Below are 135469 nucleotides of genomic sequence, written 5' to 3'. Positions count from 1 at the left end.
GGCAGACATGGATTCAATGTTGTTGGGATATTCGAGCAACACTATCAAAGCATAAGGGCATTAGCAATGGGGCGCCCTAAGGCGCGCCCTAAGGCGCGCCCTATGGCGCGCCACGTCAGCAGTTTTATCCTCCTACCTCCCCACCTGCAGTGGGGCGCCCTAAGGCGCGCCACATCATCATTTTATTTATTTGTTTAATTGATTTAAATGTTTTCAACTAACAATTAATAACGAGTAAATAAAAAGGTCGAAATAACAAACGGGGACACATTAATAAAAAAAGAAGTTACACCGTTCAACTTACAAAAAAAAAAACTAAGTCGGTGCAATTCCCAACTTCCGACGCAGTTCATCTATCAATGCCCGGAGGTATTCGGCTTCGTCGGGGTCGGTACACTTCTTGAGGGCCTTGTGCGTCTCCAACAACGTCCTCGCCATCGACGCTGTCGCCAACGACGAATACACTTCGGCTGCCTGGGGCGGGAGCATTTCCGGGAGCGGAGGTGGGGTTGCAGCGGTCGAGGATGAGGTCGCGGCCGCCTTCCCTTTGGCCTTCGCAGCCTTGACGCCGGGAGGACGTCGGGAGGACATCGGTGTGCCGGAACCGCTGTCGTCCACGTACAACCGGTTGAGGTCAACCGGTTGATTGCCGCTGCCGCTGCTCGTGTAACCACCAACTTCGGTGGTCTTCATCCTCTTTGGCGCACTAGTGTGCAGAATTCCACCTTGGAATTTCTGCTTGTCCCTCAAAAGCGTCCAGATGGCCTCGTGCTTGAACTCGCCGAACATCGACCGGTACGACAATATCGCTTTAGCACGCACGTCTTCCCAGCTCTCGCCGCTCCCCTGTGCCCGCGCGCACTTCTCGAACTCCGCCGCGTACAAGTTCACTTGCTTCTTCACTTGATCCCAGTGCTTGCGGAGTTGCTCACGCTTGCGCTTGTACGCGTTCGGCGGCTTGGCCGCATTGTAGAGGTCGGCGATGCGCTCCCAGTACGCGAACTGCCTCTGGTTGTTCGCGAATATCGGATCTTCCGATATATCTACCCAACACCGGGCCAAAATGAGAGTTTCCTCGTCGGTGTAGTTTGTACGACCGGGGGCGTACTCATCGCAATCACCGGGAGGCGGCAACTTCTGCGCCCGCTGCCGGTTCCGCTTCTTTTTGGCTGGGGCGGAAGCGGTCGCGGCGGGGTCGGGATCGGCCGCTGCGGCGTCACGTCGGGAGGGGGCGACTGGTCGGGTTGGAGACGGCTCCATGTCCGACAACCCATACGAGTCCGTACTGAAATCGGGATCGTATTGGGCGTTGGTGTCGAACGAACGATATTGGCCGGGTTCTGTACCCGGCCAACGCGCATCTCCACTAAACATAGGACTATTTGGACTTGAAGCCATTTCGTAGTAATTATGTAAATGTAAGTTTCGAAAGTGAAATTGTGAAATGAAATGTAAAACGAATGAACTCTATTTATAAAACAACCAAACCGCGTGCCATCGTCCGCGACCTATCGTCCGTGTACGCCACAATGGGGAGGACGATGGCGCGCCCTTAGTATCGGCCGCGACGATCGTCCGCGACCTATCGTCCGTATCCGCAATGGGCGCGGACGATCGATGGCGCGGACGATGCGCGCCATCGGGCGTGCCATCGTCCGCCCATTGCGGATGGCCTAATGAAAGATGAAAAATTAAAATGTGAGTTAATTGTAACACTTCTCTTGGCAATCACAATTCAAGAGGACACACTAACCTTTCGTTAACAGATGACACTGATTACAAGCCTTCAACCATCTGAAAAGATGTGGAGGTTAACTTTCACAACAAAATGTGTATGCTTGTAGAGATGCTATTACTATTGAGTTTGTATTTGGTGGATGAAAGAGAGTTTCCCAACTACAAGGTAGAGATGCAGAAATCCTAGTTCATTTTGTTGAGTGGTTGCGGACAAAGGATTGAGCCGCCAACCTAACATGGTTTTTCCGGTTTATAATGTGGGCATTTTGGCCATTTATAGAGGCATTCCAATCACCCAAATCAATTTTAAGATTTCGATATAATAACAAGTGTTTGTCTATTGCATTCACTCACGAACAAACAAATCACAATTGGAACCGATTTTTGGTCTTATCAGATTTCATGTAGCCAAGCACGATAGAGAGGGTGCGTCATCTCATAAAAATATGAACTTTTGAAGAGGCACAGGTTCTAATGCACGATTCGTAAAGTAAGAGAGGAAGAGAAAAATGTAATGCAATTAGTTTGAAAATAAGGAGGTTTGAAATGACACGAGTTTTAATGCACAATTTGGTAAAGTAAGAGAGATGGAGAGAAAAATTGGTAAAGTAAGGGAGAGAAAAAAGTAATGGAATTAATGTTAGTGGATCATGGGGTCCACTTTAAGTTCTTAATTGTAGTGGTATAAGAGCATCTCCAATGGCGGACGTCCGGTCGGACATCCGCGACGGACGACCGGGACGTCCGCCATTGTGGCGTGGCAAGTCGGATACGGACGTCCAGTAAGGACGTGGGATGTCCTCGGACGTGCGGGCGACGGGCGGGCGGACGTCCGCCATTGTGGCGTGGGTCGGACGTCCGGTATTTAATTTAATTTTTTTTATAAAAACTCTATATATACGACTTGTTGAACTTCATTTCATTCGCACCACTTGTGTTAACAAGTTTCTCTCTTCTTTTACTACAAATTTCATTTCTACTTAATGGAGAACGACAGGAACTCCCCCGCCACGAGCGAGTCGCAGACTTCGACGTTTCCCGCCGAACTGGAGGGAAACTCTAGCGGAAATGCGACAACGGTTCCGGCAATGTCGGGGATGGGTGGAATGGGTAGGATGGGTGGTATGGGTGGGATGAGTGGGATGAGTGGTATGATGTCCCCTTACTGCAATATGTACAATTGGATGGGTGGTATGGGTGGTATGATGCCCAGGGCAGCGGGGATGGGGGGCATGACCCCAAATATGATGGGGATGGGTGGGATGATGCCGGGGATGATGCCGGGGATGATGCAGACCATGCCTGGGGGAGGGGGTGGCAGGGGGCCTGAACCACTAGCGGACGATGTCTATCGGCCGGTTATCAATATGTTGTCTACTGATACCCCCTCCAGTTTTGTTCCGCAGACTCAGTTCACCGGCGTGAAAACTTTCTCTTTTGAGGAGTTGGGGCTATCTCCAGTCAGGGAGACTCCCGATGATGTGGGGACAACGGCAAGGGGCAGGGGCAAGGGCAGGGGCAAGGGGAAAGCCACGGGCTCTTCCTCGCGAACGGTGGCTGAGGAGGAGGATGATGAGGAGATGGGAAAGAGGACGGTCTGGAGCGTGTGGGAAAACGTCGCGCTTTCGAAGGCTTGGGTTTCAATAGTCGAGGATCCCTATGTCGGTGCTAACCAGCATATTGACAGACTGTGGCATCGCGTCGCTGATGCATACCTCACACACAAACCGGCTGGGGCGAAGTGTTGCGTTCCCGAACAATGCCGGAAACAGTGGGAGCGGTTGAGGCCTAAGCTTAGTCGATTTGCCGGCCTCTACCAAAACAATCTCCGCCAGGCAACCAGCGGTATGTCTGAGGAGGATGTGAAGAACCGTGCCCTGGCGCAGTACCCCGACAGATCTTTGAAGTTCAAAGATTTCGACCAGTGGGAGTCCTATCTCGTGGTGAATGATTCCCAAAAGTTTTGTGGGGGTGTCGAATCGGGCTGGCAGAAGCGGACGAAGATCAACGCTTCCGGTGAATACAGCAGCAGTGCTGGTTCGCACGAGCTCCCAGAAGCCGAGGAAGTGTCCCCGCTACCTCAATCAGACTCCCGCCGGCGTCGTCGCCTGATTGGGCAAAAGGCTGCGCAGCGGAAGGCTAGGGGAAGCAGCAGCGGGTCGTTCGAGGTCCAATCGGAGGCCCCTGCTCCCCCAGAAGAGTACGACCGTCTCGCCCTCGCACAGATAACGACTAGCTTAGTCCGGACCATGCATATGTGGCATAGCACGACAGATCTTGTGTACAAAAGGATGTTGAAGGATGTCATTGATGGATGTCGGCGCGATTTGGGGATGCCACCCATTGGAGATGATGGCGCTGAGATTAGCGGCGGGGACGACGGGGGCGGCACGGGCGACGGCGAGGGCGGCACGGACGATGAGGAGTGAGCCGAGTCAAAATTTTTATTATGTAATTTTTTCTTTTTTATTATGTAATTTTTTTTATTTTTATGTAATTTTTTAATGAAGCATTTGCAATTTTCCCGTATTCCGTGTCAAAATTATAATTCCGTTACGTATATTTGTGAATTTGTGATTTTTTTTTTATTGCGGGAAGTCCTAGTGGGAAGGGCGATGGGATGGGCGGATTGTGAAGAGGATGTCCTAGTGACGTGACAGTGGGATGGGAAGTCCTAGTGACGTGGCAGGAGGTGTTTTTGGGAAGTCCTAGTGGATGTCCGAGTGGGACATCCGCCCACTGGAGATGCTCTAAGTGGTAAATGAATTGATATATATGGGGGTAAAGATTTCCTAAAATAGAAAGTTTGAAAATTGCTATTTTTAAAGAACGGACTAAAATGGAAAGAGTTGCTATTTTTAAAAAAAGGAGGGAATAGTAGTGTTTAGTTGGACTAATTTAGAACATTCATAATTTTATCGGACATATTATAATTTTATGGGACATATTAAAAAGAAAATAGTACATTACATACTTTTAAGGAACAGTGAGAGTATTTGATATGTACCATAGAATCATAATAGGCAATGAGTTTTGACCGATGTTAACAATCACAAGAAAGCTATATATGTTGGTGTACATTGGGAAAAATGTCTTACAAACTAATGCATTTTACTGATCTATAATTTAACCGCAATTGGGGAGGGGTGCAACTATAGTAAAGTGCATTGCAATCATTCCGAGAATACCTAAGGCGTTGTAATGTCGTTACCCGCGATCGACTTCAACATGACTTTCTTGAAATGCTAACTAATTATTAAAATTAGATTATGTAATTTTTGTTTTCAATAATATGTAATATTAGGGCTGAAATTATATATAGCAGTAATTTTTAAATTTTAATATTTTCAATTTTTAATGAAAATGCATACTCCCTCCGTCCCTGAAAATTTGTCACTTATTTCCATTTTCGTCCGTCCCTAAAAATTTATCACATTTCACTTTTACCATTTTTAGTAATGGACCTCACATTCCACTAACTCATTCTCACTCACATTTTACCATTTTTAGTAATGGACGCTAACTTTTTCAACCCACTTTCTATTACATTTATTAAAACTTTTGTCGGGTCCAATGGTGGAAAATTATTAGGGACGGAGAAAGTATTTAATTCAAATACAATACATAATACATAAATGGATGAATTATTAAAAGATGAGACTATGAATAGTGTAAAAAAAGAATAATAGGTTAGTGAGTGTTGTTTTGCAAGTAAAAAATGGTTTAACAGTGTTTATATCTCTTTAGTTGTATCAATAATGTTTTTCCAAGAGTTATATAGATGGATTATTTGATAATGCAACCCTAAATGAATGAAAAATTAAAAGATGAGACTGGATAGTGTAAAAAAAATAATAATAAGTTAGTAAGTGTTGTTTTGCAAGTAAAAAATGGAAGAGTTTTATATCTCTTTGGTTGTATCAATCATGTTTTTCCAAGAGTTATATAGATATTTGATAATGCATGATATTTTTGTAACTAATTCTCATCTTATCTCTTACCTGAATTCAATCTCCACGGTTCTTTAGCATAATTTTCTTTTAGAAATATTTTGATAAAAAATACACTCCTTCCATATAGAAATTTATTTGGCAGTCCACATTTGAAGGTGAAAACTCGGTAAGTCAGAAAATCGTCAGCCTTAGACAATAGAAAAAACTAAATATGGAAGCCGCTGTTTTCGCATAGCTAAAAAAACTAGTATAAAAGGAAGATTAGGTGTGACAGAAAAGGGTGTGTTCATTGTGCTCACCATCAAGTTATTGCTGTTAAGCAATAAGGAAGGAGATATACACACTTTTATCTCTTTCCACTTGAACCATAAATAAATAAATAAAACATGGCTTCTGGCATTTCCTTAGAAGATATAAGAAATGAAACAGCCGATCTTGTAAGTATAGCATTGCATGGCAAGTTTTGTTGAAGAATGATCGTATAAATATCGTTTCTTCTTGTTGTTTCGCAGGAGAAGATCCCCATTGAGGAAGTGTTCGCAGCGTTGAAATGTACGAGGGAGGGATTGACCTCAGCCGAAGGAGAAACGCGCCTCCATATTTTCGGGCCTAATAAGCTGGAGGAGAAGAAGGATAGCAAGTTCCTCAAATTCTTGGGCTTCATGTGGAATCCTCTTTCTTGGGTGATGGAGCTTGCTGCTATCATGGCTATTGCTTTGGCAAACGGCGGCGTATGATCATCGTTTCCTTTCGTGTGTTGGCAATTGAAACTAAAAAATACTAACATATAACTATCTCATATCAGTGTCGATAGGATGGGACCCATGGATTTCTATCAATAACCACCTTTTGTGTTTGTTGTTATTCGACTCTAATGGTTATGTTTTTATGAAACAGGGGAAGCCTCCGGACTGGCAGGACTTTGTTGGGATTATGGTGCTTCTCATCATCAACTCCACCATCAGTTTCATCGAGGAGAACAATGCCGGAAATGCTGCTGCCGCTCTCATGGCTGGCCTTGCCCCGAAATGCAAGGTTTTGAGAGACGGAAAGTGGTGTGAGCATGATGCATCTATCCTTGTTCCGGGGGACTTGATCAGTGTCAAGCTTGGTGATATTATTCCCGCTGATGCTCGCCTATTGGAGGGAGATCCTTTGAAAATCGATCAGTCTGCCCTCACCGGTGAGTCCCTCCCTGTGACCAGGCACCCCGGGGATGAGGTCTTCTCCGGGTCCACCTGCAAGCAAGGCGAGATCGAGGCGGTTGTCATTGCAACTGGAGTGCACACCTTCTTTGGAAAGGCTGCCCATCTTGTTGATAACACCAACAATGTGGGACACTTCCAGAAGGTAACTACCAATACCCCTGAGACAGACCAAACAGGAGAACTCAACCCAAAAACTAGTCTATTAAGAGAGATACGTCATTTAATATATATACCCCACACCAAATGTTGTCACAAGTGATGTGGGACATTGAGTATGTAACATACCCTTTTTTGTGAGAAAATGTTGATGATTGTTTTTGGTTAGGTGTTGACGGCTATTGGCAACTTCTGCATCTGCTCTATCGGTGTGGGAATGATCATTGAGATTATCGTGATGTTCCCCATCCAACAGAGGAAGTACAGAGACGGGATCGACAACCTGCTCGTGCTGCTTATTGGAGGGATTCCGATAGCCATGCCCACGGTGCTGTCCGTGACCATGGCTATCGGGTCCCACAGGCTCTCGGAGCAAGGGGCCATCACCAAGAGGATGACGGCCATTGAGGAAATGGCCGGCATGGATGTTCTCTGCAGTGACAAGACGGGAACACTAACGCTCAACAAGCTCACCGTTGACAAGGCTCTGATTGAGGTGTTCCCCAAGAAGATGAGTCCGGATACTCTCATGTTGCACGCGGCTCGAGCTTCTAGGGTCGAGAACCAGGACGCCATCGATGCTTCGATTGTCAACACGCTCGCTGATCCTAAGGAGGCGAGAGCCGGGATCACTGAAGTGCATTTCTTGCCATTCAATCCTGTCCAAAAGCGCACTGCAATCACCTATTATGACTCTAATGGAGATTGGCACAGATCTAGCAAGGGTGCTCCTGAGCAAGTAATAATTATACTAAACCATATCTTCACAATCTCCATTTATGTGTTTCCATTTAAACACTTCATCCTTTTTTCAATATGTTAGATTATTGAGCTCTGTGGCCTCAAAGGGGAAACCTTGAAGAAGGCACAAGAGATCATCGACAACTTTGCCAACCGCGGCCTTCGTGCTCTTGGCGTTGCACGACAGGTGATGCATGCATATCTTTTGTTTTACTCATTATGCATTGTAGTGATGGTGTTATGTATGTTACAGACGATCTCGGAGAAATCGAAGGAAAGCAGCGGTGAGCCATGGGAATTTGTGGGACTGCTGCCTCTGTTCGATCCTCCGAGACATGACAGCGCAGAGACCATCAGGAGAGCGCTGGAGCTGGGCGTCAACGTCAAGATGATCACGGGCGATCAGCTTGCCATCGGTAAGGAGACCGGGCGAAGGCTAGGCATGGGCACCAACATGTACCCATCTTCATCCCTTCTTGGACAGAGTAAAGATGAGTCCATTGCTTCCATTCCCATTGAGGAACTCATCGAGAAAGCCGATGGCTTCGCTGGAGTTTTCCCAGGTAATGAAATCAAAAAATGGCATGAGTTTTAATGCAAAATTAGTAAAGTAAGGAGATGGGTAGGAAAAGTAATGGAATTAATGTTAGTGGATTGTGAGATCCATTTTCTAAACTGGAGAGTTTCTATTTTTAGAAAACAGACAAAAAAAAGAATTTCTATTTTTAGGAAACAGAGGCCGGCAGTAATAAAAACTGATGGTGCAGAACACAAATACGAGATCGTGAAGAAACTACAAGAGAGAAAGCACATATGCGGCATGACAGGAGACGGCGTGAACGATGCCCCAGCCCTGAAGAAGGCAGACATCGGCATTGCGGTCGCTGACGCAACAGACGCGGCGAGGAGTGCGTCGGACATCGTGCTGACGGAGCCGGGGCTGAGCGTGATCGTGAGCGCAGTCCTGACGAGCCGCGCCATCTTCCAGAGGATGAAGAACTACACCATCTACGCGGTTTCGATCACCATCCGTATCGTTCTAGGATTCATGCTGATTGCCCTGATCTGGAAGTTCGACTTCTCGCCCTTCATGGTTCTCATCATCGCCATCCTCAACGACGGAACCATCATGACCATCGCCAAGGACAAAGTCAAGCCATCTCCCATGCCCGACTCGTGGAAGCTTAATGAGATTTTCGCGACCGGCATTGTTCTTGGGACTTACATGGCTGTCATGACCGCCGTCTTCTTCTACCTCGCAGCCGATACTGATTATCTCTCTGTAATTAAACTCATGAACTCAACTCAAAAAAAAAAAACTACAATGATTCATTCATTCATTCATGCATCTCTTTTTATTGGTTTAAGGCAATTTTCAAAGACTTCATGCATCTCTTTTTATTGGTTTAAGGCAATTTTCAAAGTGAAGTCTTTGAGGGAAAGTCCGGAGGAGCTTACAGCTGCTCTTTATCTTCAAGTGAGCATCATCAGTCAAGCACTCATCTTCGTGACGAGGTCACGAAGCTGGTCTTTTGTCGAACGCCCCGGTCTCTTGCTCGTTTTTGCTTTCTTCGCAGCACAGTTGGTGAGTTTTGTATGTGATTCACTGGTGTATGTATGGCTGGGTAAATATACCGAAAAAATGGTATATCGATCGTATCGTACCGAAAAATACCGAAAAATATCGAATTTTTGATATACTGAAATTTTCAGTACGATACAATACCGTATCGTAAATTTTCGATACGATAACGATATGAATTTTCTTATACCGCGGTATACCGTTTTATATCGAATATTTGATATATATCGATATTATCGGTATACCGAAATATATCAAAAATCAATAGGTATTGAATTATTGATGCATACCGTTTATACTAATTATAATAATAATATAATTTATTTTTTAAAGATTAAAAGTTTAAAATCATAAATAGATATCCATTTAATTTATTTATATACTCAAAAAATATTTATTGAAAACCCTAAAATCATAAATAGATATCCATTTAATTTCGATATACCGTTCAGAACGGTATACCGAAGTTTGGTACGGTATACCGAAATTTCGATACGGTAACGGTATAGATATTATCTATACCGAAATTTCGGTACACCGAAACTTTCGATATGCTAACGATATGAAATTCTTTCATATCAATATTTTTTATGCGATAACGATATAAAATTTTCGATACGATATATTGTATCAACCCTCCCCTAGGTGTATGTGATATGGTTTTATTCATTTATTTATGTTTATTCAGGTGGCAACGGTGATTGCTGTTTATGCCAACTGGGAATTTGCAAGAATCAAAGGCATTGGATGGGGGTGGGCTGGAGTGATCTGGATCTACAGCATTGTCACTTACTTCCCACTCGACATCCTCAAATTCTGCATTCGCCTTGCCTTGACCGGTAAAGCTTGGGATTCCATGATTCAGAATAAGACCGCTTTCACTACCAAAAAGGACTATGGCAAGGGAGAGAGGGAGGCGCAATGGGCCGTGGCTCAACGTACCCTCCGTGGCTTGTCCACTGCATCAGAGAGCGACAAGGATCACATCGAATTATCTGCAATTGCAGATCAGGCAAGGAGGAGAGCTGAAGTTGCAAGGTACCTGTTGCTGGAAACATATTACTGTATATGATTTCTTCAATCCTATCATCATCATTATCACTTTCCTTATTTTACAGGCTGAGGGAAATCCACACTCTCAAGGGACATGTTGAATCAATGGTGAAGCTCAAGGGACTGGACATCGAAACTATCCAGCAACACTACACTGTGTGAAGAGTCAGCTTTATGGATTGATTCAGATCGAAGAAGTGCCGGATACCAGATATAGATGTTCATCGGTTTCTTTCGTTTCATGTCATGATAAAGAATTGGAAGGAAGTCATTTATAAAACATTCTTCACTGCTTCTCTCTTCTTTACCTTGCTTCACTGCACACAAGATTTGCACAAACATTGCACACTTTTCTTGCAACTATAAATGAGGATAATAATTACATAATCGAATTTTTCTAAACAAAAATTATACGTCAAAGGAATGGGCTGTGCTAATGTATACACATTTAATGATCTACAGCTATAGTATATGCCCTTCGTTTTTAAGATGCCACAGGGCCCCTTCTGCTGCGCTCTCAGCAGCATCTTTCTTTTTTAACCGCGGTTCTCCTATGCACTCAACCTCTTCGTTCAGCTTTCCCGCAATTTGCAGCTGGACCTTGTACACAAACCTGAAAGATTTATGTTGAATACAAAGATGAGAAGATAATAATAATAATAATAAAAGACCAAAGTCATGAAGAAATATAGTAATCTGAGAGCTTACTGTTTTGAATGGTGCAGTCCTGTTTCTTTGATGCAATCAAAAACAGGGGTCCTCCAGTGCTTAGCGGCACATATGTTGTTGAGACAAGACCTAGCGTTTACAGATGAAGTAGCGCTACCTGAGCCATTATATACAGGGATAGCTGGAGAATCACTGCCGCATCCTTTGTGTTGGGGATGAAGCTCCAGTGCAAGAGGCACTTCCACCTGTTGAGGCGTTGAAGGCACTTCCACCTGTTGAGGCATTGACGGAACTTCCACCGGTTTAGGTATTGAAGGAACTTCCACCAGTTTAGGTATTGAAGGAACTTCATCGTATCCAATCAACTTGGCTTCCAGCCTCCTACTATCTCTAACCACATCTTTTAGAGATTTTGACTTCGAGCTGTAACCAAGTGCCTGAAGAACCAGGGTTTATTATAAGAAAAATGACTACGCTCTCAAGAAATCATACTTCCTCTACAGTTTCTATACATCCTCTATCATTAAAAATAAAAAGCATTTCCTTTCTCAGTTCAGCGCACTTGAGCATTTTATGTGCATAACTGTCATTATTGTGCAATTTATGTGCATAACTATTATTGTGTATTTTTTTTCTTTACAACTATGCCGTTATTGTGCATATGTTAGGCACTAATAATAGAATACAAGATGAAACACGATTTGGATTAAAAAATTACCTAAGATGGGGGGTGACACTATAAACAAAATAATGACAGTGGATTAAGTATGAATTTTACCTTCAAACGTCTTATTATTTGTCTTGCTGCAATTTTCTTTGCTGTTCTCCCACTTACATTAGATGCACAAGCAGTTTCAGAAACTTCAGCATTGTCAACTTTAGCATCGACCACAAATTCACCATTTTTCTTCTCTTTAGAAAAATGTAAATCCCAGTTATATAATTGACAAAGCTCTATAAGTTCCCTAAGGGGATTGAACTGCATCCTGGAAGTGTTAACAACAGGATCAAGGAGAGACAACACAATCTTCCACAAAGAGTTCAAATCAAACCCCGTGTCAAGAAATATTGCACCCACACAGGACTCCACCAAGTCGCCAAGAACCTGCACCGATTAGGAAAACTACAAGTTAAATTTGCACAATCATTAACCACTTAAACCATCAAAATATGATAATTTTACAAAAAAATATCTTGATTCACAATTTCTTTACATCTACATGACCACTCATTTGAGATTCTATTTGAGTAGTAACAAATATAGCATAACAATTTCAAAATTTGCACCAAGTGAATTTATAGTTTCTCCTTTCAGGAAGGTAAAATTTATATTATAAATAACCAGTGCAGGGTAGAGCAAATTTGAGTATGAATGCAGAAAGCTTACCTTTGGGTAAGTTCTCTCTTCTATATCCTCTGCCTCAGATGAGAAATTTCCAATTTCATTGACAAATTTACTCATTGATTCACGGAGAGCAATAGAGTCGCATATAACAAATTTGTGCATAGACAGGCGCCCCGCTACATCAGCGAAGGAAAGGTTGCTCACTGACATAGATCTCAAATCAGTTAACTGACCTGGTTTCATTTCTGGATATGTCGTATACAGGTATGATGTGACCACATAATCCAACACGGCATCGCCAAGATATTCAAGTCTCTGGTATCAAATGGAAAATATGTCTTGGAAAAAGAAATTGAAAATAAATGAATTTTAACATTGGTGCACAAAATGAGCCCTTACCTGATAGCAACCTCCAAAATTATTGAAAGACGGATGTACAAAGGCCTGAATGAGCAGACCTTTGTGGGTAAACTCATGTCCCAAAATTTTTTCTATTACATCGACATCAAGCAAATTCGCAAGAGGCAGAAAGGCCCTACTCATAGAGCAGATTGCATCCACTTGTGAAGGTGAAAGATCTACTTTTATTCCTATCCAATTAAGAAATGCAATTGCTGCCTTGAAGCCACTATCAACGATAAAGGCTCCAGTGAGTGACTCAACAACATCTGCAATTGTCTTCTTGTGCAACCAGTGATGAAATTTGCTGCACCTAACTTTGAATTTGGCCCCATTTTTCTTGACACTACATTGAGGGTGTATACTTTCCTCAGTCTTCTTATTGCAAGTTAGCGGGCAAGGACGACCAAATGCAAAAAAATTGCAAGGCTCAAGTGTTTGATCACGTATATATACCTGAGCCACAATTTTGTACAAAATAAATCATTTCAGCATCAGAACAACAATGTGCAGCCTGGGTGCAAAAGATGCATCCAATGTGCAGCCTGGGTGCATAAAAGACTTGCAAGTAAAGCCATGATAATAAGAAGATGAAATCATGAATAACGTTGTATCATTTTTGTTTGATCCAGCTTTTGATCTGAAACCTGAGCAGTTTAAACCCAATGATGCGTGAATCCAAAAGCAAACATAAATAAGTATCTTAAACATACCTTGAGAAGGAGCGTCAAATTATTAACTTACTAGGAGAGGCCCTTCAAATAGTAATACCACATTTTTATTTATTTCATAAAAACATAGTATTAAAAGAAACTCTGATGCATACATAAGCACTCTGATGGAAATAAATTGTTTAGGAAATGAAATATAATGCTAATATCTGCAAAAAAATAAGTATGCAGAGAAGATTTCTGACAGTTGTCTATGGCTATTTAAATGTCATGTAACAGATAGTTATTTTTCACAATAATTAGATTTTATTTTTTGGCAGCTAGTCATCCTTTTTTTAAAAGGCCAAGTCTCTGAGGATTCAAACAAAGTGTCAGATTTATTATTTGCTTCATTTTTTTTTCCTTCATTCACAGCAATATTCAGAAAATTGCTAGGTGCTAGTAAGGCAGTCAAAGGGTGTAAGCAATTAGTCCGAGAAGGCAGCACAGCAACTAGGTGCCATTTATATGTATAGAAAAGACATTTTTATAAAAGATTTGATAAAAGGACTAGGCAGCCTAGTGGTATTCTCCACACCTCCAACATACAAGTGCAACGATCGAGTATGTTGATCGCTATACTTAATTGCATTTTCTCTTTTTCCTTTTTCTTTTTTTTTTTTTTTTTTTTTTTTTTTTAGAAGGATCGACGATGGTTCCCCATCTACCCTCCGATGTGACTCGGACCCCCGACCTAACAGTTGGAGGTGAAGCGTCTTACCCCGTAGGTGCGCTTCGTTGTCATTCTGGGCCTGTGGGCCCAAGGAGAAATTAATCCCCAAATCTGCACTTCCTAGGATTCGAACCTGCGACCTCCTAGGAAGTGAAAGCTCCCTGATATCAACTCCCAAGCTCTTTTTCCTTTTTCACCCACATTGACTATGATTCTTTGGGAAGTCAATTCATTCCAAAACGGTGGGTTGATCCAAATCGAGAAAAAAATAAACGTGTTAGGATTTAAAAAAATTATAACCGAAAATTGGCCCACCAGGCTTCCCTTGCAGCCTTAAATGTTTTTGTTCATAAGTTTCTCTTCAAAACATCAATTCACACACAGTCAGAATCATTGGATAGCTAATGTCGTTATCTTTCAACCATATACTACTTGTTGGGAAAATGAAAAAAAAAATAAATATATCAATAGCCCACATCAGTGTATATAGATAACGGAAAACATTATATAAATCTCATGGGTCACTCCTCCTATCACCAATTGGTTTTAGGATGGAACCCTATGGACTTCTATCATGGTATCAGAGCAAGTCGCCAACTTAACCGGGGTATAAATTTGGGGTTAGTTCAATAGAGAACTGGTCCAACCTGATTATAAGAAAAAAGTCCACACCCCCAAAGTTCACCTTGAAGGGTTTGAAGGAGAGTGTTGGGAAATGAAAGAAAAATAAATATAACAATATCCCACATCGGTATAAAGAGAAAACTGAAACCACTATATAAATCTCATGGGCCACTTCTCCTATGACCAATTGATTTTAGGATATAACCCTATGGACTTCTATCTCTACTCATCGTCATATTCCAAGTAATGTAAGATTCATGCACGTTCACACTTGTGGCCACAAGTAGATGAGCCATATTTAGGTAAGTTATATTTTCATTTCTATGCACACACATACAGCTGATGCCTATAAATGGTAGTGTTATGTAGAGAAACTCATATATGAATGTTTGATCATTTGATATCGAAGCCTAGAAGTTTGAGAATAATATTAGTTTTACTACTTGTTCCTACATGGAAATCGAATATGATATTATTTTTCGGTTCATTCGGTCCTCACCTCTAGTTATTCCTCTCTCGTCAACTATACGTTATTTTTCAAATTAAATTTTCACCATACAAATATATCTGCAAATTGGAGACTACTTTAGTAGTAATAGCTAAAGTAATAGTTGGCGCTATCTATCATAGAATGAATTGTTTAGGGTTTGTTACATATATATGACGCGGAAACAAGTGAAGTATGATTAGTCGTCAATATGGGACAATCCCATGGAAAATTACTTTATGAGTCCTTGGCCAAAACTAAGCGGGTTGGTGCTATATATCATAGAATGAATTATAGAGTGTTTGTTACGTATATATGATGCGGAAACAAGTGAATTATGATCAGTTGTCAATATGGGACAATCCCAGGAAATTTCTTTATGAGTCCTTGGCCAAAACTAAGCAGGTTGGGATGGTTGATGAGTATGTGGGAACCTTTATGGCTCGTATGGCGAACGTTGTTGATCATTTGATTCACTACGGCTTGCGGGAGGAAATTTATATATACATCCATTCTAAGGATGCAACTAATATCTTTGATAACAATAACATGCAATAGATGCAAGAAATCGTTGTTTGTAAGGATGATAATAAATTAGATCTTTCTACACATGGTCAAATTAGGATGGTCTTTCCATATAACTACTCAAGGCTGTTTCAAGCGGCTTAGCTGTAATAGTTGGTGCTATCTATCATAGAATGAATTGTAGAGTGTTTGTTACGTATAGATGACGCGGAAACAAGTGAATTATGATTAGTTGTCAATATGGGGGACAATTCCTTTATGAGTCCTTGGCCAAAACTAAACAGGTTGGGATGGTTGATGAGTATGTGGGCACCTTTATGGCTCGTAGGGCGAACGTTGTTGATCATTTGGTTCTCACTATGGCTTGCGCGAGGAAATTCACATATACATCCGTTCTAAGGATGCAACTAATATCTTCGATAACAATAACATGCAATAGATGCAAGAAATCATTGTTCGTACGGATGATAATAAATTAGATCTTACTGGAGATGGTCAAATTAGGATGGTCTTTCCATAATCCATATAACAACTCAAGGCTGTTTCAAGCGGTTTAGCAGTAAGAATCTCTTGGCTTGGAGGATTACTTACAAAGCAAAATACAATCAATCAACTTATAAGTTTATTTATAGTTATTACTCAATTAATTTATTCTAGAGAAATATTATATTCTTGTTATCTTCGAGTGAAATAGCTGGTTGAGGAAGGAATGAAGAAGGAAATTCGTTAATAAGTTAGCTTACAGCCTTACACTGGACTGGCCTCTAGTACGATAGTATTACCCAGAGTCTCTTTGTTTCTTTTTAACTCCAACAGCCGTACATAACCCCTATCTCATTTCAAGAAAAACGGCCTAGAATGGCCACGTTGCCGAGGCACACGTAAGTGAACTTTCAACACTGTTCAACACAGTGGTATAAAGGTCAAACTGTATCACATACATTAGTTACCAGCAAATACATATTATAAGTGGAAAGTACTTGAATCAAATTTAAATGGATGCATTGTTCCTCCGCTTAGTTGTGAGGCTCATTATAAAGCAAGTATAAAATCTCTTTATAGATAGAAGGAATACGTATAATTGTTTGCAGTGTTACCTATCCAAATTAAATAGAAGCCACAATGTGCAAGGACAGTGACTTTCAGGTATGAAGTGACATGTGTGGAAAGGGTTATGCCAGAATACATCAAAATAATTTGCATCTAGGGAAAAAAGAATTAAAAACAGATATACGTTATTTACCTGTAAATTTTTCAGCTTTGCCAGCTTGAATAAATTATGATTGTTTGTTAGTTTTGACCGCTTTCTTGTTAGCTGGCCCTCATCTAGAGCGTCATGCTTAAGAAAAAGATATCTACCAACTGCAAACTTGAGAAATGCATCACCAAGAATTTCAAGCCTTTCGAGAGAAAAGTTCTCATTACATCCTTCACTCGTGATAGCTTCAAGAATCTGCATCCAATTATAAAGGAACTATTAACAATACCTTAACTATGAAAAACGAGATTAAATACAATGTAAGACCTTAATGGTGGACAAAGGAGATCTAATAAAATCCATACAGCATACCAATTCTAAGATAGCACTTACTTTACCCGTAGTTACTTCTGCCCCCTCAGGGAATGAAGCACTTAACTTGTCCTTCAGTTCAATGGCCACGAGAAAGCTTTCAAGTCGGTGCATGATTGATGGTAATAGGGACAATGAGCTTCCGATATCTTTAGAAAAACCAACAATTTTCAACTCACAAAGTTCAGGAGGCAAGTGGACAATGTATTCCTCTTTTTCTCGCCATTCTCCTGAAGTACAAATATTTATAAGTAATCTAATTGTCTAATATATAATTGGAAGATTAGAAGGAACTCATCCAAATATCAGCTAGCCCCAACAGATGAAGTATTCATTTACAAGGACACTATCTCTCTACGCAGGCTAATAAAGTGAAGAATGCTTATGAGAAAGAAGGAAATTGTTGATTGGCTTCCTACAATGCATTAAATAATGTACCAGATTACAAGTTCCCTGTCTCACTATACAGATTCTACTCGGTGAATCATGTCTGTAAGTAAAATATACCTGATAGATTTTTCTTCCTCAGCAAATTCTTCAAGGTAAAAAGTGGTTTTGCTTTTAAAAGAGGTTGATGTGGATACTTTAGATGAATATCATACCTACAAAAAAAATACTATCACAAAGAGCTGACAATGAAATCACAGCCCCATAATGCTCTCATATCATGAACAAATCATTTGATATGTATAAAGCAACATAGAAAGATTTATACAAAACTAAGTCTTGGAACTTTCAGGTGAAAGTGAGTTAAAAGATATCAAACCATATTCACTGTTAGCATGATTTAACACTAGCATTAAGACATGGAAAGACATAGACTAACTAACTAGAAAAAAATTACAAAGTTATGTTGCCTGTTGTAGGAGGCCTAACTTGAGTTCCAAATTCAGGTAACTAAGAAACTGAGATCATGGCTTGCCGCCTAAGTTGATTAAAGGAAATTTCCAATCAAAACATAACAGATTGTCCATACCTTAACCTTTGAAAAAGAGTTTTTACCTAATTGATTGAAAATTTTAGAAAAATCTTGCAACTTTTAAAATGTTCATATTTATGAAGTTGGAATTTTATAAACCATGATGAAGCTACTGTGGGAACACTTTTGCAATTTACTCTCATCTGTAAAATCATTTTTGGAATATATAAAAGAACGTTAGGCTTCTTTGGAAGAACAACTTCTATCTCTGCAGTAAAAGCTAAGAGTTTTTTATACACACAAAACCTATGATTCATGCAGTTCTAAACCAGGCCATACATCAATTGGCTTTATGTGGAAACAGTAGCTGAAGAACTTACAACGCGGAATAGTGCTCCACATGATTTTCTGAGTCACTATATGAATCATACGCATTTCTCTCTGTCAAGATATCTGAAACAAAGAAAAATGTATCTTTGCATGGCAGATACACCAAACTACTCAAAGTAGCATTGAAGCTTGTGGAGCCACTGGCAAGATGCAAGTAACCTGAAACTTCACAGACATTATCTTTCACATCACTTCCCATGTGTTTGAAAATCATTGAAGACAAACATCTATTTATCAGTGTCCAGTCTACAGAAAATCTGTCATGCTCGTGCTCCACAACAGGAAGCAATAGGTAGAAGGTTGTCAAGTCAGACTCGGGGGCATTATTATCTTCTAGAGACACATATTTTTCTTTAAATTCGTGCCGGTCAACAAGAACCTTGAGAAATAGCTTCTGGAATGTCTCTGCTAATGCAATCTGTTAAGTTCAAACATCAGATTCTGAAGACAGATAATTTATGAACCACTGTGGATATAAAATAAAGAGTGAAGGTCAATTTTGGTCATAAACATATGACCAAAATACGAATTTGGTCCAAAACATTCACTTTTTGAAAAATAGGTCCATGACAAATGAAATTCGTATTTTGGTCATATGTTTAGGACCAAAATTGACCATTACTCTAAAATAAAAGACAAATTCACCTCAGCTTTATCAAATGTAGAACCTCCAGAAGGAATAAGCTGTGTCTTCACCATTCTACCCTTATCCAGACAAAGATCAAAGCTCAAATTACCAGCCTCTTCTGGAAGTGACTCTTTCACAAAAAGACCAAACTTTCTGTATGTCCTATCTGCCGGAATAGGATTGAACTTTACGTAATAACAACTAAAAGTACAGAAATTGTCCACTTCTCTCCATGGTACTCTAAGGGCAGCAGGAACAAGCATCTGATGGAGTTCAAGCCGAGATTCCACACCTGCAATAAGTTGAAAATTTTACTATAATGTTCTTATTGTAATGATTGTGAATATACAACTAGTGATGTGCACTGACAATCCTCATTGTCGGAATCAGTTAAGTCCAGATCCTCATTATTAACATCTTGCTCTGGCAATAGATAATCAGTCAGTGATCCAACTTCATGCAATGTTTGGTACGCTTTTAGGCATGCATCTCTCTTAGCTGCCTCCTTTGAAGGTCGGGGTGCGCTGCCAATCTGGTGAAATGGAGCATTGGCTGGGAGAACTAAGGTGCAAATATTGCCATCTGGATGATCATGGTAGAAGAACTGTAGCTTTGGATTGGAATACCTAACAAAGATAAAAATACCATCAAGGATAAGTTTATAGTAAGTACTCCGCAGAAACAATGGAGCAGGTAAATGCATTTTTAATTCCATAACTATAGGGGTAGTATTTAGTCATAACTCATAGGTGATAATTTACTCCTAAAAACATTATATATTAAGTGATGTCAGTGCCTTTTTTAACCTAGTCTCACCATTTCCCGGTTGGTAAACTGAAAATTTAGAGATTTCCAACGTTCCTATGGAAATTGCAAAAAGCCATCAATTTTTCATGAGAAAATTGAAGTGATAAATATTTTTTTGAAAAATAAAAAAATTGCATGAAAAAAATCGTAGAGATTAAAATATCAGCCATGGTATAGACAAATTCCTAAATTTTCTGTTTTACATACTCAACATTGAAAGTAGGACAAAAACGGCTGAAATTTTATGATTTTAAAGATTTTAGGACAAATTTGCTACTCCCACCCTACTTAGGGTCTAATATATCACTTTCCCCAACACTAAGGACATATTAACAGAAATGGGACCATACTCGTCATGCGGAAGCGATGAGCAATAGCGATGCAGCAAGGAAACACTCATTACAGAACTGATAGTTGCACCAGTAGCTTCCACTTTATAGGTTCTCTCCCTGAAATTGGTTACTTGCACACGAGATTGTCGGCCGGAAATTTCTAAGTTCATCAGTGCTTCCTCTTTCACAAACTGCTGAATCAATTTGACTTCCTTAAGGTTGCTCCTGTAGTGACGTTAGTATAAGTTACAATAAAATTCTGTTGAATTGGAAAAACAAAAACAGATTCATATAGAGCAAATTTTTAGTGAAAGCACCTGTTCACTAAAAATGCATATTCAGACTGGGGCATGCGGGCACGGCCTCTTGATTGTATAAAACTAGCAAGTGTCTCTGGAAGATCAAACCGTATTACAAGAGAACATATGTGAATATCAAGTCCCTCTTCACCCACTTTGGTAGCAACCAATAGGTTTAGCTGTCACAATAAAAAATAAGGGTAACATAAATAAAACAGTTATAGTAAAAGTGCTTAAAAATAACCAGGACAGTTAGATCTGTATTCTGAAAGAGAACATTGCAAGTTGTACAACAAAATGTGTAATTAAACAACTTTTTTTAGCCCATTAATGAATAAACAAAATATCACCATGTAAAAAGAGTTACCTGACCAGAACGGAACTTCTCAAGAATGATATCCATATGCTTTTGTGACATGTGTCCTGAGCGAACTCCTACGAGGAAATCACACTTCCAAGAAGATAAAATCTTTAGATTTTGAAGGATCGCAGAGAGGGATCTTGCAGTGACAATTCTATTGACAAATATTATGCAGTTCATATTTGGCTGTAACCTGTAAAAAATAAAACATATCATGCTAATGTAAGAAATGGTGGTGAACTGCCATAAGTAATCTTCATAAGAAAAGATCCCTAATGAAATTCCAGGTCAAAGGGTAACCTAATGATACGATCCCACATCGGTTTCACACGAAAGTGTGGAATAGCATATAATAGGGAGTCAACCCTTTACCTTTGACCATGGTTTTGGGTTAAGTTAGGGCTTCCTATCTTATATGCTTATCACCTAAGCTCAAAATAAAGTTCAAGCTCAAAGGATAACTTTTATTTAAAAGAACGGTAGGAACTTGCAAAGTCAAGCAACAATTTATGAGGCATAAGGTTTAGCCTTAGCTGTTTAAATCGATAAATACAGTTACATTATAACTAACCATAGATAAAAAGATTAAAAATAAAAAAAGGGGATTTACACTTGAATATCCAGAGAGGCAAAGAGAGAAAGAAAACTAATGAATACAGTTCATGGTTGATGACATTTTACACAAATATGACTGCTTAAAACAGCCATCAATCTAGATATTTAAAGAGATGATAGAGGGAAAATCTGCTACTGAATAAGTCGTACAAAGATAGCTAGCTGACCTGTATGCAAGTACCCTAAAGATAAACCCCTAAACCATCTTTATATCAAGTTCAACTGTTACTCAAACTAGTTGGGAAAATAGATTCATTCATGAATCTGCCCCACCCAAGGAGGGAGAAAGAGATGAGAAAATTAGTGTCTTCAAAAAGCAAGCAAGATACAAACCTAAATCTGGAGAGTATTTCAATAAGCCGTAATATCTTTTCTGAGACAAACGGCTCCTGTAAAACCTCAGTACAAGTAATATCAGCTTCCAAGCCACCTGTGTGAATTACAGAAAAATTTAAATAAGCAATTAAGAATTCATAAATTTAACTGAAATCCGTATTAACGGAAATAGTCCACCTTATAGTTCTAGGCTATATAGGATATCAATATTGCTTTAACATCAAGGAACATGCATGTGAGTATGATAACTCAACTACACTGATAATCCATTGCATGATCTTGGAAGCTGAAATGAAGAAGGAATGCGCTGAAGCTCATCTCAAGCTTGGACGTTCAGGAGCCGTCCGATTCATCGCGTTTGTGGAGATTAAGTCGTGACCGTCGGATCAAACTAGCCGTTAGATTTTAGCTTTAAATAGTAGTTAGAGTTAGTATTTCTCTCTCTTTCGTTGTAGCTGATTTCCCTTTTCGATTCAATAATATTCCTTCTTCCGATTCGTTTTGTTAGCTCAATTCAAGCTCACGCACACACACACGCGTTCATCCTAACAAATTGGCGCCGTCTGTGGGAAAATTTCTCATCGTCGTCGAGTTGAATTGATTTCAAGGGAACGGATCCGCAAAGAATCATAGCTTCCAGATTCAAAGCAGAAAAATTTACAGGCAAGAATGACTTTGCCATATGGAGAATGAAGATGAGGGCGATGTTGATTCAACAAGGCCTGGCGTCGGCGCTCACGGTCAAAGAAAAGGATGGAAAGGGCAAGGAAGTCTTGGATGAAAAGGCAACCGCCAAGAAAGCTGAGATTGAGGCTAAGGCACATAGTGCGATTGTGCATAGCCTCGGTGATAAAGTGCTACGCGAAGTCGCTAAGGAGAAGACGGCGGCTGATATCCTATCGAAGCTCGAGGATCTCTACTTGACGAAGTCCCTTGCAAACCGGCTATTCATGAAGAGGTATCAGTATTCTTATAAATTCTTAGAAGGCAAAGGAATCTTGGAGCAGTTGGAAGATTTCAATAAGGCAGTGGATGATCTTGAGAACATTGATGTCTCTATTGGAGATGAAGACAAAGTCATTCTATTGCTCAATGCCTTGCCGCAAGCGTTTGATCAGTTTCGGGATGCTTTCTTGTATGGCCGTGATAGAACGATCACCCTTCCGGAAGTTCAGACGGCTCTGAGGGCAAAGGAACTTCAGAAGAGTGAGTTGAAACCTGCAGATCCGAATGCTGAGAGTCTCAACATCAAGAAGTTCAGAGGCAAGAAACTATTCAAGAAACCCTATGAGAATTTCAGGGGTTTTCCAGTTGTTCAAAAGGAGACTCGGTCTTGCCATTGGTGCAAGAAGCCCGGCCACTTGAAGAGAGACTGCCATGCTTGGAAGAGAAAGCAAGAGGCTGAGGGGAAGGCTGTCAATTCGGCCGAGGCAATTGAAGATGAAGAAGTCCATGAGGTACTGAATGTTCTAGATGGTGAGGTCTCTGGAACTTGGATCACGGATTCAGGCTGTAGTTTTCATATTTGCCCAAATCTTGAGTGGTTTGATGACATTGATGTTGCTACTGGATCTGTTGTTCTTGGTAATAACCAAGTTTGCTCTGCGAAAGGGGTTGGATCAGTCAAGTTAAGAGGTGAAAATGGAACAGTGATAACCTTGAGTGGGGTGAGATATATTCCAGATGTGAAGAGGAACTTGATCTCACTTGGATTTCTGGAGAGAAGGTGATGTTCTTTTGCTTGTGAGGATGGCAGAATGGAGGTATGTAGAGCTGGGAAGGTGTTGATGATGGCTGAAAGGAGGGGGAGCTTATATTATCTGACTGCACTTATTTGTAGTAAGGGAAGTGTTGAGCTCCACAGTGTTGCATCTTGCACCTTGAGTCAGTGGCACACTAGACTCGGACACCCAGCTGCTGGGAGTGTAAAGGAGCTGATTAAGAAGGGAATCTTGCATTGCAGTGATGATGAAGATGATGTAGTTCCATGTGAAGAGTGTATACTAGGCATGGCCAAGAAGCTGCCATACCATAGAGGTAAACACACTTCCTCAAACCCTCTAGATTATGCACATAGTGATTTGTGGGGGCCGGCACAAGAAAAATCAATAGGTGGGGGTAGATATTATATGTCTATTATTGATGACTACTCCAGAAAAGTGTGGCTATTCATATTGAAAGAAAAATCTGAGGCCTTCATAAAGTTCAAGAGTTGGTGTGCTGAGGTGGAGGCAGAAAAGGGGGTATGTTTGAAGTATTTAAGGACTGATAATGGTCTTGAATACTTGTCCAAGGAGTTTGATGTTTTTTGTAAACTCAAAGGCATTAAACGGCATAGGACCGTGCCTATGAATCCCCAACAAAATGGGGTGGCAGAGAGGGCAAATAGGACCATCTTGGAGAGGGTGAGATACATGCTTCTTGCTGCGGGGACGGGAAAAAAATTCTGGGCAGAGGCTGCATCTACAGCTGTCAAGCTAATGAACAAGTGCCCCTCATCCTCTATTGATGGTGACACACCAGATTTTAGGTGGTATGGAAGTTATGGAGGGTATTCGGAGCTAAGGACTTTTGGATGCAAAGCTTTTGCTCATGTGAAGCAGGGAAAGTTGGAGCCTCGGGCATTGAAGTGTGTTATGTTGGGCTATTAGCCTGGAGTTAAAGGCTATAGGCTATGGTGTGTGGAGCCTGGTCATGCAAAGATTGTAATCAGCCGAGATGTAACTTTCTGGGAGCAAGATTTCCCCTTTAAGAAATCTGCAGAGATTGTGACAGATGATATGCATAAAGAGAAGTCCACTTCTGCAAGAGAAGTCCACTTCTGCAATTGAGGTAGAGCCTGAGTCTCAACCTGAAATTTATGATGTATCAGGTGATCCAACATTGAGTGAGCCGGTTTCCCATCACCCTCACTCTGAAGCAGACAATCTGAGAAGTTGGGGGCTAGCAAAAGACAGAACCAGGAGATCCATCAAGAGGCCAGCAAGGTATTCAGATGCTGAATTCCTTTTCTTTGCACTGATAGTGGCAGAAGAAGTTGAGTATTCAGAGCCCAACTCCTATAATGAAGCTATGCAAGGGAAAGAATGGGAAAGGTGGATGCAAGCAATGATTGAAGAAATTGAATCCTTGCTGAAGAATGGTACCTGGGTACTACCGGTTGATAAGCCGGATGGAAGGAGGATTTGTCAGTTGTAAATGGATTTTTAAGAAGAAAATTGAAGCTTCTCCAACTGAAGGAATAAGGTTCAAGACCCGCTTGGTGGCCAGAGGTTTTACACAAGAGCATGGTGTAGACTTTGATGTAGTATTCAGTTCAGTGGTGAAACATGCTTCAATAAGGATATTGTTGGCTATTGTTGCTAGGAGAGACTGGGAGTTAGAGCAACTAGATGTGAAAACAGCCTTCTTACATGGTGATCTCAAGGAAACCATTTACATGCAGCAGCCTGAGGGCTTTATTAGGCCTGAGGATAAGGGGAAAGTTTGTCTCCTAAAGAAGAGCATTTATGGGTTGAAACAGGCTTCTAGGCAGTGGCATAGGAAATTTGATGAGCACATGATCAATGCTGGTTTTGTGAGCTCCAAGTTTGATGAATATGTATATATTAAGAATGAAGGTGGAGCTGCTGTGGCATATTTACTTCTCTATGTCGATGACATGCTGCTGGCTGGAGCTTGTAAGAAAGAGATCCAGAGAGTCAAGAATGATCTGAAATCAGCTTTTGAAATGAAAGACTTGGGCTCTGCAAAAAGGATTCTGGGAATGACAATTGTTAGAGACAAAGAGAGGAGGATATGGCTGACTCAGAGTGATTATATCTTGAGATTGCTGAAGAAGTTTGGACTGGATAATGTGAAGAAGGTATCAGTTCCAATGGGCCAACACTACAAGCTTTCAATGGAGCAGAAACCAAAAACTGATGCAGAGATAGCTGATATGCAGAAGATTCGATATGCAAGCATAATTGGGAGTGCCATGTATGCAATGATCAGTACAAGACCTGATATAGCTCAAGCCGTGTCAGCAACTTCTAGATATATGTCTAACCATGGCAGAGAGCATTGGTCAGCATTGAAGTGGTTAATGAAGTATTTGAAAGGTGCCAGCGACATTGGGATTTTGTTTGATGGTGCAAAGGAATGCTCGGGCAATGCTTTGATGGGATGGACAGATTCTGATTATGCAGGCAATGTGGATACTCGAAGGAGTCAATCAGGCTACATCTTTACTCTCTATGGTTCGGTTGTGAGTTGGGAGAGTAGTCTTCAAGCAGTAGTTGCATTGTCAACTACTGAAGCCGAGTTCATGGCTTTAGCTGCTGCAGTTAAAGAGAGTTTCTGGCTCAAGGGCATATTGAATGATTTTGGGGTGGTACAAGAGACTGTGGAGATTGGCTGTGACAATACAAGTGCAATTAGTTTGGCCAAGCATCAAGTGTACCATGAAAGGAGCAAGCACATTGATGTGCGTTTACACTTCATCCGGGAGAAGATTGAGGAGGGTGAAGTGAAGGTGTTCAAGGTGGACACAGCAGAGAATCCGGCTGACATGCTAACCAAGCCGTTGCCCAAGAGCAAGCTAGAGTTATGCATGGAGTTGGTGAATTTGTACAAGATGGATCACTAGTGAGTTTAGTGATCAAGGTGGAGATTTGTGAGTATGATAACTCAACTACACTGATAATCCATTGCATGATCTTGGAAGCTGAAATGAAGGAATGCGCTGAAGCTCATCTCAAGCTTGGACGTTCAGGAGCCGTCCGATTCATCGCGTTTGTGGAGATTAAGTCGTGACCGTCGGATCTAACTAGCCGTTAGATTTTAGCTTTAAATAGTAGTTAGAGTTAGTTTTTCTCTCTCTTTCGTTGTAGCTGATTTCCCTTTTCGATTCAATAATATTCCTTCTTCCGATTCGTCTTGTAGCTCAATTCAAGCTCACGCACACACACGCGTTCATCCTAACAATGCAGGAAAGGAAAAATATTATAAATGGACTGGAGCTTCTAGGGACCATATTTATTAAGAACCTCTAGTGCAATCAGATGCAAGGATAGAGGAAACTTCATGCAAATAATTTTTCCGTAAGTCACAATCACTGCAGTTGTTTTGCGCATCCACCAGTTCAGCAGTCTCATTATTGCCACCAGCTAGGGAAATGTATGTAGCCTTCAGGGTGAAAAAAACAATTCAGTTTAGAAATTCAGTAACAAGCCCCTACTCAATAGTTGTTGGTAGCATATCTTCAATGGACAAGAAAATAAAGGTAAATAAAAATACATGATTTTCTGGCACAAAGCTTTTTAGACTAATAACACTTAATATATAAACTACTTTTTTCTGGTAACATACTAAAATATCTATACTGCCTCAACTAGACTTGTATCAAGTGTATAAAAGCCAAAAGGGTCAAAACCAAAAAGAATAATAACAAAGCATGTAGAAAAATAGCAACTGTCTAAAATTATAGCAGAAAATAAACAACAAAGCAGAGGAAAATAAGCAATAGTATATAAGTAAACTACAAGAAGTCAAATGGTTGTGGAGGTTCATATTACAATTCTTACCTGCAATGCTCCTCGAATTCCAAGATTTTTCAGAAAATATATTACATCAGAATGCAGCTTTTGGAGAAACTTCCCGGTATTCTGATCAACCTCGGTATCCCCAAGTGTCAACATACACTAGAATGTCACAGAGAGATTCATATAATATTTCATGCAGAACAAAAATAATTAATTAAGTCAAACAGTTTCACAACACCTTGTCTCTTATCTCCTCAAGTTTTTTACTGTAAACCATGTAAGGGCACAAGAAGCTCTTCTCAGTAGAACCGTACTCGTACACAATTGATTTAGCAGATGTAGCAAATTGTTCCACATCATCCTTATTTTCGATAGTACACACCTATTAATAAGAAAATATTCAATAATGAAGGATAAGTAGACAAAGGTATGTTGATAGCTATTAACAGATAGATTAACACATTAAGAAAGAGAGGTTAACACCTAGCATTTTAATCACCTACTGTTACTCTACACTTTCTAGCTTTATCCAGTTTATCCAGCATTGTTATATATCTAGAGCATAAATAGCTCCCAAATTCCATCCTCCAAACATACCTTTGAGTGCATTATTGCCTCAAGACCATCAACTGAACATCCTGAAAGAAACAAGAAAGACCATTAGTCCATCAATAAGATGAAAAATAATATTGCAACAGCCACCGAATTATCTCAATTCTCAAGGCAGCATATATGCTAGTATATGTTAAGACAATAAATAATATCAACAGACAAAAAACCAAATGTGAAAAAAATGAAATAGCATAGAGAAAGATTGATTGTATATTAAATAGCATAAACAATACAAAAAAAGTTCCTGTAATGGTAGAGTAATAGTGTAACAATAATCCCCTTTTCCAAATTATTGCCCCCTTGCCAATATTTTTATGTGAAGAAAATAAGCTCTTTTCCTCAATGAGATGACGAGTTAATATTTTGCTGCTAAGCAATCGCAAATAAACTCAAAAAAGCACAATAAAGCATGAAATTACCTTTCCCCAACTTCGGTGATGCTGTCATGCCAAAAATGCGAGGGCATTTCACGAGTTCCACTTGATAGAAGATCTGGACATAGTAATTCAAAATTTGATACACAGAAAGGGGGAAAATAAGTAACCTAAACGACGAATGATTTGAAGTAATGACCTTCATGATTTGAGCATACGGATGATTGGAATCTACTTGAGCATGATGGCATTCATCAAAAATGAGGAGAGCAATCTGTTCCATCTTGATGAAGCAGTGAGCTAGATAGTGCAACATCAGCTCAGGCGTCATAACAAGCACCTGTTACAGATTAAATACAATTCGTCGTCAAAGGGCGAAGGAGGAGGAGTTGAATCGACGTTTCCATCAAACCATATGGATTCCGCGCCCGCCATTCTAGAGCTGGGCAAACCAGAGACGAATACATTTTGTGTGGACTTTTCACTAACCTCATATTCCTTAATTTCTTTTTCCCAGTCTCCATGGCTTCTTCGTGCATGAGTCGTGCCCCTACCATGGATCCTGACATTGACATCAATTGATTCTTCTATGACCTTGGCTTGCTTTGGGGTTGAGAAAGCATAACAAATGAAAGAAAAATTATCTATTTGAATTTAATAACAAAAGAAAATTAACATGCATCAATAATTACTGAAAAATGTAAATGAATATTTTTTCCAGTAATAGAAAAGGATAAACAAGTCCAATAATGCAAAATTTAACATCGGTTAATTAACTTCGCACCATCATCCATACTAAGACAAAAAATAGAGAGTGATCATCGGTGCATAGACATAGATAAGGAGTGACTCTTAGAAAGTGAACGTTGGTGTATAATGCACACACAAGAAGCGGCTCATGCTTTTAACTAACCTCATATTCCTTAATTTCTTTTTTGGGTTCGTCATATGTATGAATCTCTTGATTTATGGTTCTTGATATATACATATTGTTGGTATGCCTTATAACCCCTCACCTATAGAATTTTCTTGAAAAAAACTTATATGAGGACGTGGAATCTATGTTGAAGCCATAATGGTTAAGTTGTTTCACTCTTTAGAGTGGAACACTAAACCTCTAGTTGATCTACACATATGAATGTGATTTAAAATTTGTGCAAGTTAGAGGTAAAAAGTATGTAATCACTTCTATTGATGATTACATAGGGTATTGATATATTCACTTGTTATTTAAGCGGTTAACGACTAAAAAGTTAAGCTAAAAACTATCCAAGTTATTGAATTAAGTGTGGTCGAAGTTAAAGATGTGGTAAGAAGGCAACAATGTTTGCAAAATTATGATATTTAAGTGTTATAACTCACATGACCATGACTCCTTGTCCTCCCCAACCGAATGATGTTGATGGACGTAAAAATTGAACACTTAAGGTGATGATATATGTTATGTTGATTAATTAACAATTGGCCAAAATATGTAGATGGATGTTGTGATAGCAACGAATTTTATCCTAAATAACAGTTGTGGGAAGTGAATAAACTTATTTATAACTAAAAGTATGATGGTGTTTAGCAGAGGTAGAAGTGTCTCATCCGAAATAACTTAAAATTAGCCCTAAAATAGTAGATTTTATTTTTATCGGATATGCACTCAATAATAATGTCTATTGTTTCGTAGTCCATACGTAATTAATACATGTTGCGGCTAAAAGAGAATCTCGTGAACCATCGAGTCTTTGAATGCAAGTTGTGCCCGAAGCCATTTGGCCAAGGGCACGTCTGCCTTGGCATCACGCATAAAAAAATCAACAACTAAGCCAAAAATTGTTGTATTTTTCGATAATGTTTATCCTTGCAAGAGGCGAGAATGTCGTTATAATGAATTAATGGTGGAGCCACATATTCTAATCATCTAAAAACGGAGGTTTAAGTCCCAAATATGTTGAAAAACGTGCTAAAAGAGTCAGAGTTGCTAGTCGTTTGGTCCCGACTTCATAACTTTTATGTTGGTTGACAACCCAAAGTCATTGGAGATGCAATCAATAATTTAATTGAATTAATCACAAAAGGTAACACAGGGTGCAAGTGGATTCTAAGAAGGAAATATAAAGTTGATAGTATTATTGTTAAGTACAAATCTCGTCTAGTAGTAAAAGACTTTAAGAAGATAATAAAAAGGGTATGCCTTTTTTGACACATATTCACCCGTTACAACGATCATTTTCATTCGATTGCGTCTTGTGATTATTGTTTTGCACAACCTTAAGTCGCCAATTGAATGTGAAAATTGCATTTGTAAATGGTGAATTGGAATAAGAGATATATATGAAGCAACTCGAATGGTTGTCAGGATAAGAGAAAAAGGTGTGAAAACTAGTGATATTAGAATTGAATTCGGGTCGTCCCAAACTACTTACATTACTTCTATTTTCAGTAAGAATTATGATATTTAATTAGAAAATTAGAGTTAATTAAGTGTTTCTTTGTTAGTGTTAAGTGATGTCTCATTACACTTAAAATATTAATTTAATTACACTAAAAAATCAATCTCAAATTTACATCCTAAAAAGAAAAGTACGATAACATGGGACGGACGGAAGGGGTATAATACAAATTGGATCCCATATTTGAGAACTGAGTCAATATTCTCCATATGCATATTTAAGGTTGGAGTTTTTTCAAAGAAGTTTGTAGCAAATGTCCATGGCTTTTAGCCATTTAGTTGTCGAACCCTTTGGTCTTTCTATTGATCAGGGGCAATATAATTGACCTTTTTCAAATCCTCTACCGTTTTTATAAATATTTGTGAGCTTCGTACGAGATAAACTTACACCATAGTTTTATTTCTACGCGCAACAAATCTCTTTGTCAAAGATTACAAACATTTGCATCACATGCATTCATTGTTAGCCTATGTAAAAGCATTGTTTTCGCGATTCTTGAAACTCCATTAAGTTCATTAGTGTCTAGCGAGTTTTAAGGTACAGGAGGAATCAGTTTTATCTTGGGGGACAATAAGTCCATCCAAGAGCACCAACCAAGGTGTCATTCATCTTGCACACAGATGATTTCCTCGACTTGACTTAATTACAATTAGTTTGATATATTTTGTTTTTATTTCATTTATTTAGTACCTATCATTGATAGTAATAATTAGAGTATTGTCTAAAAAACTTAATTTTTCTCATTTTATCTAACAATCCTATACTTATACACATACCAAAGTTGGTGGTGTAGAAAACAAACCTGTTGAACCAAAGCAGTTGTGGGTGCAAGAAAAATGCACACACTGTCTTGGGGCTTGTTGAAAAGGTGTCTCATCTCATACATAACTAGAACAGCTATATGAGTTTTTCCGGCACCTGTTTCCAAACACACGATGATGTTCTCCTCTAACGCTTTCTTACATAGCTCAGTTTGGTACCTGCATTAATTTATTAATAAATTTGATGTAATAGCAATAGATGATGAAGTATATTTTAATTGGTAAGACGTTTGCTTAAGCATTTAATTAGCAAACAATGCCTGCTTTAGTCCCAACTGAGCTAGAATTTTAATAAATGTTAATCCAACATCAGCTCAAAAGTAGAAATCATCTCCTCAAGTAAAGACATCATCATCTTGACAATTATATTTCATTTTACTGTATTTTGATTCTTTTTTATTTGATTTACCATTTTCTAAGTATATCGCTATAATTTTATATATTGAAATTTGTTTTGAATATATGAATATAAATTATTCGTACGTTATTCTTGAAGTCCCAACTCATTTTCCGTATATATTAACTTATTTTCTATACCTTTTGTTACATATATTAAATTTAATTATAGAACCCCCCAAGTTATTAAAAATTTAATTACTATTGGAGTGTGGTTGGCACCGTGAATTGAAAATTTAGATTTAAAAATTGAAGACTTTAATTTCAAATTAATATTTTAATACAACAAAAATGTTTGCACTCTCTAAATCTCGCAATTTGAATTCTATAGCCAAAAGAAATATTTAAAATTTCAAATTATAAATTTAGGTATCACCCAAAGATAAATTACATATGTTGTACCCACTGCGCACACAAAATAGACGCAACACACAATCACACACATATCTACATTGTTCTCTCTCTTACTTAATTTTTCTCCACTTTAACTATTTATTACTACCATTTTCCAAAATGAGTGTAGAAAATGAAATGACTCAACTACCGCAGAACGGAAGTAGTAATTTATATAAAAATAACAAAATATATTCAACTTAAAATTAATATCAAATATTGATTAATTTTTCATTTACCAAAAAAATATGAATTCAAAATATAAGTATTTAATTTGTTAAACAAAAAAACTGAAATTTAAGTAAAATAGCACTGGTCCATATTCAAATATATACACTGTGATTACAAGATTCTTTCATTCTTATGTGTCAAACACTACACAACTTTAGAGCATCCCCATTAGTGCTCGTCAGTAAGAACGGTGTCTGTGCCATCGGCGCGACATGCAGGTGTCTGTCGCTGTGCTATTGCCGACGACACGACCCTGCTCGATGCATAGAGCTCGTCCGTGCCAACGGCAAGAGCACAATCCGACGACGTGGCATGCTCTGGTTGGCCGTTGGTTTATCATTTTTTTATTATTTTTTTTTTGAAAAATTCGAAAAAATCTGAAAATTCAAATTTAATAAAAAAAATATTTTCCCACTTCCTAATAAAAATATATCCATTTTTTCCACACTTTTAATTTATTTTTCATTATTTTTACCATAAAATTCATACTTTCATGTATAGATACTCTCATTTCAAACACAAAAAATGACACTATACGAAACAACTCTCTCAATCTCAATTTTTAGGATTTTAATTATGTAGTTTTTAATTTTTAGGATTTTAATTATGTAATTTTTAATTTTTTAATAATTTTTAATGGTATCGGGTATTTTTAATGCATTTTAATATTGTGGGAACGTTTTAAGCAATTGAAATATTTAAATAAAATAATGGAATAATGGGACCCTTGAGCATACTCTTGCGAAAAAATATGAATGTGGGAGTTATGCTCTTACAAAAAAGCAAGAAGTAAAAAATTAATAAATATAGGTCCGAGACCACATTCGTTGTAGGCAAGCCAAAGACCATGAATGGGATGCTCTCACATGCTACTACTTATCTACTAAAAGACATTCTTGAAGTCACCACTTTCGGGCCCACTCAACAATCTTACACTTATCTACTAAAAGACTTTCTCCTCAAGTCACCACTTTCGGGCCCACTCAACAATCTTACACAAAATTTCTCGTATTCACACAAACACTAATGACCTAAACTATGCAATGTAAACAAAAACATAGCAGTTCAACTCTAATATAAGTGATTGAAACTATAACTTTCCCTTCTAGATTTGAATCGTAAAGGACCACAATTAGCCACTAATATTTTTGGAAAAAAATTTCGCAAGACATTAGCCTATACATCATATTTTTAGATCTTTAATCACACTATTTCTAACTATTTTTGGATTTGGTCTTTAACTTTCTCAACCGCGCATTAAAATCGAAATAATTTTTAGGAGACCCAGATGTATTTTTCATGATAAATATTATCTTCGGAAAAAAAATCACAAACACAAACAACCATTATTTTGTGTCAACTCCAAATCATGTCTCTCTAAATTTTTATTTTCTGCTCAAAATCGATTTATGCTCAATTTATGAGATTTTTAAATCTTAAAATGTCGTAATCTACCAAATTAATTTGTGGATAGATTATTTATTAAAAAGTGATACCACTTATTTTTTTGTAAGGAAAAGTGATTTCCTCATTGACTTAAATGTACCAGTTTTAACCTTTTAAGAATATAATAGTAGTACTACTGTTTGGTCTTCTTCTTCCCCAAAATGGCCATTTTTATTCTTAATTTCCGATTCTCTCATTCAGTTTAGCCATTCTACAAAAGCAACGCCCGACGATCTAGTCCTCGATCAATTACATTAGCTTGGTAAGGGCTGGACATTATTTTTGAGAAATTCAAATAAATCAAAGATTTAAAAAAAAGGTTTACTTCTCTCCTAAGCCCTACCCCTCCACAAGAAAAAAGAGAAAAATAAATAAATAAATAAATCTAGTATATTTATTTGGAAAAAGAAAGCTCACCCTCTAGCAATTCTCCTCGGGTCCTTCTCGGGCTGCCGGAGATTCATCTTCTCGTGATCAATTTTATCCTCAGTGATGGCACGGTGGTGGATCTCCATGCTTCGACGGAAAGCTTTTCCTTTTCTTTTTCTCGGGTTGGAGAAATGAATCAGTGAATCTGAGTTTTGCAAATAGCAAAGAAAATTAATGTCGGGTTTCTGATTGTTATACATAGACACGCTTGTGCGAGGTGGATCCTACCTGTACATTTAAAGTTCGAATGCTATCATTCAGATATTGTAAACAATAATATAACAAAAATAGCTCGAATTGATTTATTTTAAATTTTAAATGAAGTCTCTCTATCTGCTGGAACGAGAATACAAGTTTATGTAGAAAATTATTCTGAAATATAATTGATGTAGCCCTACGTTTTTAAAAAATAGCAACTATTTTCATTTTGGACCGTTTAAAAATAGAAACTTTAGAATCTTTATATTTTACGATATGGACTCCACAATCCACTAACTCTATTTTCACTACTTTTTCTCTTCATTTCTCTTACTTTACTCATTTTTCTTTTCCTCTTTTTTACTTTACCAATTTTTCTCACTTACTTTACCAATTGTGTATTAAAACTCGTATCATTTTAAATGTTTCTATTTTTTGGAATACGGAGGAAGTATTTCTCAAGCCAAATTGGTTTGTCCAAAAATATCTAAATAAAATATTAATATAATAATTCTTTCATCCGCTATTAAATGTCTTATTTTTCCTTTTCACCTTTACTATTTTTGACATACATGCTTATATTCCACCGATTCATTCCACTCATATTTAATTATATAATTAATATTCCCTCTGCCCCTCCGTAGTAGATGCGTTTCTTTTCGACAAGAGATTTAAGAAAAGTTGTGCTAAGTGAGGTAAGTAAATGAATAATAAAGTAGAAAAGGAAAAAAGCTAGAGAGATAAAGAAAGAATAAAGTAAGAAAGAGTAAGGTAAGAAAGAAGAAAAGTTGTTGCTTTTTGCCAAAAAAAGAAACGACTCAGCTATAGTGGGACAACCCAAAAAAGAATACGACTCAGCTACAGATGGACGAAGGGAGTACTAATTTATAAAATCATAACTATTTTTTAGACTAAAGTCCCAAAATGGTCCCTAACATTTGGCGTTTTTTTTTATTTTGGTCCAAAATATTATCTTTTGAATTATTCGGTCCCTCACATTTGAAATCGGACCACATTAGGTCCTAAATTGACGGAATGGTTAAAATTTGAAGGTAACGTAACAGTCAACGCTATTTTAATCAATTTTGATCAGATTAATAGTTATAACTATGTTTTATTAATGGCTAATACCTAATTAACCTAAAACTTAAAAATGTAAAATTTAAACGCGAAAATAAAAAAACAACAACTTTTTTTCAATATCTAAAATTAATTAACAATGGTAAAAATCCATCAGAATCCATCAGCAAACACTTGTTAATCCATCGGCAAATACTTGTTCATCATCATCTTCTTCTTCTTCATCGGAAAAGGAAACGTTCACGGTGTGGATGAAATCCCTCGTCTGCCACGGAAATGGCTGCACGGTCTTCAACTCCAAAGGCCAAGTCGTTTTCCGTGTTGATAATTATCAGCAGCGATGCAGCACAAAGGCCTTTCTCAGGGACTCCACCGGCAACATCCTCTTTTCTTTAAACAGAAAGGTAATTTTAACACGAGATTTATATGCTATTAAGGCTGTTTATTTATGTTAATTAATTTTGTAAAATATGTGCTCAGACAATTGAGTTGCGAATTTGCAGAAATTAGGGTTTGGATGGTGGGAGGGCTTCAAATGGAGCGATTCGAATGTTAGGACGGAGAAGGTGTGTTTTCGAGTGAGGAGAGATCAGAGGAGAGGGGTGTGTTGTGTGGTGAGTGATGATGGTTGCTGAAATTACACGATTGAAGGGTTTGAGGGGAAATCGAGTTTGAAGATTAGAGATTTTGAGGGAAGGGTTATGGCGGAGGCAGCACAAATTTTACATTCCGTCATAACAAATCGAGTTTGACTGTTACATTCCGTCAAATTTTAACCATTCCGTCAATTTATGACCAAATGTGGTCCGATTTCAAATGTGAGGGACCGAATAATTCAAAAGATAATGTTTTGGACCAAAATAAAAAAAACGCCAAATGTTAGGGACCATTTTGGGACTTTAGTCTATTTTTTATAATAAAGTTAAACATTTTCTTAATTATTATGGACACAAGGAGTATAGCTAGTTAGTTACTCTTTCCGACCCATTAAAAATTCAATTTTGTCATTTTCTTCCTGTCATTAAGCCTCAACTAAATTTACTACAAATAGCAATAAACTTTTTGAATTTACTAAAAATAGCACTAAACTTTATTCTGGCTTTTCATCTTTATTACTCATTGAACGTCTCATTTTGCTATTTTAATCCGTCCATTAATAAAAATTTCATTTACATTCTACCGCTTTTGGTAATGGTCCCATATGACATTAACTTTATCTCACTCACATTTATTATAAAATTAACACTTCTTCTGTCCCATGCTATTTGCATATTTCATTTTCAGATTGTTCCAAATTATTTGTACTATTTCTATTTTTAATAAAAAATTATGGTATTTAATTAAGATATTAGAGTTAGTTAGTGTGTCCCTTACAAAGTGTTGTCTTATTACATTTAAAATTCTAATTTAATTATACTAATTACTCATGTTCAAATTTACGCTGTCAAAGTGAAAAGTGCGAGTAGCATGAGACGGAGGGATTATATAAAAGTAGGACTCAACTTCCACTAACCTTTTCGGTATTTAACTTTTACACTTAGTATTTTTCAATCATATATTCTATTTTCACTGTAGCAGAGTCGTATTTTTTCAGGCTATTTTACTGTAGTTGATGTTAGGATCGTCGACTGCAACATTAGTTTGATATTGTCCGCTTTGGGTCAAGCCCGCACGGATTTGTTTTTGGGTCACTCCCAAAAGGCCTCAAACTAATTGGGGTTAGACATGAATTATATACACCTTCCAACTTCCCTCACTCATCCGATGTGGGACGGGTTTGTAACCCAACAAACCTCCCCTCAAACCGAGACCACATCGGGAACGCAGTCGATACGAACATGGGGATCGTTCCAGCCCTGGCCCCTGGGTCATCCTGGCCCGACTCTAACTCTGACTCCTTCAGGGCCCGACCCTAACCGGGGCTCATCCAGGCACAACCCATAGCCACCTGGGCTCTGATACCACTTGTTAGGATCGTCGACTGCAACATTAGTTTGATATTGTCCGCTTTGGGTCAAGCCCGCACGGATTTGTTTTTGGGTCACTCCCAAAAGGCCTCAAACTAATTGGGGTTGGACAGGAATTATATACACCTTCCAACTTCCCTCACTCATCCGATGTGGGACGGGTTTGTAACCCAACAGTTGAGTTATTTTCTTTTTTTTGGTAAAAAACAATAATTACTCTGTCTCACTAAAGATGACTCACTTTCTATTTTAATTAGTACTAATCAAGATGACCTATTACTAAAAATGGAAACACTTTTATCTTTACTTTATTCACTCTCTCTTACATTATTCTTTCCACTCAACATAAAAAAAATTAAATTGCATAAAATTTCGTGCCGTCCAAGGAATTAGTCACCTTCCTTGGGACGGAGGGAGTACATTTATTCTGTCTTATTTTATTCTCTCTCTTATTTTACTTATATCTTTTACTTTACTCTCTTCATCTCTCTACCTTATTACTTCATTCTCTATTTATAGACCTATTTTAACTCGGCATGCATTTTAAAAAATTGTTTGACTTTATGAAGAAAAAAATGAGTTAGTGAATGTGAGCTCCACTTTTATATAATGGTTTATAATAAAATATGAGAGTGCATTGAGGTTGAATGGCGGGGTCCACTTACCCACATGAAAAAAACAAATGGGACTATAAATACGAACATTCCGAAATGGCAAAATAAGATATTTTTACATGGAGTATTACTTATTTTATTTTTACTCCACTTAACTCACTTAAGACAATTTGTTATTAAATTATGTGCTCAAAATAAATATCTCTATTGCAAATGAGACAGAAGGTGTATAAGACAATAGTATCTCTAGACTCTAATTGTTATGATGTACTACATGAAGTTTTAAATATACTTCCTTCCTCCCAAGATAGATGTTACATTTAGGTGATGATATGAGATTTTAGGAAATATTGTTTTATGTGTTAACTGGATAGAGAACATACTCCATGTGTCTCACATTACTTGATGTATTTCTCTTTTGCAGTTGTTTTGGAAAAATGATAATAAAAAAGTAGTAGTAGTTAAAGTGGAGAAAGAGTAAAGTACGAGTGAGGATAATGTATAGAGAAGTATTCCCCATATTATTCTCACTCTTACGTTAGCCTATCTCCACTTTAATTATTTATTACTCCTATCATTTTTTTTAAAACGAGTGCAAAAAAGAAGTGTAACTTCAACCCCTCAAACTATCATTTTATGCTGCAAAAACATCATATTTTTAATAAAATTGGGACAATAAACATCTGAAAGACCATATCGTTTTATAAACTTCATATATCATTTTATCCAACCAAATTATCATTTAACCCCTCAAACCATCATTTTATGCAGCAAAAGTATCATTTCTTCAATAGAACAGTAACTACAAACATCAACAAGACCATATTATTTTATAAACGCTATATATCATTTTATGCACTCAAACTATCATTTTAACCGCTCAAAGTATAATTCATCAATAAATCAAGAAAACCACATGTATCAGCAATGACATATCATTTTATAAATGAATTATATCATTTTTATGCACACAAAGTATCATTTTAACCTCTCAAACTCTCATTTCTCGTTCAAATCAGGAACTAAACACATAAGCAACGCTATATCATTTTATAAACGTTATATATCATTTTTTTTATCTTTGATATAATACCATACAATTAGGATTTCATTGGAACAGTCATAAATTATCTTTAATTTAATATATTTTTTAAAAAAAATAATTTAAATTAGAAAAGGTACGTGAAATTTAAAATTTTGGATTATTTTAAGAGAGTGAGTGAATCCATAATATAATAGGAGAGAATACCCTTTTATAATTAAATATTAAGAAAAAAAAATAATTCTAGCCAACTAGATTATAAAATTGTGTGGGTCATATTGCGTGGAGTATTTTTTTTTATCAGGAAAAATGGAGTATAAATTATCATATGACCACATCTTAATTATATATTGCCTTTTGTAAGGGTAAATTATGCTCTACCTAAGAAAAAGATTGATAATACATCACATTATAACAATTAGGCCATCCGCAACGCTGTCTCTTATCCGTCTCTTAACTGTCTCATCTCTTAACTATTCATGGGCCCCACTGTACTTTTCACTCCATCTCTTAACTAAGAGACAGAACCTGCGACCCTCCATCTCTTATCCGTCTCTTAATCATCTCATCCTTTAACTATTCATTCAATTTCATTTTTTATTTTTATTTCCAATAAATTCAATTAATAAAAACACACTTCATTAAATAAAATAAAGTTACAACTTAAAATCATAAAAAAGAATACATAATTAAATTCGTGGCAAAATAAATAAAAAAAAGACATAATTTAAAATACAAATTTATAGAAATTATAAAAAACTACTCGCCCGGCCAATCATCCCCCGAAGGCGGTGGCGGTGCACCGAATGGAGGTGGAATACCAAGTTGTCCCGCCAGATACACAATGCCGGCATGATGGGCTTGATATTGGGCGGACGTCATCCGGGAAGTGTCCGCCATCGTGATGGTGAAGTACATGGACATAAGGGAGGAGGACGGCCCTTGGGAACCCACCTGGCTTGATTCGCCTCGGCCCCTCCTTCCTCTAGCCGCCTTCGCTGCCTTGGTCCCTTGCGACTGACGGCGCCCACGGGAGGACGCCCCTGCATCGTCTGTCGTGCCCTCAACCTCCCGCGAGGCAACCTCTTGTGCGGCGCTGCCTGAACCGCCCCCACTAGACGAGTATTGGCCACCCGCCGTGTGCTTCGTGCGTTTCGAGGTCGAGCCGATGCTGGACTGGACACCGCCGACCCACCTTTCGACGTCTTTGACGGCCTCCCAAACATCGACATGTTTGAATTCTTTGCCGTTGTCGTCGAAATAGACTCGCAAAGCCGATCTCAGAATGTTGGCTCCAGTGGCTCCGCTTTGGTAATGAGCCGCTTCATTTTTGTAGATGCCGCAGATTTTTTGACCTCTCTGTCGACTCGGTCAAAATGACTTCGGAGCATCTTCAATATGCGGCGGCGGGACCCCTTCGGCTTAATCTCGTTGTAGGCCTCAGTGACCTTTTCCCAAAAGCACTTCCGGGATTGTTGATTCCCGACGATGGGATCGTACGAGACGCTGATCCAGGCGTTGTACAGAGCCATCGTGTCCTTGCGGCTGTACGGATGACCACCTACATCCTCCTCCTCCTCCTCGGCTGCCTCCTCCTCTTCCTCCACGGCGTCGAATGCCCTGGAGCTTCCACTGCCTCGTCCTCCTTCCGGATTGGGTTCATCCGGATAATCTTCCCTAATTTGGGATAATCCCTGCGAATACCTCGAGGCGGAGGGACGAGCGTATGCATCCACATCAAAATGGGGTGGTTGGTACCCCGCCGGCGTCGACGGGCCTTGGGTGCCCCGCGTCGACGAACCGGAACCGGAACCACCCAAGACATTGTACATGCCCCCCAGTCACCATGATGTCAAACCCGCCGGAGCCTCCAGAGTTTCCGTCGCTGGACATTTTGTGATGAAAATTGGAAAGGTTAGATGAAAATTGGAGAGGAAATGAAGATGATTTGGGAAGAATAGATGTGTGTTTGTGTGTATAATGAGGATGAAATATGAGTATTTATAGAGTAAAAAATAAAAAATAAAAAAAAACGGTCAAAAACGGTAACATCACCGTTTGAATTTTTATTTTTATTTTTATTTTTATTTTTTATTAAATTTGAATTTTTTTAAAAAAATGATTTATTACGTCAGCGTGACGAAGACCACTCGCGGGCCAGCGAGTGGGCGTCACGCCTAGTGCTAGCGTGCGCTAAGTCGCTCGGGCGCGTGGCGAGACCGGGACGAGACGGGACGCTGCAACGCGTCTCGCTACTGTCTCGTCTCGGAGGGATGAGATACGAGACACCCGCGCAATGATTTGTGGGTGCTCTACGTGAGAAAAAAATTAATACTTGAAATTTTATACACATGTCTATTATTAGTCAAAAAGTTGTACGTAAAACTAAACACTCTCCAGTCTCCTCTCTAAGGGCACCCACAATGGGCCGCCCGATGGCACGCCTTATGCGTGCCATCGTCCTCGGGCACGGACGATGCCTCCATTGTGGGTGCTCGCCATAGGGCGCGCCCTATGCCCACGCCCTAAGCTTCGGGCGCGGAAGAAGCGCGGACGATGGGCATGGACGATAGGCCATCGTCCGCGCCATCGGGCACCATTGTGGGCTCGACGGACGATGGGCGCGGACGATGGCATGCGTTTTTTATTTTTTTTAAATGTTAGATTAGCCAACTTGAATCGTGTAACATTTGTTTAATCAATGCAGTCTTCGTCGCTTTTAGGTACTCGTTGTGTTTTTTAATTAGTTTGCATTAAATATTTGAAAACATTTAAATTAATTAACTAAACAATAGTAAAATATATAGGGCGTATCATAGGGCGCACCTTAGGGCGCCACACTGCAGGTGGAAAGATATGAGGATAAAAATGATGACGTAGCGGTGCATAAGGCGGGCCCCATTGCTAATGCATTGCTGAATGGAGTTTCCTAGATTTTGCACAGCTGTCAAAGGCGGCTAATTTCACAGGCTTCTCCTTTTGCCCAAGTAAAGTGGGCCCAGTAAATTTTATTATTTTGGACCGTCTTCTAAATTAGAACAAATATAAATATAATTTTTTAACCAATTATATAATATTAATAATATAGACCCCTCAATCCACTAATCTAATATTCCTTCTATTATCTTTTCTCCATTTGTTTTACTTTATCAATTACACATTAAAACTCATATCATATGAAGTAAAGTATATGTATATCTATTTTTTAGGAAGGGGAATAGTTAAATATCACTTGCTAGTACATAGTCTAACTTTTGTTATCTATAACTATGATGTAGTACTTCTTCCGTTCGTTATTAAATGTCACATTTTTTTTTTCGTCCATCTACCAATAAATGTTTCAATTCACTTTATTATTTTCGGTAAGAGGATCTCACATTCAACTTACTTATTTCACTCATATTTTATTATAAAACTAATATATAAAAATATGATTTACATTCATTTTTATATGCATTTTTGTTTATAAGGTCAAATAATTTCTTAAAATCCAAGTCGATTACCTATGGGACATTTATTGATGGACAGAGGGAGTATATATGTTTCAACCTAAGTGTTATTAAATAAAAATACTTTACGTTTTTGTAAATTACTTGTGGTCGAATAAAAGATTTATTGATCGGATTATAGTGTGGCACACAGACGTGTGACAAATCTTTAGGGTATGTGTTACATGTAGAAAGGATATGAAATTAATTAGTTGACTATGTCCAAGCTTATGTTTCCTAAATTGATATATTTCGTATTTAAAATTTACTTCCACAAACAAACATTGTATATGTTGGCCACAATAAACCTGCATTGAATGATCGTGCTGAACTCAAGAATTTTTTAAAGAGAAGGAAAATCTACATAGTAGTCTATGACTTAGTACCCTAAATTCATTACCTTTTCTAACATTGATTTTTTATAGTTTAATAATATTTTTCAATTTAATTTGATATAATACAAAGAATTAATATAGCCGAGTTGGAACACAACATCATGTGACGATATCGATAACTTTGATGAGATTAAGATAATGATGCTTTACACTTGTAAATGCATAAAAGGTTTGGCCGTCGGACTACGTATACTATATTAGACCCTTTGCGTTACATGAAATTGTTAAAAGATATACTATACCCCAATCCCATGCGTTACACGAAATTGTCAAAAAAATAAAATAAGTAATGAATATTACTACAATATACAATATGGTGGGAATGTCCAAAAGCCAAATTACTAAGTACTAAAGATGCGGATCCCCTGCTGTAGACTGAGCATAATCAGCCATTTGAGAATAAAAGAAAATAATTTTTTTAGACCAAGAGGAACATATTAATCCCCATGAATGGGTAAAGGATCAATTCATGGGGATTACATACTTTGATCCAATCTCTGCGCCTCAGTACCTGAATGTGCTCGTTAGGATGGACCAGTTGAGATATTTTAACTTCCGCTTCCGACGTAGGGATGTGGATTGAGCGTGAGCTCATGATGGCTTACCTTTCTTTTAACTATCGCTTCCCTTTTGTTTATTTAGCATTTCTTTTTTTTCTTGATAGCATGGAGGATCCCGGCTTGAGGGACTTCTGGTTTACATTTTCATGTTCTCATTTTCGATCTTAGTCACTTTTGGGCTAAGATCATGTTGTCGGAACATTATATTTTGATCTTATTTATGGGTTGAGGGTCTGCCTAAATCCCCCGCCCACAAAGGGCGTTTTGATTTTTAAAAAAGAATAAAAGAAAATAATTTTGTTTGATAAAAATTAATGAGGGTTGTGATTTGCACAGTTGTGTATTTTGCATCAAAACTCAACCGCTAATATATAAGAATTTGTTTATCAATATTCTTCAAAAATTAGTACTACTTTTAAATCATTTTAAGCCAAATGACATTTCAGTGTTTAAGGTGAATAACAATAGAGCAGAACCACGGCAAAACCGCCACAGCCTAGGCGAACCACGACGGGTGGCGCAATTACAGCACTCTTAGTGACCACAACATATATTTTTATATAATTAATTTACAATATAAAATATTAATTTTAATCTATAAAAATATCTTGAAAATACAAATTGCATGGATTTGAATATTATTAAGAATCTGAACTGCATATATTGTACTAGTTCTTTTAAGTAATTTTATCGATATGACTAAGAAAAAATGAAGTTGAAATTGTTAATGTCCCAATAGGCTTGACAATAGATCTCTTCTCTCTTAAGTGTTCCACGAAAATTCTTTGTTTTTTTATGGAGACGAAATCAAGTGTTACTTCGAGATCCAACGAGTTGGTTGGATATATGATTTTATAGATGAATTAAATGAGAAAATATAAACAAATGTTGAAACACTATGCAACTAGGAATGATAAATAAAAACATTGTTGAATAATAATTCTATCTCTCTCAATTCCTATCTAATGCACTTCACTAATAGTGATTAATACAATAAAGTGTGTTAATAGTCTCAATCCACCCCTCCGCCATGGCAGCGAGCTACGCCGCAGCAGTGGAGGAAATCACCGCGATCTAGCCACTGCGGCCGTCCATCGAGCAAGTCGCGGCGGCGAATTTCGTGCTCGAGACCGTGGAAACCGAGCAGCGCCTCCAATTAGAGGAAACCGAATGAGTGTGGAGAGGGCGAGATCGTTGAGGAAAAGAGTGTGGATTCTACTGATGAGGATGAGGATGAGGATGAGGATGTGCAGAGCCGTAGTATATATCCAGTAGCCGTAGTTTTGGAAGGAAAAAATGCCTATTTCGCTTGAATTTATAACTCAAAAATAAATCCAAGTCTCAACTTATGTGATGAGCTTCAAACGTAGTATGTTGAATGCATGATAATATAGCATTTGATTTAACTGATGGACAAGGTAGAATGGCTTCCTTCCTTTCACTCTAGGGAAGCTATCAACTCTCTCTGAGTTGAACATATCCGAAAACAGAATCATGGGCCTTCCCAAATCCAGCTCGATGTCCACGGAAACCAGCTCATAAACCTCCCAAATGCACAGCCTGACGGATCTTGACCTGTCTGGCAACCTGCTGAAGTCTCTGCCCGAATCTTTCGGGAACTTGAAGCTCTTGATTAATCTCGATGGTTCTCAAAGCTGCCCACTATAGTCGGCGACCTGTGCTCTTTACAGAGACTGAATGTGGAAACAAACGACCTCGAGGAGCTACCCTACACGATCGGGTCATGCTGAGATTGGATTTCAACATGCTGAAAGCTCTTCCAGAAGGGATCGGGAAGCTTGAACGCCTCGAGATTCTGACTCTGCACTTTAACCGTGCTCTTAGACAATGGGAAGCTGGATGCAAGCTTCAACGAACTTGAGATGATACCCGAGGCGCTGTGTGATGCTGGAGGATCTAAGAGCGTAGGGAAGAACTTCGCGGACCTAAGAGCATGCACAACGGTGGCGCCGGGCCCCGCGTCCGTCCGCGCCGCTGGCAAGGACGAGGCTCGCCGCCACTGCGCTCGCGCCGCTGGCACGGCGCTGCTCTCTCATGGTTGGAACCCCGAATGGTTCGGTTCACAACTGTTTCCTAGTCCGGAAACAGAATATTCGGCCCCTCCTCAAACCCAAAGTTCGGACGTTCCGGTGGCTACCGGCCATGCCCAATCTACCATCAAGGTGCCTCCGAAGGGCGATACGGGTGGACACTGGAGCCTAGGCCGACCGCCCCCTTCCAAACTCCGACTCCTCCTACTCGAGGTGTCCGCACACCATACACTCCGACGGAGATGGATAAATTGTTCAAGGCGTACTTGAAAATCTCCGAAGATGCGGTGGTTGGCACGAACCAATCCGACGAGCACTTTTGGTGGCGCGTCGCTCGCCGGTACAATGAAAACCGACAGCCCAACCGCCGTCGCGCCGAACCAGCTCCCGAACCCGCTCCCTATGCGCCACCTCCACCCCCGAACAACTCGCTGTGGATGCTCTTAGGCCAACTCAATATGGCCGATAGGTCAACTATGACCCCCACACAACTTCAAACGCACGAGGCCATGATATTGGGTCTCCAAAAATAATTGGGGTTAGTGCCGTCGGATCATTAGTCTTCCACGGGTAATATTAGCCAATAATTATATAATTTTTTATTTTTAGGAGTTTAATTATGTAATTTTTTATTTTTAGGAGTTTAATTATGTAATTTTTTATTTTAGGAGTTTAATTATGTAATTTTTTTTATTTTTAGGAGTTTAATTATGTAATTTTTTATTTTTAGGATATTAATTATGTAATTTTTAATTTTTAGGATTTTAATTATGTCTTTTTTATTTTATTTGTAATTTGTAATATTTATTGTGGTTTTTTAATGAATTTTAATATTATGGAAATGTTTTTATTTAATTGAATTTTAAATTGAATTGTGCTCGTCCTTGCGGAAGAGCACATCTGTGGGTGTTGTGCTCTTACCAGAGAGCAGGCAGGAATAGTGGCACCGGGCCCACAATCGTGCTCGTTGGAGGATCTCGACATCTGCGACAATCAAATAAGAGTCTTGTCGGATTCCTTTCGATTGTTGTCGAGGTTGAGAAACCTGCGCGCTGATCAAACGCCTCTTCAAGTTCCACCGATGAAGATCATGGAATTGGGGGCGCATGTATGTTATGTTAGAGCATCCACATCCGTGCTCTTGCCAACGAGCACGAATGTGGGCCCGGATCCACTTTTACTCCCTGCTCTTAGACAAGAGCACAACACCCACATCCGTACTCTTGCCAATGAGCACGATGTGGGCCCGGACCCACTTTTACTCCCTGCTCTTAGGCAAGAGCACAACACCCACATCCGTGCTCTTCCGTAAGGACAAGCTCAAGGGTCCCACCATTCTATTATTCAATTTAAATAAAAACATTTTCACAATATTAAAATGCATTAAAAATTACCGAAATAATATTACAAATTACAAAAAAAATTTAAAAATTACATAATTAAAATCCTAAAAATTAAAATTTTCAAAATTAAAGTCTTAAAAATTAAAAATTACATAATTTAAATCCTAAAAATTAAAAATTACATACTTAAATTCATAAAATTAAAAAAAAACCCACTACTCCTGGCCGAATTTCGCCCAAATGTGTTTGATTAGGTCTTCTTGTAGCTCAACGTGGGTTTGGGTATCGCGCATTGTGTGCCTTGTTTCGATCCTCTCACCCACCGTCGTATGCACACCTCGGCATGGGGGAGACCTCGCGGTTGAGCTTCTGGCTTCATCCTCGTCGTAAAAGCTAGCCGCCCTCGGTCCTTCGTCGGCTATAATCATGTTGTGCAAGATAATACATGTGTACATGATGTCGGCGATATTTTTCACGTGCCAGAGCCGAGACGGGGCCTTCACAATGTTGAATCGGGCTTGAAGGACCCCAAAAGCTCTTTCGACGTCTTTACGAGCGGACTCTTGGCGCTGCGCAAAAAGAACCCATCTCGGGTCTTGCGGGTTGCTGAGCGTCTTTACTAAAGTCGACCACCTTGGGTAGATACCATCGGCGAGATAGTAACCCATGTGGTATGTATTTCCGTTGACGGTGAAGTCGATCGCCGGTACTATACCATTCAACACATCATTGAAGAGTGGTGAAGAATAGAGCACGTTCAAGTCGTTGTTGGATCCGGCAACACCGAAATATGCATGCCAAATCCATAGTGGTGAAGAATAGAGCACGTTCAAGTCGTTGTTGGATCCGGCAACACCGAAATATGCACAGTTCCCACGCACCAAATAAAGTGGAAATTTTTTAACCTTAGAGCCTTAGGAACATCCACCCCAAACACTACAACTAATAGCCCCGTTACAAACCTTAAAGCCCTTCAGTAGCTGCACGTGAGATCTAAATCCGAAGCATCTGTGGTCTAGCATTTAGAGAGAATAGTCCTAACATTCGCGGAGAGGTATGAGTGACTGAGTGAACCTAGTGTTTGGCCGAAAGTTTGGGCGATCTTGACGAGCGGATATACTGACTGGGAGAGAAAAGGGGGACGGCAGAAGTTCAAGGCTGTCTAAGGCCGGATTGCACCTGATGCCGAGGGGAGGGATGGTTGAAAATATAGCCCGATCATTGTGTTTTAGTTCTATTGTGTTTGTTTATGTGTTTTTGTGATCGTTTTTGTTTCCTTTTCTTCCTTGCGTCGTAGCTTAGAGTCTAGTTTAGGATTGAGTTGGTCAGGGGAGTAACCAGGCTAGAATTCGACTTATTTCTTTTTGTTTGTTCTTCACGCTTGAGGACAAGTATGCGGTAAGTGTGAGCAGTTTGATAAGTCGTATTCTAGGTCTTGGTTACTGGTCAGTATAACGTGCATAATTGGAATATATCTGCAAAACAGTTGCTAAAGTGTGCAGGGAAAGTGTTCTAGTCAGTACGGAAAGGCTCGGACAACTCAGGTGAAAAGGGCATCAGAATGTTGCTATACTGGCCATTATGCATGCCAAAAAGGCTCGAGATGGAGAAGAAGGATTGCTGGGAAGATCAGCCACAAGTAAGGGCAAAAGGGTCATTTCGCGAAGAGAGTCTACCCTAAAAATCAAGGGCAAGTCTCCCTATAAAAGGAAGCCACTTAGAGAGAGAAAGGATCATCAACTTTAGGAAAAACACTCTTAGTTAGAGTAGTTCTCTCTCGGCAGATCAGTCCTTCAGCCTAGTCTTTCATATTCTCGTTCCTCGCCACAACCATGGTCACCTGAAGTTCCAGAAGTCCGCCGGAGATTCGCCTTCCACTGTTCCAACTAGTTTATTCCGTAGTCGTAGCAGTTTCATCGCCCGGAGTGGCAAAACAATCTTTATTCGCTTTCTTAGTTAATCTTTACTTGTTTTCTTTGGTTGGATCTGCTGCATTTTCAGTACTTATCATCCTTTGAAGTGTTTTGTTGAGATCCAAACGTTTTATGCAATGAAGTTGTTTTTATGCATCTCTTTCTGTTCAAATCTGTTTCATTCTGCCTAGGTAGCTTAGATCTAGTTGTTGCAGTAATTTCTAAGTGTTGGAAGCATGATTTCATTTGGAGTTGTTCGATCTGTGATTTGTTAGTTCAGTGGCTGTTTAGATTTATTTTCCAGAAGTGTCTTAGTGTGAAATCCGAGTTTACGTTATTCTGCCACCTTGCATGTTACCCAGTAAGCGTAATTTCAGTTTCGTTAGTTTGATCTTTTGATTTGGAGTTTAGATTGTAGATCTGTTTTTGTGAAGTTGTTAATCTGCATTTCTCGTTCATGGAACCTGAGTTGTTTGATTTGTGTTCAGACTTGTTGGAGAAGACAATGTCCACATCCAAATTTGGGACCACATTTACTTTTTAGTTACTTTTTGCTTTTGTCCTTTACTTTTCCTTACTTTTCAGCTATTACTTTTCAGACCTGTAGGCCTAGTCACCTAACTACCTCTTTTTCCTCTGATATTCCGTTTAACCTTTTATAGTAAACTAGTACTTTCCATATACTTCCTGAAAACCATATTCCCCACTTTCCACGTACACAGCCGTCTGTCCAACACCTTTCCCACCTCCTAGTCAGTAGAGTACCACCTTAAATTCCAGCCTAGATAAGTCTCAACCCAAAGCGTGGTAGCTAACCACACCTTTCCAGAATATCACCACAATTCCCAAAACGCATTCATCTATGTGGGATTCGACCCTTACGTCTACTATACTAGCCAGTAGAAGTGGGTTGAGGATTATTGATACCAGGTTCAGGATTAGCAGGGACTTCCATACTGATCAGTAGGATACATCCTTGCTTTAACGACACCTGCACAAACCTGCTCTTTCAAATGGCACCGTTGTCGGGGATTAATGGCATTATTAACTGTTATTGTGAGTGATACTTTGGCGTATGTACTGTGCATAATTTTTCTCTTTTCCTTTCGTTTAAGTTTATGAGCAGCAGCTCGGCTCCTGACCATCGGGGACCGAAGATACTCCAGCGAGGGAATATACTCGTGACCACTCGTTTTAGCCTATCAACAACTTTGTCTGACTTAGGTTCGAGTAGTGACAAGGAGCAATACACCATAGAAGGACCAACCAACACCATCAGAACCAAAGTCATTTCCAAAACCAGAACCAGAACCAATATCACCAAGACCAGTATAACCCTCCTGGCCAGTATAACCAATACCCACCTAACCAGAACCAGCAAAACTTCCAAAATTTCCAGCCCAACCAAAGTTCCCAGTATAACCAGCACCAAGGCCCAAATCAGTCACAATATTCCAACAGGACCAGACGATCCATGGAAGACATGATGGGAGAATTGCTCGCGTCGCAGCAAGGTATCAAGGGAGAGTTGCAATCCCACAACGAAGTAGTGCAGGGGATGCAAAATGCCCAGAAGGAACATAAAGCGAACATGGATATGATGAATAGGCAGTTGGCCCAGCTGGCCAGTTCGGTGGGTGATTTGAAAGGAAATGCAGGGAAACTCCCGTCTACAGTCCAAATACCCGAAAAGGCGAATGTGAGTAAGGTTACATTGAGGTCAGGAACTACTTATGATGGACCTCGACCGAAACAACCAAGTGGAGAGCCGAGTGGAACGAAGATAGGGGGCGATACCATCTCAGCGGAAGAGCTTAATAGATCCATGACTCGGATGCAGGACCCATTTTTCTTGGGGGAGACACCATGTGGAGGAGGTGAACCCGAGAACATACTGGCCATTGCGTCCAGAACGGAGGCTCAGTTCCAGAATTTGCCCAAGGAAGATTCCAAGGAGGTTGCTGAGGGACCGGTAGAGGAGAGAAAGGGGGAGAAACCATTCCCTTTCCGCTTTGTTACAAAAAGAAAGAAGGAGAACCCGATGGATTACTTGTCGATTTTTGGGAAATTGGATGTCACCATATCATTCCTCCAAGTCGTGAAGCTACCCCCTCTTGGGAAATTCATTAAGGAGTTCATAGCCGGGAAAGCCCAGGAGGATGGGAAGATCATGGTGGAAGGGATAGCATCGGCGATTGTGCAGGAAAAACTACCACCCAAGAGAGCCGACCCAGGTATGTTCACTCTACCCATAACTGTAGGAGATGTAAAAGTCGAGCATGCAATGTGTGACCTGGGGGCATCTATAAATGTTATGCCATTGTCAATCTATAACCGATTGAAGGGAGTTAGATTGTCGAGTACAAGGGTGTTAATCCAACTGGCTGATAGGTCATGCATAAGTCCTGAGGGTGTTTTAGAGAATGTGTTGGTTAGAGTGCATGATTTTACCTACCCTGCTGACTTTTATGTGATTAAAATGAGTGAGTATGAGGCTAGGGAATCTAGTGGCATATTGTTAGAGAGACCATTTTTTAGAACGGCCAAGACAATAGTTGACATGGCTGAAGGGACAATTTGCATTGATTTCCATGGGGAGAAATTTACTTTTGATATCAATGAGGCCATGAAGAAGCCTATTGATTCTGAAAACTTATGCTATGTTGATGTGATTGACCCCTTAGTCCAAGATTTTCTTGAGACCGAACTATTGCAGGAGAAACTTCAAGCTTTAGATGTGTATGAGCAGGCTGACGTAGAAGCTGCTGCATGGTGCGATCTGATCAGTAGCCAAGGGTTGACTGATGAAGAAATAGAATGAGCGATCAAGGAATTTTTCCAGAAATCAGAGTTCATTGGAGCCGCAGGGGCTCAGCTACCAGCTAGTATAGAGGAACCCCCAGGGGAGAATTAGAAAAAGAAGGAGAAGCTGAAAGAAACCCTCTACCCGAAGACACACTTCCACCCCAAGTTGAGCTGAAGAAACTGCCATCGAATCTGCAGTATGCTTTCCTCGGAGAGTAGAACTCATATCCAGTGATCATCAGCAGCAGCCTTACAAAGGAACAAGAGGCGAGGCTACTGACTGTGCTGAGCAAGAACAAGAAAGCGATTGAATGGAGTCTTACAGATTTGGTGGGAATAAGCCCCGACGTCTACATGCACCATACTAGGATGGAGGAAGGAGCAAAAGCGCATCGAGATGCTCAAAGGAAGGTAAACCCTAACATGCGAGAAGAAATATTGAAGGAAATCTTGAAATTGTTATCGCTAGGGATTATCTATTCAGTGCCGGACAGTGAGTGGGTCAGCCCGATCCAGATGGTTCCAAAGAAGTCGGGAATCCAAGTCGTTCAAAATGAGATGAATGAGCTGATCCCAACGAGGCTAGTCACGGGTTGGCAAATGTGCATCGATTACCGAAAGCTGAACAATGCAACGAGGAAGGACCATATCCCTTTGCCTTTCATCGACCAAATGTTGGAGAGACTAGCTGGTAAGAAGTACTTTTGCTTTTTGGATGGATACAGTGGATATTTCCAAATTTACGTGGATCCTGAGGACCAGGACAAGACTATATTCACTTGCCCATTCGGAACCTATGCATACAGACGCATGCCTTTCGGCCTATGCAACGCTCCAGGTACGTTTCAAAGATGTATGATGAGCATATTCTCCGATCTAATTGAGGACTGTATAGAGATATTTATGGATGACTTTACGGTCTACGGAGATTCTTTCTACTCATGCCTTCATCACTTAGACATGGTTCTCGAAAGGTGTCAAGCAAAGAGTTTGGTTTTGAACTTTGAGAAGTGTCATTTTATGGTCACCGAGGGGATTGTTCTAGGACACGTGGTCTCAGAGAAAGGAATCCAGGTGGATCGAGCCAAGGTGGACGTTATATCCAAATTGCCGTTTCCTACTGATCAGAAGGGGATAAGGGGCTTTCTGGGGCACGCCGGATTTTATCGAAGATTTATCAAGGATTTCTCCAAGATTGCCCAACCCCTTACCCGACTTCTTCAGAATGAAGTGGAGTTCGTTTTTGATGAGCAATGCAAGGCTGCTTTCAACCTTCTCAAGGAAAAGCTGATATCCGCACCTATCATACGGGCTCCTGACTGGGACTATCCTTTCGAAGTAATGTGTGACGCCAGCGACTATGCAGTGGGAGCCGTACTGGGTCAGAAGATCGATGGGAAGAGGTACGTAATTTTTTATGCATCTAAGGCTCTGAATCAAGTCCAACGGAATTACGATACCACTGAAAAGGAGATGCTGGCAGTGGTGTATTCTTTCGAGAAGTTCCGGCCATACTTGTTGGGATCCAAGGTCATCGTATATACTGACCATGCAGCGATTAAGTATCTGATTACCAAGAAAGAATCCAAACCCCGTTTGATCCGATGGGTACTCTTGTTACAAGAATTTGATTGGGAAGTGAAAGATAAGAAAGGAGTCGAGAACAAGGTGGCGGACCATTTGAGTAGAATAGTGCAAGATGGAAACAGCGAAGAGGTGCACGACAAGTTTCCAGAGGAGCATTTATGTGAGGTGATTTTTTAGGTCAGGAAAATTGACTAGGAAGAAGTGATGAAGCTTACTGGCCAGTACGATACAACAAGAGGGAAAGAAAATGTAGGGCAATAACCATGGTATGCAGACCTAGCCAACTACCTAGTGACTGGAGAGCTTCCAGAAGTGTCGAGTATTACCAAGGCCCAAAGAATGAAGATTAAGAGTGAAGCAAAATACTACTTTGGGGACGACCCCTATCTGTGGAGAGTGGGATCCGATCAAGTGATAAGAAGGTGCATTCCTGACTGGGAGCAGCGGGATGTCTTGATCCATTGCCATTCGTTAGCGTGTGGAGGACATTTTGGGTCCAAGAAGACGGCAAGGAAGATTCTGGATAGCGGTTTTTATTGGCCAACCCTCAACAAGGATGCATACGAATTCTGCAGAAGCTGTGAACGTTGTCAACTGACCGGAGGAATATCTGCCCGGGATGAAATGCCGCAGGTACCCATCATCTTTTGTGAGTTGTTCGACATATGGGGAATGGATTTCATGGGGCCTTTTCCTTCATCCTATGGCAATCTGTATATCCTAGTCGCGGTGGATTACATTTCCAAATGGGTAGAAGCAAAGGCCACGAGCACGTGTGAAGCAAAGGAGGTGGCCAAGCTCTTAAAGAGTCAGATCTTCAGCCGGTTTGGAGTTCCGAGGGCGATCATATCTGATCAAGGTACACACTTTTGTAACCGTACAATTGAAGCTGTAATGAAAAAGTACGGTGTGCACCATAGACTTTCGAGCCCCTATCATCCGCAAGCTAATGGTCAAGCGGAGATTTCTAACCGAGAGATAAAGAAGATTCTGGAGAAGACTGTAAATCCTTCTAGGAATGATTGGAGTGTGAGGTTAGAGGATGCTCTATGGGCCTATCGTACAGCCTACAAGACCCCCATAGGAATGTCTCCGTACCGGATCATTTTTGGGAAGATGTGCCATTTACTGGTTGGAATTGAACACCGGGCATACTGGGCCGTACAGAAAGTGAATATGGATGCTACAGCCTGTGAAGAGGAAAGGAAGCTGCAGCTGCAGGAGTTGGAGGAACTTAGATTGGAATCGTTCGACTCAGCCATGTGGTACAAGGAGCGAACCAAATTGTGGCACGACAGGAATCTGAGGACCAAGGATCTCCATGTTGGGCAGAAAGTACTACTTTTCCAGTCATGACTGAAGCTCTTGCCTGGGAAACTCAAGTCGAAATGGACAGGGCCTTATGTCATCACCTCAATCCGTTCCAATGGAGCAGTAGAAATTTCAGGGAGTACTTCTAACTCTGAACCTTTTGTTGTGAATGGGCATAGGCTAAAAGTATTTAGGGAGAATAGTGAGGTGGGTGTAGTGGATGAGATTCCACTACAACCACATACTTTAGCCGCATACTGACCAGTAGGATAGGAATTTGGAATTCCACTAGGCCAATTCTTTTGAAAGTCTACATATACTGGCCAAGTAGAGTTCCAAATTGCCTAAGAGAAATGTAAATATTGTAAATACATAGTTAATTTTCGTTTGCAAAATAAATTTTAGAAAATCCAAAAATATTTTCGGGCCTTAATTATTTTGGAGTATGCATTGACCACGAGATTACTCATCTGGTGCAACTTCAATTTTATTTAAGTGCCTATTTTAACTATTTTCCGTATTAGGTAAGAATAGGGGGAAATTTGAATTATGGCTATTGCGGCTTTGCAGGGTGAGGCAGCAAAAGGATGGGCATTGTCCAATCAGAAGGCAGCCCGCCCAACCGTCTCCGACACGTGATAAGGGCGACCTGGAACCGCCAAGTACCGGTTAAATTGACCTACAACCGCACTCTCCCTCCCAAATAACCATACCGTCTCACCCATTCTCCCTCACAAACCCTCATTTCCATTTTCTCTCTTCCAAATTTCCCTTCCATCTCCTCCAGAAATCGAACCCAAATCTCCACCAACAAATCACCATTTTGAAACCATAGGAAAGAAGGCGTTTGCAACCAAAATTAAACCCCCTTCAACCCGCCGAGAAGAACCACCGCCGAACCCACAACCATCAGAGCCGGCTCCGCAAGCACCAACGATGGTCTCTTTAGACGCAATGGCGGAGTTTCTTAGGCTGCAATATCCGACCAGAAATTGGGCGGTGGAATTGGCAAATTTTAGCCGAATCGGAAGAGACAGAGGAGCGTCACCGGAGCGGGCCCGGCAGTAACTGCATCAGAGACAAGCGCGCAGCCCACGGCACAACCTCCATCTACCATGCCGACTTCCCCAACGACTCCACAAGAAGAGGAATCTCCCACTGAAGCAGCACCGTCAGAACCCTAGGAACCCTCTCCGAACCACCGAGAGGCAGAGCCCATGGATGTTAACCCTATTGCGGCGTATTATGATTCTAATCCACAAGAAGAGGGAGGAAGTGCAGCTGAGGAGACGCCGATCACAGAAACCGTCCATCATGAAGTGGCTAGGGGAGAAATAGATCTGAATGAGACGGCCAAGAAGCAGGGCCTAATGACGGATGATGAATTTCAGGCGATTATGGATGGAGTGAACCAAAGAGCAGAAAGCACTGCCTCGATGGCCGAGGATCTGAACCTCGCTTCGAGGGCAGTAGGAGAGAGCAAAGAGACAGGGGTAGTAAGTGTACCAGAAGGCCCTGCCTACCAGCCTGGAGACCGAGCAGACGAAAGCCAAGCTGGGGACGATGAGATGCAAGTAGAGGAGGAAGAGCCAGTAACAGAAATCCAAGAACCAGCACCAGCGGCGCCTCCCGTCTTGAAACCGAAAACAGTCAAGAGGTAGTTGATTTTGAAGAGCGATCCAGCGGCAGAGCGGCAGAAACCAACACGGGTGTCTCAGAGATGCCTGGGTAAATGGGCAGCAAGTAAAGCCAAGGCAAACACGACAGAGAATCCGGTGGAAATTGTAAGCGAAGAGGAAAAGGACACTCCCAAAAAGTCTGGGGATGAGCCTATACATGCTACTGGCTTAAAAGATACCGCGGTTTCTCCAGCACAGAGCGAGCAAGGCGAAGAAACTGAAAGGGTGGCTGAGGGTCTGGACCTCGCACCCGAGTCAGTAGGGCCTGATGGATCTGAGAAAATCGATGCTCGTGTCCACGGAGAGACCACTTCTACTGCCCAAGATGAGTCTCTACTTCAAGCGGAGGAGGAAGCCAGATACCAACAAGCTAGAAAGAGGAAAGGGAAGGCCCCGATTTAAAGAAAGTCGGTAACCAAGAAGTCTCGAGTGGTGAACACTAGAATAGTCATCACTGAAGCTGCTCGGAGAACACCACCGAGCCGACATGAATTGAGCGACAGTGAGTATGCGGCCAGCGAGGAATCAGCCTCCGACAGCGATATCTCTTTGGAGGATGAAGAGCACGGGGAACAACTACTTCCAGACGATCATCGCGAACTTGTACATCCCCCAATAGAGAGGTTAAGATACCGGCGGTGGACAGTGGACTTTACTGACGAGATAGCAGAGGAGATGAAGCTTTTTGAAACCAAGAAACTGCAGGATACTTTTGACAGCATGGATGATGGGAATAAGGACATCAAGTGCGGGAAGGTAATGCATTACCCCTCTTTGGATGAGTTGGGTGTTCGAGAGCAGTTTCTAGCCTATTTGCATGCACTAGGGTTTGAGTGGTTGCTGCCGAATGGAAACCCAGATATTTGTGTTAGGCTTGCGAAAGAATTATTCACTACATTCAGGTTCAGGGTAACTACAGATTTAGATGAGGTGTCTATAAGTTTTAGGTTATTTGGAGGAGAGATCAATATGAGTCTGATCGAGTGGACGGTTTGGTTGGGGATGTGCAGTCTTGAGGAGGCCATACGACCAGATTGGAGAAATAGGGAACGAGGAATCCCGCGTAGACATGTCGATTTTGACCCACAGGAGGCTTGGGCAGAGTTAACTCATCCAGATGCTGGAGAGTTTGTTTCAACCATCTCTCGCTCAACCCATTTCAATGACCCCATTTTACGTTTAGTGCAACTCCATCTAGATTTCAACTTGTTGGGCCAGTCAAACTCAGCCGTCCGTACCTCAATGACAGAATTGTATCTGCTGTGGTGTGCAAAACATGGACGGAGATTGCATCTAGGTTTCTGGACAGCGTACCAATGCCATTTGATCGCCACCATCCTGCCCGAAATCTCACCCTATGCAATATTCTGGGAATATTTGTCGGGAACAACATTATCGTCACAGAGGCTGAGGATTTGTCCCCGCTGACCATGGTACGCCCTCCTGGGTTGTTTGACATACCATTCTTCGTCCGCACAAATGCCGTGTACATGAGGGAAGGTGTTCCGCATTTCTACGCAATGGGACAGGAGGCTATACCAGCTGGTAGAGCTTCTGCGGGACAGGGGATGCAAGCTCAGAGGCAAGCGACTTTGGAGAGGACCGTGGCAGAGATGGGAGAGGAAAACCGACAGATGCGATCAGAGTTGACCAGGATAGCATCCGTGATGGAGGAAATACTGAGGGAAGTAACCAAGGGAAAACAGGAAGGAGCAACCGGAGCCAGGGGCCATGAAGGCCAGTATACTGAACCAAATGTGCAAGAGGAAACAGAATCAGGGAACAAGAGTGCCGAGGTACCGGCGGAAGCCGAGAAGCTGGCGAAGTCTGATGAGAACCAGTCCGAGGATGTAGAGGAACCACCGGAGAACCCACCTGCACCACCTGCACCGCGAAGGAGCAGGAGACACAGATGAACCCCCCTACTGACCAGTTAGTTTTCGTTTTAATTTTTAGTTTTTTTTAGTTTTCCGTATTTTTTTTTGGGTTTTGGTGTTTGTTTAGGTAGTATAATTTGTGTATGTGCGCAACCCCCATTCATAACACTTAGCCTATTCTATAGTCTAAATGTGAGAAGTAAAGGGTTTGTTTCTGTAATGCATGTTCTGTTGTTTTTATGCTTTCGTAAGCATGTTGGCTCACACTTAGCCCATTGCATGGCCTAAGTGTGAGAAGTTTATGTATATATGTGTTTTGTAATTGTTGGTTTTTGTTTAGGTTTTACATTCTCCCACTTAGCCTATTCTATAGTCTAGTGTGAGAAGTTTTCAGTTTTAGTATGTCGTTGTGCTTGTTTTGTCTGTGTGTCAACATATTGGCCATTACCTTTTCCACTTCACAGCCTTATCTGAGGGCAGACACTTGTGAAGTGGGAGGGGGGACGCAATGGCCAGTATGATGTATGTGTATATGTGTGGTTTGTGTTTGTGCTTGTGCTAGTGTCTTGTTAGGTCTAGTTTTTTTTTTTCTTTTGTGTGTTGATTGGGCTTAAAACTCAACTGTCCTGAGCTGACGGTGAGGGGAATTGAGGGAGATACGACATGCTGGAAAACAGAAACCACCCCCCTTAGTACCTCCTAGCCAGGATAGATGATTTGAGTATGAAAGAAAAGTCCATCCTCAGAGCCAAACACGAAAGCCCTCTTAAAATGTGAGTTATAAGACTTAAGTGGAACCACTTTCCACAAATCCAGAAAAGAAAAGAGTGGCTGCCACAATTTACCTAGGGCGAAGTGACCACAGGTAGCAAATACTGAAGGCAGTAGGAACCCCTCCCCCCCCAAAAAAAACCACCTTTAGAACCCCATTTTCCTAACTTTTTTTACCCAGATATACACCCCTAGCCACTGGGACTGTGTGTATGCAAGGCATGGAAAGCAACTGGCCAGAAAGGTGTGCAAGAAAGAAGAATTCAATTGGAGGGAAGATTGGGAAGCTCGAGAAGAAAAAAATGGTCAGAAATACTTGACCACAAAAAAGAAGGAATAAGGGTAGCGAAGCCACAAAAGAGAAAAAAAAGAAGAAGAAAGAATATGAGGAAAAATGGTCGGAAATACTTGACCACAAAAAAAGAGGGAATAAGGGTGGCGAAGCCACAAGGTCCTACTGACTAGTTGGAGGTTAATATCAGAAATACAGGCAGAAAGAAGCAACAACCAAGAGCCCGAGTACACACAGTTCCCACGCACCAAATAAAGTGGAAATTTTTGAACCTTAGAGCCTTAGGAACATCCACCCCAAACACTACAACCAATAGCCCCGTTACAAACCTTAAAGCCCTTCAGTAACTTCACGTGAGATCTAAGTACGAAGCATCTGTGGTCTAGCATTTAGAGAGAACAGTCCTAACATTCCCGGAGAGGTATGAGTGACTGAGTGAACCTAGTGTTTGGCCGAAAGTTTGGGCGATCTTGACGAGCAGATATACTGACTGGGAGAGAAAAGGGGGGCGGCGGAAGTTCAAGGCTGTCTAAGGCCGGATTGCACCTGATCCCGAGGGGAGGGATGGTTGAAAATATAGCCCGATCATTGTGTTTTAGTTCTCTTGTGTTTGTTTATGTGTTTTTGTGATCGTTTTTGTTTCCTTTTCTTCCTTGCGTCGTAGCTTAAAGTCTAGTTTTGGATTGAGTCGGTCAGGGGAGTAACCAGGCTAGAATTCGACTTATTTCTTTTTGTTTGTTCTTCACGCTTGAGGACAAGCATGCGGTAAGTGTGAGCAATTTGATAAGTCGTATTCTAGGCCTTGGTTACTGGTCAGTATAACGAGCATAATTGGAATATATCTGCAAAACAGTTGCTAAAGTGTGCAGGGAAAGTGTTCTAGTCAGTATGGAAAGGCTCGGAGTGGCAAAACAATCTTTATTCGCTTTCTTAGTTAATTTTTACTTGTTTTCTTTCGTTGGATCTGCTGCATTTTCAGTACTTATCATCCTTTGAAGTGTTTTGTTGAGATCCAAACGTTTTATGCAATCTCCTTTGAAGTGTTTTGTTGCAGTAATTTCTAAGTGTTGGAAGCATGATTTCATTTGGAGTTGTTCGATCTGTGATTTGTTAGTTCAGTGGCTGTTTAGATTTATTTTCCAGAAGTGTCTTAGTGTGAAATCCGAGTTTACATTATTCTGCCACCTTGCATGTTACCCAGTAAGCGTAATTTCAGTTTCATTAGTTTAATCTTTTGATTTGGAGTTTAGATTGTAGATCTGTTTTTGTGAAGTTGTTAATCTGCATTTCTCGTTCATGGAACCCGCGTTGTTTGATTTGTGTTCAGACTTGTTGGAGAAGACAATGTTCACATCCAAATTTGGGACCACATTTACTTTTTAGTTACTTTTTGCTTTTGTCTTTTACTTTTCCTTACTTTTCAGCTGTTACTTTTCAGACCTGTAGGCCTAGTCACCTAACTACCTCTTTTTCCTCTGATATTCTGTTTAACCTTTTATAGTAAACTAGTACTTTCCATATACTTCCTGAAAATCATATTCCCCACTTTCCACGTACACAGCCGCCTGTCCAACACCTTTCCCACCTCCTAGTCAGTAGAGTACCACCTTAAATTCCAGCCTAGATAAGTCTCAACCCAAAGCGTGGTAGCTAACCAAACCTTTCCAGAATATCACCACAATTCCCAAAACACATTCATCTCTGTGGGATTCGACCCTTACGTCTACTATACTAGCCAGTAGAAGTGGGTTGAGGATTATTGATACCAGGTTCACGAGTAGCAGGGACTTCCATACTGATCAGTAGGATACATCCTTGCTTTAACGACACCTGCACAAACCTGCTCTTTCAGGCGACACGATGTTATTCATATAGTATTCTTGTTCTTCGCGCTCCGCTTCCGCAATGAGATGAGTGAAATCCATTTGAGGGTTTGAGTGGGAGAGGAAGATGTAGATATAAGTTGTATGAAAAAAATATGAATGAGAGATGAATGAGAGATTATTTGATGTGAAAAATGGATGATGAATGTGTGTATTTATATATGATTTTGGGGATAAAAAGATCAAAAAATATCCAGAAAAATGGTAAAAAAACGGCCAGATTTTTTGGATTCTGAAAATATATATTTTTTAATTTTTGGTATTATTTTCGATTTTTTTAAAAAAAAAACTTGAATTTCCAACGGAAATGCCGTTGGCCAATCAGAACGCGCCACGCCGCGCCAGCGGCAAGAGCGCTGCGGCGGACAGCGGTGCCGTGCCGCTGGCACGGACGGACAGCGTCCTGCTCACCGCTGCGGATGCTCTTATGCTTGTTGTGTGGTATTGTGTCAAACTATTTCAGAATATTAAAATTGGATAGTTTGGTCCATCATAATTTCTTATTCTAAAAAATTTGCGTACCTCGTTCCCATATTCTGAAAGGTCAGCGTATTGAAACTCATATTCCGAAATTTCTCATGAACTTGTTTTGATATTGTAAATGTTCACTATTCTAAAATAAATATAAATATATTAATTTAAAATATCATAATATTAAAAGCAATATGTTGCCAAATTCACTAATCAATATATTTGTGTACATTTTTCTTATTTAAAAAAGTGTTTGATTTTATAATTTTTTGAAATCATTTTTTTTATTTTATATATATTTATGATTTTAGATTCCGTACGATCATATTTTTTTTCATTTCAAAAAATTATTTGACAATATAAAATAAGTGTGAAGATAATAAAATGGGTCATGCATCACACAAGTGTGAGACTAGTACATACTAAGAAGAGTTTTGGGTCATTATGAATTTTTTTTATAAAATTAGGGAAGTGATAAGATTTTCATTTATTTTGATGATAATTAGGGGAAGTAGAAACAAAAAAATTTATGTTTTAAAAACACATCTACGGAAAAAAAAAACAAAAAGCTTTTAAAGATAAATTGAATGAGGAAGTGGAAATAATTTTTTTTTAAGCGAAAAAATTTAGTATCTATAGATAAGACTATTGTTTATAGATCACGTAATAAATAAGTAAGCCAATATCTTTATTTATCTCTCCATTTTTTCTCCTTTATCCCTTGAACCCTAAACCCCAAAGCAGACTGCTTCTTTATCTTAATAAAGTAATGACAGTCAGATTGATTAGAAATTAGTAAATAATAGTTAAAAATATTAGTTCGAAACTAGAATTCAATAATTTGCGATTAATATTTAATTAAATCTTGATTTGGGTAATTAACCTGTCCCCAGTCCCCATTGTGCCCACGTTCTCACATGAGTGTGACTGTAGTCTCTAAATGTAAGGAATATGTGGCTCACTGATCACTTAAAATTCACTTAATATAGTCACTTACCAACTCCAACCATACACCAAAATCCATTTTTGGGTAAAAATCATCTCCAATCATACACCAAACTCAAACCCATTTTTGGGGTTTTCTACTGATTTACACTAAATATAGTGTACAATACCAAATATGGTGTTACTGCAAAAACTTATTAGATATTGCAAATCGGTCCATTATTATTTAATTATGTGAATTAAAACACGAAAAAATATAGATACTTGATTTCAAAAGTATTTGACTTGATATGACGTAAAAAGAAATAAAATGCTCCTCCGGACTTGCAGTAGTTAATCGGTTGTGGGAACAAACACGAATTTTAAGTCTTGAATTTTGTAAATTTTTTATCCATATTGTGGTATATTTTTCGTAATTGTGATATTTTTCAATATGTTCTAATTTATGTTTTAATTTCATCATAGTATGTGAAGTGTATATTAATTTTCAAGTTAGTGTATTTTTAAAAAAATATAAAGAATAAAGTATATAATAAGAAAATTTAATTTATTATTTAATTTAATTTAAATTTTTGATATAATATTGTGGGATTAATGTGTAATTTAAATAAGTATGTAGGTGTAATTGACAAGGTATAAAAAAATAAGTGGATTTTGAATATTCTTTTGAGTTTGAATTTGGTATAAATGATTGGAATAAAATTACTTTTGATGTATACCTAAAAATGAATTTGAATTTGGTATAAATGGTTGGAGATAGACGCAGTTATTCAAAGATTCCCAATGGATCATTCACTAAAATAGAGCAAAAAAATCGACATCTCATATATCATTAAACAAGAATACAGAAAAATTGACTCATTTTAGAATTTGAGTGAAATACAAAAAGGTCACGTTTTAACATTTCTGGACAATTTTATTAGCACCATCAGTCCTTGGACGCATATCAATAAAATTGTCTATAGACTATATAGCCATTAATATATACTTCACCTATCTTACTAGAGTGTGCATTTTTTCCTAAATTATAATATAAATAGTGATAAATCAAAATATATGATTGTGTTATTATTGTTTTACATACCCATGAATCTAATATCGAAAATAAGCAAGTGATTATTGAATTAAATCCTAAACTATTTTATTTGTTAAAGAAAATATTTTGAACTTTCAACATATCAATAAAATACTCAAAATTAATTTGATATGGCAATACTATCATGATAAAGTAACTATAAAAAATATTTATCAACGCAATTAAAATCTATACATGAGAAATAAATAGGCATGATTTATATAAAAATGATGACCAATAAATAACTGAATCGGACACTAATTGATTCATGCCTTTTTATTTTTATGCATAGATTTAATTTTGTTGAAAGTACATTTTTATATTTGTTTTTATTATGATATTATTGTAAATATTATATAATTATTTTATGAGTATTTTATCGATCCAATACCCACTCGTTCATTTTGGATAGATTCACAAGTACATAAAACAATAATAACAAATCATATATTTCAATTTACCACTGTTGATATTTTATTCTCATTAAATAATGACACAATCATATATGTCTAAGGACTAACGGTGTTAATAAAATTATCTAAGGATCGAAAACGTTACAATCCAATTGCAGTTCACTCTTATAAACCCTACCAATAAGTTCGAATCATCACATTCATAAGATAAAAATGGAATTGTTATTAATCATGGAGAATTGGAGAAGACCTAAACAAATCTGGTTGCCGACATAAGAACAAATAATTAGTGCTAAAATGAGAATAATATACGTGACTAGCACATGACAAAATAGGCGAGTAGCCATAATAAATTTTCTAATTTTTAATTCAATCATGATCACTTATATAATTCAAAATTTGTGTCATGTTAACCCATTATGAAATGAGTCCAAAATCATACTCTTTGGATGCCAAATTTTCTATTTTATTAGTATTTGTATTTACGAATATATTTTGGTACAACATTTTGTTTGTAGAGGGTAACATCACCCCTCCCAAAAATTCCCACACAGAATTACTACATCCGTCTCACAATAGGCGTCACATTTGGTGTAGACATGAGTTTTAAGAAATGTAAAAAATCAATGAGTTGGTTAAAGTTAGTGGAGTATATATATGGTCCACTTTTTTAGATTGGTTTTGTGATAGAATGTGAGTGAAGTGAATTAATGGAATGTGAAACCTACTTTTTATTTATGATAAAAGTGAAATATGACTTTTATTGTGGGACAGACTGAAATGGTAAGGTATGACTCTTATTGTTAGATTGAGGTAGTACTAATTAATAAATAGCAGTAGTAATAAAATAGGTTCATGATTGTGATAAGAATTAATGTACATTCCCATTTTTTTTGGATCGATCTCCCTTGATTGCGGTAGTGTTTAACTTTTGCAGTCAACGAATCATGCATTTTAAATTCAAGGGCTAATGGAAAATAATTCAAAAGGTGAAATTTTGAAGTAAAATGATGGTAATTTATTGTAGAAGTAAAAAAGAGTTAATGTCGACACTTTTGGATGATAGATATTTGTTGGGTTTATTTCATAATAAATGCCTCATATATTGGTGCATAGAAGCTTGAAAAGAAGATTCTCGAGTCTTGACAGCAATGTATTACAATTGTGGACCTTAACTGGAAAAGTTTGATTTTTTATACGAAATTTGTTGTAAAAATGAGTACAAGAGAAATATTAGCAGGATAAAATGAGTACAAGAGAAATATTAGCAGGATTTAATACAATCCAAAACAAGGAGAGAGTATAGAAAGTAATCTGAGATTGAAATACAAATTGAAACTGCAAAATCGTAATGTAAAACAAGTTGAGTTGATGAGTTCTCTTTCCGCAAGGTGAAATACGTTTCAATAGTGCTCTCGAATTGACGCGTCGTCCCAAAAAATAAAACCACTTCGTCGCTAAAGTAGCAACATCGCTAATAGTAGAATTTTGACAAACTGGATGATGGAGAGACAGAGCTTTGCTAGAAAAAATAAAATTTAGGGAGAAAGCTTATGATGCAGAGAATGTTTGTTACTTGTTAAGGTGTTAAGAATGCATGGATGACTACTCTATTTATAGGTATAGACGTATAGTTCATTGCATGTGGAGGTAGGAGTCAACGCAGACATTAAGTTTGTCATAATTGCTGGAGTGTAACTGTCGGGAGTTACAGACGTGTCACCACTGGATCTTAAGGCTGAACGTGGACGGATGTATTTGGACATGCCTCAGGTCCATGTTCGTTCACGGATGTGGACATCCAACGTGTCAGCCATGTTTACTTTGTCGTGTCATGTTGACTTGGATTGAGTTGGTGGGCTAAAAGGTTTAAGTTTGGCTAGAGTAAAGCCAAGTCCAAGGCGCAAGACGCACAACATACGACCCCACGCCCCGGGCACCGTTTCAAGCCTCAGTGAGGTAGGGTGGGCGGTGCACGTGTGAGCTGTAAGGCCACTTTATGTTAGTTTCAATTTACATGTTAGTATAATTTAGTCTATTAAATACTCCATATTTAGTGATGCTCTCAAAACTAATGTGGGATGATTAATTACATTATTAATTAATCTTTGATGTTCTTGTATCTACTTTATAGCTGGCTTATTATGAGTCTGTGCCAACTTAGAAATCAATTTAAAGAAAATGAATATATCATGATGATCTATCCCGTCATAAGTGCGACGTGATCAAAACCCTTAAACCATACACAATTTAATAGAAATTTTATATTATTGACAACAAAAATTACTACTGCTATATTATTATTATTGAAACAGTATGAGTTACATAAAAGTGTTTGTCATATGAATTTATAATTCACTTTAAAATTAGTTACTAAGACTATATTGTACTTTGATAATTTTTTTATACGTAGAGTCCGAATCTATTTTTTACTAATAATAGTATAATTAATTTCTTATTTCTTTCTTTTATATTTCATATTTTATTAATTTCACATCAAAATTTATATTTCATACTAAAACTTGTCCCATTCTTAAATTCCTTTTTTTTGGACAAATGACTTATAAAAAGTGCAGTGCCAAATCCTAATTTAAGTTAATAAAAAACTTAACTGCCAGAAAATAATCAAGTAAAAACCTAATTAAGCCTACTATTAGGCTAAACATGTTTTCCTCCTGAAAAGATCGATCTTTAACCATGGTTGTGGAACTGCGTGAGCTTTTTAGAGCGAATTAAAATCTAAAATAAGATTAAAAATGCAAAAAATAATAAACGATTAAATCAGTATTTGAACAAGCGCATGGAGAAAAAACCCAAAGCCCCGAATCAAACAATTTCTTTCACCAAAAATATTAAAAAAATATCCCTCTCCTAAAAAAAAGAAGTTAAATATGGAATATAATATTGTGTGGAAAATTTATCTATTTTATGCCCCTGTAATTGTTAAGAAAAGAAAAAAAGTAAAAAAGAAAAAGAAAAACTAATGGATCTCGTCCACCTCGTGATCATCGACGACCTTGTAGAGGCCGAAATCCAAATGCGTACGCGTCCTTGTGAAATTCCCCTGCGTCGGAGAGGAGGCATTCAAACAGCTCTCGCTCCACGTCCTCCTAATCGGAAAGGAGACGCTATTGGTCGGAGAGGCGTGGCTGCAGCGGAGGCGCTCCTTCCCCCTATTATCCTTATGCAGCGCGCACTTGCAATTCTTATGGTACGGCCGCCTCTCGATGCTCATGTCTCTCCCGGAGATGCAAAATCCCCGCTGGAAACCCTCGCCGGCCGCACCAGCTGACATTTCCACCGATCAATTCAGATCTCAGCCTCTTCAGTTCCTTCGATTTTGATTTTGATTGAGAGAGAGAGAGAGAAGGGGGATTGGGAGAGTTTAGTGGCGATGAATGAATGTTGTTAATTGGTGGTTTATAAAGGTGTGATGTGATTAAGAAGGATTTTGTAACTAATTAAATAGCCACTTAATAATTAATGGGCATCCACACCTACTTCATTTTTTACACCCATGCCCATCAACTTGGACTTTCTTAGATATTTCCACTATTCATCATAATGATAATTTTGAATGCCCATAATTTTTTTTATAACTATATCGGTTTCAATTTTTAAAATACCAAATACCTTGACTGTTTGAACGTCGATTAAAATAGTAGGAGTATTAAAATTTTGTTTTAGCTTGCATTATTTTGAAACAAAAAAAATTAAGGTAAACAAAAAAAATTAAGGTAACAACCTTGAGTATAATTAGCCCTCAACTGCCCTATCGCTATTCAAGTCATCCACATCCATGTCTCAATACCGTATCATCCCTTCACTATGCGTGGGCCCCACTACACTTTTGACCACGTCTCTTAATTAAGAGATAACGCCTGCAACCCCACATCTCTTAAACATCTCATCTCTTAACTATTCATTTAATTTCATTTTTTATTTTTATTTCTAACAAATTCAATTAATAAAAACACACTTCATTAAATAAAAGAAAATTACAATTTAAAATTCTAAAAAAATAAAAAAACACATAATTAAAATCTTTAAAAAAAATAAAAAAGACATAATTTAAAATATTAAAAATTAAAAATTGCACACTTAAATTATAAAAACTACTCCTCCGGCGAATATTACCGTTTAAAAATTTTACCGTTACAAACGGTAATATTACCGTTTAAAATTTTTAATTTTTATATATTTTTTTTTGGAAAATCAATATTTTTTATTTATTGTGTTAGCGTGTATAGTGCATAGTCATCTATAACCCAATCCTATTTTTCCAACCACAATTATTTTGTTGAATAACAAGAACACTAGCAACTCTAGAACCATGAGTAATGTAATTTTTAAAGTTTTGGACTCTATAAATTCGGGTACGAGACGTCCAGCAATGCAACCAAATAATTTACGTAATAAAAGAAATTCAAACCTACTAAAATTTTGGTAGAGCCGATTAAATTAATCATACATGATTTTAGACGCAAAGAAATAACAAGGTGTTTTCTACATGGGTTTCCTATTTCACAATCATGAATCACCCCCTCCCTTTTTAATTATAGGTGACCTAATATTAAATATCGTGACACAATGCACAACTTAACACCTACTATAAATATTGGATAATTTTTTTTTATCGACATTAATGAGTAGGATGTAGGATGATCTCACATAAATTTTAAATTAACACTAATGTCAAAGAGATAAAAAAAACTCCATGAATACATACATATATTATGTTGTAAATCTGCACATTTTTAAAATTTCTTTTGTCGAGTTAATTAATGTAACGAAAACGAGATTACGTGTCTTGGACGTTTCAAATGGCACGTTTATATAATAATAAAAAAAGGAAAAAAGAAAATCTTGTGTGGCAATAGGGAAATTTACATGAAGAATTAATATATTGCAGACTGTGATGGATATGTTCTAGATATAAAGTTTATTTAGTAACCAACAAATTAATGTAATTATAATGTTCTAGTTTTCTTTATCCTTTTCACTAACCACGTCCATTATTGCTCAATTAATTAAATTTGGTTTGTATAATTAAGTATTGGAATAAGAGGTGGAAAAGTGTAAGCTGTCTAAACTCCAGTGTGTGTACAACTCCTAATTGGGCCACTTTCACTATATAGATTATATAGATAAGGAAGATGATCAAAGTATAACTAATTTTAAATGTATAACTAGAGAACTCGAATTTAGTTAGTAAAATATTTATTTTATGAAATATTTAATTTACTATAAAGGCGTTTTGGTTCACTCCGTATTTTCGAATTCATGTTGTGAACTAAAACGCTTTTATAGTGAACTAAATTTGTTTTCTCTAGTTATGCATTTAAGTAATGGTTGCATTATATCACTATTCTAGATGTATATCTTTGTTGTTGCAATAATTCAAGAATATTTTTACATACTTGAATAATTCAAGAATGGTATTATCCATTAATCAGTTTATAGAAACATAAATTACTTTACCAGAATCACAGCTTGTCTTGTCTATGAATTCAATACTATTGGCACCTCAAGCTGGATTTTGATTATACTCCTATACATTACATACCAAGAGCATTATTGTTACCAACTCCAACTAAAATATTTCTCAGCTACAACTTCAGATACAAGCATTCAACTCATTAGAAAACAAGGAATTAAGGTCGCATGATGGATTCATTCATTTATTAAAAATAAAATCAAAAAAATTAACATATATGGATTCCAAGATGTTTCCTCCTATCTAAACCAAAAACCAATGTTAGTTATTCTTGGTTATCCAAACAAGAAATGAAAAAATGTGCTGGTATTCCTTGCAGTGAGGAGATGGTCTACTCGAGCTTCACCGAGGAAAAGAGATAATGCACGAACCAGAACGACGAAAGGAAGCCAACCGTGCCTGTCGCAAGCATCACAGCAAGGACCATGAAGAGCGAGTATCCAATGTAGAGCGTTGCGGAGACAGGTCCACTCAAGCTCTTGAGGTCGAACACGAGGTAATTCAGAGAGTAGAAGAAGATGTACATAGCGACCGAGCCAGAGGCGAAGAACGATTTCCACCACCACCTCCAGTCCTCCACGCAAAGATGCATGTACGTCAGAACCAACGACACCTCAGCACACACCACCACCAGAAGCATCAGCACAACGAACAGGAATCCAAACACGTAGTACACGCGCCCCATCCACAGGCACGACATGATGAAGAAGAGCTCAATGAACAGCGTCCCGAACGGAAGTGTGCCTGCCCCAAGCACCAGAAGCCAGGAGGGGTACCGTTGAGATGGGATTTCTCGCGGGATCTGGTTGCTTCGGACAGGATACTCAATATGACCCGCTTTTGCACCATAGTACCCGCCTACGAGGGTCAGGGGGATAGTGATGCAGAACCACAGCAATATTAATACAACAAACAATGCCAGAGGGATAGCTCCTGTGCTATGACTACCCCATAGAAGAGAGTTCAAAACAGTGAGGATAAGGAAAGCAATTCCCGGGAAGAAACAAGCGACCTTCCAGGACACTCCAATCCATCCCTTGTGATCGCCACACCAGATAGTCTTCCACAATCTAACCGCAACATAACCAGCAGCGACGCCAAGAATCATGTAGAAAAAAATCATCCCAGTAATCAAAGTCCCCCGGGAGGCAGGGGACATAAACCCGAGAGCAGCAAACAAGATCGTCACAACCGCCATTCCAAGAATTTGCACTCCATCTCCAACCATCACGCAGAGAAGTGACGCATTAGCAGGCGCACGAAAGGCATCACCCACGACAAGCTTCCATCCAGACAACTCTTCATTCATATGCGCTTGACTCTCCTTGTCCACCTCCTCGTATCGAGTAAGATCCCTCCTCACGGTCCTCAGAAATATGATAAGCACAATTCCGGCCAAGAAAGTGATAACCATTAGAGAATTGAGAATTGAGAACCAATGCACCTTAGCCCCCTCCATCTTCAAATACGCGTCCCACCTCGATGGCCACTTGATATCCCTCTCCAAGAACAACACCTCGTATGTAAACGCCACCGGCTCATTCTCCTTGATCTCCATAGCCACCGTCCCCGGATCACACCTAATCGAAGATGGATAACCGCCATACATCTTCAACTTCTTCATAGCGTCAGCATTGTGGCGAAAGCTACAAGGCACGACCTCAAAACCGACAACCATGTAACCAGGCACATCCGACGCCTCATTTTCAACCGTAGAAATCACCTCAACCGCGTCTCCAGTACCCATGACACGTGCAACGTCAGTCTCCTCGTACTTATGAACGAGAACCGTGAACTTGAGGTGGTTGAAAGCGTAGTACGTGTCCTGCACCTTGATGCCAACCGGATAGCCCGTCCACCACATCATGAAACCATCCTTCTTAGTGTACCTAATTGCAGGCAAATTATCAAGAATCACATTCACTTGGTACATTTCATCAATCCTTTTTTTCAACAGGGTGAACTCATGGGCTGACAGAGGCTTTGTTTGGCAAAGGAAAATGTCGGTCTCGTTCGTATACATCTTAAACCGGTACGGAGAGTTCTCGATCCTATCCCCCATTAGGAGCTCACCGAGATTCTCCGCGCTATCCTTGATGCCCTCTTTGGGCTCACAGAATGGCAAACTGTAATAGCTGAAGGGGATTTCTGTGTCAATTGAAGTTAGAGAATTGACCTTCATATTCAAATAATCCCCAATTCCATACTTGTGAGGGTAGCTGCCAGGGAGATAGAATCCTTGCCCTAATTGGAACAATGCTAACAAAACAAGCATTGCTCCGATCTTCAATTTGTGTAAAGATTCCATTTTTATCCTCTGTTTTCCAAAGCAGATCAAGAAATCTTATGAATGCATATTAATATATATATATATATGTATATGAGGATGCAAACAGCAGAAATCGAACCTTATTTCAGATTTGGATGGGAGGAAAATGAGAGAAGAAGTGGCAGTGTATGTGATGTGCCTATTTTTGCGTCGCTGCATGCATTCATATATTTATAATTAAGTGACAATTTTGGATGTGTAAAAAGACCATAATTAAGATTGTTGACCATTTTATGAATAATGATTTTGTGTTATAAATATGAAAAATAGGACGCAAAACACTCCACATGCAACTTTTGTTTAGATACACTTACAAAAAATGATCAATTAATAATGCACGAGTTGTTTCATTTTTTTAGATAACACTCCGTAGTAAGAATTTATAGATTTTACATTCTCTCACCTCATGTTATGGCTAGCCTTCATACTAGGGAGTCTTAAAATACACTTTTTTTCCCACCTTAGCCAGAATCCAACTAATCCTGCTCGACCATGTTTGCGAATTAAGACCGAAAGTCTGCCTGCAAGTGGCGGGGTTTACACCCGTAACTTCAAGATCACCACAGCTCTGTGCGGCTAACTGCATTACAACCCGTTGATTTAAGCATTCGTGATTTTCTTTAAGCGTTTCGATTAATTGGAAGACATTATCTAAGCACTACAGTTAATAAGATAAAACATAATTTCATCTTTTGAGAGGGAGGGAGGGAGGGAGGGAGAGAGAGGGAGAGACTTAATGCAAAGAAACCTATACTCATTAGCTGGTGAAAGAGAAGAAAGAAAAACAAACAAGAAGAAAGCAAAGAATCAACATATATATTCATTAGCTTGCCCTAATGCATTACTTCCTTAGTTGTTCTGTTACAAACTTGCAGAGACAGTAAAAAGTAGTGATACACATGTGTACTTAAAAAGAAGATATACTTTGAAGTTGAATTACCAAGCTAAAGACAGTTTAAATTAGACAAGAGGGAAAGAGTTTTCCCTCCTTTTGACAAATGGCTAAAGAGTTGGTTTTCACCTTGAAGCGCCCAACCCCATTGATTTTGGGCGCCTGACTGCACTCAAAGGATCGACGATCCCTTGAGCATCCCTGCCAAGTCCCATGCCTTCCATGAAACCCATCCTCGCCATCATTTTCGACCCAAATCCCTTCGTGTGCTTCTCAAACGATCCCACCTTACTCTCCTGAGTCATTTCCTTACTTTTCATTGGTTTACGATTGGTTTCAGAAGACCTGGCACCACCACGTCCAGCTGATTTGGTCTGAGGTGCTGAGTTTGGAGATTTAATACTAGCTTCAGGAGCCTCTGCGCCCAATCCAAGCGATTTAGGCCTCTGAGACACTTCAATGGGCTGGGCCATGCCCTGACCGTCCTTACCTAGGCCGCCGCCTCCCACATATCCCATCTTAGCCATCATTTTTGACCCAAACCCAGTGGTGTGAACCTCAAATGCACCATATTCCACTGAGTTGGACACAGGTTTGTCTTTTGTGTCGCTTGATTCAGTGGCTTTCAGCTCAAATATTTCGGTGTTCATAACACCACTAGAGATGAAAGAAAGGGGCTGGGCGGAATAAGAGCCTGTTTTACCTGTCTTGTTTCTTTTTCCATCCTTGCTATCAAGGTAGGTAGCGGAGTTCTTACTTGGTTTTCTCCGGGAAGATTGTGAACCAGCAGGGATGGCAATGGCACCTTTGGCATTCTTTTTTGCGGTGGATGCATGTCCCTTGACAGGCTTACCACCAGTAACAGTGAAATCAGCTTCGTCATCATTAGCTCCTATCAGCTGAAACTCAGAAAGCGATTACTTCGTTAAGTGTTACAAGTTAACTGAAATTTGGAGCCACTGAGTAAGAAAAGGAAACAAGTTTGCTAAGAACAGAGACATTTGCACCCAATACCTTCTCCAGGCGAATTTTATCATTTGAAGAGGGCAGTGATGTGTGATGTGTACGCAACACTGTCACAAACCTGAGAAGTAATCACCATGTTACTTTATGATACAGTTCTCAAATGTTTGCCATGATGAAAAAAGAAACATTAGAGATAATACAAGCCACACAATTCTTGACAAGAGTATGATTGTACCGAATTTGCAAAACCCCACTTTCAAATGAGAAAGACACGCAGAGCTGTTTGTGTTTCTAAAACTTCATTAAATACCTTTTTTGTCAGAAAACATGGTAAATATGAGAGAATTGGGAAAAGTACCTTTCCATATACAATCAAAACTCTATAAAGTCAAAATTTTTGATCCAGATAGAACTCTAAACTCAGTAACATTATGACTAGCAAAATATCATCTAGTAGACAAATTCATATCAACTTATTATTTGTTACAAGGTTAAGATGGATTATCCCACATGGAAATTTTTCAGGGAACATGTATACAGAAATACGATTTACCTCTTCTTGCCGGATCCTTGGCACCCACTTTGCAAGCGATAGATTGCAGCTAATCTACGAACCTATAAAACAAAAACCATATATTACATAGAAGTGCCAAAAATGAAATAAAATACAATTAGAACTAGAACTATGATCTCACTCTTGAGTTTTGAGACTCCTTGTAAAATTTCAAAATTACAAAAAAGAGATTCATCAATCAAAATTTTGATTTGTGCACCTGTATTAAGCCTTGAAGAGCAAAATTCTGAAATGTTCTTACTTAAAATGTTAGAAAATGAGATGTATATTGTCATAACTTTCACAAGCCTAAGTTTTCCATGATAAAAAATTACATATGGAAAACAAGGCAAAAGAAAAAAAATTGTACTCCCTCCGTCCCATAAAAATAGAGATTCTTTCCATTTTGGTCAGTCTAATGAGGTGGGCCCCATTCTCCACTAACATACTCCAATAACTTTTTCTTTCTATCTCTTCCCTACTTTACCCATTATTCATTAAAACTCGTGTCGTCCACATGTCTCTATTTTTATGTAACGGAGGAAGTATTAAAATTACAATCTTTAATGGCAACTTGTTGCAAGAGGGTTCAGCAGAACATGAGACACAGTAGGTCACCAGCTGCAGAGTAAAAGACCATACCTGAGTACAATCACGTGGGTACATTGGAGTGAAGGAAAGGATATCTCCACTATTAAGAACCATTTGCTGCATTTTCTGCAACAAATAAATCATTACAGCATTTGTGAGTGTTGATTTATAATCTAGATTGCCAACAGGAATTAGGGAAATTGAACCACATTGTTTGGCCTACCAAATTTATCTTCTGAAGATCTACACCGCGGTTCAACATTCGGTCTCGACGCTTTGTTGCAATGGTTTCCTTACGTTGTTTCTTTTTTTCTCCTGAAATGCAATGCATGCATACCACGCATTCAGTAGATAAAGAAAGCTTACTCACATGAAGAAAAACCAATAAGCAAAGTAAATATAATACCCAAATGAGACTCTAAAAGCACAGTATAACTTGAAAGGCAGTATTTTTATTTACCAAAACTCGACCATTACGAAACAGAATGAAAGGAGAAAGGTGACTTCTATACAGACTCCCTTGATGCAACCAGTGTTATTAAATAGCTGCTACGGCGCTATACTGTGGCAGTTTTTCAGAAAAAACACCATCGCGTGGTGGATTTTGGCAAAACACCACAGCATGGGGTGTCAGTTTTCTCCTGTGGCAGTGTATGGCGGCCGCCAAGCCGTGGTACCATTGCGGTTATGGCGGCCATTTTCTCACATTCAACCCAAATAACCTGACCCATCAACCCAAATAACTCGACCCAATAACTCAACTCATATACCAATTTAAAATAGGGTTTTAGCTTAATTCAACCTCCTCCAGATTTATCAGCATCCACACCCTCAAACCCTGCATCTATACCTCTCTAAAATATCAAAAAAAAAGTCTGTAACAGTGTAACTTCAAACAAAAAAGAATGTTCAAACTTATTTGATGTACTTAGCAAACTAGATTCATAAGCTTGTTAAATAAATTGGACTCCTAAGTTCGTAAAACAATATCATGCAGTAAATATAGAATAAATATTTATTTCTGCTTCAGTAAATCTTTTTCATGCTATGTAAGTTACCCTTGATTTTTATTCCTATTGTAATGGAAATAATGTCTACTGTAATAATTTATGACTTTATGTTTTAATTGTTATTCAAAGATTTGAAAATATTACTCCCTCCGCCCCACAAGAATATGCACTTTGTGTTGGGCATGGATTGTAATGCATAATTGGTAAAGTAAGAGAGAGGTAGAATGATAAAGTAATTAAAGTGTTGGTAGTGGAGAATGTGTCCCACCTCGAGAGAAAAATTAAAGTGCATATTCTTGTGGGACATACTAAAATGGAAAGAGTGCCTATTCTTGTGGGACGGAGGTAGTATGTTTTTATCATTTTCTAAACTTTTGCATTTTATTTAATATTTTATATACCCCTCCTTTAACGAAAAGTAGTATTTCTTTTTTTCATTTTGATCCGTCCACCAAAATTAGTCCCCATCATTTATGAAAAATTTCTCACAATTTATTACCCTCATACATTTACTTATTTACAAGTTATACCTATGTGACCCATCACTTATTACCATCACCACTACTAATGATTTGCATTAAATTCCATGTCGTCCACCGCCAGGACTACTTTGTTAGGGTAGATAACTCCATGATAGACCGAAAGATAACAAAAATATGCGTTCTAATCATGTTTTGCCGTATCTATCTTCCCTAGCAGAAAGTGTCTAAGGATATTTTATTTATTTATCAACTGTCATACCCCGGCAATTGGACCGGCCATAACCTTGTGGCAGTTTTTTGGCCGACTGCCATAAGCCACCATACACCATTAACAACATTGATGTGGAATAATCTTTTAGAAACCAATAGAGGCTACAGAAGCCTTACCTGGCAATCTCCTATGCTTTTTGCTCTTGCGAGCTTCAGAAGGCCATGTCTGCGATGCTCGAGCAACATGTTTTTTCTTCCCAGAAATAGATCTAATATCTTTAATAAGCAATATGTCGTCTAGAGCAGATGGCTTGGCAAATTTAACAGGAGTTGATTTTGTATTTCCTGGTCGATATTTTCTAACTTGTTCAGGCTTTTGCATGCCATACTCCCTTGACGCCTCTTGAAGATCAATCCCTCCCAACTTTTGCAGAGTTTCATCAAGGATGTTTTCAGAACTGTCCTCATCAGATACATCAGACATTTTCCCCGTCAGCTGATCCATATTGATGAAGTTTCTAGACCCACCAATTCCCTCAAGATAATCTTCAGCAAGCTCATCGTCAATGTCTGAACCACTATATGATGAATCATCATTCTCAGAAGTTCCAGAGTCAGCTTCTGAGAGAGATGATCCTGATCCATCATCATCACTTGATTCTTCATCTTCTTCTTCAGCCTCGTCATCCTCATCCGAGATATCATGTGTATATATTTTAGCACCTCCAATTAGCACATAACCTGAATCTTCCTTTGGAGACATCTCAGCCATCAAATCCTCAGCTTCATCAGAGGAAGATAGGTCATCAGAATCATAATCTTTCACTTCCAGTTCCATTTTAGACGAGGATTCTATAACACCAGCAGTCGTGTCCATGTCATCATAAAACCCCAACCCTCTGTGTGAGCTTTCATCAAGTGTAAAGTTCGTTGTGTAGTCATACATGTACTCTACACTAGGAGTTTCCTTAATGGGTCCCTCATCTAGGTAGGCAACAATGGGATTCTTCTCTGAACTGATCAACACTAGAGGATTTGAAGCATCAAAAATCTTTTCCTGATTTTCAACTTCATCAACAAATGCATTTTCCTGGAAAGTACCCCAACTTAACTTAATCAATTCAACTTTATCTACATCTAGAGAACTACAAACACGGATTCATATTTCCTATGCAAAAACAATTTTTTAAAAAAATACTTGACATATGCCAATAATAATAATAATAATAATAATAATAATAATAATAATAATAATAATAATAATAATAATAATAATAATAATAATAATCACATTTCTTAAGATACAAGGATTTCAGCTGTAGCTAGTATAAAATTATCGAATTCCTATCAAAACTGCATCATTCAATTTAGACTCATCAAAACTTGAATCAAGCACTAAAATATCAGCTAATTTGAAGAAACTATCAAACAATTACCAACCTGTGGATACTGGTACCCAACAGCATTATTATTTCCCCTGGTATTAGTCTCGTTCCTCCGATCCTGAACCGGCCACGATTTCGAATGAGAATCGCTTCCTTTCCTATTCCCGGATCTCGAATTCCCATTTCCCCCATTATTCCGTTTCCGCCCTAAAAAATACAAAACAATAAGATGCGTGTAACAAAAATCATCACTATAAAAATTTTCAGAGAGATGAAGAGACCTCTAGAAGGAGGCGAATCGAAGGGGGTCCAATCCGACAAAAATCCACCTTCTACGAAGAGGGCGGAGGAGGAAGAACCGGGAGGCCTTCGTCCCCGGCTGCTATTTGATTTGTTAAGCTTTTTTCTGCTTTTTCCAGCCATGGATAATTGATACAAAGTGAAGGTTGATAATCGGAGGCGGGGCGGTGGAGCAGCCTATTTTTCTGTGCTTTGTTTCTGATTTTTATCGGATTCTACACAGAATATATGAATAATCTGGGCTAGAGGTTGTATCCCTTGCGGCGGGTGTAAGTTTTTTGTTGTACGTTTCCCAATTTGGCAAGAGAATAGGGAAATTTGGGGGGTACAAGTGCGTAATGCGTCGTTGAATCAGCTCACGATGCCAAGGAATCTACTAGATGCCATTTTCATTTACGTATTAAAATATTATATTAATTTCTTTTCTTTAATAGTCAGATTAGAAAGCTAGATAAATATTCTATTTCTTGAGAATCAAGGTATGAATTTCATCGTGCTTCAAAATAATTTTCTTTAGTCAAAGACCAATTTAGACGCTGTTGTATAATTATAGCACTATTCTTACCATGGCAAAGAAGATATAGTGTCATTTTATTAGTGTGGTAATTTGATGTACTTCCCTATTTCCACAAAAAATTGTCATTTTTAAACTATTCACATGAGCATTTTTACAATTTTGGTTCAAATTTATATACATATTTTGCTCATATTTTTGCCATAAATTGAAAGGGTCTGATGTGAAGTAAATGTTCTACTAATTTACACCCAGGTTTCGTACAGTTTATTATGTTATGGGACTCATATTTGGATTAACTTTTCTTGCCAGGTCGAGATTTAACGTGAAATGAAGCTAGAACGAAGCTCGAATGGAGAATAAGCTCAAAGAAAAAATAGTGCAAATTGTCCAAGTTGATACAGATTGCCCTACCCTACCCGGTCGGGCACCATTGAGCCACCATCTTACCGGCCAGCAGTCTAGGCTGCTGCCTAGTGACTTCCACCCGGTCGGTGGCTTATGCCCATGATTCTCCCCGGTCGGGTCCACTTTTGCGATACATTCTTCAATTCATATGACCACTCTTCGAGCATTTATTGACATCTTTCCATGCACGAAAAGTCTGAGAAATAACACAAAAGAAAGGAGATGAGGATCCACCATCCAAATTTCATCGTCTCGGAGATAAAAAAGACGCTGGAAGAGTGCAGAACATCATGGTTTCTCTTGGTGTAATTTGCATTTCAATGTTTGGCTAAGTTTTCTCCATTGTTATTGGCATGTGTAGGAGTTAAACTAAGGATTGATATTCGATTTTACGGATTTCTTTGGCTTCAATTCTCATCTTCATTTTGTAATTTTAAAGATGTTATGGTTAAGACGTCTTTAATAGCATAGATTCTACTAGTTCCGTTTTCCTATTAACTTGGAAATTAGATACGGATGAATACACGAAGAAATCATGATAGTAACTTGTTCAAAGAATTCAACCTTTTGCAAGAACTAATATGGCAAATCTCAATTCTTCTATCTAACGATCCCTAAGTAGTTAAGATTTTTGAAAATATTGCTTAATCTATCTACTATACTACTCCATCCGTCCCGCTTTAGGAGTCTCGGCTGATCAAAATTGTGCGCCCCACTTTAAGAGTCCCGGTTGGGGTAAACTAATAAAAAAAATTGTTATAATTCAATTTTAAAAATATTAAATGTGGGTCCCAATATCCACTACAACATTTATTTATTACATACTCAAATACTTTCTTAAGACATGTGTCAAAAGTGGGTCCCAATATCCACTACAACATTTTTTTATTACACACTTAAACACTTTCTTAAAACATGTGTCCAACTCAATAGGGATTTCTAAAGCGGAACGTAGGGAGTAAATATTATATGGTGGTGTTCGGTTTTCTAGATAAAATAGTATCAAGATACAATCTAGGATAGAGCTGTAAAATTATTTTTAGTCATAGGGGGTAAGCTATAAGGCCATCCACAACGTTGTTCCTATACCGTTCCTTAAACTACTATTTGCGGGCCTCACTGTACTTTTTTACTCCATTCCTTAACTAAGGAACGGAACCTGCAACCCTCCGTTTCTTATCCGTTCCTTAAATTACTATTCATTCAATTTCATTTTTTATTTTTATTTCCAACCCAATTCAATTAAAACAAATACACTTCATTACATAAAATAAACTTACAACATAAAATTCGTAAAAAAAACATAATTTAATAATTTCCTAAAAAAATAAAAGTACATAATTTAATAATTTCATCCCCCAAAGTTCGCCCAAATGTGCTCAATTAGATAACCGTTCTTGTATAGACGGATGCGCTCTACTTCGAGGCGGACTACTTGCGGTTGAGCTTCCGGGGGATTCGGGGTCGAACCAATTTCCCGCCTCGGGTCCTTCATCTTGGACAATCATGTTGTGCAAGATTATGCACGTATACATGATGTCGACCATGCTCTCCATGAACCACGTACGAGCGGGGGCTTTGATGATGTTGAAGCGGGCTTGGAGAACCCCGAACGCCCTCTCCACATCCTTGCGAGCAGCCTCCTGCTTCTACCCAAAAAGAGCCTGCTTTGGCCTGCTGCACGTCTTCACGAAGGTAGGCCACTTCGGGTAGATGCCGTCGGCGAGATTATACCCCATTTTATAAAGCCGGTTGTTGGCGACAAAGTTGATGGCTGGCGCTTTACCATCCAAAACTTCGGTTAAGAGGTCGGATTGGTGGAGCACGTTTACGTCGTTGTTCGACCCGGGGACCCCGAAGTACGCATGCCAGATCTAAACCCGGTAGTCGGCAACGGTCTCGAGTATAACGGTTGGGTGGGTGCCTTTGTGGCCGCTCGTGTAGGACCCCCTCCACCCCACCGGGCAATTATTCCATTGCCACTGCATGCAATCGACGCTGCCGAGCATCCCGGGGAATCCGAGCACTGTTTCGTGAAGGTCGAGCAGGAACTGACAATCGGTCGTGTTTAGCCTCCGGAGAAATTCGTCGGTGAAGCCTGCCCGGACGCCTTTGCAGAATTTGAGCAAGCACATTCGCCTAGTGGTGTCTCCGATGTGGAGGTATTTGTCGAACATGTCGGCCGTTTATCCAGTCGCAAGCTGGCGGATTGCTGCAGTACATTTCTGCAGCGTCGTGTGGCTGGGACGACCGATCGCGTCGAACCCTTCCTGGAAGAACTCTTCTCGGGCTGCCAAAGTATTCGCGATGTGGAGAAATAGCGGTTTTCCCATGCGGAAACGGCGACGGAAGTAGGTATCTCCCCAAACCGGGTTATCGCAGAAGTAGTCGCGTACTAACCTAGCGGCGGCTTCCTCCCGGTTATGATGGATGTACGTACGGGAGCGTCGTTGGGGCGGCGCAGCTTCTTCCGCCTCCCGTCGTCGATCTTCTTCAAGTGATTGTTCCATTATTTGACGCATTTGTTCAAAAGGATCCATTAGTTTGATTAAATTTGGGAGAAGAAAAACAGAGTTGATTTGAGATGAAAATTGGGGTGGAAATAGAGAGGAGTTGAGAGGAATAGATGTGTGTTTGTGAGTGAAATGAGTATGAAATAGGAGTATTTATAGAGTAAAGAAATTTAAAAAAATTAAAAAACGGATAAAAAAAGGTAACATTACCGTTGCAAATATTTATTTTTAAAATTAAATTCGATTTAAAAAAATGAATTATTGCGTCACCATGACGAAACCCACTCGCGGGGGCAGCGAGTGGGCGTCACGCATGCGATGGGAGCTTGCCACGTAGCCTCGGCGCGTGGCGAGACGTGTCGTGCCGCGTCTCGCAGCGACGAAACGCGGCACCGTGAAGGCACGCGTTGTTGATGCCCTAACAAATTATCCCATGATTATCCATCTAGGATTGAGTTGTGAAATTGAATCTCATGAACCAAACACACTATATATTTAATCCCGGGATACAATCTTACAAACCAAACACCCATGTATTACTTCAGTCGCTTCTTATATGAATACTATAGGGGTGTTCGGTTTGCAAGGTTGTATCCCGAGATAAAATATGTAGTGAGTTTAGTTCATGAGATTCAATCTCACAACTCAATCCTACAAGGATAATCATGGATAATTAGTCATAGCTAATCTCATATGACTAAAATAATTTCAAAATTCAGTTCTAAATTATATCTTAGTATTATTTTATCTAGCAAACCGAACATCACATGTAAGTTGGTTAGTCAGGGCTAAAGCATTATAATCCATAATAAACAGCCAAATGACCGTTGAATGAGGCTGAAAGGCAAAGAGTCAATGGTCTGTCAACTTGAAGGCTGTGATTGAAGTCAACAAGTAAAACAAGGAAAAAGTCCCGTGATTATAATTTTGGAAGTTTGTTGTTTGAATTAGAATGAATTTGACCTCAAATTCTCATTTTCCATTCAATATAAATACAAGATCCCATATTTCAACATGAGAGATAAATAGATAAATAGAGAGAGAGATGAATACAATCGCGGATGATGTGTTTGTGCAATGGTTTGAAGGGATCGATAAAGAGCGAAGGCCGTATCACAGATACTGCAGCTGTGCGCTGCACAAATCGGGATCGGGATCAGGATCGCGAAATGCATGTTTTCATCGCAGGAATGTTAGAATGGTGAAGAAGGCGCAACCACGGAACCACTGCTCTTTGTCTCTGCAATGGAATTCCAACACCCATGTCTTGACAATCGGTAGAATAGATCAATGGTTGATGTTCGTCTAGTTTCCAAATTCGAATCTGCTTATTTAATGCTATTAACCCAAATATAACCCTGTCTCATTTTCATTAATCGCTCTGATTAAATTTAGAACCAGCAAATGAGATGAGATCATATTTCATTTGAATTGTATAATCAACCACATTTTTAGTGTATTTTATCTAAGACTCTACATTTTTCTGTTCTCCCATCTATGTGGAATCACAAATTAAGTATCATGTACATTGTTATTACTATTAGTGATAAAAAAATTATTCTCATTAATAATAATAAAAATTATACTACTACTCTACTGCGTACTCTTTTTTATTTTATTTTACGTCTATGCGTATCATAGGGGTTTGGAATAGATGATGACAATTGGCATGGAAAATTGACTCTGTTCTTACTTATAGATAGAAATACTAATACTTTGTTAAGGGTAAATCCCTTAACGAGAACCCTTGGAAAAAAAAGGAAGCCGCAGAAGCAAAGTTCATTAATCAACTGAGAAATTAGATTGAAATAAAATACGAAAAGCATAAAAGAAAATATATAGTACTTCCACCGTTCCCTAAAGTTTGTCCTAATTTGAGTCAGCGCGGGTTTTAAAAAATTGTTTGATTTTGTATTACATGAAAGTGTGTAGTGGAATAAGGGTCCTACATTGAGGAGATTGAGGGGGACCCCTAAAATATCGAAACATAATAATACTCGTATCATACTTCCTCCATCCACCAATAATCGTTTCATTTTGTCATTTTTCACCCACTAATAGATTTTGTAATGAACTCTACACTCTACTAATTTCACCTCACTCATCATATTTTATTACTATATCCGTCCTTTAAAGATAGAAACTTTTGAAACGACACAAATTTTAATACATAATTGGTAAAGAACTCTGAATATCATTGCAGCAAAAAAAGCGATTCTATCGCCTTGGCGGCCCCCACACTCCGGTCCGACATCATGTGAGGAGGTTAAATCAGAGTACGCAGTAGCCCGTTAAGGAGGAAGCCTTAATCCACTAACTACCAGAAGCCCATCTCCCAAGGCCTTACACTTATGCCTGAGAGATGGAAGTAACTACACGACAGCAGTGGGATTCGAACCCAAGCTCATTCCAGCAAAATCTGCCCCTCCGTTGCCAACTACACTGCCCGCAGGCGGTAACATTGAGTACCCGACACCCAAAAATCAATCTAGTCTATGTGGTATCCAAGCATCCCACATCACAACCACACACACTATCTTCCTTCCCTCCATCTCCACCATGCACCCCCAATCCCCATGGCCACTTTCAATCTCCCACCAAATCCCACCCCACCCCCCCACCACCACCACCACAACCCTCACACCCTCTCCCTCAACCGCCGCTCCCTCCTCCTCCTCTCCGCCACCCTCCCCTTCCTCACCCCCCTAACCACCTCCGCCGCCCCCCCTCCCCCGGACCCCACCGTCACCGACCGCGTATTCCTCGACTTCAGCATCTGCCCCTCCTACTTCCTCAACCGCACCCTCGGCGAGTCCGACCTCTCCCTCTGCGCTGAGCCCGAGCCGCTCGGCCGCGTCGTGCTCGGCCTCTACGGCAACGTGGTCCCCATCACCGTCGCCAACTTCAAGTCCATGTGCAGCGGCTCCTGTGGGTCCACCTACAGGGGCACTTTGGTCCAGAAACTGCGGCCCGGCCAGTTCTTCGTGGCGGGCAGGCAGGGCCGCAGGGACAAGGGAGATGTTAGGCCGCCCGTGGGCCTCATTAGGAACACGGAGACCGTTGACTCCAAGGCGTTTCGGCTCGAGCACTCCAGGCCCGGCGTGGTGTCGCTGTGCTTGGCCGAGAACGACGACGACGATGAGTTGAAGCTCAGCCCGGATTACCATAACGTGGAGTTCTTGATCACCACTGGGCCCGGCCCTTGCCCGCAGCTTGATAGCAACAACATTGTGTTTGGCTCTGTGCTTGAAGGTTAGATCCAAACATTAGTTTTTAAGTGATGATATATAGTTTGAGACTCTAAGCTAATCAATCCAATAAATATACTCCCTCCGTCCCCTAATATGTGTCTCAATTTGATCCGGTATGGATATTAAAAAATATTCCGTCCCTGATTAAATGTCTCATATTTGATCGGCACGAATTTTAAGAAATTGTTTGAGTTTATAAAGTAAGTGGTTGAAAAAGTTAGTGGAATGTGGAACGACCTACTTTTATATACTTCCTCCGTCCTACAATAGGAGTCATATTTGGTGTGAGCACGAGTTTTAAGAAATGTAAAAAAATAGTGGGTTGAAAAAGTTAGTGGAAAATGTGGTTCACTTTTTTATATTGGTTTTATAATAGAATGTGAGTGAAGTGAGTTAGTGAAACGTGAGACCTACTTACCATTTATAGTAAAAGTGAAATGTGACTTTTATTGTATGACGGACTAAAATGGCAAAATATGACTATTATTGTTGGATAAGGGGAGTATTAATTTTAAAATAAAATGTGAGTGGAATGAGTTAGTGGAGTATATAGTCCTCTTACCAAATATAGTAATAATGAGACATTTATTGGCCGACGGACAAAAATGTAAAATGTGAAATTTAACGGAGACGGAGGGAGTAATAGAAAGTGGAGTCGAAAAAATTAGTGGGATGTGGACCCTACTTTTATATATTAGTTTTATAATAATATGTGAATAAGTTGGAATATTCCACTATAAAAATGAAATGGGACAATTAATACGATTCAAACCAAAATGAAAAACTGAGACATAATGCAGACAAAGGGAGTATATATTTGCCATAAAATGATGGAAGGTGTGGAATGTCTTGAGATTATGATCTATAGTTATCAAGTTAGGTAGTATACTAGTTATAAATGGTAATGTTGGTGAGATTAGAGTAAAATAGAATTAGTACTACACGAGTAGTAGTTTTGACTTAGAAGTAAAGTAGTGTTGATATGGTTGTAAGTGATGGGAAAAGTGATATGGTATAAATATAATACATGGTGCAGGGTTGGATGTTGTGAGGGCTATAGCATCGATTCCGACATATATACCCGGCGAAAGAATCCGACAGTATAACGATCTGGCGGAGTTTCTGGGAGATGGAAGAGCCAAAAGTGCTCGTGCAATATGGAATAGACCTCTTAAGACGCTCTATATTAGCGATTGCGGTGTTATCAAAGTTGCAAAACCTACCCTTTCCCCTAGTCTTCCTTGAATTATCTCTATCTCTATCTACTTCATTTGTGACTCAGTAAATTTATCCAAATAAAATTATTTACACTGCTCCAGATACGTACTTTTGTTCGATTTGCAAGATTGTATCTCAAGATGAAATATGTAGTGTGTTTGGTTCATGAGATTCAATCTCACAACTCAATCATGGATGGATAATCATGAGATAATTAATCATAACTAACCCCCTATGACTAAAATAATCTCACAAATCAATCTTAGATTATATCTTGATATTATATTATCTAGAAAATTGAACACAATGTAGAATAAAGGATAATCTGATAAAGATTCAAGGCATATGAAATATTCTCCAAATGAGTACATGGTAAACATATTGGATGAATAATTAGTAAAAAAACAAGATCTTATTCATTCTAAAACTTTTCAAGTCCTACATTTGATGGATGTGGTAGAAGAGTCTTGCAACATTAAACTTATTTGAGAGTTAGTACAAATTTATTCTTCAACACCCCTTCTTAATTTGTAACTCGAAACTCTTCTTAATTTGTAACTCGAAACTGACTTCAAAAAGCAGCAAGCTCTTTGGTGTTGACAAACTTGAGCCCAATTTTTATCTCAATGTGCTTTGACCTTCCATGAAAAATTGAGTTCTTTGTCATTGCATGGCTGACTAGGAAATTTTTGTGCCATTCTCTTGCTCCTAATGAACATCGATTAATATACCGTTGGTTGCTTATTTGATGACCAAGACATTATTTTTTATCCCGATGAAAATATATAACTGGATTTCAAAACATGGGGTTCACTATAATGATGTTTTAGTTTATAAAACGAATTTGAAAACATGGAGTGAACCAAAACGCTATTATAGTGAACTTTTGTGTTTTCAAAATCCATCTAATATAGTCCTTCCATTTTTTTGATTTAATGGTAGAGATTTGATCTCTAGTTATGCATTAATCATTCCCCTTTATCTAATACTTCATACATCCCAAGGTACTTTCCGTTTTTATTTTTCTAACGAATGATGTTACATTTTATTTTTTGAAAAAAATCTCTCTTACATTAACATACTATAAAAATATATTTTTTCTCTCCACTTAATACTGAAAAAACATCTCCTGAATTCCGGTGTCATCACCCAAATATGATATCTACCTTAGGACGAAGGAGTAATTAGCATTGCTTATGCCAAAAATCCCTAAAGCTAAAAGAATCAAGTTTGATGACAAAGGTGAAAAATGTATCTTCGTGGGATATGGTGATCGAGTAATGGGTTATAAATTGTATAACCCACTCATGATGAAAGTGATCATAAGTAATGATGTTGTGTTTGAAGAAGATCAAACATGGAGCTGGGAGCATAAGAAATTATACACATTCATCCAGAAGATGCACGTGAAATCGAAGGACCAGAATCAGCTGAATCATCCCTAGGTCCGGGTACAAGGCCAAGAAGAATGCGTAATCTGAGTGATTTATATGAAACTACTAAAGAAGTCGATGAAGCCATTGAGGTGAATCACGTGGATGAAGAAATTAATGTGAATGAGAAAAATGATACTTTTTCACTGACAACACTGGCAGAAGGGCGAAAAGCAATTGGTGTGAAATGAGTATTTAAAATAAAGAAAAATGTCAATGGAGAAGTGCGACGGTATAAGGCAAGGTTGGTGGCAAAATGATATAAGCAGAAGACCAAAATCAATTATAGTGAATTTTTACTCTTGTTGTTCATAGCGAGACGATTATATTATTTATTTCTAGTGTCTAATACAATTGGAAGATCTATCAGCTTGATGTGAAGTATGCCTTTTTTAAATGATTCTTTTGAAGATGAAATTTACTTGGAGCAACCTAAAGATTATGTGAAACAAGGAGCTAAAGATAAAGTCTACGGATTAAAGAAAGCGTTGTAAGGACAATAATTTATCATTATTGTTAATTAATCATCCAATATGGTTAGTCTGTAAATAGTCTTTGATGTAAGGAGAGTGAAGATTTGAATACACATATCATATAGTAGTATATATCTTTTCCAGTTCTCAATCTTCTTCCATTACTCTTTACCTTATAGCAAAACCTAACTATTATATTGACTCAGTGGATCATGTTGTATTCTATGAGTTTGAAATGCATAGACACTTGGAGATAGTAAGACACTTAGAGTTTCTAATTTCTATGCTCTGAAAGCTCTGACGATAGAGTTTGAGATACTTTGAGATCCCTTCAAATGTATGTTGCATAATGGGGTTAGGTTTCTAAGTATCTGTTGAATATGATTCTATTAATTATGAGGTTAGCATCGATTGGGACGATGCTTCATGCGAATGTCGTAATAGATCTAATTTTGGAGTCTCTTCATGAACAACATAAGCTTAAATCTGATGGAACTTTAGTACAAGCATGAAACAATCTCATGCATCATCAAACAACAAAACTAAATCATAAGAATACAATCAATAACTCCCCATATATCAGAAACCACCATATAAATACTATAGTAACCTAATATATATCTATGTCAATGATAAATATTCATGAGTAACTCCACAAAGATTCCATATCAGGGCTGAAACACAGACCCTCATAGTCCTTGTTGCTCTCACTCCCTTTCTCCAGAATGGCGAGCCCAGTGTCTCGTAAATCGAATGAATCCTGCTCTATTTTACACATTCTCTCTGGCTCCTTCCCACCTATATAAACATGAGTTGCTGAATTAGGCTTATCATCATACTCATGGTCACCTATTTTCTCAGGAAAGTTGGCGAGACACCACAACGACTGATGCTGGAAAACGAGAGATGGCGCTGAGCCGATACCATAAGGGTTGAGATTATAATATTGGTTGTAGCTATGTATATTTGGATGAGGAACCAATAAGTTGTTCTGGTGTAACTTATTCTTGCTTGAACTAGGTTTTCGAGAGGAATAGTCGTCTGCCAATGGCGGCAACAGTGTAGAGGTGTCAACGAGAAAACGATCAACAAACGAGTCGAGTGGAGTATTTGCTTCATCTTTCTTGTGGAAAACCCTGCAAACAACCCATTTTTCCTGGCAGAAAAGAAACTAGCTAATTATCGAAAAAGTGATGATATAATTGCAAAAATTGGTATGAAATGAAAGTAGTTAAAGAGACCTTGGCATGATGGGAGATATTGTAGGCGGAGAAGTCTCCATGGAGTCTGTATTCATGAATGACCCAATTGGTTTTGTGGCCTTTTGGAGCCCTCCCTTTGTAGAATACAAGTGTTTTTTTCATCCCAACAACCTTCTTTTTGGCATTGTGTATCTCTCTATCTTTCCCGGTCGCCTTCCAATATCCCGACGCTGTTGCTCTATTCGTTCTCGTACCTGATGGATACTTCGTTTCCTTCTCGAAAAAGAAGAACCACTCGTTTTCTCCCGTCTTCGCCGCCTTATCTGCAAAATAATAACCAAAATTTTTCATATTTTCATAGAACAAACAATCCTGAAATTGATAGTACTATATTTGAAGATTGTGCACGTATGAGATGCTATTCGAGGGATGTAATCAAACGCAGCCTCTATAAATTGTACAAAACTTCAAACTATGATCTGGACCGTTAGATTTCAAGATTTGATGTCAGCAGATAACATAAAATGTCAACAGAAAATCTTGATGTTATTTTTCATCAAATCTTGAAATCTAACGACCAAAATCATAATTTATAGTAACATATAAATGAAGATTGCAAATTATCACTACTATGCTATTCGAAACAAAATGATTAGAATTAAAAAGTTATCATGCCTTATGAAAGAAAAGAAAGAGAAGAGAAATGTAGAATAATTACGAGGTAAATCCCACGGTTCACACTTGTTGAGATCAATCTCGTTGATAGCTACAGCTCGGAATCGTCTGTGGATGACCTTGTTGAGAAGATAGTGAGTTACAATCTCGGCGTCGGTTGGATGGAATCTGAAGCCCGGAGGCATCTGATCGACGGCTGAGCATGCTACCTTATATTCTTCCTCTTCTTCTTCTTCTTCTTCTTCTTCTTCTTCTTCTTCTTCTTCTTCATCTTCAATAATGGTGTTAGCAGCAGATGCAGATGGTGGTTCCATTTTTAGCAACAAACAAGTAATAACGCGTGATGGGAGACAAGCGAGAGGGGAGTATTATATACTGTATATAGAGAAAGAAATGGGTAAGTCTGTTGGGGTGAAAGGAAAGAACAGGGAAAGAGTGATGGGGATGCGCATATGCGTGCTTAACTCTGCATTGAGCTTATCACTAAATTAACGGAGAATTCCACTCTAAGTTTCATTAATTTAGACAAGAAACAGAATGATTATTTGTTGGCCTTTTCAATGCTGATGTCAGCTTTGGTAGCGCGTGAGTCGCACATCCGTAAAACCCACGGCAAATACTACTCTCTCTAATAAATTAAGCTTACTTCACATTCTCACATATAAATATTATGTCATCAAATGTCATATATGGGATATATAAAGTGGAATCAATTGCCAATTTTTTTAAGTAGATAACTCTAATTTGTTAATAATGATAATAATGTTATCATGCGACATTTGGGATATATATAAGGTGCAATCAATTGTTAACTTTTTTTAGTAGCTAACTCTATTAATTTGTTAATAATGATAATAATGTTATCATGTTGACATTTTTAATATAGTATATTTGTTGAGTTAACAGCTTAAAAAGTCAGCACTAGGTCACTGGCGGAGGTCTTCTTTCCAGAGGGCTCCCGTCATGCAAATATAGTTTTCTGGTTCCTTGTTTGATTGTTTGGTTTCTTTGGACGGAAAGGAATTGCTGCAAACATGGTGGTCGTCCTTTTCGTCATTCGCATGTTATTTGGCAGGTCACTCATCACCTGCATGTGCTTGTTCTGGCCGGCAAGCTCGCCCAGACTCATTGGAGGGGATGCGCGCCGTCGGTTGATTTCATGCCTTTCTCCCACACACAGTGTGTTCTGCGGTCGCTCATGGTCTTATGGCATCCCCTAGATGCACCTTGGGTGAAGCTGAACACTGATGGTGCCTTCTCTACATCGACACTGGAGGCGGGGGAGGGAGGATTGGTTCGTGGATCTGATGGAGGTCTTCTACGGGCCTTCTGTGCTCCGGTTGTTGCATCATCGAGCTTTGAAGCGGAGCTTTTGGCTCTGATTCTGGGTTTAAGGATGGCTATGGAGCTTTCTACTCACATTTGGATAGAGCTGGACTCAACGGCTCTGGTTAGTTTATTGTCAGCTGGACATCTTGGCTCCGCAGATTTTAGACATCATAAGGCTTTGATCCGGAGCATGACATCTCAACGGCACGTTCGCTTCTCACACATCTACAGGGAAGGAACCGGGCTGCCGACTTTCTGGCAGGTAGGGGGTCCAGACCCCTGCCCTTACATACTTTGATCCAATCTATGCGCCTCGGTACTTGAAGGCGCTAGTTAGGATTGACGAGCTGGGATATCCTAACTTCCGCTTCCGAAGTAAAGATGTGGATTGACCTTGAGCTCATGATGGTTTACCTTTCTTTATATTCATCGCTTCATTTTGTTTATTTGGCACTTCTTTTCACCTCGATAGCATGGAGGATCCCGGCTTGTGGAACCTCTGGTTTATATTTTCATGTTCTTATTTTGGATCTTAGTCACTTTTGGGCTAAGATCATGTTGTCGGAACATTATATCTTGATCTTATTTACGGGTTGAGGGTCTGCCTAAACCTCCCGCCCACAAAGGGCGTTTTTTATTTTAAAAAAAAAACTTAAAAAGTTAGTAATATAACGCACCTCTGTCATATAGTATACTTATTATTTACATATACTGTAAAGTGATATATTCATATTTATATGGTAAATATTGTTTAAAAATAAAATACATGTTAGTTTATTAGATCTTGTGATCTAACGGTTATACTAATGTCACGTGTCATCTCATAATGTAGATTATTAGTTAATAATGTAATTTACCTAATAATGTACTCCCTCCGTCCACGAAAAGTAGACCACATTGTGAATGATGCGAATTTTAATGTGAATTGGTAAAGTAAGAGAAAAGTGAAAAAAATAAGAGAGAAGTAGTGTTACTGAAATGTGAGGTGCATATTATTAGTAGTGTTTAATTTGTGTTAGGTAGCAAATGTGGGGTCTTTTTTCAAACTTGGTCTATTTTTCGTCGACAACCAAAAATGGCAAATGTGGTCTATTTTTCGTGGACAGATGGAGTACTATTTTAGTAAAATAATGTACTCCCTTCATCCCGGCTAAGATGACATATTTCTTGGTCGGCACGAGATTTTAGGAGTTATTGATTAAAGTATTAAATTGGAGAGAGAAAAGGTGGGTATATGTATTAAAATAGAAAGAGAAAAAAAGATGAATATTTTAATAGGAGTGAGAAAAAATGGTTAAGTGTATTAATTGGAGAGAGAAAGTTTTCAAAAAAGGAAATGTGTCATCTTAGTTGGGAAAAACAAAAAAGGAAAACATATCATCTTAAGCGGGACAGAGGGAGTAGCATTTTACTTAATAATATAGATTATTAGTCGAATAATATAGCTTGACTAATAATGTGACATCTTAGTTTAATAATGTATCGTATCACAATCATTCAATCAAATAATCTAAAAAGGTGTGAGGATCCTAATACAGCACTATACAATACTATAATATGAATGTATACTTTCTAACAAATTTATAATATGAATGTATACTTTCCAACAAAGTGTGTAGTGGTAGTGCGGAATAAAGAAGGAAATTGACTTGGGTATAGAAATTAGTAAACTGCATATTGTTATTAATGTATTACTTGCTCTAGGTATAGGTGTAGGTGTTGGTGCAACTTTGTTTTATGCAAGTTGGGACGAAGCATGTGTCATACACACATATTTCATAATTTTTGTGGACATTGCTTAAAGCAAATAGATTATTCTGACCTTAAATTGGAATATATAGTACTCCCTCTGTTCCATAGTAGTAGAGTCATTTTGCCATTTTGGTACGTTCCATAGTAGTTGAGTCATTTCCCTTTTTAGTAAAAGTTAACACATTTCTTCTCTCTTACTTTATTCTCTCTTACTTTATTCTCTCTTCATCTCTCTACTTTCTTAATCTCCGTGCCGAAAAGAAATGCCCCCACTACTATGGAACGGAGGGAGTAGATGATTTCATGATTTATCACTGGTTATAATATTATTTTGGATGTCATATATATTTAATTTGATTTGGTTTTGCTTTTAGCTTTAGCTTTAGTTTTTTCTTCTTAATTAATTTCGAGTAATGAAACTTTGGTGGAAAACGAATTGTATGTACTTCATAATAGGTGGAGAATTATTCTTACATTGGTCGAATGCATCGATTGTTTCCAGTTCTTGTTACATGTGTCAGCTATATTAAACATTTAAAAATAATAATTAACAATCCCTCAAAATTATCCAAATTATTTAACTTTATTTACTTGAAAGCACTTGAAAGTGTGTAATTTTCCCAAGCCCTCAAATTCAACTAAACTAAACTCGTGAGCTTCATAATACTATATATGATTAACGTACAATTAGCTAGAAATTAAATGAAATAATAATAAATTACTAACAATCAATAATAGTAATCTCTTACCAGGAAAAAGACGTGAGCATTTTATTGGCACAAGTAATTTAAGACTACGTCTTCATTCATAGAATTGTAAATGACGTGGTTATTATAGAATTAGTATTAACTAAATTAAACCAATTCGTCCAATTAAATGCGAAACTATACCAGCAAGAATTGTGTGACGCACAATTTCTTTATATTTTATCTTATCCATTTTACATAGTGGGTGAGGAGGTATTTTGTAGAGTAAGACATGACACACCAAAAACTCTAGGACGGATGAAGATTATGATCCACATTATTGGGCACAGGACGATTTTTTAATGTCATTAAGTATGCTAATTTTATGTGTCTAATTTTACGCTCAACACTTTATAAAATCTTCTTATTGATAGAAACATCATGAACAAATAAAAGATTAAAATATTTTTTCTTCAATTTATAGACGTTTTCTTTTGCATCCTAAATTATACTTATTTTAAAAAAAATTAAACGCCAGCAGTTGCATCTAATTTTTGTGTCCTTAAAAGAATTTTTTTAAATGATTATTGAATATAGGAATTTTATTTTGTACTCCATCCGTCCCATAATAGATGTCGCACTTTCTTTTTTAGTTTTCCTCACAAAAGATGTCACATTTACTTTTTTGGAAAAAGTTCTCTCTCACATAAATATAAATAGTACTATTTTCTCTCTCCACCTAACACATTCCTTTTTAGTTTGTCTCACAAAAGATGTCACATTTTTTTTTGGAAAATATTCTCTCTCACATAAATGTAAATATATTATTTTCTCTCTCCACCTAACATACAAAACAACATCTCCTAAAATCTCATGTCATTCTTCAACTATACCATTTATTATGAGATGGAAGTTGTGTTGTTTTCTCAAATTGTCGCAGGCAAAGCATAGGAAGTAATCACTATAATAAAAAATACCATTAAGGACATTTTTTAATGCAATTAAGAACGTTAATTTATGATTCTAAATATCCCATCAACATTTCAAAAAGTGTCATTATCGTTGGTATCTCAACTAAAATTAGAGGACACAAACAAAAATATCCTAAAAAACTAAAGATTAAGTTCATTTGTCATTAGTTTATGAACGCTTAGCATCCTAATTAGTTGTCATTTTTTAAAACTGCAACACGTAAATAATTGCATCTTATATTTTATTTTCTTAAAAAATAAATTTTTAAATGAATACTGTTTTCATTATAATATAACACTTTTTTCAATGATGGCGTACTCATCAATGTAAATTGCCAACAATTTTTTGTAGTAATAAAAAGTAATGGAAACAATAAAACACTTGGTATCATTCTTAAATATTCTAAATAATACTATCTCCCTTTACTAAAAAAATTAATTTGTAAATGTTATGTATTTTAATGCATAATTAGTAAAATAAAAGAGAGAGAAAAAAATATTCCTTTTGTCCCGCTATAAGTGAAGCGTTTTTTTGCCGTTATTTTGCAAAAATGATAATAAATAGTTATAGTAAATAGAAAGTAAGGCCATCTACAATGGGGCGGACGATAACGCGCCCGATGCAACGGGCGCGCTATCGTCTGCCACTGTGGCACCGCGGACGACGGACGATGCGTCGTCCGCCCGACGCTTAGTCCGCGGACGATAGGGCATCGTCCGAGTCATCGTCCATCCACTGTGGGCGACGCGGACGATGCAACGCGTTTTAGTTTTTTTTTTTTTAATTCGAAAATTTTGTTATATATATACCCCAGCTTCACTTTTCATTTGTAACTTTTCGATTAACTTTTAAACTCTCAAATTACGCTATAAAATGGATTTCGGTGGATACTCAAGTCCTAGTAGCCTGATGTTTGGAGATGGCGCACGGTGGCAGGGTACAGAACATGGCGAAAATCGGTAGTTCGATACCAACACGCAGTACGATCCGGACTTCAGTACGGATTCGTACGGTCTCTCTGACATGGAGCCGTCTCCAACTCGCCCTGCCGCCCCCGCCCCCCGCCAGATAGAAGCGGACCAAGCACCAGGCGCACAAGTTGCCACCTCCGACAACTTGTGAAGAGTACGCCCCCGGCAGTACGAACTACCAGCCGGATGAAACCCTCGTCTTAGCGAGGTGTTGGGTGGATATATCGGAGGACCCGATATTCGCGAACAACCAGAAACAGCTCACGTACTGGGAGCGCATCGAGGAGCGCTACAATGAGGCGAAGCCGCCGAGCGCGTACAAGCGCCAACTGGAGCAGTTCCGCAAGCACTGGGATCAGGTAAAGAAGCAAGTCAACCTGTTCGCGGCGGAGTACGAGAAGTGCTCGAGGGATCAGGGAAGCGGCGAGAGCTTGAGCAACGTGCGCGATAGAGCGCTGTTGTCGTACCAGTCCATGTACGGCGACTTCAAGCATTTCAACATCTGGGCGCTCTTGAGGGACAAGCAGAAGTTTCAAGGCGGGATTCTGCACACCCGTGCGGCGAAGAGGACAAAGACCACCGACACTCGTGGTTACACGACCAGAGAAAGCGGAACTCGTCCGGTGGACCTCAACCAGACGTGCACGGAGGAAGAGAGTTCCGGCACACCGATGTCCTCCCGGCGGCGTCCCATAGGCGTCAAGGCTGTGAAGAACAAGGGGAAGGCGAAGGCGACATCCTCCTCGGCCGCTGCCCCCCCATCCCGACCCCGACCCCGACCCCGGCGACGATCTAGGCGACACTTGCCTACGCGGAATTGGCAACGCCTCGATGGCGTGGACGTTGTTGGATACGCACAACGCCCTTATGAAGTGTACGGATTCTGCCCAAGCCGAGCGCCTCCAGAGGTTGAGCGATGAGTTGAGCCGGAAGTTGGGCTTTTGTAGGATAGTCATTTTTTTTATTTCTAACTCGTGTAACTTTTTTTTAAAATCAATGAATTTTTTGTCATTCTTTTAGTTAATCGTTGTGTTTTTTAATAAGTTTGCATTTATATATTTGAAAACATTTAAATTAAATAACAAAACAATAGTAAAATGCTTAGGGCGCCCCACTGCAGGTGGAAGGACATGATGATAAAATGATGACGTGGCGGTGCATAGGGTGCGCCTCAGAACGCCCCATTGTGGATGGCCTAAAGCAAGAAAGAGAATAATATAGAAGATAACCGTGTATACATTATTCTCTTAAAATTATATCATTCTAGTTATAATCATATTCCCCCAACTCAATGAACTTGGCTAGAAAATTCATTCACGGGAATTCCACACATCTACCAAGTTCATGGTATTTCCAATCACTTTTAAAGTTTGTGCAAAATACCAGATTTTAGGAAAATTTCATGATTATTGACGCTATTTTCCCTTTTATTTATTCTCTCCGTTTCTCATTAATTGACACCAATTTCCTTTTTCGTCCGTCTCCAATTAATTGACATTCTTACTTTTTATAACTTTTAGTGATGGACCACACATTCTGCTAACTCATTTCACTCACATTTTTATTGTAAAATAAAGTAGGACTCACATTCTAGTAATTTTTCGACCCACTTTTTACTATATTTCTTAAAACTCATGCCAAATCAACTGGTGTCAATTAATAGAGAAGGACAGAGTAATTGTTTTTTTTTTTTGATAAACCAAAAATCTCAAACCACAAAAGTGGTGAGGGAGAGTACAAGATAGAAACAATCCAACAACTACAAAAAGAGAAACACAAACATAAACGGCATCACAACACCCAAAGAGCTGACAAGAAGAGAAGACAACCAGAGTCAAAGCTAGAGGAGAACAAGCCAAACACTAACCAGTAACACCAAAGTAGCTAGCGTCCAAGGACCGCTCGAAATCACAACAGATACCAAACAAGAGAAGAAACAATCACTTCCCCAACAAGTCATCTTCTACGTGGGCTTGTTCCCCTTACCCACCTTTTGATTTCCTCAAAGTTTTCCATAACATGTCGCGGTGAAAATGGAAACTCCGAGCGGCAAAGAGCTTAGACATTATTATATGAGATGCTGAGTTCGAACCCTCTTGACATTAGTTGTAATTAAAAAAAAGATCCAATTCGCCAAAAAATAAATTTTTCCTCAAAATCCCAGTTAGGCTTGAACTTTTGGAAAATGGTCTTATTCCGGATATCCCAGATTGACCAAAATATAACATATAAATAGTAATATGTTCTTTTTATTAAATACTACTCCCTCTATCCCACAAGAATATGCACTATTTCTTTTTTAGTCCGTCCAACAAGAATATGCACTTTCTAATTTTGGAAACTCTTTTCACTCTAATAAGGTAGAGTTCATTCTCCACTAACAATACTTTAATCACTTTTCTCTCTACCTCTCTCTTACTTTCCCAATTTTGTATTAAAACCCGTGTCGAACCCAAAGTGCATATTCTTTGGGCACGGAGGGAGTATATCATAAAACTTAGTAGCATTACTTTGAATGATACTCCCTCCGTCCACAAGAATATGCACTCTTTCTTTTTTAGTCCGTCCATAAGAATATGCACTTTGCAATTTTGAAAACTCTTTTCACTCTAATGAAGTGAGACTCGTTCTCCATTAACAATACTTCAATTAAATTTTCTCTCTACATCTCTCTTACTTTACCAATTTACATTAAAACTCGTACCGAACCCAAAGTGCATATTCTTTGGGGACGGATGAAGTACTAATTATATTGATCGATATTGGAGGCCCAAAAATTTAACAAGTGAAATAAAATAGTAGTCCCTTTGTCTCAACTAAAATGATATAATTTTCTTTTTAGTTTGTCTTAATTGGGATGACACATTTCTATTTTCGATAACTTCGTATTTTCAATTAATATAATCAATCACTTTTTTCTCTCTAATTAAATATACAACTCTCTTTCTCTTCCAATTTAATACTTACACTCACTCTTCTCTCTCAAATTAATATGTACTCTTTCCGTCCTATATAAAACGACACATAATTTCTTGTTCAATAAAAAATTCATGCATTTTATTCAATTGTTAAAAGGGTAAAAGGAATCAAATAGGATAACTAGTATTTTGGTTCTTGTAAATATATCATAAAACATTTAAATAGTAGTATTACTTTGAATGATATGGGAAAAGTAATTATTACAATATTACTAATGATATTGATCGATATTGGAGGCCCAAAAATTATAAAAGTAAATAGACAACAGGTTTATACATTACCAACAAAAAAATAAATAAAATATTGTTAATGAAGAATATATCCCACATTATTATTAGAGAGAAAAGTCTAAAATTAGAAAGTTTATAAAATGAGTAGTAGCTAGTACAATATTTATTAAATTAGTAGTACTTGTTTGTGGTTTCGATACAAGAATAAAACTTTAATTGATCCAAAATACATGTGCTATCCATATCATAAAATGATAATTCCAATAGACATAGATAGTGACAAAATCCAATAAATGAAAGTGAAAGGTCGACACTTTGTTCATGCATAATGAATAAACCCTAATTTACCCTCCCTATTCATATCATTGAGCCCCAAAATCCCATAAATGGATAATCCCACCCTGTGCAGCCGCTGCAACACGCCTCTCATCTGCAACAATGGCGCTACAATCCCCTCCAATCCTCTCCCTAAAACTGTAGAGACACTCTCCCCTCTCAATCTCCCAAACCCTAATCACTCCACTGCTTACAATAACGGCGTATCCGGCGTTGATGCAGCCGAGGGTGGGGTGGCCTCTCACCCTGAACCTGCACACCTCGTCTGCATCCATCAGCAGGCGCAGGCTGCCTATGCCGTGCTGATCAGTGATCAGCGCGGCATAGTAGTTGGCGTCGAAGCAGCCCAGCATTATGCCCCTTGCCGGGACTAGCTCGAGCAGGATTGTGCCTTCGTTTTGTAGGTCGAAGAGGATCATGCGCGAGCTAGTGCACGCGACTGCCTTCTCGTTGCCGGTCATCCTCACTCTTCCGATTAGCTCTGTCATGTCTGACAGGGAATGCCACCCCATCACTGCTTCCGGGTCCGTTAGGGTTCCGCCCACGAAGAGTAACTGCTCAGTCTCGCCATTCCATATCTGGATGGCCCGTTCCGGGGCACCTGTCCATACATAAACTATCACGTTATTTCGTCCATGATTTAAAGTCTCACTTTCAGTCTGTGCATGTTTTGAGAAATGTTGGATGAAAAAAGTTAATGGAGTACTACTCTACTAAAGTTTTATTTGCTTATTCTAGTTTAGGTAAGTGGACCATCATTCAACTAAATCACCACACTCACATTCTATTATAAACCAATATATACAACTGGAGTTCATATTCCACTAACTTATTTTGCATTTATCTTTACAAAGTCAAACAATTTTTTTAAATTCCGTGCTAAGTCAAAATGAGACTATAAATGGAGGACAGAGGTAGTGCAACTTATTAGTTTTATAATAACAAAATGTGAGTATAATGAATTAGTGGAAACTTGATCTACTTACCAAGACTAGATAAAAGCAAATACGAACATTATTTTATGGATGAAACAAAATGACAAATATGGACATTATGGAGGGTGTATAAAAAAATACATGCTCCCTCCATCCACCATTTATAGTCTCATATTACTCGGTATGGACTTTAAGTTATTTGACTTTGTGAAGAAAAATTGAGAAAATGAGTTAATGGATGCGGACCCCTCTTTTATTTATTAATTTTATACTTATCTAAAATGGAAAAAAGTAAATGGGACTTTGAATCGCGAAAATCTCAAAATGGCAAAATGAGACATTTTTCCCGAGATGGGAAGTACCTGCATAAAGGCCGACCCACCAGCGGTTACTTCCGGTGAAGTCGATGAGGGCGCCGTCGTCAACGACGTCACCTATGTGCGCTCTTCGGAGAGTCATCCCGTCGTTGATCGTGGCGGCGTGGATGTCGCCATCCAGCGTGGCGAAGACGAGGCGGACGTCGGAGAGAATGATCCCAGAGATGGATATGGAGAAGCGGCCGAGGCGATGGCGGTCGAGCGGGTAAAATGTGCTGAGGTGGGCCCGGGTAGGTAGGTGGAAGAGGTAGACGCCGCCGTCGGAGAAGCCGGCGGCGAGGTACTCGTCGGAGAGCGCCAGGCGCTGGCTTAATAGGCCGTCGGTGAAAGGAAGGGTTGTGTGCTCGTATCTCCGCTGCCGGAAATTGGCGGCCGTGCGATGCTGGTAAATGTACTCCTCGCGCCAAGTGTCGCGGCGGAGATTCTCGGCGTTCCAGATCCGCCGCGTCAGCTTCTGCCATAGAAGCTCCGATCGTGAAATGGCTCTCCATCTCGGACAAACCTGCAATTAAATAATTAATCACCATGATTAAATCATTTAATAGCATAATTATTACTCCGTCAAAGTATAACTAATCTTAAAGCAATAAGAGTCATAGGGGTTGAACACAAGTTTTAAGAAATGTAATGAAATAATGAGTTGGAAAAATTAATGGATTTTAATATTGGTTTTATAGTAAAATGTGAGTGAAGAGAGTTAGTGGAATGTGAGACGTACTTAATATTTATGATAAAAGTGAAATTGACTCTTATTGTGTGGCTGATCGAAATGGAAAAATGTGACTTTTATTGTGGGATGAAAGTAGTATTTAACTAGATAATACGAATTTAGTTCATTATAATTTATAATGAACTATCTACTATGTGAAATATTTAGTTCACTATAATGGCGTTTTGATTCACTGAGTTTACAAATTCATGTTGTGCTAAAACGTATTTATAGTGAACTAAATCACTCTTATATTAAACTAAATTTATGCTCTCTACTTATATATTTAAGTAATGATTATCCTATATCACTAAATACATGATATTATGTTATTAGTACTACATGATAACAAATCATATTATACACACGGCATTGATTGAAAAACTACTAATAAAATTTAGTCATTTTAAACATATTAAAAACACATGGAAAGCCATTACCAATGGCAGCACCTAACTAGTCAAAACACATATTTCTAGGGAAGAAGTATATTTCATAAAATCCAAGATCATGCCATGTCTCACTTTGTGAAAGAACCCCACGCGCCGCTCAATTAGTCCTGTATATCAATATAATATAGAGGGTGTCGAATGGTATGCAGCTCAATTAACAATGCCCTGATCAACAAATTGTGAGCAAAAATCAAATTGGTTCAAACCCTACACCTATGAAGGTAAAGTGTTGTGTTTATTTGAATAAGTGGTGCATTAATTATGAGATCACCTTTTTATACAAGTGCGGCTATGTCATGATTCTATCATAATTTCATAAACCACCTATTACACATACTAGTACTTTCTTCACTCATAAATACACTTTTTATTTTCTTGCCAGCAGACTTTAAGAAATAAAAATGAATTTAAAAAATAAGTAAAATATACCACATTCATTCCATTCTAAGTGACACATTTTTATTTTTAAGATATCACACTCTTAACCACACATTTTTAAATATAGAAACACCACTCTTTGTATTTTTCTCTCTTTTTTACTTTATTCTTTCTACCTTACTCATAAAATAACATTACATAAAATCTCATGTTGAATAAGAAATGCTCCAGTTAGATTGGGTCAGAGAGAGTAATTCATACACTTATACTCCCTTTGTCCACTGGTCCATTTGTTTTTCGGCACAGAAATTTATGTATTGTATTTTGTAAATGAAGTGGAGAGTAAAGTGAGAAAGATAAATACTCCCTCTGTCCCCCATATATTGTCACTTTTTGACTGGACAGGAGTTTTAAGAAATGGAATTAAAAGTGAGTTGAAAAAGTTGGTCCTACTTTTAAAGTATTAGTTTTATAATAAAATGTGAATGAGAATAAGTTAGTGGATTGTGAGGTCCATTACCAAAAATGGTATAATGTGAAATGTGACAAATTTTGTGGGACGAACGGAAATGGAAAAATGTGACAAAATTCCAAGGACGGAGGGAGTAATAGAAAGTGATGTTTTTATTTTAAGAAATAAGTCATTTAAAGTGAGACACATCCCAAAAAGATAAATGTTATTTAGGGTGAGACTAGGAATGTATATAAGTTTTAACAAAACTTATAATAAAATAATGTGATTGAAATTAACTAATACAACATGAGTTCTATCTACTAAAAATACTAATACAGTTAGATATTAGTGATGGACATCCTAAAAATGGTAATATCAAATCTTTAATAGCCTGCATAAATTAATATTTTTGTTGTCACGGTTCATGCCAAATGACAAAATCATCACCATGTTTAACAAGGAATATGAAACAGTTAGTATTGTGGAAGTTAGTGGGATCAGCTTTGACTGGTGAGAAGCCACAAAATTAATTAATAAGAGCATGACAAATTGAGTAATGATTCTGTATTCTATAGCATGATTGCAATAAATCAAGTGGACTTGGTGATCCTAATCCAAAATTAATAATAATAATAATAATAATAATAATAATAATAATAATAATAATAATAATAATAATAATAATAATAATAATAATAATAATAATAATAATAATAATAATAATAATACACAGTATGTATGTATGTATATACATGCTTGAGTTCCCAAAAATGGGGGGTAAAATTAGTAAATTGAAAGTGAAAAAGTTAAAGTACTGTATATATAGCATCTTTGTACAATTTGCAAAAAGGGGTTGCTCTTGACAAGTCACCATCAGTGTTGTCAGAGTTGGAGCAGCAATGGGAAAAAACTAGTCAAAACTAATTTATAGATTTGTAGATCTCACCTAAAGAAAGAGAAACCAACAAAATAACCCTTTTCCATGAAAGGATCCGATCAAAAAAGCCCCCCACCCTAAAATATCCATTCTTTTCTGTCACACAATATAAACACTTAATCCCATTTTGCCTTTATTATTCAATGCCTCTCTCTCTGCCTGGGCAATCAATTCCACTCACCCTTTGACCCTTTTTGTTCCTCAATTGCACCCAATACACTAATTATCAACAACATTTTTTCATATACACTAATTAACCACATTTTCTTCATGTCATTACATGTTAATTCATTTTGTACAGTTTGATAAGACAGATAACTCATCTATCTTATAATTTTATATAAAATTGACGTAACATATAGTATGTTTTTAATTATCATGTTTAGTTTATTTATCTTTCCTACCAGACGGCCGTTGTTTATCATCATTCAGAGCAAGCACAAAGAGCATGCATTTTATGTATAGAGAGAGAGAGAGAGAGAGTACTTGAAAGATGTTGAGGAGAGCTTGAGCGGCGGAAAGGCGGCCGGAGTTGAGGTATGCATCGGTGGCGACTTGAACGGCAAGAGCCTCCACAAATGGCTCCGGCCAAACACCCCTCCTTGACCTCGTCCTTCTCTGGAAAGACGAGGCGGTGCCGCCCTCGCTGCTGCTTGAAGAAGACGATGTTGACATATATGTAATATAACTGAATAATGGATACCAAAACGATAAAACTAAGGCCAAGCCAAGCCAAGCCAAGGATAAAAACAGCAGAGACACAAAGTGATGGGCCCTAAAAATGGGGCTGATTTTGAGTGTTTGAAGATTATGTCATCCCAGATTTGCTTATATACTCTATGTTTTATTTATTCCATTAAAAATATATTTTTGAAAATAAATCTTCTTTTATTTTTTCCTTTCTCTTACTTTACCCTCTCTTTATTAATTTATAAAATAACACTATGTAAAATCTCGTGTAGTAAGTCAAATAGTTCATATTTATTGGGACGGAATATGAAATTGGATCCATAATAAATACAAAGACAAAATTCCGCATGCAAAGCCAAATAGCAGCTGAGAATTGTGGGTGGGTCAATATTGGAATATACTATTAATTTTGGATCTATCTGAGCATGTGTTGTAAAAAGTTCATTTGTTAGTCCTTTATTAGTACTTTATACTCACTGTATTCGTCAAACACTTTCAAACAATAAATTTAATGTTTTCGAAAATAGTTTGTTTTTGGATTTAGGTACTCCCTTCATTTCGCTCCGTGGTAGTTGAGTCATTTTTTTTTTATTTCAGAAAGTTTCATCATAGTTGAGTCATTTTTATACTATATAGTAGTAATATTTTTCTCTTTCTTACTTTACTCTTTCTTATTTTATTTTCTCTACTTTATTCACTTTTGCTTTATTCTCTCTACTTTTTTCCCTCTCTTACTTTTTTTATCTATTTATTTAACACACTCAACATCCATTTTTTAAACTTCGTGCCGAAAAGTTTCGCCTCAGCTATAAGGAAGTGGAGGGAGTATTAGTTAGGAAAAATCAAATGTTTAGCTGGTATTGGTACTAACCATTGATCTTTTCATTAGGGGTGGATCGGTACGGGAGAGTGTCATACCGCATATCGTACCGAATGTAGCGGTATGACAAAATTCCATACCGAATTTTCGGTATACTGAAAATTCGGTATGATAATTTTCAATACCATTATCATACCGTTATTGCGGTATACCAAAATACAATAAGACATACTTTAATACCATTATACCTGTTATAAAAAAATCTATTACTACTATAATTTTATATCCAAAATATATAAAATAACATTTCCAAGAGTTCAACTATTTAGAAAAAAAAATCCAAAACAATAAAACTTCAACAATCCAAATCCAAAACAACCAAAGCTATATGGCTATACCCAAAATATTTAAAATAAAATTCAAGTGATCAATACCATCTTGACTCATGCTTGCATCTACAAAATAAAAAAAAAATCATATATAAGGCAAAAAACATAATAAATTAAAATAACACAACAACACTTACTTTTTTTCAATTTCTTCAATTTTAACTCAAGATCATCATCAGTTGGATCCTTATCTAAGTTGAACGTATCTCCTTTGAGTCAATCATTCGTGCACATATACGGTATATACCGAAGATTCGGTATACCACGGTATAACGCATGTATGGTATATATCGAAGATTCGGTATACCACGGTATACTGCGGTATAGGATATTTGATACCGTTACCATACCGAAAGTTTTCGGTATGGTATCATACCGTACCGAAAACTATGGTATACCGAAAATCTGTTATTTTTGATATTTTATCGATACGGTAAGTCCGGTATTTCTGTATGTCGGTATTTTTTCCCACCCCTACTTTTCATATGAAATCAAAAGTTTGCGAGCAACAAAATAACACTCCAGTTATATAAGAAATAACAAATTGCACTGATGATGAAAACAAATAAATGTGTGTAACTCAAATTTCTGCCGAATTGGCATTTCGTATTTAATGAAACGATAAAATTTCTGACTTCCAATTAAAATATACGGTTGAGCCTCAACTATGAAGCACACATAGGGTTGATTTAAAATGTGGATAACTATGAAGCTCAACTTAGTTTATAAACATCATTAGCATACATAAATCTCGATTAAAATAATATATAAATTGAATTTAAGGTTGAAATAAAACGGATGCATTCGCAAACAATTTATGTCTACAATTTAAGGTTTAGTAGTAGTATTATAGTAAATTTGAAATAAGAGAATAACTTCATTAAAGCATAACTATGGATAAATGAAAATCATATGGTGTATCACTATAATGAAAAAGAATGGAAAACGTATATTTTCAATATTTCTTTTGCTTTTTCATTCATATTCACTTAGTTCATCATAATAATAATAATATTATATATTATTGATCTTATTATATATTCCCACGTTTCTACTAGGAGTATTACAATCAAAATTAAACATAAGTAAATAAATCATATCACTGTAACATTAAAATGATTTTTAGTTTTTCTTTAAATAATTTTACTTTATCATAGTAAAAAAAAGAATGTCTCTTGCAAAAAATTGTACTCCTCCGTAGAGAGAAAAGTTGTGTATTTATGTGTATTTTAATTGAAAAAGAATTAAAAAAAATTAATGCTATTATAAAAGAAATTGACATGTAATAATTACAATAATGATGAGTGCATCATAAAGTAATAATGAGAGAGAAAAAATACCTATACAAGAATTCCATATACTATGATTTTTTCCTAATCTAAATTCCTAAGATGTGCTGTAGTTTTTTTTTTCTTTAAAGACCTTGATGAATCGGCGAATTTTTGATGGTGATGAATGCTTGTAAAAATAAATGAAGATCAACACAGAGATTTACGTGGTTCGATTTACTGAGGTAAATCTACATCCACGGGAAGAAAAGAGGGCAGAGTTGTATTGCTTGATCTGTTTTCTACAGCTAACAATACAGACTTGCTATTTGCTATTTTCTCTTTAGAGAGCTTAACAGAAGTTTTTTCAGAAGAAGTATCTATCTGACCTAGGTTCTATTTATACATTGAACCTAGATCGTGGCATGCAGCCTTTATTAGGTAGTGGATGTCGTGGAGGTCGTGGCGACCTTGCATGGGTCCACTATCCTGCATGAGTTAATGACTGCTTGACACCACTAAATAGATAATCGGTGTAGCGGAGGTGGAAATCTTGCATGAGTCCACTATTTCCTAGTTCGGTCGAATACTGAGACCGGACTGCTGAATTATTGCCGAGCAGCTTTTGCCGATCTGAGAGTAGAGCTTGATGCCGACCAGAGCAGAGTTTGATTGGTTGGCTTTTACCGAGCTGTAGGCTGGGGCCGAACTCTGTGGTTGTGCCGAACTGAACTCTTGAGTCATGCCGGACTGATACTCTTTAGCCATGCCGAACTGATACTCTTTCTTGGGCTTTACTGCTGTTGGGCTTGTTTAGTACGTACTCCATCACTACCCCCCCCCGAAGAGTGAAGTGAATCACTTCGGCATTCTGGATAAAGGTACGGGGTAAGTTGATGTTTGTCTTCGGTCTGATGAAGTGAACTCTTCTTTGACCGGACTTGGTTTGTGTCCTAATTTGGCGAGTTTTATCGCTCGGATCGAACTTTCCGTTGTCCTAATTTGGGGATCGGACTTTCCCTTGTCCTAATTCGGCGAGTTTTATCGCGTGGATCGGACTTTCCCTAGTCGTAATTCAGGCAAGTTTTATCGCGAGAATCAGACTTTTGTTGCAGTTCGTTTCAGACGAAGTGCTTGATTCTTAAGCTGAATTGTGGTCTTGTATCTTCTGTAGAAGCTTTGAGTCACAATCGTTGGCTTGTTGCAGTTCGTTTCAGACGAACTGCTTGTTTAAGCTGAATTGTGGTCTTGTATCTTCTGTAGAAGCTTTGACTCGCAATCGTTGGCTTGTTGCAGCTCGTTTCAGACGAACTGCTTGTTTAAGCTGAATTGTGGTCTTGTATCTTCTGTAGAAGCTTTGACTCGCAATCGTTGGCTTGTTGCAGCTCGTTTCAGACGAACTGCTTGTTTAAGCTGAATTGTGGTCTTGTATCTTCTGTAGAAGCTTTGACTCGCAATCGTTGGCTTGTTGCAGCTCGTTTCAGACGAACTGCTTGTTTAAGCTGAATTGTGGTCTTGTATCTTCTGTAGAAGCTTTGACTCACAATCGTGTGCTTGTATATGTTCTAAGAAGGGGATCAGCCTTCGAAGAACAAGCTACCTCAGTAACATTTGTAAGAGACGACACGCACAGAGACAGACAAAACACACAGACAAAACGCACAGAGACAAACAAAGACTAAGCAAACCAAATAAAGCACATTGAGCAAACAGGACTCAAGACTGACTGACCGGACTGTCTCTTACAAATGGAACTTTTTGAGGTTGGAAATGTGCCATGTTCGGGGTACCTGTTCTCCTGACATGTGAGCCAATTTGTAAGACCCTTTGCCGAGGACTTCTGACACCCGATACGGACCTTCCCATGTGGGTTCGAGCTTGCCCAGCTTTTCTGCTCGGCTTACTTCGTTGTTTCTCAGGACGAGATCTCCCACTTGAAATTGCAGCTTCTTCACCCTTTGGTTGTAATACCGGGCTACTTGTTCCTTGTACTTGGCTGCTTTTATGCATGCCAATTCTCTTCTTTCTTCGGCAAGATCTAGCTCGGCTCTCAGTCCGTCGTCATTCATTTCTGAGGAGAAATTTAGAGTTCGGGGACTGGGTACGCCGATCTCCACCGGAATCACGGCTTCAGTGCCGTATACCAGACTGTACGGAGTTTCACCGTTGGAGGTTGTGGGTGTAGTTCGGTAGGACCATAGGACTTGAGGGAGATTTTCTACCCATTGTCCTTTGGCTTGTTCTAACCGAGCTTTTAACCCTTTCACCAGGATACGATTTGTTACCTCCGTTTGTCCGTTTGCTTGTGGATGAGAGACCGAAGTGAACCGCTGTTGAATATTCAGCTCTTGGCACCAATTCTTGAACGTCTTGTCGGTGAACTGAGTCCCATTATCCGAGATGAGGATGTGGGGTATGCCAAATCGGCACACTATGTTCTTCCAGACGAAATCCAATGCCTTCGAGCTCGTTATCGTAGCTAATGGTTCAGCTTCCACCCACTTCGTAAAGTAGTCCACGGCAACGATTAGGAATTTCATTTGCCGAGGAGCTTGAGGAAGTGGTCCCACTATGTCTATGCCCCATTGCATGAAAGGCCAAGGGCTTTGCATAGTGGATAGATCGGTCTGCGGCATCCTTGGGATATTTGCATGGATTTGGCACTTCGGGCATGTCTTGACGAGCTGCACTGCTTCTTGTACCAAGGTTGGCCAATAATATCCCCATCTTAGAATTTTTTTAGCTAAAGCTCTAGCTCCGATGTGGCTGCCGCACGATCCTTCATGAACTTCTCTGAGGATGTAGTCCGTCTCTTCTGGTCCTACGCACCGCAATAACGGCTGGAGGTAAGACTTTCTAAAGAGGACTCCTTCATGAAGTTCATACCGAAGTGCTCGGTACGTGATTTTCCGAGCTTCTCTCTTATCCTCGGGCAATTGTCCCTGATCCAGATACTGCAAGATCGGCGTCATCCAGTTCGGCGAGCTGGATATTGAATGTACCTCGGCTTCATCAATGCTTCGATGCATTAATTCTTCCGCCTTTGAGCTCGGATCTGAGGCCAACTTACTTAAGGTATCTGCTCGGCTATTTTCCGCTCTGGGAACGCGGATTATCCGAAAATAGGAGAAACTTCGGCTGATGCTTTGCGCTTTGTCCAAATACTTCTTCATTCTCTCGTCACGAGCTTCATTTGTACCCAACATGTGATTTACTATGACTTGTGAATCACAATGGACTTTGAGAGATTTGACGAGCAGACTTTGCGCTAACTGGAGTCCGGCAAGGAGGGCTTCGTACTCGGCTTCATTATTAGTAGTGGGGAATAGGAACCGAAGTGAGTAGGTTACCTCGTGTCCATCGGGAGCGACGAGTAAAATACCAGCTCCACTTCCCCTCTTGTTTGAAGCTCCATCTACGAATCCGCTCCAGCAGTCTGGCGGCTCTACTTCAGATTCCAAGGGCTGTGCTTGTTCGGCATGGGCAGAATTTTTTTGTTCGGCAATAACAGGGATTGCTTGATCGAACTTGGCCTCTGTAAGAAAATCTGCCAAGGCTTGTCCCTTGATGGCTTTCCGAGGTAGGTACTCGATTGAGTGTTCTCCCAGCTCTATGGCCCATTTGGCGATTCTGCCTGATGCTTCTGGCTTGGTCAAAACTTGCCGAAGAGGCAGATCGGTTAAGACACATACCTTGTGAGCATAGAAGTATGGCCGCAGTCTCCTTGCTGCATTTACTAACGCCAGAGCAATTTTTTCCAGAGGTTGATACCTTGTTTCTGGACCTCTTAATGCTCGGCTTGTAAAGTAGATGGGAAACTGCTTTAGGCCTTCTTCTCGTACAAGCACCGCGCTGATGGTTTGATCTGATGCCGCTAAGTATAAGAATATTACTTCGGCTTCGGTTGGAACAGAGAGAATAGGAAGCTCGGCTAGATAACTTTTGAGCTCGTCAAAGGCCTTTTTCTGCTCGGCTCCCCACTCGAACTTTGGTGCCTTTTTCAACACCTTGAAGAACGGCAGTTGCTTTTCGGCTGCTTGGGAAAGGAATCGATTCAGTGCGGCTAGACATCCGGTTAGCCTTTGCACGTCATGTATGGACTTCGGCATTGCCATGTTCTGAACGACTTGAACTTTTGAGGGGTTTGCCTTGAGTCCGTCCTTCGAAACCCAACAACCCAGAAACTTTCCCGAATCTACCAAAAAGGTACACTTTTGGGGATTAAGTTTGAGGTTGGCTTTCTTGAGCACGTTGAGAGTGGACTTGAGGTTGTGCTCGTACTCCGAAGTGCTTTTGCTTTTGACGACTATATCGTCAACATACACTTCGACCTCCTTTCCAATCAGGTGCCGAAAAAGCTTGTCTACCATCCTTTGATAAGTGGCTCCGGCATTCTTTAAACCGAATGGCATCTTTTTATAAGCGAAAATGCCGAAATCGGTAATGAAAGTTGTTTTCGGAGCGTCACTCTCATCCATCAACACTTGGTGATATCCTTTGTATAAATCAAGAAAACAGAAAATTTCGAAGCCGATCAAAGCTTCTACTTTTTTATCTATATTCGGAAGGGGATAGCAATCTTTTGGACAGTGCTTGTTTAGATCGGTAAAATCTATGCACATCCGCCATCCTCCTCCTTTTTTCTTGATCATCACAGGATTGGCCACCCAAGAAGGATATTTCACCTCGAATAGTACATCCGCTTTTAGTAATTGGCGGACTTCGTCATGGATGACTTGGCTTCTTTCTGCCGCAAAGAGTCTTTGCTTCTGTTTTACTGGCCGGATTGAAGGATCAATATTTAACCGATGAGTGATTACCTCGGGGGGCACTCCGGTCATGTCCAACGGAGACCATGCAAAGACATCTTTGTACTCCTTGAGGAGCTGAATGGTCTTTTCCCGGAGTAGAGGCGTTCCTGCGAAGCCGACCTTGACCGTTCTGGATGGATCATCTTTGTATAACTGAACGGTCATTGAGTTCGGCTCTGAAGTGACTTCGGTCATCTCGCTTGCCTCTGACTCCGGTTGCTGTGATTGCTATGCTTGATGGTGCCGAACTGATTGCTCGGCACTTTTAAGCGCAATCTGCAGACATTCTTTTGCTCTCTTTTGATCACCTCGGATGACCGCTATCCCACCTTTAGTGGGGATCTTGATGGTGAGGTGATAAGTAGAGCAAACGGCCCGAACTGTGTTGAGCCAGTCTCTCCCCAGGATGATGTTGTACGGGGACCGAGCTTTCACCACAAAGAACTCGATCATCGTATTGGAGCTTGTAGGCGCTTTTCCCACCGTGATCGGAAGGCTGATAATACCTTCTGGGCGGGTGTCCTCCTGGGCGAAACTTTTCAGAGGAAGTGGAGCCGGATTGAGCCGAGCTGGATCCACTTCCATTTTATCGAAACATTCTTTAAAAAGAATGCTGACTGACGCTCCTGTATCCACAAATACTCTGTGGATCAGTTTGTTTGCCACTCCGGCTTGAATGACAATAGCGTCTTGGTGAGGAGAGATGGCTGGGACGGGATCGGCGTCTGAAAATGTAATCATTTCGTCTTTCTTCAGCCTTTTATGTGTTGGCTCCTCTTGATTGGAACCTCTGCGTTCTGCTTTTAGGGACGACTTGGTCTTCCCGGCAGGGAGAGCATCAATAGTCAGGATTACTCCATCATATTGCGGCTCGTCGTCGTCTTCGGGATCCTCATGCCTTTTCGGATCCTGAGGATTGCAGTTCGCACCTCTCTGCTTTTTGTTCTTTTTCGGCTGCTTGCTTTGGTATTGTAACACCCCTCACCCGATTAATTTAATAATCGAATAAGTGATGTCACATTTTTGGTACAAATCCCGACTTAACAAAAAAAAAATCCTTGATTCTTTATTTATTTATAGATGAATTTTTTTCATTTACTTGGCAAACGGAAAAACTGTTATATAACGTCTAGAATTAAATCATAAACCTGTCTCCAAAAGTCTATATATATATATATATATATATATATATATATATATATACATACATACAACCTGGACACTCCTCACAAAATATACGTGCTTAGCAAAAGTTTATGAAGTAATATAACGTCCAAGGTACATTACACTTCTAATACATGCCACATTTATAAAATCCAAAAGAATTACCCAACGCAAAAGCTTGGCTAGTGACCCGACTTGAGCAGCTGTACAGCAAAAGAAAGTCTGATCACCTAATCTGCAAGGGGAAAGAAAGGAGTGAGCTTCAATAAACCCAATAGTATACTCAACATTAGAGCCTAAATTCCCAGAGTTAAGTAAATGTTGTACAACCAATAAATTTACATGATTAATTATGAAAACGATACAGAAACTACATCATTATATCCATGCACATATATTTCATATTAGAAACGAACAATTATTTGTCAATCTTCGATCTCATGGAGTTTACCCAAAAGGTTTACAAGTCATGTACTCAGAATCACAAAATGAGAATACAAAATAAATTGCATAACGTCAATTATTTAAAACACAGAGTAATAATAATAATATCCAAGTCACGAACACATATGCAACACATATGCAGATTACCAACATTTTTACATATTCAAACACATATAGCCCTCTTAAGTGCTTAGTGACAGACTAGGGTACGCGGACCAGAATCAGAATCAGAATCAGATACAGACGCGGCCATGGTCCTCAATGGGACGCCGCCCAGACCACCCATTAGGGTGCAGATCAGACAGATCAGATAGGGCCCATCAGATAACAGACGATCCTCGCTTCGGTTATCCAGAAGACGAGTGATCACAGATAATGCAGCGCTGCTGTCCTATGGCATGCCAATTGTACCCACCGAATACACTCAAGCAAGGGGGGGAAGCATAGTCACGCATACATATACTTTACTTCAGACAATTCTCAATAGAACACAACACATCAGATATCGTCACAGATAGATCACACATCATTACAAGTAATCATATTTGTTTACACCTCTTCAACATATATCAGATACCACATTTACCTTAATGCACACTTCCATATTCAATATTCACATAATTCACGTCAAAAGCAAAATATATAGATCACATAATGTATCACCGATTAACACACAATATTCTATATGAAATCACGTAAACTTAATTCAGGAATTAAGACTTAATGTAGAATATACTACCTCAAAATCTAAAATGCCGTGCTAGGTCACTTTACTCCTTTGCCTTCTCCTTGCCCGTGCTATCCCTCGGGCGAGGATTACCTTTCAATAAATAATTCTTATCAACACAAACACCAACAATAATGTAAGCATAAAGCATTCTCTTATAGTCAACTTTATCTGCTAATGCATATAGCTTATGTAAATTTTTTTATCTTTATTCTAAAAGCCATACAAATAATTTGTAACCAATTTAGACAAAATATTATAAACTTATGTTCTTACTTAACTACAATAGTTGAGCATAAGAACTCCCTTTATCCATTAACATTGCCCAAACAGTAGGAATAAAATCCTACATATGCATAACTAATTGAGCATAAACATCTTTCAACAAACTTCATCAAAATCGTCATCTTACACTTTTAGCTATAGGCTGCCCCAGGATGTACTTTACAGAAATTTACATATTTCTCAAAGTCATTATTTATCTTTTGTAAGAAAAGTAATTTCTCTAAGGTAAATCAAGTTTGTGGAGCAAGGTTCCAATCTAAATCACGATTCCATGTTATCTCAACATTTAAACATCATACCCATCAATTATATTCCATTCACTCAAAAAAGACTTAGGAAAAACTAGCAAACAATTATATAACAATTGTATTATTGAATTCGTAGCCAAAATTACTTAATATCCAAATTGGGGAAAAACTAACTTAAGAACCCTAGCTTTTAATTTTGAAGCGGAAATTGAATAAATTGGTAATGTGAGGGACTTGCTTACACAAAGGGAAGACAAGCCTAGCCTAAAGCTGCCGGAAAACGGCGATGACGTCGCCGGAAGGGCAGCAGCAATGCAGAGAGGGCGGCAGCAGGGTGGAGGAGACCGGCAGAGAGGAAGAAGAGTTGCTGGGGCGATCACCAGAGGGAGGCGACGGTGCGTCTCTAAGTATGTGTGTGTGTTTGAAAATGGCGGTGTGTGATTTGTCGCAGGGAGTGGTCTATGGTGTAGTGTGTAATAGTGGGAGTTGAATGTAAAGAAATTGGTGTGGAAGGGAAGAGTCACGTAAGTTCTAGAAGGGAGAATGGTTAACAAATCTTAATCACATTTCCAAAATCTTTTTCTTATTCTTTATTATCTTTCTTTCTTTTCTTTATTCTTTCTCTAATAAACACCACACAAACAAATAATTCACATAATAAGAAACTATCTACACACTTCTAGAATTTAATTTATTTACGACTTCCGACGCATTTGAACTAATTTAATTTAATTTATTTATTTTTTAAATTCGGGGCGTTACAACTCTCCCCCCCTTAGGAAATTTCGTCCTCGAAATTTGTACCTGGTTGAAAAAGATATGGATATTGTTGTCTCATTACATCCTCAGGTTCCCACGTAGCTTCTTCGACTTTGTGGCTTCTCCACAATATCTTGACTAGTGGAACCTTTTTGTTTCTAAGTTCTTTAATCTCTCGAGCTAATATCTGAACTGGTTCCTCTTCATACGTTAAATTCGGTTGTATTTCAACCGACTCTGCTTGGATTATGTGAGAGGGGTCTGATCGATATCTTCTCAGCATTGACACATGGAAAACATTATGAATCTTTTCAAGTTCAGGTGGTAAAGCTAGTCTATATGCTACTGGACCTACGCGCTCTAGTATCTCATATGGTCCAATAAATCTTGGGCTCAACTTGCCCTTTTTCCCAAAACGAAGCACTTTCTTCCATGGAGAAACCTTCAGAAAGACTTTGTCACCTATACTGAATTCAATATCTTTTCGCTTCAAATCAGCATAAGATTTTTGCCTATCAGATGCTTCTTTCAATCTATCCCGTATCAGTCGAACTTTATCTTCAGTCTCCTGTATCAATTCTGGTCCCACAATCTTTGTCTCATTCAATTCTGTCCAGCACAATGGTGTTCTGCATTTCCGACCATACAATGCTTCATAAGGTGCCATCTGAATGCTGGATTGATAGCTGTTATTATATGCAAACTCAACCAACGGTAAGTATTTCTCCCAACTTCCTTCGAAGTCTATGATACAACTCCGAAGCATATCTTCGATAATCTGAATTACTCTCTCTGATTGGCCATCTGTTTGTGGGTGGAAAGCTGTACTGAAGTTAACTCTGGAACCCAGTGCTTCCTGCAACTTTCTCCAAAATCTTGATGTGAACCGAGGGTCTCTGTCAGAGATTATGGAGATAGGCACTCCATGTAGCCGTATGATCTCTCGAATATATAATTCTGCCAATTTCTCTAAGGAATAATCTGTCCTTACAGGAAGAAAATGAGCTGACTTAGTCAATCGGTCAACAATCACCCAAATCGAGTCTTTTTTCCAAGGTGTCATTGGTAATCCTGTCACAAAATCCATGGTAATTCGTTCCCATTTCCATTCAGGTATTGTGATTGGCTGTAGTAATCCGGATGGAACTTGATGCTCAACTTTGACTTGTTGACAGGTGAAACATTTCAACACAAATTCAGTGATATCTTTCTTCATACCAGGCCACCAATAGAATCCTTTCAAGTCTTGATACATTTTATTGCTCCCAGGATGCATAGAATATATGCTATTATGCGCTTCCTGTAGTATCTCTCTTTTCAGCTCATCATTATCTGGTACACACAACCTCTTTCTGAAATACAAACTCCCATCAGCACCTTGTTCAAACTCCGCTGCTTCGCCCCTGTTAACTTGTTCCAATTTGGCTTTCAATTTCTCATCAGTCTTTTGAGAATCCTTAACTCTTTGTATCAGAGTTGGTTTCACTCTCAGTTCAGCTAACAGACCTCCATCGTTTGATGCTTCCAAATATGCATTCATAGCCCTCAAAGCCGAGAGTGACTTTCTACTAAGCGCATCAGCCACGACATTCGCCTTGCCAGGATGATAATCAATTACACAATCATAATCTTTGATGAGTTCCATCCATCTTCTTTGTCTCAGGTTCAGCTCCTTCTGTGTAAGTAAATATTTCAAGCTCTTGTGATCCGTGTATATATAACATTTCTCGCCATACAAATAATGTCTCCATATCTTCAAGGCGAATACTATAGCTGCTAATTCCAAATCATGGGTGGGATAGTTTCTTTCGTGAATCTTGAGTTGTCTCGAGGCGTAAGCTACAACTTTACCCTCTTGCATTAATACACAGCCTAAGCCATTATGTGATGCATCGCTGAAAATTGTATAATCTTTGCCCGATTCAGGTTGAATCAACACAGGCGCCTCTGTGAGAATCGCTTTCAACTTTTCAAAACTCGCTTGACATTTGTCATCCCAATGAAATGGAACGTCTTTCTGAAGTAGGGAAGTAATTGGCTTAGCTATCATCGAAAATCCTTTGACAAATCGTCGATAATACCCAGCTAAGCCAAGGAAACTACGAACTTCAGAAACATTCTTTGGAGGTTTCCACTGTATTATTGCTTCAATCTTCTTTGGATCCACCCGTATTCCTGTTGCAGATACAACGTGACCAAGAAATGTAACCTCCGACAACCAAAACTCGCATTTGCTTAACTTTGCATACAACTGCTTATCTCTGAGTGTTTGCAAAATCGTTCTCAAATGTTCCTCATGATCGCTTTTGGTTTTTGAATAGACCAGAATATCGTCGATAAAAACTATCACGAACTGATCGATATATGGTTGAAATACTCGATTCATCAAGTCCATGAAAGCGGCAGGGGCATTTGTTAGCCCAAACGGCATAACCTTAAACTCGTAGTGGCCATAACGGGTTCTGAATGCCGTCTTAGGAATATCAGAATCTTTAACCTTCAATTGATAATATCCTGACCGTAGATCAATCTTTGAAAATACGCTCGCACCTTTTAGTTGATCAAACAAGTCATCAATTCTTGGCAAAGGATATTTGTTTTTGATTGTCACTCTGTTCAATTGCCTGTAATCGATGCATAATCTCATTGATCCATCTTTCTTCTTTACAAAAAGCACAGGTGCTCCCCATGGTGATATGCTAGGCCGAATGAAATCTCGATCAAGTAATTCCTGAAGTTGGGCTTTCAACTCTTTCAATTCAGCAGGAGCCATTCTATACGGTGCCATTGAGATGGGGTTTGTTCCTGGTGCAACATCTATGGCAAATTCGACTTCTCTGTCTGGTGGTAATCCAGGTAACTCTTCGGGGAACACATCAGGATAATCACATACTACGGCTATTTCCTGAAATTTTGGATCAACTGCTCTTGTATCCCATATATAAGCCAGGTAAGCCTCACAACCTTTCCAGATCAACTTGCTAGCTGTTGCGGCTGAAATCACGTTAGTCAGGTAATTTGATCTTTTTCCAACCACCAGGATCTCATGATCGTCTGGTGTATAAAGTGTTAGTCTTTTCCGACAACAATCCACTACTGCACGGTGTACACATAGCCAATCCATTCCAAGTATGATGTCGAATTCGTGGAAAGGTAACTCCATCAAATCCGCGGGGAATAAAGATTCCTGGACACTCAGAGGGCACTCTCTATATATTTGATTCACTATAATACTTTTGCCTAGTGGGCTGGACACCTCTACATCAAACGCGGTCTTTTCTAACGGCAGATTAAATTCTTTTATAAGTTTATCACATATATATGAATGCGTAGAACCAGGATCAATCAAAGCAGTAACAGATATGTTAAAAAGTGTAAATGTACCCAATATCACATCTGGTGCATCATGCTCCTCGTGGGCCCGGATAGCATAGGTACGTCCTGGTGCTCGCGGTCCAGCTCTGGATGCAGACTCAGATGTTGTTCTACGACTCTTACTTTCTCCAAAGTCTCTTCCTGGTCCACGTCCTCGCTGGGCAACTGGTTCAGATCTAGCAGATATGGGCACTGGAGCATCCCTCGGTATCGGACAATCTTTCGCGAAATGATTGCTCGCGCCACATCGGAAGCATAATCCTGCCAACCTCCTGCACACACCGGGATGACGTTTCCCACAATGCTCACATATGGGTACTCCATTGAACCCTCCTGAGCTAGCCACTGAAGGGGTCGGTGCCCTCTGTCTGAATCCGGGTCCTTGGTTTAGGCTTCTTCCTTGAGAATGTGCCGGTGCAGAATGCCCACTTCTCCTAGAATCTTTGAACTTCTTGCTTGTAAAACGCGATCCGGAGTAGGATGAATCTGCATGCCTCTTACCCATACCCTTGTTACCTTTCTCTGTTCCTTCTTCAGAATCTAATGCTTCCATGCTTTGTGCTAACTCTGACAATTTAGTCAAATCATTTTCTTTGGCTCCCAACACTAATTTCTGGATATTGTCATTTAGCCCTCGTTCGAACCGCCGACACATCTCCTCCTCATTAGGCACGATCTCTCGAGCATATCGGGACAAGCGTCGAAATTCACTTTCATACTCAAGAACGGACTTGCTGCCCTGTACCAAGTAGAGGAATTCTCTTCTTCTTTCCTCCATATACTTTACCCCCACGTATCGCTTTCTGAACTCCTTTACAAAGAATTCCCAGGTGATCATCTCCGGCGTACAATTCTCCACTTTGCTCAACCACCATATATAAGCTTCTTCTTTTAGCAATGATATAGCACCCTGTAGTTTTTCTTCCTGAGTACTTGGCATGAAAGTGAAGATTCGCTGAAGTTGCTGCAACCAGTACTCAGCTACGTTAGGATCATCAGTTCGTCTTCCTCTAAACTCTTCAGCTCCGTATTTACGTAATTTTTCCACAACTGAAACTTGAGTAGGGGTTGCTGTTTCTGCTATCCGGCGCAGAGCAGTCGCCATCGTCTGTAATATATCTTGCCCCAGGATTGGGATATCATCAGTATTTTCAGGTTGTTCTCCAGATTGAGATCCTTGCATCATACTTTGGGCTTCATCCTCAGCCATAGTTAGATTCACAACTACAGAAACAAGTACCTATATATATATATATATATATATATATATAGCAGCTGCGTCAGGTCACTAGCATAAACACAACAAGCTCTTATGTGGCATGTAACTATACAGATCAGGCCTTGTTTAGTCCTAGAATCGGCCAAACCTAGGCTCTGATACCAAAACATGTAACACCCCTCACCCGATTAATTTAATAATCGAATAAGTGATGTCACATTTTTGGTACAAATCCCGACTTAACAAAAAAAAAATCCTTGATTCTTTATTTATTTATAGATGAATTTTTTTCATTTACTTGGCAAACGGAAAAACTGTTATATAACGTCTAGAATTAAATCATAAACCTGTCTCCAAAAGTCTATATATATATATATATATATATATATATATATATATATACATACATACAACCTGGACACTCCTCACAAAATATACGTGCTTAGCAAAAGTTTATGAAGTAATATAACGTCCAAGGTACATTACACTTCTAATACATGCCACATTTATAAAATCCAAAAGAATTACCCAACGCAAAAGCTTGGCTAGTGACCCGACTTGAGCAGCTGTACAGCAAAAGAAAGTCTGATCACCTAATCTGCAAGGGGAAAGAAAGGAGTGAGCTTCAATAAACCCAATAGTATACTCAACATTAGAGCCTAAATTCCCAGAGTTAAGTAAATGTTGTACAACCAATAAATTTACATGATTAATTATGAAAACGATACAGAAACTACATCATTATATCCATGCACATATATTTCATATTAGAAACGAACAATTATTTGTCAATCTTCGATCTCATGGAGTTTACCCAAAAGGTTTACAAGTCATGTACTCAGAATCACAAAATGAGAATACAAAATAAATTGCATAACGTCAATTATTTAAAACACAGAGTAATAATAATAATATCCAAGTCACGAACACATATGCAACACATATGCAGATTACCAACATTTTTACATATTCAAACACATATAGCCCTCTTAAGTGCTTAGTGACAGACTAGGGTACGCGGACCAGAATCAGAATCAGAATCAGATACAGACGCGGCCATGGTCCTCAATGGGACGCCGCCCAGACCACCCATTAGGGTGCAGATCAGACAGATCAGATAGGGCCCATCAGATAACAGACGATCCTCGCTTCGGTTATCCAGAAGACGAGTGATCACAGATAATGCAGCGCTGCTGTCCTATGGCATGCCAATTGTACCCACCGAATACACTCAAGCAAGGGGGGGAAGCATAGTCACGCATACATATACTTTACTTCAGACAATTCTCAATAGAACACAACACATCAGATATCGTCACAGATAGATCACACATCATTACAAGTAATCATATTTGTTTACACCTCTTCAACATATATCAGATACCACATTTACCTTAATGCACACTTCCATATTCAATATTCACATAATTCACGTCAAAAGCAAAATATATAGATCACATAATGTATCACCGATTAACACACAATATTCTATATGAAATCACGTAAACTTAATTCAGGAATTAAGACTTAATGTAGAATATACTACCTCAAAATCTAAAATGCCGTGCTAGGTCACTTTACTCCTTTGCCTTCTCCTTGCCCGTGCTATCCCTCGGGCGAGGATTACCTTTCAATAAATAATTCTTATCAACACAAACACCAACAATAATGTAAGCATAAAGCATTCTCTTATAGTCAACTTTATCTGCTAATGCATATAGCTTATGTAAATTTTTTTATCTTTATTCTAAAAGCCATACAAATAATTTGTAACCAATTTAGACAAAATATTATAAACTTATGTTCTTACTTAACTACAATAGTTGAGCATAAGAACTCCCTTTATCCATTAACATTGCCCAAACAGTAGGAATAAAATCCTACATATGCATAACTAATTGAGCATAAACATCTTTCAACAAACTTCATCAAAATCGTCATCTTACACTTTTAGCTATAGGCTGCCCCAGGATGTACTTTACAGAAATTTACATATTTCTCAAAGTCATTATTTATCTTTTGTAAGAAAAGTAATTTCTCTAAGGTAAATCAAGTTTGTGGAGCAAGGTTCCAATCTAAATCACGATTCCATGTTATCTCAACATTTAAACATCATACCCATCAATTATATTCCATTCACTCAAAAAAGACTTAGGAAAAACTAGCAAACAATTATATAACAATTGTATTATTGAATTCGTAGCCAAAATTACTTAATATCCAAATTGGGGAAAAACTAACTTAAGAACCCTAGCTTTTAATTTTGAAGCGGAAATTGAATAAATTGGTAATGTGAGGGACTTGCTTACACAAAGGGAAGACAAGCCTAGCCTAAAGCTGCCGGAAAACGGCGATGACGTCGCCGGAAGGGCAGCAGCAATGCAGAGAGGGCGGCAGCAGGGTGGAGGAGACCGGCAGAGAGGAAGAAGAGTTGCTGGGGCGATCACCAGAGGGAGGCGACGGTGCGTCTCTAAGTATGTGTGTGTGTTTGAAAATGGCGGTGTGTGATTTGTCGCAGGGAGTGGTCTATGGTGTAGTGTGTAATAGTGGGAGTTGAATGTAAAGAAATTGGTGTGGAAGGGAAGAGTCACGTAAGTTCTAGAAGGGAGAATGGTTAACAAATCTTAATCACATTTCCAAAATCTTTTTCTTATTCTTTATTATCTTTCTTTCTTTTCTTTTATTCTTTCTCTAATAAACACCACACAAACAAATAATTCACATAATAAGAAACTATCTACACACTTCTAGAATTTAATTTATTTACGACTTCCGACGCATTTGAACTAATTTAATTTAATTTATTTATTTTTTAAATTCGGGGCGTTACAGGTATTTTTTTAACGTTCCTGTTTTCACAAGAACATCAATACCTGCAGCCAAATCTCGGCACTCCTCGGTATCGTGACCGTGGGTGTGATGGAAGGAGCAATATTGATCCTGAGGTCGCCGCGCGGCTGATTTCGTCATCCGCTTTGGTCTTTCGAACATATCGGAATGTAGTTCGAAAATTTCCGCTCTTGACTTGTTCAGTGGTACGAACTGAGCGGGCGGCTTCTCGGGATTGAGACGGGGTCCCAATCTGTCTTGCACCGGAGCCCTTTGAATTCTTTCAAATGGAGTCCGGCGAGGATGCCCGCGATCGCTATGATCGGGCTTCCTTCTGTCTTCTCGGGACGATGAGCTGTCTAACGACCGTTTGAGACGGTCTGCCTCATCGGCCCGGGAGTACTGGTCCGCAATGTCCCACATTTCCTGAGCTGTCTGCGGACCGCACTCAACGAGCTTCCTGTAGAGAGCTCCGGGCAGGATTCCATTTTGGAATGCCGAGATGACAAGCAGATCGTTGAGATCGTCTACTTGCAGGCATTCCTTGTGGAATCTTGTCATGAAGTCGCTGATTTTTTCGTCGCGACCTTGACGAATGGAAAGCAGCTGAGCCGAAGTGATCCGGGCTTCTGCTTTCTGAAAGAACCTCCTGTGGAAAGCATCCATTAGATCTCGGTAGGATCTAATGCTGCCTTGAGGAAGGCTGTCGAACCATCTTCTGGCGTTCCCGACGAGCAGCTCGGGAAACAGCTTGCACATGTGGACCTCATTGAGACCCTGGTTCGCCATATTATATTGATAGCGTCCCAAGAAATCATGAGGATCCTCTAGCCCGTCATAAGTCATTGACGGTGTCCGGTAGTTCCGCGGCAAAGGAGTTCGGGTGATGTCGTCCGAGAACGGAGTCTTTAATGCTCCGTACATGGCGAACCCGACATCTCTTCGGTACGGAGGAGATGGAGTTCTCCTGTGGTTCCGGTACCGAGGAGGAACAGGAACATGTCGGGGTTGAGGATTCTTTCTCCTGGAAGACACGTCACTACTGCGGTAGTGACTTTCATGTCTGGATGAGGAGGGAGAATCCGTCGTTGTCTTCTCCGGCTGTTGGCTCTTCTGCAGGAAGGTTAAGAACTCCTCCTGCTTCTCGGCCAAGAACAGCTTGACAGCTTCGTTTAAATCGGGCTGCTGGGAAGACTCAGCGCGATGACTCCTGGAGTGGCTTGTTCCTCCTTCGTGAGAACCGGAGGTAGATGTCTCCCGAGGCCGTTTTTCAGACCTGCGAGCTGGACTAGCTTCCTCACGGTTATCACGAACGGTATTATGGGTGTTATGTGATCTGGTATGCATTTTTTTTTTTTTTTTGGGGTGGAAAAAGGATCAAAAATTCGCTTTATCACAAATTTGGTTCTCTGTTTTCCCACAGACGGCGCCAGTGATGAATCGGCGAATTTTTGATGGTGATGAATGCTTGTAAAAATAAATGAAGATCAACACAGAGATTTACGTGGTTCGATTTACTGAGGTAAATCTACATCCACGGGAAGAAAAGAGGGCAGAGTTGTATTGCTTGATCTGTTTTCTACAGCTAACAATACAGACTTGCTATTTGCTATTTTCTCTTTAGAGAGCTTAACAGAAGTTTTTTCAGAAGAAGTATCTATCTGACCTAGGTTCTATTTATACATTGAACCTAGATCGTGGCATGCAGCCTTTATTAGGTAGTGGATGTCGTGGAGGTCGTGGCGACCTTGCATGGGTCCACTATCCTGCATGAGTTAATGACTGCTTGACACCACTAAATAGATAATCGGTGTAGCGGAGGTGGAAATCTTGCATGAGTCCACTATTTCCTAGTTCGGTCGAATACTGAGACCGGACTGCTGAATTATTGCCGAGCAGCTTTTGCCGATCTGAGAGTAGAGCTTGATGCCGACCAGAGCAGAGTTTGATTGGTTGGCTTTTACCGAGCTGTAGGCTGGGGCCGAACTCTGTGGTTGTGCCGAACTGAACTCTTGAGTCATGCCGGACTGATACTCTTTAGCCATGCCGAACTGATACTCTTTCTTGGGCTTTACTGCTGTTGGGCTTGTTTAGTACGTACTCCATCAGACCTCAAATTCAAACTCTATCAAGTGAATTTCTACAGAAGAATTGACATTTTATGGTAATAGTATAAATTTGAAGTTTATAAACCATTTGACAAGAGAAGAGTTATTTTGGGTACTTAGCATCTTATTTTCTAATAAAGGAATTCTAACTAAAACAAAGTAATCTTATTTTGGAATAGAGGAATTCTAACTCCTTAAATTTATTTTAATTTTAATTTTAATTTTAATTTTAATTTTATGTAGTGATAATTTTATATAATTAAAAAATTCAATTTGCTACGAAATGGGTAAAGCATTTATTCACGCCAATCTCGCTGTCACGAAATCTACATACTGTGAAGATGGTATTAATTTCCAATAGTTGAGTGAGTTACTCAATCTCCCATAAATAGAATTAAATGCAGCCTTCATCTATTTATTTGAGGCATATTTTTAAATGCTCTCGACAAACTAATTTATGGCAGCCCCATCTGAACGCAAAGAAAATACAGAGTATATAGGTCTAAAATTCAAAATAGTATTTAATTCTTGCTCTTGTTACACATTGAAAATTTTCAAACTATAATATGCATGATACAATGTACTAAAGCAATTATAAAAAAATGTAATTATGTTTATCTTCTCCTCCAATAGAAATTAAAGTCGATATGGAGTGGTGCTTAGTTATTATTGGGGAGGATGGAAATATTGGTGATGAATTATTAATATTCATTTAATAATTATCTAACCACCAAGAGCGAACTTTTATTATCGGTACAATTCCATTAATTTCGAATCTATTACGGTATTACTCTAGCATATACCTAAATATGGCTAAAAACGATTAAAAAACATTATAACTCAGAACACCTAGAAAATCAAAAGATGCACTATTTTAAGTTTTTAAGTACTTTCCCCGTTTACGACCATAACAACCACCGTCCTAAACAAAACAATAATAATAACCAAACAATTAATATCTCACTCAAAATATAATGTCATACTCCCTCAAAGGATACTGTAATTAGAGTTAGTAGAGAATAGACTCCATTATTAATAATGTGATATAGTGGTTTAAGTTATAAATAAAATCAGTGACGGATGCATGAATTTCAGTGACGATACTGTAGGGGATCCTGCGGAAAAATAGCTTAACGCCGGGACACTGGGAGTTCTAAACCACATAACACAAGAAAATTGAGAAATAACAAAATATTGCACTAATAGGATTGAACTCAGGCCAACAATAGTTCAAAATTCTCAGCAAAACTACGCAGCCACTTGAACTACTACTACTATTCGTAATTTCCCATGTAATATATATAGATAATCTAAAAATTGGTGGGGTTTTCAGTGACCCCACCCAACCATGTAGGTCCACCTCTGAATAAAAGGATGTATAAGGATAATATGTTGTTTAACTATTTTAAAATTAAAAGGGTCATATTTTTTAGAGACGAATGGAGTATATTTAAGCAAATCAGATGATAAGATTGGTTTAAATGAAAACCACATAAATAATATCTTACGCCAAAACATAAGGTCATACATCTAAACAAAGTAAATAAAACTGACTTGTGCGAGGGTTCGATGATTATAATCGAAACTCTGAATTAATATGATATTTTATTAACCTCAGGAATGTATCTAACAGAATTTAGAATGATCAAACGGCCACTGTCAGCCCTTAGCCTTATTGTTCCCATCCCCCTCACTTCACAAATCTGATTGTTTCCAAGAACTACAGATCCAGAAATCTCCTTCAAATCATCAAACCAATGCAGATTGGGGCTCATGTGGAAGCTGCACCCGGAATCCATGATCCAAGAACCATTCTCCACATGCTCCATAACATTCAGAGCCACTAGAGATTCATCATCTTCCACAGCCTGAGTAGTATTCACAGTTTTTCCACCCAATTCTGCATGCTTCTTCTTCCAACCGTAGCAATCTTTCTTCAAATGACCCGGTTTCTTGCACCAATGGCAAGAACGGGTTTCTCTCTGATCAGTTGTTGGTGCAGGTTTGTAGGCCTCATTGAACCTCTTGAATGGCTTCTTTCCTTTGAACTTCTTGATATTTAAGCTCTCAAACATAGGATTAGCAGATCTTTCTTCTCCCTTCTGCAGTTCTTTAGACCTCAAGGCCGATTGCACCTCAAGAAGTGTGATGGTCTTCTCTCGGCCATAAAGAATTGCATCGCGTAGCTGATCATAACTTGGAGGAAGCGCATTCAACAATAATATGGCCTTATCCTCATCACCAATAGAGACATCAATATTTTCAAGATCATCTACATTCTTATTGAAATCCTCTAACTGCTCTAAAATCGACTTTCCATCCACAAACTTGTATGAATATAAGCGCTGCTTCGTAAGATATAAATCCTCAAGCTTAGCCATGATACCTGCCGCTGTAGTTTCTCTAGATATTTCCCTCATAACTTTATCTCCGAGACATAACACAATCGTGCTGAATGCTTTCGCTTCAATCTCCGCATCTTTCGAATCAGATTTTCCATCCGAGGCCTCTGCCTCATTGTCGTCTCCTTCGCTCCTTTCGTCAGAGCCGAAGATAGACCCTGCTGCGTAAGCATAGCACGCACCTTCATCCTCCACAAGGCAAAATCGTTCTTGCCTGTGAACTTTTCGGCTTCAAATCTTGATGCCATCTCTTCGTCGCGGATTCGATTCCAACCGGAAAATGTATCGGAGAAAATTTCAGCTTACTTTCTTCCCACAGACGGCGCCAATTGTAAGGATCTTTGTGAATGGTGAAGAGCAATTGAGAAACCAAGAAAACTCTGATTGAAATTTGAGAGATACAATTTTAGCTAAGTCACAAACTCAATCAGCTAAACTAACTACTTATACAAGTATTTGAACATAATGGCTAGTTGAGATCAATGGCTCAGATTTGATCCCATCTAACTAACTCTAATCCTACGGCTACTGAACATCCTCACGATTATGAGCTTGATTAAGCTCCTGGGCCGTAGCTGAGCTTCTCATGATCTTTCCCACAGCTGATCCATCAACACCTCACAAACTCCACCTTGATGGTTCAACTGTCAAGTAATCTGTCCTCTCTGCAGATTCACCATCTTCATGCAAAAGTCTAATTTCGATCTTGACAAAGGTTTTGTTAACATATCTGCTGGATTCTCAGCAGTAGCAACCTTGAAGACTTTCACTTCTTCATCCTCAATCTTCTCCCTTATGAAGTGTAGCCGCACATCAATGTGCTTGCTTCTTTCATGGTAGACTTGATGCTTTGCCAAACATAATGCACTGTTGTTGTCACAACCAATGCTTATAGTTTTCTGGTCTATACCGAAATCCTTGAGAATTCCCTTGAGCCAACATCCCTCCTTCACAGCTGTTGTCAATGACATGAACTCAGCTTCTGTGGTTGACAAGGCAACCACTCCTTGAAGACTGCTCTTCTAGCTTATCACAGAGCCGAATAGAGTGAACAAGTATCCTAATTGAGATCTCCTAGTATCCAAGTTCCCTGCAAAATCAGAGTCACTCCAGTCTACTAGAGCATCATTCTCAGTTACCCTTTCTCCATCAAACAAAATTCCAACATTAGCAGCCCCTTTCAGATACCTGATCAGCCATTTCAGAGTAGACCAATGCTCTTTCCCATAATTTGACATGTATCTGCTGGTTAAGGAGATTGCTTGTGCTATATCTGGCCGAGTACTTATCATTGCATACATAGCACTTCCAATAATATTGGCATAAGGAATATTCTGCATTTCTTTCTTCTCTTCTTCAGATTTTGCAGCCTGCTCCACTGTCAACTTATAATTTTGTCCCATTGGTACTGAGACTTCCTTCACATTACTCATCTTGAACTTGCTGATCAACTTTGAAACATAGTCAGCTTGTGTCAGCCAGATCTTCTTACTCTCTCTCTTTCTTATTATGGACATGCCAAGGATTCTCCTTGCGGGTCCTAAATCTTTCATATCAAATGCAGATTGAAGATCTCCCTTTACTTTCTGGACCTCTTGCAAATCAGCTCCAGCCAACAACATATCATCTACATATAAGAGTAGATAAGCTACCATAGCTCCACCTGCTTCCTTTATGTAGACACACTCATCATAAGCTGATCTCAAGAAACCACTCTTGACCATGTGATCATTGAACTTCATGTGCCACGACGGCTAGCTTGCTTTAAACCATAAATGCTTCTTCTCAACAGACAAACCTTCTTCTCATCTTCATACTTCACAAAACCTTTAGGTTGTGCCATGTATATGGTTTCCTTCAAATCACCATGTAGAAAAGCTGTCTTGACATCAAGTTGTTCAAGCTCCCAATCCTTCTTAGCTACAATGACCAATAATATCCTTATTGATGTATGCTTCACCACCGGGGAAAACACTTCATCATAGTCAATGCCATGCTCTTGTGTGAAGCCTCTAGCGACAAGCCTGGCCTTGTATCTGACCTTATCACCATTAGCAGCTTCTATCTTCTTCTTGAAGATCCATTTACAGCTTATTACTCTCCTTCCATCTGGTTTCTCCACCAGCACCCAAGTGCCATTTTTAAGTAGTGAATCTATTTCATCCACCATTGCTTGCATCCAATTCTCCCAATCCTTGCTCTGTATAGCCTCTTCATACGTACCAGGCTCAGAATACTCTATGTCTTCTGCTACCATCAGACAAAAGAACAAATACTCAGCATCAGAATATCTTGTTGAAGACTTATAATTTCTCTTGACTCTATCTCTGGCTAGTCTCCAACTATCTGGTGCAACTGGACTGGAAGTTTGTGCTTGCTGTGGAGATTGTACAACATCAGCAATCTCAGGCTCTTTACACTGTTGAGCTCCCTCATGTTCCACTTCAACCTCAGAAACCTTTTCATGCTCAATCTCTGAAACTACAGTCTTTTTCTTGAAAGGCAACTCATGCTCCCAGAAAATGACATCTCTACTCACAATAATTTTGCCATTTCTAGGCTCAACACACCATAGCCGATACCCCTTCACTCCTGGATGATATCCAACCATAATGCACTTGAGAGCCCGAGCATCTAGCTTGCCTTGCTTTACATGTGCAAAAGCCAAGCAACCAAAAAATTTCAGATTTTCATAGCTCCCAAATCTCCCAAACCATCTATTATCTGGAATATCTCCACCTATGCTAGATGAAGGACACATATTGATGAGTTTCACTGCTGTAGAAGCTGCCTCAGCCCAGAATCTCTTCTCCAATCCGGCTGCAAGCAACATACACCTAACCCTTTCAAGAATGGTTCGGTTAAATCTCTCAGCCACCCCATTTTGTTGGGGGTTCATGGGGACTGTCCTATGCCTCTTGATGCCCCTAGCTTTACAGAAATCATCAAACTCTCTTGATAGGTATTCCAAGCCATTATTAGTCCTTAGACATCCAAGCTTCAGCCCTTTCTCAGCCTCTACTTCAATACACCAATCTTTGAACTTGGAGAAGGCCTCTGATTTCTCTTTCAATATGTAGACCCAGGCTTTCTTGGAGAAATCATCAATGATACTCATATAATACTTGCCTCCACCAATAGATTTCTCTTGAGCTGGCCCCCACAAGTCACTGTGGGCATAATCCAAGATTCTTGATGAAGTATGCACTGCCTTTGGATAAGGCAATTTCTTAGCCTTTCCTAAAATACATTCCTCACATTCTGCTGGAACAATATCAGAGTCCTTGCATTGCACCACACCCTTCTTGATCAGCTCCTTCACTGTACCCATGGCAGGATGACCAAGCCTTGTATGCCAAAGACTCAAGCAATTCGATATTGCCACATGAGATTCATCCAGATTTTGTCAAGACTGTGGCTGACATATAGTATAGGCTTCCCTTTCTCCTAGCCTTCATGAGCACCTTCCCATCCTTGCTCACTATCATCTCCCCATTCTCAGACACTACTCTGCATCCTCTACTCTCAAGGGACCCCAGAGACACCAGATTTCTTTTAACCTCAGGAATGTATCTAACAGAATTTAGAATGATCAAACGGCCACTGTCAGCCCTTAGCCTTATTGTTCCCATCCCCCTCACTTCACAAATCTGATTGTTTCCAAGAACTACAGATCCAGAAATCTCCTTCAAATCATCAAACCAATGCAGATTGGGGCTCATGTGGAAGCTGCACCCGGAATCGAAGCTGCACCCGGAATCCATGATCCAAGAACCATTCTCCACATGCTCCATAACATTCAGAGCCACTAGAGATTCATCATCTTCCACAGCCTGAGTAGTATTCACAGTTTTTCCACCCAATTCTGCATGCTTCTTCTTCCAACCATAGCAATCTTTCTTCAAATGACTCGGTTTCTTGCACCAATGGCAAGAACGGGTTTCTCTGTGATCAGTTGTTGGTGCAGGTTTGTAGGCCTCATTGAACCTCTTGAATGGCTTCTTTCCTTTGAACTTCTTGATATTTAAGCTCTCAAACATAGGATTAGCAGATCTTTCTTCTCCCTTCTGCAGTTCTTTAGACCTCAAGGCCGATTGCACCTCAAGAAGTGTGATGGTCTTCTCTCGGCCATAAAGAATTGCATCGCGTAGCTGATCATAACTTGGAGGAAGCGCATTCAACAATAATATGGCCTTATCCTCATCACCAATAGAGACATCAATATTTTCAAGATCATCTACATTCTTATTGAAATCCTCTAACTGCTCTAAAATTGACTTTCCATCCACAAACTTGTATGAATATAAGCGCTGCTTCGTAAGATATAAATCCTCAAGCTTAGCCATGATACCTGCCGCTGTAGTTTCTCTAGATATTTCCCTCATAACTTTATCTCCGAGACATAACACAATCGTGCTGAATGCTTTCGCTTCAATCTCCGCATCTTTCGAATCAGATTTTCCATCCGAGGCCTCTGCCTCCTTGTCGTCTCCTTCGCTCCTTTCGTCAGAGCCGAAGATAGACCCTGCTGCATAAGCATAGCACGCACCTTCATCCTCCACAAGGCAAAATCGTTCTTGCCTGTGAACTTTTCGGCTTCAAATCTTGATGCCATCTCTTCGTCGCGGATTCGATTCCAACCGGAAAATGTATCGGAGAAAATTTCAGCTTACTTTCTTCCCACAGACGGCGCCAATTGTAAGGATCTTTGTGAATGGTGAAGAGCAATTGAGAAACCAAGAAAACTCTGATTGAAATTTGAGAGATACAATTTTAGCTAAGTCACAAACTCAATCAGCTAAACTAACTACTTATACAAGTATTTGAACATAACGGCTAGTTGAGATCAATGGCTCAGATTTGATCCCATCTAACTAACTCTAATCCTACGGCTACTGAACATCCTCACGATTATGAGCTTGATTAAGCTCCTGGGCCGTAGCTGAGCTTCTCATGATCTTTCCCACAGCTGATCCATCAACACCTCACAGATGTGTATTTATTTTACTTGTCCAAAAATATAGTGGTAGAGCATACCAAATTACATTGCACCTTGGTATGTCACGAACACTAAATATTTTGTCTTCGCTGGGATGCGAAAGGTCTCCAATCGGGATTTTGAATTGTTTTGAGTGTCTTTACCTCTCAAATCCTACATCTATAAATGGGGTCATTTGTAATAGTTACAAAATCAAATTTTGAGATCAGAAGTGAGTTTTGAGTGTCTCCTATGAGGTAGTCCCCACATGGACTTCGGAGCAGATTAGCCCAACCACCTCCTACACCATTTGCTACTCCACCAATAAGATAACGTCATATTTATATTCTTTTAAATGAAAAATCTCCTAAATCATTTGCTAATCCACCAATATATTAATACCACGTGTATGTTCATTAAAATGAGAAAATTAAAGATTAAAATTTTCATTATATTAATATATCTCCTATTCTGTCAATACTATATTAGAGCATCCGCAATGGGACAAACGATAGACCGCTCGATCCCTCGGGCGCGCCATCGTCAGCATACCCACAGTGCATCTGCCCACTGTGGATAGGCGGACAATACCAGATGCATCGACGATAGGCGAATATTAGGGCATTGTTCGCGGTATCATACGCCCCACTGTGGACGAGGCGGAAAATACCGCGGACGATGCAATGCGTTTACACTTTTTTTTTTAATTCTAAAAATTCTCGACGGCCAAAGTAAAGCAATGCTTTACTGAGTATACTTAGTCGGCCTTTTATACAAGAAACTACTCTTGATTTTTTAGTGTTCTAATCGATGTGGGATAACCACTTCCTTGCCCTTTTATACAAAAAAACTATACTCAGTTTGAGTGTATTTGCCTATGTGGGATTAAAATAATTTTCATGGAAACTCCTTTCAAAACTAGAATACATACCCCATTTGTACTTGAGCAGCAAAGGAATACGAGCCATATGAATTTCTTTGGGAGTTGGTCAAAGCAACGGTCTTTATCTTACCCACTCAACTGCTCCACAATTACATGGATCTTGCAATGGCAACTCCAACAAAATATCGAACAAAGAAAGCCTTTCAAACTAAATAAACTACATGTAGGATTTGCCTTTTTTAAGTAATATAGGATTTGCCGTTTTTAATTAATCATGGTATTTTTTATTTATTTTGCATTGACATATTTGAAAACATTTAAATTAATTAACAAAATAATAGTGAAACCTATAGGGCGGCCTTTAGGGCGGCTTATAGAGCGCTCCACTGCAGGTGAAAGGGTAGGAGGATAAAATGATGATGTGACGGTGCATAGGGCGCCCTATAGGACATCCTATAGAGCGCATCATTGCTAATGCTCTTATCATGTAAAGAATAGAAATAAAAAAGAAATAAAAACAAAACCTTAAATTTTAAACCCTAAATTTATCATTCATGAAGTTTTAAACAAAAAATTTAAATACAACGAGACTACTAGTCTACAACGAAGTTAATTACAAATTACAAAAAAGACTTGAAGTTTTAAATAATAAATTTATAAGTATATATACTCTTAGTCGGCAAAGGAGATGTTTCTACATAACTAAATTGAGGACACATTTAGCAATTCAACCTTAAATGTTGAGTTTAGTCTAACAATCAACAATTATAGTAGAATTGTCAAAAGTTTCCCGGATTTAGCCTTATAGAGAAATCTATTTCACCGACTAGAGTATATACAAATACAATTATTTAATTGTATTTGCATATTTTTAAAGTAGAAACAAATGGAAAAAAAAAAGAAATAAAGGAAAAAGGACTTGAGCTCAACTTAAATTTAAAATTTAAGTTGAGGTGCCTACGTATCCCCAATGCTCATTTGCATTAGGGAATCAAAGCCCACGTAGTTCTCTTACCTTACTTACCTATTTGGGTTGGCCGACGGTTGACGGTTGGCCTACGATTCATCCCCTGAATTCTTCTTGCGATTCCTCCTGACGATCATCCCAATCATTTTCTTGTTCTCTGACGTCAGCTTTGGCCCAATCATCAAGTATCATCACGGCTTCCATATTTTTCGCGGAGAGCTTACTTCTTGATTCATCCAACACACGTGATCCAACACTGAAAGCGGATTCGACGGCGATAATGGAAGCCGGAACCGAAAAATCTCCTTGGCCATTGACGCAACTATGGGAAAATCTTTCTCGTGTGTTCCCCACCAATCGAGGACGTCGATTTGGGCGGGAGGAGTAGGACCTTCATCACCAAAGGAAAAGAGTGAATCGAAATATAAATCTAACTCACTTACCATACCTGGGGACCTTCCGCCGGTGTTGTACCTGTATAGGTCGGCTAATTGAGATTGTGCGTCGGGGTCATCATAATCAGTTTGAATTGTGAAGCCAAAGTTATGTTGTTGAGGAGGGGTAGGTCTTCTGACTTGGTGGGTACTTTTATACTTGGTTTCATATTCGGTGTAGAGAGCACGCAAGTTAAACTCGAAGGTTTGTTGGATAATTGACCGGTCCGGGAAGTTTATTTGTAATGTTTCGGTTAGGTTTACTCCCCATTGGTCATTGATATCCACTTGCAATGCTTGAAATGGAACAAGATCAATAGAACTCAAATTGTTATAATAAAAATCTAAAATCCTGTAGGTACCGGCTAAATTCCATTTTGGATCCAAGACCTTTGCAATAAAAAACACCATTGGAATCTCACCGAAATACTTAAACCATTTTTCAATCATATAATATAAAACACACATCAATTCAGGAGAAAAGGAAGCATTTTTTATCGTAGTTTTAAAACCAAGTGATATATACATGCAATGCTCTAAAACACGAACAACAATGCAATAATAAACACCCAATAATTCAACAGTCGCATTTTTGAAATATTTGAACAATTTAAATAAAGCCACGCTATGATCCCAACAACTATGCGACAGATATAAATCAGAAACGGGATAGATTCTAAAAAAATCACACAAAGAATCTTTATGCGTCAAAGTAGAATTCAG

General features: G+C 38.9%; 9 protein-coding genes and 2 long non-coding RNA genes across 17 annotated transcripts; 3 read left to right on the top strand and 8 right to left on the bottom strand.

Annotated features, from left to right (window-relative positions):
• The first annotated feature begins 5985 nt into the window (after nt 1–5985).
• Nucleotides 5986–10737, top strand: LOC121751672 (ATPase 8, plasma membrane-type). 2 transcript variants are annotated; one of them, XM_042146476.1, is made up of 10 exons: nt 5986–6127; nt 6203–6421; nt 6588–7040; nt 7224–7793; nt 7878–7982; nt 8049–8358; nt 8563–9077; nt 9207–9380; nt 10066–10415; nt 10496–10737. In XM_042146476.1, the coding sequence occupies exons 1-10, from the start codon at nt 6077–6079 to the stop codon at nt 10590–10592; spliced, it is 2844 nt and encodes a 947-aa protein (XP_042002410.1). In that variant the 5' UTR covers nt 5986–6076; the 3' UTR covers nt 10593–10737. The 2 variants fall into 2 exon arrangements, with proteins under 2 accessions (XP_042002410.1, XP_042002409.1); XM_042146475.1 differs by having other exon boundaries at nt 8563–9380.
• A 22-nt stretch (nt 10738–10759) lies between these two features.
• LOC121751670 (dicer-like protein 4) lies at nt 10760–35112 on the bottom strand. 4 transcript variants are annotated; one of them, XM_042146472.1, is made up of 25 exons: nt 35016–35112; nt 34776–34932; nt 31874–32051; nt 29120–29233; nt 28830–28970; nt 28676–28748; nt 28242–28282; nt 27883–28026; nt 27687–27803; nt 27150–27288; nt 22117–22213; nt 21175–21361; nt 20826–20986; nt 20527–20733; nt 19739–19995; nt 19387–19661; nt 18732–19159; nt 17940–18034; nt 17454–17662; nt 17106–17315; nt 12844–13299; nt 12487–12759; nt 11878–12204; nt 11139–11536; nt 10760–11043 (listed from the first exon to the last, which is right to left on the bottom strand). In XM_042146472.1, the coding sequence occupies exons 2-25, from the start codon at nt 34871–34873 to the stop codon at nt 10893–10895; spliced, it is 4776 nt and encodes a 1591-aa protein (XP_042002406.1). In that variant the 5' UTR covers nt 34874–34932; nt 35016–35112; the 3' UTR covers nt 10760–10892. The 4 variants fall into 4 exon arrangements, with proteins under 4 accessions (XP_042002406.1, XP_042002405.1, XP_042002407.1 ...); XM_042146471.1 differs by lacking the exon at nt 35016–35112 and having other exon boundaries at nt 34776–34996; XM_042146473.1 differs by lacking the exons at nt 34776–34932; nt 35016–35112 and having other exon boundaries at nt 29120–29192; nt 31874–31954.
• A 35089-nt stretch (nt 35113–70201) lies between these two features.
• LOC121750640 (transmembrane 9 superfamily member 11-like) lies at nt 70202–72978 on the bottom strand. 2 transcript variants are annotated; one of them, XM_042145212.1, is made up of 3 exons: nt 72777–72978; nt 72453–72526; nt 70202–72361 (listed from the first exon to the last, which is right to left on the bottom strand). In XM_042145212.1, the coding sequence occupies exon 3, from the start codon at nt 72350–72352 to the stop codon at nt 70376–70378; it is 1977 nt and encodes a 658-aa protein (XP_042001146.1). In that variant the 5' UTR covers nt 72353–72361; nt 72453–72526; nt 72777–72978; the 3' UTR covers nt 70202–70375. The 2 variants fall into 2 exon arrangements, with proteins under 2 accessions (XP_042001146.1, XP_042001147.1); XM_042145213.1 differs by lacking the exon at nt 72453–72526.
• Nucleotides 72979–73168: 190 nt separating this feature from the next.
• LOC121752002 lies at nt 73169–79074 on the bottom strand. Its single transcript, XM_042146859.1, has 8 exons — nt 78744–79074; nt 78518–78669; nt 77255–78167; nt 75599–75690; nt 75427–75501; nt 74785–74846; nt 74280–74349; nt 73169–74164 (listed from the first exon to the last, which is right to left on the bottom strand). The coding sequence occupies exons 1-8, from the start codon at nt 78883–78885 to the stop codon at nt 73391–73393; spliced, it is 2280 nt and encodes a 759-aa protein (XP_042002793.1). The 5' UTR covers nt 78886–79074; the 3' UTR covers nt 73169–73390.
• Nucleotides 79075–84758: 5684 nt separating this feature from the next.
• On the top strand, nt 84759–86770 carry LOC121750540 (peptidyl-prolyl cis-trans isomerase CYP28, chloroplastic-like). The gene is made up of 2 exons (XM_042145088.1): nt 84759–85449; nt 86485–86770. Exons 1-2 carry the CDS (start codon nt 84774–84776, stop codon nt 86691–86693), a joined length of 885 nt encoding a protein of 294 aa, XP_042001022.1. The 5' UTR covers nt 84759–84773; the 3' UTR covers nt 86694–86770.
• A 2301-nt stretch (nt 86771–89071) lies between these two features.
• On the bottom strand, nt 89072–90902 carry LOC121751246 (NAC domain-containing protein 92-like). 2 transcript variants are annotated; one of them, XM_042145959.1, is made up of 4 exons: nt 90721–90902; nt 90493–90690; nt 89814–90097; nt 89072–89728 (listed from the first exon to the last, which is right to left on the bottom strand). In XM_042145959.1, the coding sequence occupies exons 1-4, from the start codon at nt 90761–90763 to the stop codon at nt 89213–89215; spliced, it is 1041 nt and encodes a 346-aa protein (XP_042001893.1). In that variant the 5' UTR covers nt 90764–90902; the 3' UTR covers nt 89072–89212. The 2 variants fall into 2 exon arrangements, with proteins under 2 accessions (XP_042001893.1, XP_042001892.1); XM_042145958.1 differs by having other exon boundaries at nt 90493–90902.
• Nucleotides 90903–91647: 745 nt separating this feature from the next.
• Nucleotides 91648–92076, top strand: LOC121752775. Its single transcript, XM_042147869.1, has one exon. It carries the CDS (start codon nt 91648–91650, stop codon nt 92074–92076), a length of 429 nt encoding a protein of 142 aa, XP_042003803.1.
• Nucleotides 92077–99730: 7654 nt separating this feature from the next.
• LOC121751545 (transcriptional regulator STERILE APETALA-like) lies at nt 99731–104682 on the bottom strand. Its single transcript, XM_042146299.1, has 3 exons — nt 104433–104682; nt 101002–101518; nt 99731–100305 (listed from the first exon to the last, which is right to left on the bottom strand). The coding sequence occupies exons 1-3, from the start codon at nt 104619–104621 to the stop codon at nt 99731–99733; spliced, it is 1281 nt and encodes a 426-aa protein (XP_042002233.1). The 5' UTR covers nt 104622–104682.
• Nucleotides 104683–113147: 8465 nt separating this feature from the next.
• Nucleotides 113148–115365, bottom strand: LOC121752484. Its single transcript, XR_006040318.1, has 3 exons — nt 115035–115365; nt 114272–114352; nt 113148–113323 (listed from the first exon to the last, which is right to left on the bottom strand). It is a non-coding gene; the product is annotated as an uncharacterized LOC121752484 (long non-coding RNA).
• A 5202-nt stretch (nt 115366–120567) lies between these two features.
• Nucleotides 120568–122802, bottom strand: LOC121752483. Its single transcript, XR_006040317.1, has 3 exons — nt 122455–122802; nt 121692–121772; nt 120568–120743 (listed from the first exon to the last, which is right to left on the bottom strand). It is a non-coding gene; the product is annotated as an uncharacterized LOC121752483 (long non-coding RNA).
• Nucleotides 122803–130876: 8074 nt separating this feature from the next.
• On the bottom strand, nt 130877–132099 carry LOC121752774. Its single transcript, XM_042147867.1, has 4 exons — nt 132066–132099; nt 131726–132012; nt 131395–131635; nt 130877–131349 (listed from the first exon to the last, which is right to left on the bottom strand). The coding sequence occupies exons 1-4, from the start codon at nt 132097–132099 to the stop codon at nt 130877–130879; spliced, it is 1035 nt and encodes a 344-aa protein (XP_042003801.1).
• Nucleotides 132100–135469: the final 3370 nt, after the last annotated feature.

This window comes from Salvia splendens, chromosome 10 (genome assembly GCF_004379255.2).
Source record: "Salvia splendens isolate huo1 chromosome 10, SspV2, whole genome shotgun sequence".
NCBI classification, from domain to species: Eukaryota; Viridiplantae; Streptophyta; class Magnoliopsida; order Lamiales; family Lamiaceae; genus Salvia; species Salvia splendens.
The sequence above is the reverse complement of the archived record's forward strand: the minus strand, read 5'-3'. Positions and strand labels throughout refer to the sequence as shown.

Excerpts from the sequence above, each read along its gene's own strand:
- LOC121751672 (XM_042146475.1), top strand. The coding sequence starts at position 6,077 with ATGGCTTCTGGCATTTCCTTAGAAGATATAAGAAATGAAACAGCCGAT. Across the intron at positions 7,794-7,877 it reads GCAAGGGTGCTCCTGAGCAA|ATTATTGAGCTCTGTGGCCT; the intron begins GTAATAATTATA and ends TCAATATGTTAG. Across the intron at positions 7,983-8,048 it reads CTCTTGGCGTTGCACGACAG|ACGATCTCGGAGAAATCGAA; the intron begins GTGATGCATGCA and ends TGTATGTTACAG.
- LOC121751670 (XM_042146471.1), bottom strand. The coding sequence starts at position 34,987 with ATGTATAACAATCAGAAACCCGACATTAATTTTCTTTGCTATTTGCAA. Across the intron at positions 21,362-22,116 it reads GAAATACTCTCCAGATTTAG|GTTACAGCCAAATATGAACT; the intron begins GTTTGTATCTTG and ends TATTTTTTACAG. Across the intron at positions 20,987-21,174 it reads AGAAGTTCCGTTCTGGTCAG|CTAAACCTATTGGTTGCTAC; the intron begins GTAACTCTTTTT and ends TTATTGTGACAG.
- LOC121750540 (XM_042145088.1), top strand. The coding sequence starts at position 84,774 with ATGGCCACTTTCAATCTCCCACCAAATCCCACCCCACCCCCCCACCAC. Across the intron at positions 85,450-86,484 it reads GTTTGGCTCTGTGCTTGAAG|GGTTGGATGTTGTGAGGGCT; the intron begins GTTAGATCCAAA and ends TACATGGTGCAG.
- LOC121751246 (XM_042145958.1), bottom strand. The coding sequence starts at position 90,763 with ATGGAACCACCATCTGCATCTGCTGCTAACACCATTATTGAAGATGAA. Across the intron at positions 90,098-90,492 it reads TGAACCGTGGGATTTACCTC|ATAAGGCGGCGAAGACGGGA; the intron begins GTAATTATTCTA and ends ATTATTTTGCAG. Across the intron at positions 89,729-89,813 it reads ATATCTCCCATCATGCCAAG|GAAAAATGGGTTGTTTGCAG; the intron begins GTCTCTTTAACT and ends CTTTTCTGCCAG.
- LOC121752775 (XM_042147869.1), top strand. The coding sequence starts at position 91,648 with ATGGTCTTATGGCATCCCCTAGATGCACCTTGGGTGAAGCTGAACACT.
- LOC121752002 (XM_042146859.1), bottom strand. The coding sequence starts at position 78,885 with ATGGCTGGAAAAAGCAGAAAAAAGCTTAACAAATCAAATAGCAGCCGG. Across the intron at positions 75,691-77,254 it reads AAAGCATAGGAGATTGCCAG|GAGAAAAAAAGAAACAACGT; the intron begins GTAAGGCTTCTG and ends ATTGCATTTCAG. Across the intron at positions 74,165-74,279 it reads ATAAAATTCGCCTGGAGAAG|CTGATAGGAGCTAATGATGA; the intron begins GTATTGGGTGCA and ends TCTGAGTTTCAG.
- LOC121752774 (XM_042147867.1), bottom strand. The coding sequence starts at position 132,099 with ATGGCATCAAGATTTGAAGCCGAAAAGTTCACAG. Across the intron at positions 132,013-132,065 it reads TGAAGCCGAAAAGTTCACAG|CAGGGTCTATCTTCGGCTCT; the intron begins GCAAGAACGATT and ends ATGCTTATGCAG. Across the intron at positions 131,636-131,725 it reads TAGAGGATTTCAATAAGAAT|CTACGCGATGCAATTCTTTA; the intron begins GTAGATGATCTT and ends AGTTATGATCAG.
- LOC121750640 (XM_042145212.1), bottom strand. The coding sequence starts at position 72,352 with ATGGAATCTTTACACAAATTGAAGATCGGAGCAATGCTTGTTTTGTTA.
- LOC121751545 (XM_042146299.1), bottom strand. The coding sequence starts at position 104,621 with ATGTCAACATCGTCTTCTTCAAGCAGCAGCGAGGGCGGCACCGCCTCG. Across the intron at positions 101,519-104,432 it reads CTCTCCTCAACATCTTTCAA|GTTTGTCCGAGATGGAGAGC; the intron begins GTACTCTCTCTC and ends ATTTAATTGCAG. Across the intron at positions 100,306-101,001 it reads GTGGGTCGGCCTTTATGCAG|GTGCCCCGGAACGGGCCATC; the intron begins GTACTTCCCATC and ends ATGTATGGACAG.